Genomic DNA, 144,179 nt, shown 5'->3' with positions numbered 1-144,179 from the left:
CACTTCACAGACAATGCTGTACTTCTCATGTGTATTTCAGTTCAGCTTTCATAGTTCTTTTTCTGGCCGGTGATTGAGACACAACAGGAAAAAGAAGCTTGTCTAAGGATGGCTGACTTCCTTACAGTAGCGGAGAACAGTCTGCTATTACTCATCTGAAAAACCTGAAAGTAAAATCAGTAGAAGTGCACTGATTTTATTTTTTTAGCTTTAATATACAACAAGTAAACAATAGCAGTAGATCACTGAGGGGAGAGCAAGAGGCATTTCTTCTGTAGAGCCTTGAATTTGAGGTATTACTTATTTTTTTGAATATAGTCCATTAGGAGCAGCTGAGAATTTGCTGCTGTTACTGCTACTTTGCAAGGAGCAAAGCAGTGTCCAGCAACCTTTGCTTTAAATACCACTGCTTGAAACTTTACAATGCCTCATCAACCAACTTACTCTGTTATGGTTATGTATAATCTGATGTATGTAAAATTGGAGGAGGTTGCTTTCTATTTGTAACTTTTTATTCGTAAAACATTGCATTGAAAATTGCATCTAGGGAGTATGTTTCCCTCTGTCGTTTTTTGGCACAAAAAGCTCCTAATGCTGTGAAGTAATCCCAGCAGTTGGTGAAAATCATCATGGTGTCAAAGATTTCTGTGAAGTTCATGCACTGAAATTAGCTGCTGACAAGAGCCAGTGTCACAGATTGGGATTCCAGTGTCTGCAAATCTTGCCAAGTTGCCTGAAGACAAATGAATACTTGGTTTCTTTTTGAAGTACTGTTTGTATGCAGAAAATAATTTAATTGAAATGTTATCTTTCCACAGTTTGTTCTTATTGTCTTTGGCTGTATTAACACCAGCTTTGTATCAATGCTCCAGTTATTTGGAATTGAATTCAAGAGAGCAAGTTCAACTTATTTGAGGATCTCTAAATTCATAGAGTGATTTGTTTTCACTGTGGATAAACTTCTTGGTGCTTATTCATTATCACTTAAAACCCTGGGGCTCTAGGCTGCTTTACCCCTAGACATTTTGAAGTGCCACTCTCATTGGTGTTACACATGACTAGTGTAACTTCAGGCTTGGAATGGGAATACTTTCTTTCCGCTTTTCTGCCTAGTTACATTTAGCACCTTCTCTGTGGACCTGCAGTGACTCCCATGACTAAAGATTTAGGTTACGGTTTAAAAAAAGTCTTTGGTCAGTGAAAGCAGTTGGCTATGAGCCTGCCTCTAAAGCCTCGACGGAGAAGCAATTCAATGATCTCACAATGAGACGTTTGATAAATTGTTGATGTTGAGATTTCAGGGGTTGCATTTGGAACAACTCCACAAACACTACAGTGGAAACAAGATTTTTTTTTTTTAATGAAGATGTCCAATACGAGATCAAACTTGAATAACTGAGAGAAGGAAACTTTTCAGCATGATCACTTCTATTTCTGAAAAAGGATCACAATTTATTTCTGTGAAGCAATGTATTTATTTGTCAGTATGTTCGACAGTGCAGCTGCCCTTTTGTTTCTATTAATATGCCTGCATTTGAACAGTTTTCCTGTACATGAAGAGGAAGATGAATATAATCACTGAAAAAAGTGCAGTGACCAAAGGAGCTTCAGTCACCTCCTGAAAACCTATTTCTTCCCAAGGGGTCTTTAGTTTTGGTGACCCTCATACGGTGCCATGTGGATAGACTTGTACTTCCAGTCCATTGAGGTTGATGTGGCAATTGACTTACATGTAGAACTGCCTTGTTTTTTGTCTCCCCATTCCATCCTTTCCTCTTCCTTCCCCCTACTGCCTGTGGGTTATTGTGCAGCTTGAATGTTGTTTAGCCAGTGGAAGGGGAGGTTGTCTCTTCTTCCGAGATGGCTTTTCTGAGTGACTTTCAGTATTTTTTTTTCTCTCAAGCCTTAAATTTGATTAAATAAAATTTAATGTTTTGTAATCCTGGGGTTTGATTTCCAAGATTTATTGCTTCCAGTCACTCGTATTTCCCTGTATAAGGCTTAGACTGGCTACTGAGACTGCAATTTGTGTATAGCTACAGAAATGGTAAAAGTCTGCTGGTGTTTGTGTGTATATTTTGTGGAAACTAATTCTTGATATTTTTTTCTTTCAGTCTGTGTTACTCAATAATAGATAACAGTGCTTTTCTCATCATTTTTGATGGAAAGCCATGAACAATTGAAGAGCTGCAGAATGGTGTAGAGAAGTTGTTAAATCTCTGGACACCTAACAAGTTAAAACTGCTGTTTGCACTTTGCCATTATCCACAGTTACTGCTCCTGTGATTTGCGCAGCTTATGGTTTGCCACGTCTGAGCAATGTTCCTGAAACTACTCTTAAGAGTACAGAAGGGAAGTAACTTCTAGGTTTGAAGGTGAGGCTTGCAGAAATAGGTTTGTGTCTGCTTCTTTGACCACTTTAATGTTTCTTTAATGCATTAAAGCCTGATTTAATAAGGTCAGAGAAACAATTAACCAATAGATAATGGCTATGTTAGAGTAGTGCAATATCTGGAATTAGATACTCTAGAATGTTAAGGCTAGATCATTTCTGATAAGAATGACTTAACTTGAATGTGGCTATTTGGTGTGTGTGTATATAAACTTGTAATAGATCCTGATATATCTCATACTAATGCCTGTTTTAGGCACAACCGCAGATCTTATTCTAAATTTGAGATTGTCTGAAGCTATTTCTCATTTTGAATTTCTTATTTTGACATTGGAAATGCGTAGGATGCCCATATCACTGTGTTCTTTAAGCTAGAGGAAACTGCACATAGTGGAGCCCTTGTTTTTGTCTACTGTGTGGTCAAAACCTGCTTGTGTGTTACCAAATGACTTGTCTGGGGTGTTTTTATGAAATTCCCTTTCTCAAGAGCACTCCTGAAAGTGATATTTTTGTGGCAAACGTAGTGGGCTAAGTAGCGCTAACAAGTTTTGCAAGTGGGAAAGCTTTTGTGGGAACAAAGTTGTAATCTTTGTTTGCAGTTATAAGCCACTTATACTCAAACTGTTTGAGAACAGCAGGCCTTGTTGACTTTTAAATATGCCCTGCTTTATAACAGTTTTTTAAAGGTCAGTACTCTTCTATTTTTTCCTCAATAACTTTCACTACTGGCTAAAAAAAGTCATTGTTTCCTAGCTCTTCAGTATCTACCACTACAGGGTTTTGAATTTGATCTCATAGGTTGTGGCAATGTGACTCTGCAATATACTTGCAACTGCTTCAAAAAAGTTCCCATAAGAACAAGTTGTGCAATAGATCCTGTTCTTACCTTTTCTTATCAAGTGTCCATTTTTAAATATGAAAGGTTTCTGTAGAAATGTTCAGCAACATTTGTTTTGCTACAGTTTTTCATTGTCTAAGGTTAAATCCAGGTTCTCTTACTAGAGATAATTTAATGAAATGCCAACTGCCTCCAGATCTTCACATGCCCACTTGTACTTTCTAACTAGCGTGTACTTTTTGTTTCTTGTCCAAGCACTGTCTGGACATTGCAGTCTTTTTATAAACTTTGCTTCTATTGAGTTTCATTCCAGGTTACAATAGCTGCAACTCTGAAATTAGGACAAGATTGTGACCTCAGATACTTAGGAATATAGTTTGACATTAGCAGGTAAAAACTGAGATGAGCTTTAAAATTGGAAATGGAAGGGAGAGTTGATTTAAAGGTACAGTTTTGTGGTGGTTTTAACATGTTTGGTTAAGAGCTGGACTCAACAGGTTGATTCACAATGTGCAGAGGTTGAATTTGCATTGTTTAAGCTACAGCTCTAATCTAAAACTTGTTTCATGGTGCATGATACAGGCTTGGGGCTTTTTTGGTAATGATATTAAAGTCCCATTGATATAAGAAAGTTGCAAGTGATATCCTGATCTGACAAAACCAAGCAGCTTAAAAATGTATTATGGAAATGGTATTGCCTGATGCTTTTTGTGTGGTGCTTTCTAAGACCGGTTGCTTGTCAGGCCTTATTCCTACTGCTGTGTGCTAGTAGCTCAGTGACTTGCATTACTGCTGCTCTTATCTGTAGGCCAAATAGATGAGCAAATGAGGGGATTTTTATGCACAGCTTTAAAGCAGGAGCTGTACCTGGGTTTTAGTACTGTTGGTTATGTGGCAGCATGACAAATGCAAGATAGGATTGGCAAAGCTGACGCTTTATTGCGTTTGCCTCAGCAGCAATGCAGGGTTGCTGGGGGGAAGAAGGGAGGCTAGTGGGGTGTCTCTCTTCTCACAACCTGTAATGTTGTGATAGCTTCCTTGGCCACATTTGCATTGCTGTGACTGCAGAGTTGTTCAAGGGTTTCTTTAATCTTGTCCTCTTCTATTTCTTGTCTCAGATCACCTGAATGGGAGATGAAATGCTGACTTACAGTGACATGCCATGGCATAGTGGCTCCCAACAATTGTTGTAAGATAAAAGTTTGGAGTATTTTGCTGTTTAAAACGAGCTGCTTTAATTTAAATAAATTTCTCTCAATAGACACCCTTTCTGCCATTGAAAGTATTGAACAGGTTAAAATTTTTTTTCTCCTGTTTAACTTCCAAGAATTGATTGAACAGAAGAAAAGCACTTTGCTGAAAATGTAATACAGGACAAGTTCCAGCATTTTTTTTGCTTGTATGCTTTTTTATTAGCCTTTCATATTAGTAAGACTCAACTAATAGTGTTACAGTTAGTCTATAAAGAGCTAGGTATATACACCTCTGGAAAAAAGTCTTATAGACCCCATCTGTTGTGTCAATACTCTGTAGTAGTACTGAAGGGTGCAAATGCTTATTCCTATTCCAATACCCCTGTGGTTTACAGGGGGCAAAAAATAGAATATATTGTAAAATCCAGCTTGTCTGCTGATATAGGGTGGCTCCAGGATTTGAAATGCAGCTCCCTTTGTGGCAGATTCTTGCCTGAACACAATCATTATTTTCAATTTACATGATTTATGTATTAAGATGTGAGAAACTAGCAGGAGATCTTTGGACTCCTGGTTTCAAGGTGGTGGTTTTCAGTTAGTGCCACACATCCAGAATGAGTCTGATCTTGCTCAAAGCATTTTAAGTCTTCCCTAACTGTGGCGTGAGAGAAATCCTTCATATGTTTTACTGAAAGCTGCTGTGCAAAGGCAGCATTGCTAAAATTGCTGTTTTATCTCAGCTTCTGGTTTGGTTACAGCATAGGCAGAACAAATGTATGCCTGCCCGTGGAAGATGATACAGACTCTTTATTTCTTTGAATATGAAAATGCTGTGGTTACATACACAGGACCTGGGACTGCCAGACACTTGTGCATGGTGAATTTGGACAAAGATGCCTTATTCCAAGGCTCTAATTTTGCTATTTCAGGACTTGATTATGTTATTGACTCAGTGGAATAAAGCCTTTCTTTTTTTTTATTCAACTGATGGTTTAATCAGCTTTTCAAGAAGCTACTTGACTGGGATTTTTGGTGATCAGTAAAGAATGAACCTCTTTAATAACCTTTACTATTCACTGACGGCAACATCACAAGCAGCACACTTCAGTAACAGGAAACGCTTGCGTTTTCATCACAAATATCCATCCTTTCATCACAGTCAACTTAATGAAGTTACCTGAATTAAGAAGACTACACAAAAGACCCATTGAACTATATTTCACCTCAGGACTTGTATTATCATCTTGCAGAAGTTTGTATAAGCTTTGAACTAGCTGTGATTCCTTAAAAGATTCTTCAAGGGTTTCTGAAAAATAAGTAAATGAATACCTGTTACCTGAGAAGAAGCTAGAAAGTGAACATGGTTGCTTTTTAAAAATAAAATTCCTGACTGGCTTCATTTCAGATTGACTATACGTGGATGTCTTGGGCATCTGTTTTCTGTACTGGAGAATGTCTGTATTTTCTGTACAGTGTTTCTGCACTGGCCTCATTCTGGAAGGCAGAACCCGTGTACTATAGATTGTATAAAATAACCTCATAATAGCTGAAAATTTGCAATAGTCAGTGCTAGAAATGTTTCATGTTAGTTGCCCAATTGAGTTTGAGAGCCTTAATGATGGACCGAGCAGTAAAATGAGCTCTCTACTGTCTTGTTTGTTGGTATAAGAAATTCCAAATTTCAAGTTTACTTTCTTTTCAATTTATCTTGATGTGTGTAGATTTCTGTAGTGACTGTCTTTATTGTAATAGACACCCATTTTCAAATGTGATCAGTCATACAGGAAAAATCTGAAAAAAAAATATACTCAATCCCTCTGAAAATTAGCTCAGCAGAGTTAGTTAGAACCTTTATAGTTTTGTCGTTTGCTTCACTTGCAGCTTCTACAAGGCCCTCTTGTCTGTGCTTCTGCTTTATTCTCTCCTGCATTCAAATGCCTGTCTTCCTGAAGATTTCTTCCACTTACAGTCTTCATTTGACCATTCAAGTCCATAGTTTGTCCTTAATTTTGTCTTCATTTAGACTCTCATCTCTTTAGTCTTTATACCCTTTACTTTCCTTCTGTGTTTTTGTGTAGGTTTCTAGAGTCATACCATGCTACTCGGCAGATTGTGCCTGTCCACAGAACCTGATCATTTGGCTCTACCTCAAACAAAATCTTTAGGCAATTCCTGAAGCCTGTTGCTTTTGATCTTCTGCATGGCTGACCCCCCTTATTTTATGCTGAAGAACTAAATCTAGAAAAGAAACATGCTTTTTCTTACATGTTATGTAGAATTAACAACATGCCAGTGTTTCTTTAGTAATTGAGGATCTTGCACAGATAAATGCTTTTAGGAGAAAAATACCTAAATTGACGGTAGATGCTATTGCCAAAGCATTCAGAGCCTCATTCTGCATGGCAGCATGTTTGCTTGTTGTCATGGAAACGAGCTGCTTCACTCCTTGTGCCTCCTGGATGGCTTTGACCACTTCCTGTTAAAGCAAAGGTAAAATATCACAGATGGAAGTCTGATGTACAAACTGAGAGAAGTGGGATTGCACTCTTCAGCCTCTGAATAGATGGAAATAATTTGCCTGCTGCAGTGCAAACTGATACTTGAAGACTAGAGGTAACATTTAAGATACATGTCTGTTTAGGGCTGGTCCAATTTACTTGGAATATCAGTACTTATAATTATGTATATGCATATGTATAAGATAAAACAATATATATTTTGTCTCGAGTTTTAGTTCGACCTTATTCTTATTTTTCATTTCAAGCCTTCAGACTAGCAAAGATTAGCTTTACTTTATTGAAGCCTGTGCTGATAGTATCTACTTTTTTTATCACTACTTCAAAGTAAAGCACGGTTGGGGTGCCTGTGTATAATAGCATGATTTACAAGAAACAGAAGCCTGCTGTAATGTGCTGCCAGATACAGATCATGCCAGATTCATCCATCACTAAGTGAGCTCTTTGGAGCTCCTGGGAGACTGATATTCAAGACAGGTCTAGGTTATCTTTGCCATTTTAATTTGAAATTTGAAACTAGTATTTATGGAAATAGAAAAGCTTTACCTACTTACCATTTGTCAAGCCTTACTCAAGCAGGGTAAAAGTTGACAAGTGACAGTAAGTAACCATGTTGCTCATTTCTGTGCAGTATCTACAACTATAGAGGGCACTGCTTTCCTGCTCACCTTCCCCTTAGTGGTACTGAGGCAGACTGGATGGTTTTTACAGTGAACTGCCATGTTTTTAGTGATAAAGCTGTATGTGCTGTTTAGCACTTAACCCCTAGCTAAATTGACAAACTCTAAAAACATCAGAGAAGGATAAAGTAGAAATGTATCAGACCAATAGCTCTCGTACTTGGGATCTGTTGTGATGCAAGATTGATGCTAGCAACCGATTTGCTTCTCCATGAATGCCGGTGTGATCGTTGGCGTTGCACCACTGTACAAGTCTGTTGAGCAGCATGGGGTCTTGGCCCAAGATTTCAGCTGCATCAGCTGAAGAGAAAAGCATCATCAGGAGACATTCAAAATTGGACTCCTCGGTCTTTCTGTGTCTTTCTGTCACAGAAACGTGAATGTAGAAGTAGCCAAAACCACAGGCCTGAGCTCAGTGTTCTAAGAGCTGTAACTAAACTATTGGGCTCTTAAGGGATCTTCGAAATCTCTGTCTGAGGAATGCCAGTTGTGTTAGGGTAACTCTTGAAAGTAAAGAACAAAGTAACCTGTTCCAATAGACCTATCCTTTTTAAGAGGCTGCTGAAGCAGGGCTTAAAATGAGCAGCTTCATAGCTTTGAAAGCAAATATTCTGTTGCTATACTGAAATCTTCATGAGGACTGTCCCTTTCCTGTTTGGTTTCTTACGCTTGCTCTTTGAGCCCTGCACAAATATAATCATTGGCTCTCCAAGAACCTTTTCTTGCTGTTTCAGTGCTTTCAGTAATGGTGATAATTACTGTTGGTAGCATGCGGGAAGCCAAGTCTTGGTACAGAATTGCAGCATGTCTCTAATTGCATGTCTTGAAGTCTTAAGAATGTGTGTTGAACAGTGTATTAAGCATGATCAAAACTTTCTCCCAGAGTTTAGAGGTGCCTTTTAATTTGCCTTCCCCTATGTTTCAGAAACCCTATCTCAAGACTTGCTAGAAGTATTAATCTGTGTGGTTGACATTTGGAAAAAACCTCACTAGATAACTTGTCATTAGAGTTCCACTTCTTAGGAAATGCTGTGGTTTAAGGCTTGTTGCTACTAAGGGAGACTACTCCGAAAGCTCTTATGTTCAGCAGCAAAAGGAACTTTACTCATGCTCTCTCAATATTGCATCAGCCTTAACACCTGGTTCCACATGAGTCTTATTGCAGTTTAATAATGCATCTTTAAAGTGCTGTGGATCAAACGTGACTAACTGGTGGAAAGTTACTTCCTAAGCAAAGGAAAAATGCAGATATAAGAGCTGAGGACTATGAAATACTCTTATTTTAACCAAATATGTTAAGCAGGGGTTCAGCCCAGAGAACATTCTGGTAAATACTGCTTCATTAATTTCAGTTAGTTGATACTATTCAATACTTAAGACTTTGGAATTCTACATCTTGGTTCAACTGGAATTTTCTTCTAAGTGAAGGGTACTAGGAGAAAGATAAGAAAGTAGCAATGTGCACAACTTAAGCTGCCTTTTTATAGGAATTGAGTGCTCACCCATTTGGCTTAGAGCTCAAAAGAGCGGTTTTAAATTGCCAAACCGCTGTTTCCCTGTGTTTCAGTTGATCGTGAACTGAGGATATAAATGCACAGCACTTCCAACTGGGCACCAGAGAGGCAAGAGTAGTCCCAGGACAGATGCTTGCTTTTGGTGCAGAATAACTCTTATTGGTTATAAGACTTAATTCAAATTTAGGAGTCTCATGTAGTACTTGTAATTAAGGGTTTTTCTTGTTGACTTCATTTTGGTCATCTTGAGTCCTGTACCAGGTCTGCTCCCCACCCCTTTGCTTGAGGACCAGAGCAGATGAGCATGAAATGTGTTGTGTGCTCTGAAGAAGGAAAGATGTGGTGAAGGCCTCTATGGGAAGGGTACATTCCTTAAGAAGGGCTGTAAAGAGTCTGTGAGCTTTTTCCAAAATTTTTCTGCCTTCCCAGACTTTTAAAATAGTTCCAGGCCTGAAAGAAGGTAAGTATGGAAATCCCTGCTCCTTTGGAAGCAAATTCAGAAAGGGGGAAAAATATGGGGAAAAGTCTGCATGGCTTTAAGATACTGGGAAGTCTGTCTCTTCGAGCTTTGCTGAAGCAAATAATTGAAGAACCAATATTAACAGCTGGAACAGAAGGGATAGATTTGGCTGACGGGCATCACTCTGTTCCTGTTTCTTTACCTGTGCCTTTCTGTGTGTTGCATTTATTTTGAGATATTCTGGAAAGGGTCAAATAAAGTGTGCACTGGAAGGTCAGTGTCAAACCACATGACTACTCTAGATGTTTTGCAGAAACTGTAAGTCAACCTATACTCTCTTTATTTTGGGAAGAGAGATGAGGAAAGACAGACACTTCCTTTTTTTTATTTGTCCAGTACACTAAGGAACAATCCATGGATCAAAACCCAAAAGGAATCTTCTAGTCTAGCTGAGCATGTTTGTTTTGAGAGAAGAGTTACTTGTCGTTGCACAGCCATCTGCATATTACCTCTGTAACAGAAGGGCTTTGGTTTCTAGGTCAGATGTTACATGTTAGTCTGAGGACATCATGATAATCTGGTTTAGTACAGAAGGCTGGAAGAGGTAAGAGGGTGGTGAATGGAACCAGTCTAAGAGGTTTGTTCAAAGGAGGTGTCTTGACCCAGTTTGACAGGGACTTGCTGATGTCTACCAGCAGTGGAGCTCCTTGAGATAAAGCCTAGTTAGTTATTCTTGATAGGAAAAGGAGGACCTTTTAACTTACAAAAGCCTAAGCTGACTAAATTGTATGTATGATGGAACTTTCAGTTGAGCTGAAAGTCCTTTGGCTGTTGAAGTGCACAAATTATTCTGCTCCTTTGAAGCAAAACAGTGAAAAAACCAGGAGTTAATGTTAACATCTCTTTAGTGTAATGAAGCTGACAGATCTGACTGCAGTTCTACAGTTAGAAAGAAACCTACCTCTTCTAGTCTGTAGGCCTCAGCATGCCCAGTGGTTGTTGGAGTAATGAATTTGTACTAGATAATGCAATTAACTAATTTAGTGTGGACTACTTAGTAGATGTGTATTCATAAGAGTTTCAGGCTGAGTTAATTAAGGGCAATGTTAGCTTATGGGTAGATAAAATAGAAAGTAATTAAAGGTGGGAGAACTGTGTGCTCATAGGCAGGAATGGGTAAACATTGAAGAATCTGCTACATCTTTTTTTTTTCTACTCTAGACTTTGATACCTGTATTGTTTCAGATTCAGAAGTTGTACCATTTTATGCCAAATTCCAACTTCATACTAGGGCTGGTAAATAGCATTGAGTTAAAACAAAAAAAAAAACAAACAAACAAACAAAAAAAAACACCTGTTGTGTTTGGTAATTTAGATCTGTGTTATGTCTCAAATGCAAAAGCGAAGTGGTCTCCCCTGTCACAGTTCAGATGCAACTAGAGAAATTGCCTTTCAATTACTTCCTTCAAAGCCTGAGAGGAAGAGGCTAAGTTTCTACAGATCTTCCAATGTCTATTTCCTACCATAGTGAAATATAAGTGAAAGCAGCTTTTTACTGGACTAGAATCAGTGCAAATTAATGAGTGCTAGATCTAAATTTTATATAATGCATATTCATTTGAAGAAGGATACAAGTAGCTGCCATTTCAAAGTGGTGTCTTGCAGTGGTGTAAATGAGTGCAGCATGGAATGTAGGAGAGTGAGGTTTTTTTCTCCTTTCATGTAACTAATGAATTTGTGATTGTAATTGTTCCATACCAGCTGTCAGTTCCCATTGCAAAATGGTCATAACTTTTCTGATTCTGTTTTTGACCTATTTATTGTTGTTCCTGCACATTAAGGTGGTCTGTACTGATTAATGTTCTAGAGTAGCTGCTCTGGTGATATGAAAGAATTGGAACACCATCAAAAAACCCCAAACCCCACAACACTTGTTTTTGTGTTATACTCTGGTAAGAAGCTAGGTAAGTCTAAGGATAAATTAAGATATTGTAGTGATCTTAATGCGGTTCTGATATTGTGCGTGTTTCTCAAAAAGCAACGATATGCACAGGATATTGTTGCCTTTGCATACCCACCTCTGTGTAAAACAGAATGAAGTGCAAGTAGATAATCCCATATTTCAACATGCGAAGTAAATTCAACGTTGGAGCCACGCCAGCAAGATAAACGTGACAACTTGTATAGAGAGACTGTGTAACTGGTAGAAACTCATTTCTCCTGCCTCACTCCACCCCAGCTTCCTTTGATCCTTTTATATTCTCCTGTTCTATTGATCTGCTTTCCTGTGATTTGGCACTGTAAATCCTTAACCCGACTCTTTACCAGCAAGGCATGAGTATGATGGCATATCTGTGGTGGAAAACCTCTTCCTTTTAGGCCTTTGCCATTTCTCACTGACTTCTGCAGATCCTTCCATTTGGTTTGTTTCTCATCTACCTCTGGGTCTGACTGGGTCAGTATGGAAGGCTCACAGCCTCCAGCAGTCATCTCTATTGGAACCTCTCCAGCTTGAGTAGAATCAGGTTAGCAGGACACTTAGCCTGTAGTCTCCTTGCACATCCCTTGTCTTGCAGGGGGAGGAGAAGAGGGGCATGCGTAACTGACATCAGTAAGTGTTAGCAATTCCCTACCTTGACCATCTGCTAACATCCGTAGTGTTCCAAGAAGTTTAAACTGCACGGGAGGTATCTCTGACCTTAGAAGTGCCTGAATCCGTTCTGCCACACCTTCCTCCAGCATTTGAACCTTGTCAACAACTAGAAAATAAAAAAAAAGTGTTGATGTGAAGCTCGGTGACTACACGAACGTCTGAAAATACAGATATGACATAACTGTTGTTCTGAATTTTATGCTCTGTTATGCTCTTAGCAAGAGGTCCAACTTGTTAGAGCGTACAGAAATTAAGTCAGGACTACCCAACTGTTTAAGCTTCTCTTTTGAGTTAAAACCTTCCTAGGAATTGCTGTTAGGACATTTTGGTTACTTTTGATCTCAGCCGTGCCTGGAATGAAGTACATAAGAGAATAAACACAGCATTGTTGTTTCTCTTCCTTTTTCTAGTTGTAATAGATTATCCATCCACTTGCCCACTCACATGAGCAAGCCTTTCCTATGCTTGCTCATCTTAAGAACTGGGTGGCAGAAGTGATTTAGACAGCCATATTTCTTGAGAATGAATTTGCTTTTTGTATCTGAGCTCACTGATCCCCTGTTATTCAGGCCTTTGTTTCTGTGCTTTCCTAATTCTTGTGTCTTTGCTCCAGTCATTAGTGCAATAATCCCTGGTAATAATTAGAAGCTCGTCTAAGGACTCTAAGGAGTCCTAATGCTGCTTGACTGTGCTACTAAAAACTGTGTTCTCCAGAGCAATTTTCTTCCCATCCTCTGCTTGCCTTTTTTTGAGGGGTGGGGGAATGACGTGACGGTGAAGTTAGGGAGATAACTGTTCTATCCCTTCTTCCTTTCACTGGGCAAATTGAGAAGCAGACACTGTTAAGTAACTTGTTCTTAACGTCCTTGTCTTTCAGTGGCACAGACTGGCTCCATTCACTAGAGCATAATGACTTTTTTCAAATTTTTTATAAGCACTTGTTCTTTTTTAAGATCACTACTTGAATTGAAGACTTTCCCTGTGCCCACTTGCAAGTGGTGGCCCATATTTAATTCATTTTTATTTTATGATTTATTTGGATTTGCACTTGTTTTTTTCCAGGTAGTGCAGACTATTTTTGTAAGTGATAGTTTGTATTTCTAGAAGGAATGTGTTATTGTGAGGGAATGTCTTACAGCTTCCATATTCTGATATTTTTATGAATTGATGAGGAAAAGCACAGTGTTGGAATAGCACTTTAAGTGCTATGCATTGCCCGCACACTGGAAAAGGTCTAAAATGGTTTGTAATAGACTTGAACAGAACAGATAACCAAAACAGACTCTGTATTGTTACATTGATATTTTATAATTCAGAGTTGAGCCTTTTAAAGTACAGCTGCAAAGAAATCAAGATCTACTGGCAATATGTGTAGCAGGCAGTGATATAGGGCTGAAGTTGTAGGTTGCAACCACATATTTTGGGAGTTTAGATCATATAATCTTTGCAAGATCAGCTGTGTTCATTGCTTTGTTAAGGAACTCACAAGGAATGCTTGGCCTTGGCATTGCTAAAAGTGGGCCTTGGTATTTGTTGAGGAGTGGGTTCTGTTGTGAGTTAGAATGTGATCATCTTTGCTTGTTGTCAAGGGAAACTACATCAAAATTGCTGTCTTTCAAATGAGATTAATTGGTACCTTTGCTGCTTGTAATCATTAAATACTATTGTACGTGTTGCAGGAGTGAAGTCAATGAGACCTAAGCATGGGACACCCCTAGGCTTATAGAATAAATCCACCTTTTCCTTCTAATAAAGATAGTTACATTTTTCCCTACTAAATTACTCTTCTAATTTCAGCTGGATGACTCTGATTTTTTTTTTCTATGATTATATTCTAATAGCTCTGTATTAGGTTATAACTGATGTAAGGTAGCTGGAATGCATGGTCGAGATCCTGCATACTCTATTAGCACCAAAAACCCTTTGCACAGGCCTCTGCTGACATGAATGGTGGTAGAAAAATCTCTTTGCAGAGAAGTAAAATATACATAGAAGCACTGAGGGGCTTATAGTGTGAAATGTTTATTAAAATACTGAATAGATGGATGGCTATTATGATCCAGACAGTGTGATAATACTATAAGCCAACCTAAATAAATTGAGTATATAAAAAGTATATATGAAATAAAGAAATGGGTGAAGTTCTGAAGAGAGCTATCTGCAAGAAGAAATGAGGGTGTATCAGGCTTTAAAAGGAAGTAGTGGAGGCAAAGTAACAACTAGTAGTATTCTGGGGCTCTCACTTGTTCAAAGCAATGTTTATGCATAAAACTGTTAAACCAAGCATGCTGGCTAGCTTACATAATAAAATTGGCAGACAACTTCAGGTTCTTTCATTTTCAGAAAATAGCGTTAGTGTCATGCTCTCCTCTGGAGTACTGTATCGCAGTGTAAGGAGTGCATTGCAGGGTGCTGTACTGTTTAATTCTCTAGCAAAACATTTTTGGCCTGAATTGCACTTTCACATTGAAGCAGTAAATTTGAGATTGAGAAGCAACACAATTTTCTGATGTGTATTAAAAGATCATCAGAGAAGATTCGTTGAATAGTTTGGGCTGGAAGGGACCTTTAAAGGCCATCTAGTCCAACCCCCCTGCACAGTGAGCAGGGACATCTTCAACTAGAGCAGGTTGCTCAGAGCCCCGTCCCGCCTGACCTGGAATGTTTCCAGGGATGGGGCATCTACCACTGCTCTGGGCAACCTGGGCCAGGGTCTCACCACCCTCATTATAAAAAATGTCTTCCTTCTATCTAGTCTAAATCTGCTGTCTTTTACTTTAAAACCATTATACATTGTCCTATTGTAACAGGTCCTGCTAAAAAGCCTATCTGCATCTTTCTTAAATGCCCCTTTTAAGTTGTAGCTTTAAAGTGTGTTACAAAGGCTGAATTTGCAATAAATATTTACTTTATAGAAGAGGAGATTTGTGAATTCCCTACCAGCTGTGATGTGATAGCTCTACCTCTACTCTGTATTTTAAGCAATAAACCCTGTTTTGCATTTTTGTCTTGAACTGCTGTATGCTGTTAAAATGAAACCATTTTAGCAGCTGGCAATGAGATCACACTTTATTATATTTAGACCCTTTATGTAGATGAGAAGTCCTGATGAAATATTCAAATATGTATGTGTCTGCAGGGGGAAAAAAGGTCAGTTGCCCCTCAAAATACAAGGGACTAGAATTGGTGGCTTGGACGGAGCTGCACAGATCTCATTAAATGACCTGTCTTTACAAAGAACCCCAGTAAGATAATTGCCTTCAAACTCTGTACCTGGTATAGCAAGGTTTCGAAGTGCACTGAGTGCAGCATGTTGAACAGAGACATCCCCACTCTCTACGTGTTTCTCCAAAAGATCCAGAAGCTGATGTATGACTCCCAGCTGTAGCATTTGTACACAGTTGCCATCTGAAGAAAGAAGCAAAACCAAGCAGGTGAGAGAGATAAGAAACACAATAGTAGGAATTAATCGTGCGGATTGAGAATTCAGAGAGGCTTTGCCTTGGCTTTTTTCATGCCTTAATAAGATTGAGACTGTAGCTCTTGCATTGTTTTTAACAATCTTCAACTCTCTAGAGAGAAGTGGACATCAGCCACCTGTGAACTGATGCTGAGCCATCTCTAGCAAAGCTTAGCTTGAGAGAGCTTTCTAGGGGCAGTCACTGTCAAATTCTAAAACATATGTTCTGCAGTCAATTTCTTCCTCGATACTGCTTTATCTTCCACAATATATATGGTGGAATGGTGGTGGCATTTTTCCATTTCTCCACAGGATAGCTTTAATACTCCAATTTTGCTATTCTGTTTAAGAGGCTATTGTGAGACCAGGGATCTTATCCAGCAATGATGAGTCTGATTGCTAGTTCTGTCCTGCTGTGACTCGTTGTATTCAGTCAAATAATTTGTCATTAACTAATCATTGAAAGAATTGTGCCTAGGTTTTTCTTACCTGTTCTGAGAACCCTGCTTTCTGAAATGAGAAGTCTAATTGCGTTGCAGTCCTGTGAAGCTAGGAAAATGAGTTGACCTAGAGAGTTCTGATCTGTTTAATGCTGGTGAAAGAGCAGATTTGTACGTTCCAGAGAACTATCATTTTGCCCACAGAATATGCTCCGTAAAATGTGTGTCTGTATGTCTCCCCCTCTCTCTGAGAACTTGGTCTGCAGAGGTGACAGCCCTTTTGTTATCAGAAGCTACTTGGCTCACTTTGATAGGAAATGAGAAAGTGTTCTCCTAAAGAGCAAAAGGAAACCCTGCATATTATGGGCTGCATCCTTCCTGAAGGAAGTGTTTTGAATGTGCCATTTTCCCAATATTTTTCTGTATTTTATTTTATGCAGTTTAATATGCCTCGATGAGTATATTCCTGACACCAGTCAACACTTCCTTATTGCTGTGCTGTTACCATGTGAATGTTGTTTGTTAAAATATGGCAGAACAGTGTGAACACTATGTAGGAAGACCACATCTTCACCTGGGGTAAACATCTGTGGAACTATACAGACTTCATATAAATACAGAATCCAGCCAGAAGTAGCTTTAGGTGCTTCTCATGGCACTAACTGCATGCCTAAGGTGTACAGGCTTCTAATTTTTGTATGTATACCACTTAAAAATGGCTCTAGTAATTTTAACGCCTTTGCTGGTTTGAATGTTACTTCCACTCCACAGTAGTAGAAACTCCTCCATGTTGTCTTTTGAACCAATGCCTACTATTTGTTTAATCTCTTAGCATTTAGGTTAGTAGCATGTTTTTCCACCGTATTACTACAAATGTTAAATAAGAGTTTGTCAAATGTTTATAAAATGTAAGTGGATATTTTCATAAGAGAACTGTCAGTTTCTCAAAATAGTTCAAATTCTACTCATGCAAAAATCTTTTGATATCAATTTATGCATGCATTCTCTAAAGCTGATATTTTTTTCTTGTGATTCTTCAAATGTTCTCTTGCCTGGTCCTAATCTTTGGAGATCAGAGTATAAGGAAAATTGCCTAGTCCTCTTTAGGAATAGGTTCTCTATGAACAGACAATCTCTTTTGGTGTGACAAAATTCTACAGCAAAATACTTTGATCTTCATATAGACTAACCTTAATTGAACTTAATTTCTCTACTCCCCCCAGCTTTCAAACCGAAGAATGGCAGAGCATTTTTTTTCTCTTGTAGTAAAGTGTGAATAGGCAGAACCCATTAATGGTTGCCTTGCTTTGATTGTCACAGAGCTCCAAATTGGTTCTTTCCCCTATAGATTTTTTTGCTTGGATAGCAGCAGAACCTTCAATTTTAATGGCTCATAGTTAAAGTCTGATAGGAACAGCCACTTTCATAGCTGCAAAAGCTGTCTGTCATCTTTTCACTGCCTCAGAAGTCATTTGATGCTGAGATCAGATTTCCATAGAATTTTTTTCCTCTTAGATTAAAGTCTGTGCATACATCAGTGGCACATACTGGGGCCTGAAAGGGATTATTCACTTTTTCCACATGAACATCTAATGGGGTTGTGGGGGAGATGGAGGAAGAAGAGTGAGTAACAGACCAAGCCATTCAGCTGAATAAATTGAAGTTCAAAGGCACTGAGGGCATTTCTGTGGCCTTTGTAGAACAATGATGCACAATGGCTGATTCAGAGCAAGGTATAAGACAAGGAAGAAAGAGAGTCTAGAAAGGATGTGGGGGGAGGTGGAGACATGGCTGTATGACAGCTTGTGTTAAAGAAAAAAAACAGATGAGACTGACTAGCTAAACATTCAGACAGCTGTGAGGGAATATTTTGTGATAATTAAGCACATACTAATGCAGAAAGTTGAGCATTGCTGAAAAGGCTTTTCTTTGTTAATTGAATTTGAAGCCAGTACAGTAGCTATCAGTGTGAAAGGACAGAAAGTGTGGTGGGGTGTCTTCTGCTGACTGATTCAGCACAGCGCGTCTTCCAGGAGTCTGTTAATAAGACTCTCTGTGTTTCTCTGCATAGCATTAAGGCTCATTGCTTTCTATAATAGGAAAGTGTGAAAGATATAAAATGGCTTATCTTGAGATTTATTTTTGCCCCCCGATGTGTCTGAGTAACCATCCCTTCATAAAGTGACTTAAACACTAAAACATCAGTAACAGTATATTAGGTTTTTTTCTATTTCCAACAAATCTATTTGCCATGAAACATTTCCAGAGTCTCCCCTCCCTCTAATGATGTGTGAAAGCTTGCATACCTGACCACCCCATTTTTCACAATTGTGTCCCTCAAGTTACTTTTAGTATTACTAGCATCTGTAACTTAAAGGTATGCAAGTCTCCAGTGTGCAGAAAAGCAAGAATGTTACAGAGACAGGGAGCAGAGAAATCTAACAGTGTTGATTTTTCTCTCCACTCACAAACAGTGGCTTTCTATCTTTGAAGGGTAGAGTATAACCAACCTTACCATTTTTTGTAGAATTAGCAATAGCCATTGCTACTGTCTCTGTAGCAGCATGTGTCTGGATGTGATGCAAGTACCAGCATTCTGGGAGCAAAAAAATTACTGCATGTACTAATCTGTGGCATGATAAAGAGAACATCTCACATCTGTTTATAATTAGCCCCGAAGTGTACTGTTCTGTCTGTCTTTGGAGAGATTTGAATCAGTGATGACTTAAAGATTGTTGTTATAGTTAATAATTTGAGACCTTAAAATTGTTGGTTGCTTTGGGATGCTGAGATCAGATTTCCATAGAATTTTTTTCTATGGGGTGGTGGGCTGACTTATAAGTGTCCAGTTCTTGATGTTTTATTCTTTAATCTGTATTGGCCAAAATACGACATAGCAGGGCCACCTAAGCTAAGTTGCTGTTAGGTCATTAGCCTTTTTGTGTTGTTCCTGAAATCAGCTTAAAGACTTAGTGAAAGGTCTAGGTCAGCACTGCATGTAGTCTGTTGCTAATAGATGCAGAACTTAAAAGAAGGTTCTTACATTTCATTTGTTAATCCAAATGTTTGAAGTATGTACACAGATTTCAAATAGCAAATGAGGAATGAGCAGTTCAATACCATGTGAACTTAATCTGATGATTAAATTTAAAACTGGCTCTTAGGCTAGCTTTGAAAGTGAAGTTGCAGAAGCGGGGTGTGAACTGACAACCACAGGTACAGCTGCAATGGCCTGAAGTTTTTGCTTGCGTTTGTTCTGTGCAGGAGCAGTCACAGTGGCATATGATGACTTGAGGCAACATATGTATATGCTTGAAGGGAAGCATGGCAATGTGAGCACTAGGTTCCTATAAAAAGTGAAAAAGTGTGATGTCTGAGGAGAATTCCCCTAAGGATTATGAAACAGGTTGCAGATGTGTCCCTCTTAAGGAAATGAAAGCAACAGAGCAGATGGCAAGTCCTCTGCTAAGGGGACTTCTTGATGTTGTTTCTTTATGTATCTGGACTGTCAGTATTCCTTTTTTTTACCTCCAAGAAGCAGAGAGACAATGAGATCTGATGCAGCCTTCAGAATGCAGGTATCTTCAGCTTGTGAACTACCCTGGAGCCTCAGCAGGATCTCGGACAGCACCTCTTGCACTCCTGCCTCCACCAACTGCACTTTCAGAGCATCTGTAAAGATCACAGTAAAAGCATGCTAAAAACTTCCTGGGTCTTTGTCGTAATGTTTCAAACTAGGAAGCTAAATCCTTGAACTTTAGCCAGTCTTTTTTTCAGGTGCAGTCACTTTTTTTTTGGTCTTGTTTGTAACAGATATTCTGGTGCTAGGATGACACCAAGGCAGAATGAGCAAAGCTTCTTCGTTGAACTTTGACATTTCTTGTATTGCTGGTCATGATTTTTTTAATTTCATTAAAATCTGTATCAGGTATCTAGATATTTTTAGTGGATTCTTGTTGGTGCTTCTTACACCACTGCTTAGAATAGACGTCTATGGTAACTTGATTGTATGTAATTTTTTTAGTTAAAAAAAAAAAAAAAATCTGTTGAGTCTGCTTTCCTGTTGCCCACTATGGAGAATAAGTTTGAATCTGCTGTCTCATGGATCCACTGAAACAGAGTGGAATGCTACTCTCTCCCTCCTTTCTTTGCCTCACCTGTTAAGCTTCAAAGTCTTGCTCAGGCCAGGATTTCAGATGTTCTTGTGACTTTATTGAAACGTTTGCGGGTTCCCATTAGTAGGATCCCATGGCAAACGCAGAACCCAGAGCTTAAGCAAAGTACCAGTCCCCTGTCTCCCCTCATTCCCCCATGCTGAAAGGAGCCTTACCATTTTCTGCAAGTGCTTGCAGGACCTCAAAGACAATTTCTAACCTCTCATGGTTCTCTGCTCTTCTCAGTTGTTTCACCAGCTGTTCAGCAACCTTTGTCTTGCTTAGAGCTTCTTTGGCTATATCTGTAGATGGTAAAGAAACATTCAAAATCTGGACTGTATCTGATTAAATGTTAAAAGCATATCTCCTTATAACCTGAAGTGATTAGACACTACTTTGTTTTTTGAATGCTTTTGCTGTTTCTGTAGATGCTTCTGTCCCTTTGGACAGCATTGAGACAGCAAAATTCTACTCCATACCTTCTCCTCCCCTTCTTTAACACTATTTTTGTGTAATTCCTGTAGCTATGACCTTACAATAGCTGCCAAATTAATCTTGGCTTAATTCCATTGACTCTTATAATCCATCTGTAGTATGATTATTTAATATATCTAATTGACACGTGCCAGTTTGCTGTAGTAGTATATTTTCTGCCTTGATTAGATGGTTCTAGTCTTGCTGGGATCCTAAACATCTAAAAGATGTACGTTAACAAAGATGAAATTTTTTTAAAGCTTGCTGCTGTCTGACATAAAATATATTTGAATTGAACATGGTATTAGGTAATATGAGATTTACTTACCAAGGTCTGCAAGGTTGTATAAGGCCAACAGACCAACATGGACAAGTGGTTCACTCTCTGCATAATTGGTTAATATTCGGACTAGTGATGTGATTACTCCTACCTTCACCAGCTCTTCCTGAAGATCTCCTGGTAATAGTCAGCATAGAAGTTAAAGGTGATTAAATAGGGGCCAATTAAATCAGTAAAAAGGGTGCAACTGAGATGCTTTGCAGGAAGATAATCTGTTTTTTTCTCAGTGTTAGAATTTGTACAACTTTTGTACTGTGGGTTCAGGCTAATGTGTGTGTTTGCTAAATCCAGGTTCAGGACAGAGTTCTGCTGAACCTCCTGGCTCTACTTTGATTTGAGGAATTAAGTTGCTGTAAAAATATAAAAGGGCAATTGCATGAGCATCTCTACTGCTAGTGCAGCTTCTAAAGCAAGTTCTGATGGACTATATCGCTTGGTATGGATCTGAAAATTGAGTTGGCTTAATTCTGTCAGGGAATCTCAACCTTATTATCCTGTGTCTGCTTTTGTTCTGGAGGGCAGGGAGATGGAAGGAACTGGAAACCCAAGATAAAGCATAGCCTAGTGATGACTGCTTTGAGGGATCAACAGTGTTCTGACTCATATCAAATGTCCATATACCTGCTTTTTGCCTGTTAGAATAATGATTATTTTTTTGTTTCTTAAAGTTCTTTGTAAAACAAGACACTTTACCAATACCTGGGCTATTATAAGATACCACTGAGACAGACTACTTTAAAGTTCATCTAGGGGAATAATCATTTTTAGTTTTTTAAATGTTAGTTGCTCAGCATGTAGGGAGCCTTGGAGTGGTTGAATTCAAGGTATGTTTGTAATTTTTATAGGCTAAATAAGGTTCTCAAGCAGGTGTAAATTGGTGTGACTTAAAGGAAGTCAACAAAGTACAGTAAGTAAAAGTTAATTTGGTCCTGATTCCAGTATACTAACTATAGTTATCTCCATGCACGTGCAGAATTGCTGAGGAAAACACCGATGACTGTTTTCTTTCTTTTCTAGTTTGTCTTGTAATGAATGAAAGCTCAATATCTCAAATTATTTTGAGAATGCCAAGAACTATGAAATACCAGTGGTGGTTGCTTAACAGTACAATGATGCTGCTTTTTGCAGCAGTGTCTTGCTGAGAGCTAGACTGCAACTTGGATGACAGCACGTATGACAGGCGCCAGAGAGTGTCTGGGTGCTATTGTAGCATATACAACTGTAGTTCAGTCAGGGTACCACTGAAGTTAATTCTTCGATGATGTATTTATTGTTGTGCTAGTAATAGAAACTATTAAAGCACGTATCTTATAGTCACAGTCACCTTGTCAAATCTGTGCTGGGCCTGTGTTCTGGCAGAAGCGAGGCAGACTTGCAGTGTGGCCATATGCTGTGGTAATGCTGGTGTACAGTAGTTGCGTGAGCCTTGCATGTAACCATATGGGGAAGTTTTCCTTTATTTGAACTATTATGTAGCACTCCTTGGCAAAAACATCTAAAATTTGCAGGGGGCTAGTAGGTACCTATCATGCTTGGATTTCATAGGAACAGTGCAGGGAGTCAAACCCATAGCTTTCTAGATAAAGCTACACAGGTCCACACTGGAAAGATGAGAGAAGGTAGGTTGAAGGCAGAGGGAACTGGATAGACGATACTGGGTGAAAAGCCCTCTATTACCTCCAGTATGCAATAAATATTTTGGTCAGTCTGGGAAGTAAAAGTAAAAGAAAAATCTTGAACCGTTGGGGCAAGTAAAGGGTTTAATTTGTGAGACCAGCAGGCAAGATAGTGTACTGGCTTTATGGAAAAATCTGGAGCACAAACATCTATATGTAAAGAATGGTCCTCAGAGAAGACCATCCCCTGCATAGATAAATATCAAAGTATTTTTTATTATTTAGGGTTTTTTTCTGACACACTTTTTAAACAAGTCCTTTGCTTTATGGATGCTGTTATTACTTTGGAAGAAGATAAAGCCATTCAGTATTTGAGCCCAAGGCAGTTCTGCAAAATTGATTAGGATATGTATGAGGCTCTGCTACTCTTACGGTTGCAGAGCAGTTCTGACAAAGGTGTATCACCTTGAAGTCAAAAATATAAGGGGAAACCCAGAGTTTGGGATGTATTCAGCCTGGTGTCTGGACTGTTTTAATTGCATATCTAACTGGAGACTGAGTTGCATTTGTGCTTAGGTCTCATAAAAAAAAATTGTGTTACAGGTTACAATGCCTTACAAAATAATGCCTTACAGGTACGGAAAATAGGATTCTCTCAAGTTGATACTTACGATTATCATAACAGATAAGGCCAATAGCCCTCCCAGCATGAAGCAACGTTTCTTGGTCTGTGCTGTCCAGCAAAGGTATCAAAGTTAGAACAAAATCTGCTTCAATACATGGCTTCTTCATTTCCTCTGTGTAGGTAAGGGAGAGGGACTTGTGGGTTTTTGCCATGTTGAAATAAAATAATTGTAATTGCAAGACTAATAGCTGGTAGCCATGAAACAAAGCTCAAGAGTGGAAACATACAACTAATGTGCTGTAATATGCCTCGTAGTAACACTTTAGTACAACATACCATTCTTGACTATCTCTGAAAGCACCTGGGCTGCTTTCACTGCACATCGTGGATTGCCCTTCAGGATTTTTGCCAAAGTTATGAAGATCCCACTCTCTCTGAGTAGGTTGTAGGATCTCTGCTCTGTAATGATAAGAATGTTAGCAGTGCCTGCAGTAGGTTTGCAACTTTTATTTACATGCTGCTTTGTTTCCTAGAGTTCTGAGTGGATATCTTTGGGATGCAAGGTTCTGATTTAACAAGGTACTTAAAGGTCTCAGTCTAAATATATGGGAACAGTCATCTACCTGAATTGCAGCAAGTGTAGTTCCAGCTGATTATTCTGCTTCATGCTGAATTGAAGCACAGCTGGCAAAGCAAAGAGGAAAGCAGTTTTATCTTCTCTGGCTGTAAAAGGATGTTTGCATAAGGCATGGGAAGTCAGGGATTAAGATTCTATTCCTGAGGTATGGCCTAGCAATTAATTTTGTAGGTAGGCACAGCATCTTTGATTAGACTAGCAATTAGAACAGTCAATTCCCTTAGCCTTTTTTCATCAAAAATATGTATAATTTTCCTTAAGGTAGTCAAATCGCCATCTGCCAGGGATTTAAATAAATGCAGGTTTATGTCATTTCAGGAGAATGTGCAGAGACCTTAAAGACTTTCTTGTAAGGAGACTAGGAATTACTTTTTAAACTCCTGACCTGAGAGGGTCACCTCAATTTAATCCTAGGAGTTGGTAATAAGTAAAATATCAAATTTGGAATTTGTCTGCAGCTTCAGGTGTTTTAGTGGCCAGTAGCTTTATCTGGTCACAGGTGCATTTGCAAGTGTACAATGAGGAAGGAAAACAACAAAACAGGCTGAGGACAGCTATAGTTCCAGCAGCAATTGCTTCATGTAATACAGGTTATCACAGGAGACTAAAACCTGCAGTGAATGCCTTTGGATTGTGCAAATGGTTAAAGGGTGATTTGGAGTGATACTTAGCTATCTTCAGTAAGAGCCAGGAGAATCCCATTCAGACTTTCAAGGATCTGATCTTCAGCTTCCGTGTCATCTCCACAGAGCCCAAGGTACTCCAGGTGCTGACTCAGGGTTTCTAAACAGAATGGGATGGAAAACTGTGGTAAGCCGGTATGGAAAATATTTTGAGTTCTTTCTGGTATTTCTTTTCGGTGGCAATGGCTGACCATAAGATCATCTCCTGAAGGGTCCAGATCTAAATATGCTCATTAAATAACTCAATCCAAGAGCATGAGGGTAAAGGCTTGGCCTACTTCTCAGACAGCACATAGCTCTTGTGCAGGTATAAATATGCAGAGATAAATCCTATCTGGAAAAAGAAATTAACATATAATAACTGTGGCAGAGGTAGGGGGAAGAATAATCAGAGAATCCAAATCAAGCCTGTCATTTCTAAATATCTCTTTATGATAAAGATGTTACTTGCAGTTCAACTAGCTGTATATCTACTCTGATAGTGGCCAGTAGCAGGCACTGAAAGAATATAAGAATGAAACAGGTATGGTAATACACTTCTCTCTTACTTTCTGGTAACCTTGGCCTTTACAAACATACCTAGTATTTACATCAATGTATTTAATACATTTTGATGGACTTTTATTCCATGAATTTGTTTAGTTACCTATTTAAGGTAATTCATACTTTTTTCTCCACACCACACTGTGACATTAAATTCCACAGTTTCACTGTTGTAAGAGGAAGATACGTCCCTTTGTTTTAAAATATCTATCGAAAAGCTCAAAGCTAATGGCCTTTGAGTTTCTGTAGTAAAAGAAAGGAATGACCCTTCACTATTTGCTTTTCCCATGCTTGTCATGACTAGGTGGATTTTTATTATATGCCTGCTTTAATTCTTCTGCCAATTCATTTAATATTTCCTCTATGGAAGCTTTGATAACTTACCTCAATCTTTTTCCAGCTTACTTTTTCTTTTTTCTTAGGTAAGGAGCTAGACTTCAAAAGTGTTTTCAAGATACAGCTAGACTGGGATTAAGACAAAGATTGTAATGCTTTGTTTTCTTTCTAGTGTTTTAATCCTTTGTCTATTGGAGAATGTGTCTTGTGCAGGTATTCAAAAGGACTTGATCTTTTCAGGGCAAAGGGTGTTGATTTATACTCCACCATTATTCATAATTAGGCCATCTTTTCCCCATATATGTTGTTCTGCATTTACGGACACCGAACTTGATATGCCTTTTTATCCCAAGTCATACAGGATAGTAGGACTTTTCTGCAACTCTCTACAATCGGTTTTAACTTTGAGTACTCCAAATAATCCAAAACCTCTTTACTATTCCACTGTTTCTAGATAATTTATGAATATATCGAATAACACAGGTTCCAGCAAAGGTAACCTGTAATAATTATGGCTCTCTTGTGAAAGCAGTCTTATTCTGCCCTTCAGTCTTCATCAGATAACCTTCTCTCATATCCCAAGATAGCTTAGGTGATAAACCTTATTGAAAGGCTTGTAGAAATCGAAATGCATTGTTAACAGTATCTCCTTTATTCATCTTCTGCCAGCTCCTGACAAATATGTTTAAAGAGAGAGAGGTTGAGCATTACTTGCCTCCACAGAAGTCATATAGACTCTTTCCTCTTTTATTGTATCTTTAAATAATTCTGTGCTTTACTGCAATCCTACAATTTACCTATGCAGAGATCAGATTTCTGTACTTTAATTTTCTTCATTCATTGCAACTGTTTTTTTAAACTCATGCCACTCTTCCTGCTTCCCACCCTATTAATCCTGTAGTTGTTTTCAGTGGCATTCTGCATGTCACAGTTAATGATGTGATGATTCATTTTTTTAATTCCTTATAAACTCTGGGGAATAACATCGAGTCCTGACAATTGGTTACCATTTATTTCATTGATGTGTTCTAAATCAATCTTCCACCCTTTCAATCTGAAGGGTCTTCCATCTACTTTCTGCAAGCAAAAAGACCTAAAGCGGTTGAAATTAATGTAAGAAATAATGCTGGAAAACTGATGGCTGTAGTAGTTAACTTATAGTAGAATATAATGTAAAGTGTTACCAAAACTGTAGTAAAATAACATTTTTACTTCACAAGCTGTTTCCTTGAAAAAGATGAGTCATGAGTCTTGGCCTAGAAATTCTTCAGCTGAGGGTTAATAACTCATCATTTATTTTTGTTGTTTGATGGGTTCACTAGTTTCTCTTTTCTTAATGTGTCCATTAGTTGACGTGAGATTATTATTTTTTTAAAATTAGAATGCATGAATTTAGTGCATACAGGAATTTACTTCAGAGGAACCAGAAGTGTCTTGAGCTGTTTTGAAGAGAGGATGAACTAAAGGATGGGAGGCAGGACATAAAGGCTATTATTGTCCTTTGAGCAGAAAAATTCTTTGGCTTAAAAAATTAAAAGCAGTTATTTAGGAACAATGACAATTCTTTTTTTGTGCTTTAAACAGGATGCCAACTTTAGAAAAATGGCTGGATTCATCAGGTTAAAAATCTATTTGGGGAAATGTCAATATTTTTCATTCTGACTGAGAAACTGAGGTTGTAGGTATTGATGTCCCTTGGAAAGGCTTTGTAGTTGAAAGTAACTGTGTTTGTCTTCGTGGCCTCTTCAGAATCATGTGCTAAGGGCAACACAGGCATAAAATTGATAAGAGATCAATGTTTCTAAGAAAAACAGATGACTTTGGATTTGTTGCCTTTTTTATTAATGAAAACAGGCTGAAACCTCATGGAACAGATAGATGTACAACAAGGATGATTTCCTTGGATCAGTTTAAAAAAATTAATAATCACTTGTCTCCGTTTCTGTCCAGTTCTCCTGCCACAGCCTGCTGAATAAATGATTTTGTACGCATGAAGTACAAGTAGAATGCAATTTTCTTACAAAACAAAACAATCACCTGAGCGACCTGACAGTTAAAGCAGCTTTGATCTTATACTAGAGCTAGTGGGAGTCGGCAGAAGTCTACAACTGCTGATAGGGCAACATGAAATAAATTAGGAGCTGGTGGGAATGAATTATCTACTGAACTCTGACTTCATCCTTATCAAGACCCAAAATATGTTGGCATGAGGCAACGCATTTATCTTCTAGTGCCCTATCCTCTAATTAGAGCAATTGTGGTATTTGCAACTGCATTTCTAATACAGTTAAGATATATAGAAAGATGAAAAGGCAACCGGATCTCTTAAGTGGGAGGAGGTTATTTTACAAGTAGCAGGGAACAGTCTGCATTGCTGGTCACTCATGAGGTTGTTATAGTGGTAATTAGAAATCCAGGTGCTTTGTTAGTTCTCCAGGGAATAGATTGGTAGAATAACACCATATGCATGATGACAAAGTCCTTGTAAAATATCCCTCTGGTTACAGTCTGTAGTGTTGTGAAATTAGTACTATAAGCAGCAGCATTGACCAAGTAAGCTGACTAAAGAGCTATTTTTATAAAAGTCTTGCAGAAGGCAGCATTTAACTGGAACAGTCTTAAAATACTGAACCCTGTTCTCAGGTATTAAGAATTTTATCATGTTTTATGTTATAAATAAAAACTTGATTAATTTGACCGACATGGGACCTATTCTTCAATACTCATTGCCGTTAAATCCATGCTTCTGAAGTGGAATTGAAGCAGGCACTGTAAGACAGTTATTTTTGTGGAGAGGCAATAACAACAGCACACATATGGATTGTGACTAGGATTGGCCAGAAAAGGGTATTTCTGTTTTGTGGGAAATTCTGCGTTGTTGACATTTTGTTTCATCCCATGCTGGAACAGAACGTTGATGTGGTAGAACTTCAGGCAAAACAAAACAATTTTGTTTCAGGTTTTTTTTGCAAATGTGCTTCTTCCCCAGCCAGGGGCTGCCTGGCGCGCTGGCCTGCTGCCTGGCCGGCTGGCAGGCAAGCTGGAAAGAAGCCAGCCAGGCTAGCCAGCTGGTCGGGCAGCGGGGAGTGCCTCCCTGCCTGGTTTCTGAGGAGGGTTTTAGCAGAATAAATGTGTTCTCAAGGAATACTTTTTTTTTGTCCTCTTGCATCAGCATTTTTTTATCAGAATCTTGCTGGTCAGCTTTAGTAATTCACTGTAGAAGAGGGGGAAATGGACTCAGGCTCTGGTCTGGAAAGCTCTAATTTTACTTTCGCACTGATTACCTGCAGGGTCTGAATTTAGAAATCTCTGGAGGTAGGATTACAAAAGGCTTTTTTCCTGAGCTGAAGGGCTAGATTATTAATTCACACATAAATCTGTGCATAAGCTACTGAGTAGAGGCATAAGAACCAGACGTTTGCGGTGGGAGCTTGTTTTTGATCATCCTAATGAAAGCAGAAACAATAATGCAGAAAACACGCCGTACCACAGAGGTTTCATCTGGCCTTTGCGGTGGGGAAAGATCCATGAGGTGTGAGCTCTTTGGATCCCTTGGACCATTGCTGTATCAATTCCCAGCGCAAGTTTTGACCTATAAAGTCCTTGGGGAGTGAGAAAGAAGGAATCCCACACATCTCTATTTTTCAGTGACTGATTATACCCCCTCGAAAAAGGCAATGCCTTATCTGATTTCCCCCCCCCCCCCCCCCTCATTTTATAACCTTTCACATGTGTGGGAGCTGTTCTCTATTTTTTTTTCTAGAGGAAATGTAGACAGTATTTTGCAATATCAAATGTTATGTTTGGTATCATTTATTACTGTTTGGCTCCTAAGCAGTGTGAAGTCGGTATGATCCAATTTGAGGGCGTAAAACCACTTACTCTGGTTGAATGCCTTGCCTTGTGTGTCTCCTTTACTGCTGCCTCTTCCTTTGGTAATTTCACATACTAAACTTATTCTTCTGCCACTTACCTTTAGTATACTTTAGAAGATTCTTCCATGGAGGAGGAGGAGGATGATTATTATTAAAAGCTGGAAGACAAGTTAATGTGTTTTTCCAGAACATAAATATGTGGTAACTTCTTACAATAGAGGTCCGTTTTTAGCTCAGTGTAATGTCTCTGGTAATAGATGATTAAAGAACAGTAAAAGACAGTACGTATCCTTTCCCTGGTATACTTTCTCAACTTCTAGTAATCAAGTCCTTAAGGGTTTTCTTTGCTGGAAGTTTTGTTTAATAGCACTTAAATTCATGAAAGTATTTATTTTGAACTTGTTTGTAACTTAGCTTCCAGACCATAGACTGGTGAAGAGTTCCACAATGTAATTTTGGATTCAGAGAGAGAATAACTCATTCTTGTTTTCTCTTGTTGAAATAATCATCTGGTCTCCTTTTGGCTCTGATTTTCTGAAAAATCTACTGTATCACCAGGGCAGGGAACACAAGTCTCTATTATAAACATACCCTGTGTAACAGTTGAGGTATAAGAGTCCATGTTGATAAACTGCTAGAGTTCTGCAGTTCAAGGTTAGCTGGAAGGTGTAAGAAGTGGTCTGAAGAAACTAAAATTTCAAGTCATAATACTGGGAAATAGCTGCTGGGTCTGTCTAGCAATTTATTAATTAAAAAAATGGGAAGTTGACCTGCATTCTTACTTGTGTGGCTGCCTGCAAAATCATGTAGCTGTAAGCCTCCTTTTTTGTCCCAGTATTTTTTTAATGCTCTTCCCTCAAATAAAAATAGTGCCTTGTCTGTGGCATCTCCCATATAACCCTATGGTAACAAATGTGCCTGCATACCAAATGTGCAAGTAGAAAAATTGAGGGCAGTAGTAATAGAAGTAAGGCTCCAGGTCTCCTCGTCTAGGAATGTGGTATTATATTTACTTCATAATGAAATGTAAAAAAGGTGTGAATTGGAGGTGGAGAAATCTAGAAGGGCTGGTAAGTGTTAAGAGCAAATAAAGCTTATAAGGTCAAATACATTCCTGCTGACTGTGAATGGTGCAGCTATATGATTATAGCAGTTTTGCTGTAGCCAAGGGAAGCAAAAGCTCCTTCTTTTGACTTCGGTGGCCCTACCAGGGAAGAGAGGAGAAAGGTGTGCTTCAGTCTGAGGAATTCCTCCCGTGTTGAATTATTATATTCCAACTCTAGAAAGGCATGCAACTGTCTCGGACTGGGCTGACTTATATTCGTTCCAACAGAACTCTCTTATCTTGGTGCTTGAAGTAAAGTATTTGAGGAACAGATCCTCCATCTCTTCAGACTTTCAAACACATGGCAAGAAAATTGTCCTATAAATCAGATAAGCTATTATCTATGTCTCCATGAAAAGCCACTTACGGCCATGTTAAAAGATATGTTTTGTGTCTTTGTCACTGCACTCAAGGGTGATGAGATGTAGGAGAAAAATCATTAGATTAAAAAGGAGCTGAGGAGAGAATTTAAAACCAATATCCTAAGGATGACAGGGATATAATTACAAACAACTCCTCACCTGACTTTTTTTACTCTTGTTTCTCTATAAAATGTTTTAGATTACTCATGTCTATTCTGTAGGTGTAAAGAATTCACAATAAAAAGTAAATTTTAAAGATTCCTTTGAATTTTTTTAACTTTTTCTGCGTAGAAGTTACTTGACAGAAGATGTCTGTGGACAAAAAAATGAATTATTCTTTGTGGACAAATTTGCTTTATCAAAATTAGAGAAGGGGGAGAAATACTTTGAAACCTTTTTGAAAGCTTGAGACAACATTTTTAATTTGCAGTTCTCTTGGTGGATGTTCACTGGAATGTCCTTGGCTGAGTTAAGTTGAACTGAGCTTAAGGCTTGATCCAGTGTGTATGGCAGCATGGGGTTGAAACCTAAGCTGTTTGGAATGGCACTTAACACTAGTCTGAATTAATTCAGCCCGGGCAGTCCTGTAGCTGAAGATCATGTGGGCATATATAGCCTTTGTATCTCTCTTGGCCCTGCATCCCTCAGCAATCCTCTTCAAGGAGGAAAGGAGTAGGAATGAATGGCTAGTACAGGTTGTCGTAGAAGGCTGGAGCCATGTCATTATCTGGGAATTGAAATCTCTCCTTCCGACTCTCAGAATGTCAAAAGGGCCATATTTTCCCCAATGTTCTTTCCCTCCTGGTCTAACACTGACAGTTTACCAATAGTCTAACGGCCAAATACATAATGTGTGTTAAGCATGCTTTAAAAAGACCTGTTGCCAAGAACTGGAAAATAGAGGAAAGCCCACTGTGTTGTGCACAAAAACTAGCCTTTGCTCATTGCGTTTGGAGCCTTTCTGGACTGCATTGACACATCCTGAACCCTTTAGAGCACTGTTCAGTGCCTGTGATCCTGTGGGATGCACCTTTGAACATTTTACTATTCACAGAACATGAGAATATGCAGCAGGTTTTTAAGGAGATTTTTACTGTTTAGCCTGAGCTGCAGGTTGAAAGGATGATGGAAACAGGAACTCAAGGCTGACTGGCTAGTACTTACATTAACGTTCTCTATTAATTGCAAGGATTTAAGAAAACTTTTCTATAATCCATTTCTAAAATTCTCTTAATTGTCATAGATCAGTCAAGACAGCCACAAATACTCTTCCTCTGATGTGGTGCCATGTGTAGCATTAATGTTTTTCAGTACCTTGGTCAAAAAATGAGGTAAAGAATAATAGGAACCACCTAGCAGTAAAGTAGAAAAAGAAAATAGACCACAAAGGGTCAGCATCTGGTTACCATGGCTGGATACAGAGTCTTGAATTTTTAATGCCAGAACTCCAACCATTAGACAGAAGAGCATTGCAAGGGGATGGGGTGCAGAAAGTATTAGAGGGAGTTTACGGTGGTGTTGGTATGTATACAATATGTGCATCAGCTGGCCTTGGGCTGTTCCTTAATACGTCATCTGTTGATCACCACCACTCAGCCTTTACTTCGGCAGGGTTTCCTACCATTCATTTGCTTTTGGCCTGCAGCTTGTCCAGAAAGCTCAGTTCTCCTTTGGCCTTTCGTGCCAGGCGCGTTTCCAGGCATATTCAGAGTGGGTATCAGAACAGATGGGCGGACAGAGCGGTTCGCTTCTGAGCGAGAGTTTTGGTAACAACGCGACTGCCCCGAGTGGTGAAATACAACTTCATTATGTGTCTGGCAGATGTAAAAAGAAGAGAGTATGCTGGTGCAGGAATGGGTTTTAATTGATAACGTTTATCCTTTGAGAAGCTGTGCATAGTTTTAAATTGAGAAAAACATAAGCGAGTGAAGAACTTAAAAATGTAAGCAGTTAAAGGAGATATAGAAATGTTGCATTATTTGGCTGGGTGTTACAGGGTTGGAGCTTGGAGTTTCACAGAGCGATGACTGAGGTACAAAGCTGTAAGTGCATGAGCAAAGGTTTTTTTTGTTTGTTGACAGGAGGAGACTCAGCTGTGCTTCACATGATCAGAAGATGATGTTGCAGAAAACCAGTAGAGAAATTCAGGCTCGGAGGAGGAGGCCCTGGTAAAAAGTGATACTGTTATTCCTTGGGGTAATGTAAATTCATACATTGTCACTGGTGAGAAAAATGGCAATTCGTGGTGAAATGGAGATTGATTGTGTGTGGGTGAAACAACTCTTATTTTTGGCAAATTTATTCTTGGATAATTGGATTCTGCCAAGGATGGATTACAGGAAGGAGTGTGTGTGTGGGGAAAGGTAGAGCTAGAAAGCAGATCCTCCTAGCCTGTGGCTGATGCTGTGCCCTGTGGGTTCAACATGAAAAATAGCTGCAGAACCCCGACTGAAAACAGGTAAGAGGAAAAATATGATTACCCTAGGATAACCTAAAACAGGTCAGTGAGAAAAGTTGGAAGAAAGCTGTCTGAGTGCAGTCAGGGAGAACATATGTGCTGAAGAGATGACCCATAGCATGAAAAGCTGCTTGATTGTGTTCTGCTAAACTTATTCTTTTTTTGAAGGATAGAGTATAGGAACAAAATTCACTTTAGTTTAAAGGAATCAGATTCTTATTGTAAACTTGTGTATACGTATGCGCTTTTTTACATGCCTGATAATTTAACTGAGATGGTGCTAATGGAATAGGTCTGTTTGGCATACGCCAGATTCACAGGCCAACGCTGAGCCTGAGTTCCCAGATGCTCTAATTCCTTACACAAGGTAAGAGGAACACCAGCTTTCACGTTTAGAAGTCACTTGCAGGAACAGCAACAGATGTACTATGCTCAAAAGTAATGAGTAATGCACCTAACGATTTATTTCTTTCTGCATGAAGAATTTGTGTTTGGGTCATATTTTCACGTTTTTCTTTGTAAAAAAGAGGTCAAGAAACTTGCTGGTTTAAATAAAAGTTTAGCTTTTTCCACAGCTGTTTAGTTCCAGGAGGTGCTGATTTCACGAAGTATTGTGAAACATTGTCAGAGCTGGCAAAGCTACATGCTGACTATAATGGTGTGAGCAGATGAGTAATCGGACAAATCACGACAGCTGGGTATAAATTAACAGACTTCACTTAAGGAAATGAATTAAATCCCTCTGTCTTGCTCACTGGAGATCTAGTTTTCTGCATTTGTTATGAGTGGTGTTGGTCTCTAAAGGTGCCTTTGATCACACAGTTAATATACATCTTAAGTAGGGTGTATTTTATATGATGGGCTTGCTATTTGCTCACATTCTGTAGTTTTGCAGCAGAAAGTAAATTAAAGGGCCCCTTCCCTTTGGTCATTACTGTGTGTATGGGAAGTAGGCCATAGTCTCAGCCACATAGCATTCAGTCTAGTTTCGCTGGCTCCCTAAATGTAGCTTGAAGAGCTGTCAGTGGAGTCTAATTGGTTTTTCCTCTATAGCAGAGAAAACACTAATTTCCTTTGGGTGACAACTGCTATAAGGGGTTTTTCAGCCAAGTAAAAGAACAGCTGTGAAAAAATAAGCCTTTACACTGATATCAAAGCATCAGCCCAGCCCTCAACTACCCCTGCTAAACAGTCTGGTGGGTGTGTAGGTGGATGTTAGAGACTGTAGACAGTGACAAAGCTGGTGATGTCCAGACCCCAGCATGTGTTGTCATAAGAAAAGATGTTGACAGGTGTTGGAGGTAGACAGAATGGTGGGCTGGATAGCTAGGAAGATATTCCATCCCTGACCTCCAGCTGTCTGCCACCTCTGCAGTGAAGCAGAGATGTCTCTTCCCTGGCCACGGCAGTGCATGTAACATGGTTTTCCACAGGGACTTGTTGCAAAGCCATCTGGTTGGCTGTAGATGTTTTGGTTGGTGTATAGATGTTGCTGGAGCATGGCCAAGCACAGCTAAAGCCAGAACATCTGCAGTGAAGAGAGCATTACCAGGTAGAGTCTAGAGACTAGGACTGGCTGCCCTGGGAAACCTAGCTGTGTGACATGGCTGGCAAAAGAAGGAGGTCCCACCAGGGAGCCCAGTAGCACCACAGTAGTGTGGAAGCTACATGAACAGATGACAGGTAACGAGGCAAATGCAGTTATTGGCCTTCTGTGCCTGGACTCCACCTAAATAGGCACAGCACAAATGTCCTACAGTCCAGACTAAAACTCCTGAATTCTAGGGTTTAATTAATGATTGTTGTTTGTGCAAGGTAACTCGTAGACCTCAGCATTTGCCTGTTCCACTCGTGTGTGACAAACGCTATTTGAGGCAGATGTATCATGTAGATTTAGGAGGTTATAGTACAAAGCTATGTTGTCAACTTGAAAGGACATTCCTTTGTCCTTGGCTTCTTCTGGTACAATGCCGAAAAAAAGTGTATTTCTGGAATTCTTGCAAGGACAGAGATTTTGTCTGCAACTCATCTTGCACCTGTCTTGTCCTTGCTAATTGCTTGTATGACCCAAGATCTGGAAAAAGCCATTGAGAGAGAAGGATCCTGTCTCTGCACTGTTGAGGAAGATAAGGGTGTCACATGATCTGTGGTGCAGTTAGTGAAGTTCCTTATTAACCTCAGAAGTTTCTAGCATTGAGTGTACTGTAGTAGGAACTTGTGTAAACTCTGGCAATTTTTCCTGTGGGCACTATTTGAAGCTTTTGTAGTGCTCAGTGTTATAGTGTCAATACTGATGTGTATTTGACCCATTTTATAACTTCATAGGGATGTGAAAAAGATCCTTGGAAGACAGCCTTGAAGTTGATTGCATAATAGATGCCCTCGGAATATTTTTTCCTCGTTAGTAGGGGTGTGTGTTTGGCTATTTTTATCCAGCATAAGATACCTTATTCCTGAAAAAGGATCATTCTGAGGTCTGACACACGTTTTAAAAATTATGGGCTTACAAGATCTGTCAATGCTTAATACAAGTAACATGTTGCTGTAATGTATGACCTACATTTGCAAGCTCTGCTCCAAAACCTGAGTTGCTCAGCAGAATCTGCTTATTAGTACATCACTTTATCCATACCTGTAAAATGTTACTTTTGTGCCTGTTCCCTGTGGAGAAAGAATGATCCGATTTTAAAGGTATGTAGATGGATACAGGTGTCCTAACATTTTTGAAAATGTGATTTGGGTATTGGTTTTTTGTTTGTTTTAACTTAACTATGTGGAGGTAGTGTTACCTGTGCTGTATGAGTAGGTTTGAGCTGTGTTGCAAAGCTCTGGGTTGGCGTTGCCTGGGCACTGAAGGAGGGGAGTGCAGCCTGACTTCTGCAGAGGACTTGCTTCTGGGAGCTCCTGGTAGCTGTTCTCTGCTGCCAATGTAAGAGGGTGATTATATCAAACAATACTGTTTGAAAGGGAGCATGCTTATGCAGATTGAGATCTTGAGAAAATGCTGGTTGTGTTAATGAAATAAATTCAATAAAGCAGTTAGCACACATTCAGTTGTAAAGCATCTTAGACAGTTCATGTTTACAATAGCTCCAGCCTATGCAGGATAACATGAATAGCTTCTATCTTGGGTGTCTTTTTCCTGGGCTGAATATTGCAATAAGTTTTTCATGCACAAAGTTATGTTTACATAACGCTATACAGACTTTTTGTGGAGTACCTAGAACTATTAGGTTCAAAAGTCTTTGCAGGTTCTCTCACTTTCATTTGCCTGGAAGAAACGCTTACAATCATTAGAAATTATGTAAGTCAGTTTTTTTTAATATCAAAATGTATATGAAAGCCTATGGGAGGGGATTTGGAGAAAGGAAGAAAGGGAATATTTAATAAAGGGGGGGAAGGAAGTGTCTGTGAACAAGTCATAAGATTCTTTTGCTGTGGTGAGCTTGTGTGTTTTGGTTTAAGTACTTTGTGGCTAGATTTCTTCCTATTCTACTTTTCTTGCACAGATAAGTTAAAGAATGATAAAATGCTTTTGATGGGTTTTGGGGTGCTAGATGTTTAAAAAAAATGGGTTGAACAGTGCTGATTCCAAATACTTATTTCTGGTATTTCTTACTGCCTTAGAAGTAAAATATTCTCCAATTTGTAACATGGGCTAATTTCTCTTAAGTGGACAAGTATTTCAAGTATTTACTTTTTCTTCCTGGAATTGATGTCTTTGAAGGAGTTCCTAGAGGTCTTACAATAAAGCTGAGCGCATATATATATATATATATATATATCTCTATCTCTCTATCTCTCTATCTCTCTATCTATATATCTATATATATATCTTTTATAACCAAATATTTTTAACCTTAACAGGACAGTAATTTTACATTCCAGTCTACAAAGGACCCTAGCAAAGTCCCCGTACCAGTTTATAAATAGGAATATATTGTCACTATGCTTTTGCTGGACTGAGTCCTGAATGAACTACTTTTTCGGTATATATTCTATTTTAAATCAGCTCCTCATTAGAAAAAAGCTCCCCCCAAATTGGATTTTGATATTAGAATAGTGAAAAGATAACTCAGCTCTTTCCAAGTGGCACTATACTTTATTTACTTTAAAATGAGGGTGGGGGGGATCCCAAAGCACAGGAACAATAGTTTTGGGTGAATGGATATTAAGAGTGACTTGGATTGTCACAGAGCAAAAAGAGGTGTTATTTTTCAAATTGTCGGTGACCTTGTGATGCAAACAAGTGTTTAGAAATAAAGAAGGAAAAATGGAAACACAGATAGTGTTCCTATCTGTGCTACTGTTTATGGGCCTTCAACCATCTTTCCTCAAGTGCAAGAGCTTTATTTCACGAATAACATCTAGCTGAAATGATGCTGAGATACTTTGAGGAGTTTGCTCAAAACCATGCTGTTTGGGACCCGGTATCCCCTTCTTCAGCCTGTACAGGTCAGCAGAGCTTTATTGACTTTGGTGCAGATTCTAATTTCTAAATCATTTCTAAAGATTTCTAAATCAGTCTAGATTCTAATTCTACAGAACAAGAGTGGCTGAATTTCTATTAGGTACTGGAAAGCAACAAGCTTTGCCTCTGATTTATTTAAGTGCATCTGACACAATGCTTTAAAAATCTATACAAAAAAAAAAAGCTTGAATTAAAAGCAGCAGCCGTGTGATTTCCCTATGGTATTGATGTATTAAGGGTATAATGCTGTTGAAGCAAATGGCAAGATGCTGGGGAATGCTGAGAACCTCACAGACAAGGAATTTGTAATATTCTCCATGCTGGCTTTAATACCTTGAGTTGGAAGGAAGGTAACACAACTTACATCTAAAAATTGCCTGAATTGTTATGTGGTTTTACATGAATGAGTATTTCTTTTGAAAAGGCAATGTTTGACAAATCTGTACTTAGAAGTGTGTAGGTTTCTCTTTGTCATTTATCATTCTCCTGTCCAAAGTTTCGTACTTGGAGTAGAAACAGTGCTGTGTGACCAAATGCATGCTGTAAAGGGCACTAACAAGTGGAAATAAAAACTTTGAGCCACAATCAGCAAATATCTCAAAAGAATAAGCCGTCTGAAGAGAACATTCGGAAAGTAGGACAGATACACATAAACAACGTGTGAACAGGAAAAGAAACAATCAGCCAAGTTCAGTTATCTCCACCTGAATCACAATAGAAAGTCAGTCCTACGGAAATAATTCTGTACAAATAGAGCTGGTTTAACCAGGAGCAATACCAAGACACCTGGGTAATACTGGTTTAGTCCACCTACATTTTGTGTCCATCTCTGACTTTAAGGTGCTTTTAAATTTTGACCTGCTGTTTTTATCAGTGTCCCTAAACTACTGAGATGTTTAACTTCACTTGAATAATTATTTAATTTGCCTTCCTAGTAAATGAGTAATTACTCTAAATGGCTGCTTGGTTGTCATACTCCATTTAGAGACAGGTTATTTTACCTTTAAGCATGTTGAGTAATACCAAGATTAGTTCCACTGATGTCCTGAGGTCTAGTTGTAGTGTAACTTACTATCATGTGAATGAAGGTGGAAGGCTGAACCCTTTGATCCAGTTACCTGATACTTGAATGATCTGGTGAATAATGGAAATTAAAATCTTAAAGGTGTGTGTGTTAAATCCAGTATGAATGTCATTTCTTTCACATGGAAGGATCATAGCTAAGAGCTTACACTCCAGCTTTATGTAGGCTAAGAACTGAGTCATAGAGAAACATTCAAAGGCCGGACCACATAAACGCAGTTCGTCTTTTCAGTAGCGCTCGACAAAGTGGAATAAGTATGCAGAGGGATAAAGCGGCTTTGCTTTGTGTGTTGTACTGTCGACAGGAAACAATGAATTTTAGTTCCCTTCAAAATACTTAAATTCATAAGAAGTCGTAGTTTTTCAATGCTTTAAATTCATTTTTTCATTGCCATTCTCATAATTTGCTAGTGTTCTTTAAAAAAACCTTAATTTTCATGAGACTTTAAGTGTTAAGTATTGTTTGAAATAGGACACACAAGAATTCCAGGTCACCTATAGTACTGCATTTATCATGGAATTAGACTTCTATATTTAAATGATCTTAGATTAGTTTTCTATTTCTATCACATGTTTGCAATTCCTATATGAGAGAGAAGATTAATCACATATTAGAGATCATATCTATCTATATTTAACAGGAGCTTTACTTACCTATAAAAGCGGTAGCTCTCCAGAATGAGGACAGTAAAGAACGGCTGAGCTGTACTGTGAGCCTTTGTCCTTTACAGCTAGCAAGCTGTGAGTAAGCGGGGATATTTTATAGCTTTCAGGCTGATGAGCAGCCCACAGCATGCTCACGCTCTCTTCTCTGTCTGTCTTTTTCTGTGACCCTGCTCTTCAAATGCATCTAATACTCCATAATTACTTAATCCTCCACGGCTGTTTGTGTTTCCAGTTCTTAGATGTCATTAACAGAAATGGAAACACAGTAATTATTGTACTGGGAGAGAAACTTTCAGATCTTAAAAATAATTTGTATTGAACTTCCCTATACTGTCATTCAGGAGAGTGGTTATTGAATCTAGTAAGGGACAGATTTCCAAGAGAGGCCAGGTCCTTCACTGGCATCTAGGTATACCCGCCAGGTTTAAAAACTGTTTGGCTCCTGGAAGCTACTTCTAAAGTCTAACCAGGCTATATCAATGCCTGCATCTTACCTGGCAGGTGCTAAGCGCTTGAGAAAGTCTGGTCCAAACTCATCTTATTCTGCTTCACACTCACCTTTCAAGTTGTGTGACTGAAACATATGGGAGTATTATTTTCTCTTCCATAAAGATACCATTGGAGCCTGAAGCTGTCGTCTCTAGCTTACTATTTTTGATCAAGGAGAATGTTTTTTTTTTCACATGTTCTCCATTTTTTTTTTTTCAAGTGATAGTTTAAAAAAATGTACATTTTTTCTGTTGCTTTTTTCAGCCTGCTTTACCCTGTTGGAAGGTTGAGCCTCTAACAAAGAAGAGCCAGTTGCAGGATGGCTTACGAAGCGTGTGCTGCGTTCCCTTGGGGATGTGTTACAACCCCCTAGCGCTGCTGCAGCGTGAGTTAGAGGAAACGCTCTCTGCCAGTTAATACTATTTAAGAATTGTTCCAGCAAGCAGATGGAGCTTCCCAGTGTGGGGCTGCCTGGCGGTGGCTGCGTATCGCGGTGTTTGTGGTAGCAGCAGTGGGCTCCAAGTCTGTAGTGTTCTAAAACTTCACTGCATCGTGGAGCTGTCGTCGCTGTGGTGATTATAACACTGGAGGGAGTTCAAATCGCTCACTCTTAAAGATAAAAAGCAATCTGATAATGAGTTTGGAGCCCGAGGATCCTGTTAAGGAGGTTGGGACATTTTACTGACTCTCTTGCTAGATAATTAAAAAGCTGGTCCCTTTGGCTGGGCTTATGGAGAGGGAGGGTGAGCTGAATGCTTTCTGGAATTTTTTTTCAATTGTAATGGCATGTTTTGCGAAGTTGCAAATGAATTGGGAAATAAAAGTCCTAAGGTAAAGATTGCTACATTACATCTTGTAAGGGGAAAATAGCTTATGCGTGTTACCAGTTGTCACATTGCATTTTCACATTCAGAGAAACCGTGTTCTACAGATACTGATGAAATATAGTATGTATCTTTGACTTTTACAAAGGGGCTGAGATCAGTCATGGATTAAGCTGCATCTCTCAAAATGGCGAGAGTTTCCTGCCAGTTCAGGATTGACAAGATGAATTGGTTCTTTGACCACTTTTGGGTACCAAAGGTACCATTGCTGAGCTTAGAGCGCAGCTGTCTTAAGCAGGATTGCCTTGTGGGCGATGGTTGTGACATGTGCCAGCATGGGCAGAGGTTGTGGTGTTTCTGGTATGCAAGTAAGAGCGTAAATGTTAACGCTTTATGGGCAGATGTGGTAAACTGAAGCCCTAAAAGAGACAAAATACAAAGTACAGAGGGAAGGAGTAGGTGGTGTTACTGCAGTATTAGATATGCCAGAAGCATTCAGCATCCGTAGGGGCCAGTTCCCATGTCTTTTGAAGTCAGTGGGAATTTTTTCAAAGGAACGCTGGATCAGGCTCATGGATAGGTAGAAAATGGTAATAAATAAAAAAATTAATAATAGCTTTCCTTTTGTGAAAGACTGAAGACAACAAAGGAAACAGTGAGGTATACAGTACATGGGTGAATACAAGTAAAAAATCACATCAGATAAACTCATCTTCAGTGTCATTCATCATCTTGCTGCAGTGAATACTAGTGGCAAAACAGAGGTTCATAATATTGCACAAAGTACTGACAAGCAGCCAGGTAGGGAAATCCTGCGCCAATGAACTGTGATTTTTATATGCAAACTAATCAGTTACACAGATTATGGCAAAATAAGATGGTATGGGAAGCCAGATTTATAGAACAGCTCTGCTGAGCTAAAATGCTCTTTCTGCTTGAATATAATCCTACAAACCTGTTGTAAGAGACACTGTAGAAGGTTCTTGCCAGCACCGGGTGCCGATTGTGCTAGGTGGTATGCAAATGCACAGTAAGCAATTTTTTTTTTCGCTTTGGGAAAGTTTACAACCAAACTGGAAAATCAGAAAATACCTAATAGGGAACCTGATGGAGGGTCAGTGGCAGAGGCGGTGAGAGGAGCCAGCGGTGTTCCTCGGGTGAGGGGTGCCTGAGCTCTGCTCTGGTGAAGCATTAGCTAGCCAGCACTGCTGAGAGGGAAAGTGTGCTTGGGTCTGAGACTGACTGCGTGCCTGCACAGCCTCTGAAAGAAAGCTGGGTCATCAGGGATTCTGCCTGGGGGGCCTGAGGTATGTTTATGCCTAGGCATGTCCCAGGACTGACAGACATGGAGAAACTATTTTCTCTGCAGATGCCAATGACAAAACTTCTTTCAACAAAAGAAATTATCTAGAATAAATGGAGGAGTGTGTCTGTCTTAGTTGACGGATTGCTTTAAGGTTATTTAATCTAAGATTCTGCATTGTGATGTGTCTCTCATATGAAGGTTAATTTACTGCTTTAATTTTTTTACAAGGTGGAAATATGATTTATTTGATTGTGGCTTCAAGTAAACTGGCCTCTTTTCAGAAAAAAAAAAATGGACAGTGGATACCTGTGTTGATCTGAGCGGTAAAACACCAGAAAAAGACTTCTTGGAAAGGACTCTGCACCAGGGAGTATACAGTGCTTCTACATATGGTGTCTTTTTTCTTCCCTGCCTTTTGAATGCTAATGAAAGGATATTTTAGTCTGGTTCACAGGTCTAGTAGATGCAGTTATTTTGGGAAGATCAAAAGATTTTTAGAAAAGGAACTATCATCAGCTTTCTTGCTCAGCATGAAATTTCTGATGATGAAAATAAACATAGCAGAACAGAAGGGAAAGCGTAGGAGTTATGGCAGAGCATGAGCATGTTGGAGAGTAGAGCTAGGACCTGTGGTTGTGCTTCAGCAAACTTTTTTGGTGAAAGAATTGGAAATAAACTGATCTACAACATCCTGTTAAGATCCACAGTGAGTCCTATTCTTTTAATGGGGGCATGTCATCGCAGAGAGAGTAGCGCACAACATCACAGTGCTGTGAGAGATGTGGCTGCAGTTCTCCTGCTGGGCTGCAGTGCTGGTCTAGCTGCATAGAGGATGTTGAAGATTTATTACTCTCTGCAGTTCAGATTGCTCTGAAGTGCTTTGATGGGGGAATCCGTTTTAGCAAGTACTATTACTGGGCTTAGAGGTACACTTCTGACTTATTACGAAAATGATTATTTATTCTTATCTGTAAAAACAACAAAAGTAACCACAGTCACTGGAGTTCTGTCCAAAATTTCCTGGCAAGAGGTGTACACGTCTACTGTGCCCTGGATTTACTGTGCACGCTCCCATGCCGTTTTATAAGTCTCTTGTAACCCCTGCCCTGAGTGGGCTACGGATATCCTCAAATCCATGACAAATTGTTGTTATGTATCTGGAGCACTCTGGTCATAATGCACGTGCTGGAGACGCAACTGGTGCATATTTAGGGGCCATGTTTGGAGTTCTGGCAATTTGCTTGAGGTTGTATTGGGATGTAGCTAATGGTCATGTTCTCAGATTAAGTACAGTATTTCCTGATGGCAAAAAAGGAATATACACCTTCAATATTATGAGAAGAATGTGGCCACCAAAAGCTTGTCTACCTGTTAAAAAGTCATGGTTTTATGAAACTGGGGCAGTGGGCCATCTGAATACTCTCATTTCACTTTCAGACTGTCTTAGGATGGTATTCCTCATTAATTAAAACCAGCAATTCTTATGCTCATAATGGAGATACACTACAAAAGATTTTAAATGCATTGCTTAAAAATGGATTGCATTAAGTTGGAGCCATGGTTCAGTGTCAACAAGTTCAACTGGCCATGGCATCTCTTTGGACCTTTTTTTCTTCCTTGGTTGCCAAAAGAAAAGGTGATTGCCTCTCCTTCTGTATGTGTAATTAAGTGTTCCACTCACTTTAGAGGTATGGTCTTTAAACTTTGGGTCATTAAAGTGTCTCTGGTTATTTTCAAGTGGTGTCTGATGGGTTTTTTTGGTGTTTGGGGTTTTTTTGTCACACGTCCATGTTGTAAGTTTTATCTTTCTCTGGAATAGGGTCTTCCCACCATATGAAAATGTAGAGGCAATAAATTTGTAGTAAAATGGTTTCATCATCTTGTGTTGTATGACTGTACTTTTTGCACAAAGCATCGTCCAGGGTCTGGGATTCATTTAATGTCATGCAGTTTTAAGCAGGTCAGTAATCATGTTTACTTGGAAAAACTGGTGTCTATACCTACTATAAACTGACTGAGAACCTTGGAGAATACCTCTAGGCAACATCTCTGTTGAAGATCAAATTACTTTTGAAAGTTGGCTTATGTGTATCTACTGAGAAGAGTAAGGCCTGATATTATAAACTCTTTTCTGATCCTTTCAATGTTTATGTTCTGACAACGAATAATCGGGGAACTCTACAAGGAAAAGTGTGCTGACCAAAGACATGAAAAGTAAGATGTAGAAAAGAATGATATCTTTTAGCAAATGATGTGTTAAGTGTGAAAAGCTGGATTTACTACTCAAGTTAGTCTGTTTCCTGTCCCATCTTCACTACTTGAATGCAATCATTAGTACTTCAGGGATGGGGGGTGGTTCTTTTCTATGCACTCATGAAGTACCTAGATCCTTCAAGCCTATTCAGTTTTTCAATAGTTACATCTGTCTTTGTTCTCCCTTGCTGCAATTTTTATGTACCACTTTTTGCTTCTTGTTTTCTGTAGTGCTGGTGCAATAAAAGTATACATACACCCACAGTTTTTCATGCTTTTTTAGTACAGAATAAAAATATCAAATGAAAAAGGAAAAGTAGCAGATGCCTGTCAGTTAGCCTGAATATCTTCAACTGAGAAAAAACCCACACCCCTTTCCTTTGACTCGCATTTCAAAGAAGCTTTTTTGGAGTTTTTCTATGATGGACAGAGACATGAAGGAATAGAAGCTTCTGATTTTTGGGGAGCAGAATGAAACTCTTCTTTTTAAGAAAAGGCAGGTGAAAAATACCAGTCACATGAGTCCTCATTTTAAAGAGATGCTTCAGGAAGGCAAAGAAATTACTAACATGATAATAGATGATAGATGTGATCATTTGTGATCCTGGCTGAATTTAACTTCAGTTGGGAAGCTTGCATGTGAAGATTCAAGTTGGTGGTAACAATGTGTTGCTCTGGTTTCTTACTCTGTGTGAGTCACTTTTACAAGGCCCACATACTAATGTTTCTCAGAGTTGTCAAAACATGATTCCTAGTCTTGTTTGGTGCTTTAGCAGTGCCTAAATACTAAACGGAATACATTCAGATTAGCTCTAAGTCATAAGCACCATCAGTCTTAGGATGATGGACAAATTACTGTGTGTGCTAAAGAGTATTCCACGCATACTAGATTGGATTTATTCTCCTTCACTCCCCATAACATTTTAAGGAGTGCTGTTGGGAAAAAAAATTGTTGCTGCGGTTTCAGTCCAGAAGGTTGGTCATACTCTTGAGCTTCACTTCTAATTTGGCAGTCTTGTGCTTCTGTTGTAGTGGACCAGCACAAGCCTTTATTGTGATGCTGTTTCTTGCTAATTGTATATGTTTGTTTGGAAGGCTGGTGGTTTGGTACAGGGAAAGCCAGTGGAAGTCCTCAGACTGCTTGAACGGCCGTTGCACGGACTTGCATGTGTGGAGCTGCTTCTGACCTCCTGTGTGAAAAGATGTATTCCTTTGCAGTTTTTAGTTAAAGGGGTTAAAGCAGGGTTAATACTTTCCTCTCTCTTTGGAATATCGAGGCCTTACTAATTAGGCAGTGAATAAACTGACTTGTAGTGAATTAGAAATCTGTGAATTGCATGAAGGTCGTAAAACCTACACAATCCTTATGTGCATGCTCCTGAGGTGTGCTCAGTGGGGCATGAACTGTGGATCTGTGTGACTGAAGGAAAGTATTACGAACGAGTACAACTTTCTTTAGCTAAGAATCCTTTATTACCACAAATACAGGTCAGATTTCCATTCCTTGATTCTCTGCCTATAATGTACAGCATAGGTGGAATCCTAAGTTGTCGTTGGTTTACTGTGAGTTTATTCATATTGAAAAAAAAAAAAAAAAGGAGGGATATTAACTTTTCTACAGGTTCCCTAGCTGTGTTGAGGCTGGGAGATGTCATGTCCATCCATATAAGTCGCTTTTAAATGCTTTTTCCCTCAGGACATAGGTAAAGAAACTTTCTGAGAGAAAATTAATGAACTTTCTAATTCCTTTTCACAGTCTAAGGGATGGTTAAAGGAATATCAGTGATGATCTGGAGGGTAACTGAGCAAATCCCTTGTTTAGGAGAATTGTTCTGTCACTATGCATTTGCAAAATATTCTAGGTGGTGTGTGTACACCAGGCAGATTTTAAATTAGCTATAGATTTTTCATTCTTCCTATCTGGTTCAGTAAAAAGATAATTTGCCTCATAACACGTGTTACAATAGCAGCTGGCCACACAACACCAACTTGGTTTCGGAAAAGTTTTTTGAGGTTTTGACACTTAATTTTCTTCTACATTGGGAAAATTTTGGCTTAATTTTTATGTTTGCACAGAATGAGAACTATACTGGGATGTCATCTCTGGCACTGAAACCCTGGTATTTCAATTAGAAGACTGTGCATACGCATCCAGCTAGGCTGGTAAAGCTGGTTTGGGAATGGGCAAACGTACACCTCTGTTCAGATGGCAGGCAGGTGAGAATTCATCCAGGCACGTCAAAGACTTCAATATTAGGGCCAGTGCAATGAGAATGTCTGTTTCATAGTTAGACCTAGCCCCAACCACCCTTTCTTAATGAAGTGTTTATTGGTAAATCTTTGAAATATTTAGGCCTTCACAGAACTTTTAGTCAAAACCTTTCTGATAATCCCTAATTATTTCCATCCATGTGTGACAGTATGTGCAGCATGAATGGAAAGATAGATCCTGCTTTCTACAATTAATACATTTATTGCTCAAAGAGGTTTAAAAGCAGGCATTAGATTCAGTTGTTTGTACTTTATTTCTGTCAGGCTGAGAAGTCTTGTGTTTGAATTCTGGAGTCAAACACCACTGTAATAAGTAGTGTTAGTGAAATATTTAATATCTTCTATGCCACTGTTTAATTACCTATTGTTAGATGAATCCTGCTGTTATTCTATAATGAACTTCTTCACTGCTGAGAAAGTTTTGGTGCCAGTTCTTTTCTGTAGGTCCTCCAAGTACTTGAGGGTTTGCTTCCTTTAATTTTCATTAATAGATTTTTTTTTTAAACTGGTTCTCCTTCAGTTGCACGAGCTGAGGCTCAAGAGACAGATTCAAAGCATGCTGAATGAATTCTGACTTGAGGTGCTCTATTCCCAGCTCTCTGCCTCGTAAGGCAGTGAATATCGTAACATCAAGGGGATGAAGCAGATAGGTCCTACAGCTCAGCTGTATTAAAAGTCACCAGAGTCCTTGCTAGGGATATTGAAGGATCATTCCAGCTGACATTTGGAGGAACTCTAGAAGATACAGAGAACCCAACCATGCTTGTTCCTGGTGGTATCTTCTTGAGTCTTGTCTTCTAAATAATGTGAGAGAAGAATTGCCTATTCTTAAATAGATACCTGAAGAGCAATGAAGCAATCCCATAGCTCTCTTATTCAGAAAAAAGGGCTGGTGCATTATGCTTATGGTATTATAAAACTGCTTGGAAATTAAAACTTTTTTTTTTTTTTAAAGAAAGCATGTGAAATGTTTGAAACTGCCTGAATCTCTGACTTTGCAGGGCGTAGAAGAGCTTATAAAATGCATTGTAAATCCACAAAAAAGATTTGTGGCTGTTAGACATGAACCTAAAAAGAGCAGAGGCAAAGGGAGGATATGTGCAAGTATTTATGATGCTGCTTGTATTCTTCTGAGATTCTTGTGGATTTTTTTCATCTCATTTCATTTTGGTGATGACAATATATCATTAGACATAAAAAGTTATGACATCAGTGTTTCTTCTTTTAGAGTGGAGTTGCATATATAATTTTTTACAATACTCCTGTGATAAAGGAGTGTGTAAACACAGAAACATATCCTTATGTATGATGTTGCTTATTGAACATTTAGCAAAGACCGCAAAATATCTTTAGTCACAAGAAGATCAGGTATCATTAATGGTATGAGCTATTTGTTGAAATAAAACAGCTGCAAAATACAGTGATACATCAGTAACGGATAACTGCCTTTGTATTCAACCTGCTGTTTAATCAAAAAAAGAGAACTTATTCATAAGGGAGAATAGGCCATAGTTGTTCTAGAAGTTGATGAATTTCTGGGAGGTAAACTTGATGAAAGGCTGGATCTTGGTTGCAATTTCAGAATTTCCACCTGTCCAGTGCCTGTAGTCCTTAAGCCTCAAAGGGATCCCTCTAGTAGAAGAGATTCTGATTGCATATCCAGATTACAATATTATTTTTGTTGTTAAAATCTGGGATTTTGCTTTATTAAACCAGGGTATAATCTGTTTATTTTTAGTTTGTAACAGTGTTAGCTCTTCCTTTGTCCCTTCTTTTTTGAAATGCAGCTCTGACTTTAAAATCACTTCCTATATAAACCATCTGTATCTTCCTGCAGCTTATTTTTTTCGAAATAGGCTATTTGGTCCCTGTTCTACATAATGAATGTCTGTAGTATCACTCCTAGAGCATGCAAATATTGTCCATCTTGCTCTATGATGGATTTTCATTCCAGAAAATAAAAATAATAATGCAGCTTTTTTTTAATGGAACCACAACAGCTAAAGCAATATAGTCTCTGAATATTTCTGTAGAATCATATGAGAAGACGCTAAAATAGAAAGGAAAAAAATGCAATAAATTACAATCTCAGGGACCTAGTCTTCAGTTTAGCTGAGCTGAACTCTGTATAGCCTTGGGGTCTGTGGGAAAGTCCTGGAGCGAAGTTGGGGCAGCTGATATTCCTGTGTAACCTAGAGAAGCCTCAGGGTTGTTACAGTGTTCTACCTACTTTTTATTGGCCCAAAGGGACCTGGTTATATGCATTGTTTCTCTAAATGAGCCACCTGTACTATAGCATCTTGCCGATGCCTTCTAGCTTGCCCTTCAGCTCATATGTTTGCTTGGGTTTTTTTTGAGCTGCTGTATAGACTGTACAGAGCAACACAACCTATGGAATGGCGAGTCCTTTGGAAACTAGCTAAGCTGGTTGTATGGTCCCTGTGGCTTCCAAAGAGCTTGTATTGGGGATAAGAAATTTGGCCTGTATTTCCCTGTTCCCCTACATATTGCATAACACTCCCCTGTACTTATTTGGCTTTTTTTCATGATCCCATTTCTTCAATGACCAACAAAGCTTTTTAATATTACACACTCTAGCTAATCCCATTGATTTTGCTAGAGTTGACTGTACAGCATAAAGTTAAGTGCTTGCTTCGCTTTGTATTTTCATTAACAGCTGGTCCAATGAAGGAAGGACTCTCTGCTGGTGACAAATCTGCAAGCAAATCCAATAAATTTTAGAAAGGGATAGAAAACTGCTTTGCTTGAATTTCTCTAATAGTTACGGTTATAAGGATTATTACTTTATATGATCAAAGTAAAGACTAAATAAAATTATCAGCACAAGTACTGCATTACTCCAGTGCCTTCTGGCAGTTATCATGTTTAAGTGCTAACTCCCTTGTGCTGTTTGGTGACAACTCCACTTGGGAGCAGTCTGTCTCACTCTTGGGTCAGTTTATAGTTTCATAGTAAATAAGCCAGAAAGGACTATTAGTTCATAGTGATCATCAACTCGACCCACTTATCCACGTAGCATTTGTTCTTAAGGCTGTCTATAACATATCTATGACATTTCTGAATTCCATAGGAGAGAATGGAGTGGCTTCACATGATCCATAACAGGTAGCAGTGAGAGAGGAGAACAATGTGAAGCAGTAGTAATACACTGTCTCCCTCCTGGATGGCACACTCACTGCCCGGTGGTAAGATGAAGAGGTACTTAAAGAGTTCTGAGATGAGCATATGAAAATAATCTTCTTTAGCAATTAGCAATTGAAGGTAATCTTATCTCTTTGCAGGCATGTAGGTGGCTTAAGATGCCTTAGTAAAAGGAAAGAAGGACCTGGAGCAATAGCCATAACCTGCTTGAATCCATTGTTAGTCAAGAATGGCTAGAAAGTTTGGCCAACGTATATTATTTATCTCTTTGCAGGAACTGGCTTGTTTAGTACAGTGGCAGTTTTTCCAAAGCAAGAGTTTCTGTAGGAAGAAATTCCTCAATCACCTGAGTACTTAGTAATTTTGTGGCCATATTGTATAATGTCATTAATATAATAAAGTGTATGGGAAATGTAGAGTGGCTTATATTCCTGTTGGGAGAGGGGAAAGGTGGAATGCCACAAGGACAGTACCGTCCTCTATTGCCGTGAGAGGAGCAGGGATGCATTTACTTGAGCTGGTCCTCTTTCTCAGGAGGTAGTTACTGACAGTGGGTAGAGGCTTAGCGTAGGAAGCAGCAGTAGAAATTTAAAATGTAGAACCTTACAAGAAAGCAGAAAATAACCAGTGTGTAGCGCTGTTGGAAAAGAATGAGGAGGTGATGGTCATGACTGAGGAGATGACAAGAGAAGAGAGAATGAGGGGAAATAGAGCTGCTCTTACTTTATAAGTCCCCCATAAGGGATTGATAGGGGTACATCCCTACTGTGAAACTTGGATTTGTCATGATTTTGCAAATAGCTTTGAAGAGTGTATTTTCTGTCAGATGAATGGACTACAGACATGAATGCCATAGCTGCTAAGGCTTGTATTGTGAAAATGAGTCAGCGGGCTTAATCCAGGTTTTGTGGTTTGAAACTGTGAAGATGATTAGAGTAAAAAAAAAAAAAAAAAATCCAGTAAGTCGCAACAATGTCTTGAGCTGTTCTTTGTCCCATAGTATGTGACAGGAGTGGAGAAGATTTTAAAAAGGCTATGAAGTAAAAGGGAAGGATTATCAGAATACTTTAGGCACTGCTTTTTAAACCTTTTAAACAGCACCTCTGTCAAGACGTGGAAAGTGCTAAATATGATCTGCAGCAGAAAGTTAGGGGTCTTCTGTGGCAGAGGTTTTGCCACCTTAGGAGGTGGGCAGCAAGTGAAGCTGAAAACTAAAGGGCTTTAAAGAATGATGCCAAAAGTGTTTGTGGATTTTTCTACCTAACTCTTGAAAAGAAAAAAAAGCCTGGCTTCTTATGGTGAGTGAAATATTAAAAACCCAAAAAACAAACCAAACCAAACCCATAGCCACCCACCCCCCCCAACCCAAAACAGAAATCATCAAAAGTTCAAAAGTTGGTTGATGCAATTCAGAATGGCAACTAGCTTTGTCTAGCTGCATTGTTGATCATGTCTTGCAAACAAGAGTCCAATAGTCAAAAGAAATCCAGTATAGTCTGCATGCAGAATACGCTCTGCCTTTTGTAAACCTGTAGGATTTTATTGCCAGCAAAGATGACAAGAATAAGAAGTGGCTTAAGTGGGCAAAATGCTATGCCCTGAAAGAAAATCACTTGCATGATGCCACTACAGCAAGACATTTTGTATATAAAGCTGATGAGTCATTTAAATGATTAAAAATTTTCCTACTGGTGGCCTTCAATTACCCAAGTAATCAATTTAGCTGCCATAATGCAGTGTCTAATATGATGTGAAGTTGATATGATATGACTGCTGCATTATACATAATGCAGCTAAATTGTACCAGGGAGTACATTAAAGAAAATTAGCTCTCACATGATACATTTTGATGCACTTACGGTTAGATGGAAAAAGGTGAACTTACCGAGCATCTTCGTAAGTTAATATAGATCTGAGAGAAGAAACTCACATAATTTAGAGCGTAATATCTCTTGGGTAGCTTATTGTAATGAATTTCATTGAAAACGTACCAAATGCTGGAATAATTTCATGTAGCAATTAGGTCATGGAATCCAAAGGTCTCTTGGGTTTTGCAGATACATAAAGCAAATAATTCATGTAAAGGAGAATATTGAATTCCTGCTTAAAGATATGTATCCTGTTATGCAGACAGCTGGGTCTTGGAAGGGTGTGTGCTGAGAGGTAGGGGAGAGAGACTGCGCCAGCTTCCTTTAGGTAGCTGTCTGTACTTGGAATTTTGTCCTAGTTTAACAGTTCCTTGTAAAGATCAGATGGAGGTAAATCAATAAAAAGGAAGGGTGTGCAGAGTTTTAAGAAAAGCCTATTACTCAGGAGTTGAAAGGCAACCGGTTCTGCTTTGAAGAGTCATGGATGGCCTCCCTCAGCTACGGAGACTTCTGCTGGGAAACAGATGGACTGATGCATTTTGTACTTAAACAGCGCGAAGCTGAGCTGCAGTGTGCAGCGTCAGCACATGCTGTGTTTGACACGGTGAGGTATAACATCAGGATCTGTCATGAGCAAGGAAGTGTAAATAGGAGAGCAGGGGGCAGTGCATTCTGCATATCTTTTTGCACTAAGAAATTCCTTGGAGACTGTTGCCGGGGGCCTCTTAATCTATGTTAAGGCCAGATCCCTACAGACACTTAGTGAGCTGTAATTGCTTCCTAAGTAGAGCCTGCTGCCTGCCAACCAAGTACACCCCATTCATAGCTGGGTTGAGGGTCCGACCTGAAGACCTTGATTGCTGTTTTGTAAATGAGATATACACCAATTGAATTAGACAGCGCAGTCTGAGTGAGAGGCTGGCAGAGTAGAGCGCTCTGTTTTAGTTAACTGCAGTGTGTGTGAGTGCTTTGCCTTCTTTTTCTGCCCCTTCTCTGCGAATTATTTCTCTACAGTCCTTGGCTTACAGGACACCAGCTGTTGCTTGCAAGCCTGTGTACCATGTTTTCTCAGATGAACTCTCTTGACTTTTTTTCTCCTTGGTTTACTTTACTAGCTCTCACTCTGAATCATTTTAATGGTGGAAGTTTCATTCTCCATTTGAAAAATTATGATGGGACTTGCCAGCTCTTTGATGTATCTTGTGAGTGTATTAATAGTGATAAACATCAAGTATGTAATTTTCTACTTTGGGTTGCGTCCATGTCTTAATACAGAGGTATTAAAAATAAAACAAGTCTAAACTTAATGTTGACAAACTTATATTAACCTCAGGCCTTTGTAATGTAGGTCAGAATTTCAAATATCTACTATCAACTTGAAGAAAAATTGGAGTGCTGCCCTTTCTACCCAGCTTCCCAAATCTCTGATAAATTGTGCTGAACCATGAAGGCATTACAGGCTCCAGTGTAATCGGGTGTGCAACAGCTGCAGCGCAGAACACAAAGGGATAGACCTAAAGTAACCTTGCTGGGTAGGATTGCCATGCTGCCAGGCAAAAATAATCACTGATGCGACTCCTCCTGAAGGGCAAGTAGTGTTGCAGAGTACAGAATTAACCTTGGGAGAGTGGAGTAGTGACAGATCGCTCTATTGTCTGCAGCCCTGGACTTCAAATACTACTTTCTCTGGGTTAGTTCCCAACCCTTTTCTTGCCCTATTGTCGGTGCTATCTGTGTTTGGGATTGTCTACTTTGTGCAGGGGGCTGAGGAGTAACAGGTTTGTATTTAAAAAAAAAAAAAAAGCTATCTGATAAGACTCCTGCCACTGTAAATCATTATTGCACCATTAAAATCCCAAGTTAGCATCACTTCACTTACTGCTATGTGACTGACAGTATGGTAAGACATCTTTCCTCATTAACTGGTTTGTAGGTCTTTTGCTGCAATTCATTGCTTTAAGATGAAGTTTTTATCTATTTCATTCTTATTTTGCTATAAAGAACTCAGGTTTTTTCTTTTTTTTTTTTCCAATGTCAGTGTCTTGTAGAAATATCAGTCTTGAACCAGTACAGTTAAGATAACAAACATCTGACTGCAAAGTCAGTCCATGTTCCAAAACACTTCGTAATCAGATTTACTGATGCTAGCCCCTTATGGAGAAGGAAGGTCTGGAAAAACATACCCTCATTCTTGCTCTGTGTGATGCTTTGCAATGGAACAGCAGCTTCAGGGGAATGATCATTCAGATCCAGCTGCAGATTGTGCTGTTGAGGAGCTCATTTTAGCCCTTAGAGGGAGCCACAGGCTTGACTATGGAAGTGGAGGAAAACCAGACAAGTTTTGTTACATCTGGCTGTGACAGAGGAGGTGGGGAGGGGCTGGTTGTCAATGGTTTTGGGTGGGTTTTTTTAGTTTTTAATTGACAACAATACGCAAACCAGACACAAGACTAGTTTGTTGTCATGAGTGCCCCAACGTATTTCCTTTTCCAGTGGCAGATTTGTAGGGTTTGAAGGCCTCGAACAAACGTTAATTTTACCTTTCCCCTTTCACGTTTTCAGCTCCCTCCCACACCGTTCAATTCCAGATTCCACTGTTCTCCTTTTGATGCTGACACAGCAGGACTTGAAAAATTCAGATACTGTACACTGATTCCTCTTAAAAAATGAAAAATATAAAAAAGACACAAACCACAAAAAAATTAAGGCTATGGAGTTCATGGTCTGGAAAACAAATGATTGCCACATTTTTCTGTTTATTGTTTCTTTCTTACTTGTATCTTTTTCTTTATGGACAGAGGTACATTACTTCCCCTTCCCCACTGTATTATGTAGGTTATAGCAAAACATTTTTATGTAAATGACATGGCTAAAGTAGGTTATATGGCTGTGTTGTAAAATCCAAATGAAAATGCTGTTCTGCTGGCTCAGCATTCATCAGCATTACCGGTGAGCTATTCAGTTTGGGGAACGGAGGATGCGCATGCTCGGAGGAAAAGGGGTGAGGAGATTTGCAAGCCTTGGCCAGTTAAGCACTTCCTCTTTTCTTAAAAATGAAATTAAAATGGTTTTCTGTGCCTTTTCCTCTCCCTCCCTCCCCCTTCCCCAGCAGACGAAGTCTAGTGGCAATGCTGAGGACTGCTTAGCCAGAAAGGTGCTATACCAGAGATGGGACAGAGTGTGTCTAGTCCCAGAAAAGGCCGTTAAAGATTAAAGGAAACTCCAGACTTAAATTTTAAATAGCTCTGAGCTCCTTGCAGAGACTGCTACTAATTAGAGCATCGAGTTGTGGGGCAGTTATCGTAAGGTAAAGACTGCTAACAAAGAACTGCATTAATAGTAACCTTTTATTTTGCATATAGGCTGCTGAGATGTGATGTCTTTCTGAAATGATTTTAGCTTAGTTTGGACTGTTGAACTAGGGATAACCAAGAGGGAAGAGTGACGGAGAGGTCGTTGTCCTAGACTATTCAAAATACTTCCTAGAAAGGTTGGGAAGATGACAAATGGCCCCCATCAGGAAGCGGGCACCCTTACTTCAAACTTCCAATTTCCCTGCTCTTCCGAGTCATTAATTCATCCATATCTTAATCAGGTCTGGGAAACAAAGGGAAGAATTTTTATTTTGCAATAGAAAGTTTTATTTTGTGTTTTGCCTGAGTTATTTCCTGTTCCTCAGCTGTCTGACTCTGGGTTGGCTGGAACTGCAAAGCTCATCCATTACAAAATATGAGCTAATCCTAGAAGTAGGAGGAGTTTTTAAAGTAGGTTTAGTGTTTCTTCAAGGTTGCCTTTTGAGTTTTGGGCCTCATAGATTTTTCCGAATTTTCTAAGAAATCAGGGGAGTTAATGATAATTTCTTTGTGATAATCAGATTATTCGTTTGGAATATTTATGGAAAGGTGAACTATAATGAGAATCAGTGTCTACTAGGTTAAATGTCCAGTCTTGGATTTGCATAGGATACTGCTGGGAACATTTCATATACAGACAGCAGGTTTGCTGAGATAGCAAAGACAGAAGCAGCCCTTTTGTCTCTTTAACAGGACCATGTCTTAAATGAAGAGAAAAATTGTTTTCCAGTAGCCAGAGATGACTTGTCCCCCTGACAGGATAGGTTTAGAATTGGAAATTCTGTTCTTAGTTACTCAAGGAAATCTGTAACCTCTTAGTTTTTGACTTTAACTATGGTGAGTGAGTGTTTTCTCTGAATTTTTGATTGTCAGGCATCTCTTATATCAGAATCTGCTAATTTTTACCTGATGTCATTCTAGAGATTGTCAGTGCTAGAGGAATTGGGTGTCCAGCTTTCTCTTAGTGAAGAGGGTGAGCAGGGAGCAAAGCTGTGCAGACGCCTGTGTCTTGCTGGTCATCCTGACACCCCTGTGTGTTGTGGGACTGAGCTGTGAACACAGTCCGAGATCACTAAAGGCCAGATGTGAGAAGGACATTAAATAAAATGATGGCTCCCACAGGAAGACAAGCAGTGTAGAAAGAGCACGTTTTTATACAAATGTCCTTCCGTTCTGGCTAAAGGGTTATGGCTAGACAGGAAGGCTCTTAGGTTTGGGCTGCCAGCTGAGGAAACTGGCTTCTCAAGAAGCTTCATCGCAGTGGGCAGGAAAGCAAGTGGAAGGGCTTGGAAATAAACTGGACTGGAAAAAGAATGAGGGGGAGAATTTTCCTGCAGTCCATCTTCCCCATGATGGTTATTACAAGGGTGCTATGTTTTGTGTAGTCTGGTTTCTTATTCCTTGCATGTTTGGAGTCATTCTGCCTGTATCAGGGAGGTCATTTAATTGTTTTCTAATAGTCCTTACAGGGTATTTCATCAGAGAGGAGAAGTGTGATTCTGAAAGGATTTGTCAGATGCAGAAGAGATTTGAGGTACTGGTATGGTGATTAGTGACTACACTTCATTGTCCGAATGAGATATTGTTCCTTAGCACTTGTAGTCTGGAGAGGGTATATGGAAGGTGGACCTGCTGTCAAGTTCTTTCATATCCTGCAAGGTGCTCAGTGTAGATGGGTTGGGTGTTGCCTGCTGCTGCTGAAGGAGTTTTAGCTCCTAATGAAGCAAACAGACTAGGCCTAGTTTGGGCCAAATATCTCACTGGCCCAAAATATTTAAAGCTTGTATTTCTGGAAACACCATCCATCATTAGTCTTTTCTGGTAAGTGGAACATTGGATGGTTTCTCAAGCATGCCTAATATTTATTTCTGTGCCTGAGATTCTCTATACCTTTGGGATCTGCAGCTGGGTAGCCAGGTCTCTCCTTCCATTCCCAAAGTGTTATCATATCAAATGTTAATTAGTAAGGGATAGGAAGGGACAAGAAGGGACTGGTGAAAACACTTGGTTCTTCCTGTGGGTCACCTTGGGTTTTCCACCCCATAAGGAAACATAAGTCTTAATCTTACCTACCAGTGAAAGCAAAAAAACTGACACCCATGTGAGAGTTCAAAGACCCAATGTTCTGAGGCAGAGTATTTTTGTCTTGGACAAGAAATTAGTGGCAGACACAATGATGTATCTTTCTACTTCTGTTGGATGTCGGTTTATGTCAGAGTATTTCTTTATCTTCCTTACTTCCCCTTTGCATTTCTGCAATTTTTTATTTTGGGGTTGCTATGATCCAAAGAAGAAAAGCTGTGACGGAGGAAGTTAACTAGGTTCGTTGCTGTGATTAGATGATAACACTTCCATATGTGACTTTAAAAAAAAAAAAAAAAAAAAAATTCCTACACAGATTAATTCCACTTGATCTTTTGGTTGCCATTCTCAACTATTTTTGGTGAATAATCTTAAGGTGCCGGGTTGTTCCTGAATTATTAATCCCATCTCCTTGTTCTTGCTATTTTTGTTGTGTGATTGCTCACTGAACATTATCAGTAGTTGCCTGAAAATTTGTTTACATGCTGTATTGTATCTCCAACCTGAGCTGCTACTTCAGCTAAATGCAGTTCAGAAATGGTGGTTCTTATCATGCTTAAATGCGTGTAATCCTTGATGAAGGGTTTGTTCTTTGTGATAGCTTCTGATCAAGGTTTGATTTCTGTTCTGTGAAGTCAAGTAAAATAAAATAAGAAAGATGACAAAGAGGTAGAACAGCAAAACTGCTTGCCCTGAAGCCTTTGCAAAGGCAAGTCTTTTTCAATTAGTGCCAAAATGTGGAGCCACAGCTCTAATATAATTGAATAACGGCAGAGAAACAAAGGCCAAACCCCTCAGGCCCTCCCTCTTCTATACTTGACCAAGTAAAATAGAAGAAAGAAGCAGTAACAAAGTCTTTCTTGCCCTAGGTTTTTTCTTGCCAAACTGTGTTTCTTAAAAAATAAAGCATTTTATTTTAGGAGACAAAATCCGTACATAAGAGAGATCCTGAATTGCAGAGTAATGTGCATGTGTACCGAATTCTGTAAAGCCCAAACATGACGGCTTCCAAAATTCTCGTTCAGCTGAAGGGATCATTCAAGTATAATTTTAGGATTCATGCTTCTAGGTGATACAGTACCTCCTCTAGAATTTTAGTTTAGATCAGATGTATTTTCTGCCTGAATTAAGATGATAGTGTTTTGCTTACCTGAAAAGAATGTTATATGAATAGATGCATTAACAGTGTAAGTTTTTTTGAATATGAGGATCATGGAAGTCTCATAAAAGTTTGACAGATACTTATCTAATAAAGCAGGTTTCTTCTGAGGAAATACAGATCTGCTTTTTCCTCTTCGTTCTTGTGTGAACATCGTGAGTGGGATGTGGCTCAGCCTGCAAATGTGATCTGTGTTTTGTTACGACTCCGAGTAGCCACATCTTGCTTCTCAGCAGACAGCCCCCTTCCCACAGAGAGCCACTGTGCCCTGGAGGAGCTGGGCCCCCGCCCAGTGAAGGCTGGCTCGGAAACCCAGAGGGTTTTGGTGTGGATTTTGGGGTTTTTTTTGTGTTTTTTGGGGGGGGTTGGGGTTGTTTTTTTGTTTGTTTTTGTGTGTGTTTTTTTTTTTTTTACATAATTGTGGCTGTGGGCCCTGGTGCTGAAATTACATTATTTTACTGATTTTTGTAGAACTGTTAAATAGGGAGAAGCCACAATTTGCTCAAAGAGCAGCATTGTAACTTTCTCTAGTCACAAGGTGGAAAATTGAATTAACAGCAGGACTTGCATAGTCTGTGCGAACCGCTGAGAACTTACTCTTGTTTAATTAATATTAATTTACTATTTATAAAGTGATAACAAGATTCTTGTGGCTTGTGTTACATTTGCTTTTCATTTTAAAGGCATTTTAATCAGTTTGCTGCATTACATTATTTGTCAACACCAGGTAAATAGGACCTCTAATATGACCTACCCTGTTAAGGCTAGTTAACAGACAGGCTAGACTGCGAAATAAAATGCAAACTGGTTTCTCCTCTCTTCTGAGAAGAGATCAGTTCTCAAAGTGACATAGATATTGTTGCTGTAGGCGATACCTTTAACCATGCCATCACTTTATACCCCTGGGCAACGCTTACACCCTTGGGAGCGTACTGCTGCTGAAGGGAACCACTTGAGCTGAAAGTCTGAGACTTTCTCTACATTGAATTTCCCTCTGATTTCCTTCTGCTCAAGGGAGCAAAGCTGATGGGTTCAACCAAGAATCCGTTCGTTTTACCAGCTTGCAGTCAGGAGCACTGAAGTAACTTTTTTTTTCTCCCCTTTTCATTTTTTTCTGGGTTCCCCCCCCCCCCCCCCCTGTTCCTCCCCCTTCCTTTCACTTGACACCTATCCCTACCTTTGGAGGATGAGATAAGCAGAGGACTCCGTCCCTGTAAGAGACCAGGAACAGAACATGCCTGCACAAAGAGAGCCAGAGCAAGAACCAAACCGCTCCTGGGCCGGCAGGCGTGGGAGAGCTCCTTTGCTGTGGGTTGCTCCCTGGAGTGCCGCCAGTGGGGTTTTGTCACTGTAGTGAGTATAATTGGAAGCAAGTTTCTCTTTTTTTGTTTTTTTTTTTTTTGGGTTTGTTGGGTTTTTTTTTAGTCATCATGCTGCAGCAAATTTTGCATGACATGTATATTGACCCTGAGCTCCTGGCAGAGCTTAATGAAGAGCAAAAACAGATTTTGTTCTACAAAATGAGAGAAGAGCAGCTGAGACGCTGGAAGGAGAGGGAAGAAAAAGCACGAATGGAGGAGGCCATGCTGAGAAAGACAGTGAGGCGCAAACAGAGTAAGACTTGTAACCTCTGTCTATACTTAAGAGCTGGGGATGGTGGGCATGCAGCTGGCTGTGGTGCAGCAGGCATCTGGAAGACATTACAAGGAAGGGTGCCAGCTCCTCCCCATAGGCAAAAAGATAGCCTGGGGCAGCAAAAGCAGCATGTTCCTGCTCCTTGTCTCTCAAGGCTGGGGCTTTCACCCAGGGAATCACTATGGGAATAGTTTAGTTTGGGCGTAAGGGGAATCATTTTGAAGTGCTTCTTTCAGCCAGGAGTCTCCGCTCCTATTCTCTCAGCGTAACAGATGTACCACGGCCAAGTTTCCCCACCGATCCCAAGGCTTCTTTCTTCACCTACCGTTCCCACCCCTTGCCCCTCTCAGGCAAAAGGCAGTCTTGCCTGTGCCCTTGAGGTTTCTTGACCTGGCATTAAACGTTTCCAAGTGGCTGGAGTAGGAGTTGAATTCATGAATTTGAGCTTGTTTTGAAGGGCTGTTTGTGAATAAGATGGGACATCAGAACAGCCATACCATATGAGACTAAATTTCCAACTGTATTAGTAAACACTCTCTAAAATATCTTGTCTAGGTAATAGGATAATAATGGGGTGAGCATGTAAACAAAACCCCAACAACCAAAACAAACAAACAAACCAAAAAAACCCCCAGAAATGTGTTTTCATGCAATATGTAGCTAAGCTATGGAGCTCCTTCCACAGGCTGTTATGATGATATATATGTGTGTTGACTTAAAAAGCAAATATGCAAAATCGCACAAGAAAACATAAAAAAAAACAACTTCTCTAAATGTCATTTCCAAGTGTCTGGTCTTGGGTCTGAGCCATTTGGAATAAACAGAAATATTTATTTCCTTGCTCTATGAGCAAGCAGCTTCCAACTCTTTCCCCATTCACAGGATGAAGTTGTTCAGCTGATGCAAGATAGAAAATATTTTCATCTTGGAAATGTAGTTGCAGTGATTCCTCACTCAACAAGGAAATTTTACAGAGATATGTCAAACACTCCTTTCCCTGTGAAATGCCAAAGATCTTATCCTATCTTCAAATCTATTAAAACTTGAATATTCAAAATTTCTCATTTTCTAATAGCTATGTGATTCTGCAGTCAGTGTTGAAAGTATTGCTCATCTTAACACACCCATGGTAGAAAGCTTTGCTTGGAGCACCTTGCCACTGATCCATTATTGGATTCAGTTGTCAGACTTCAAAGGCTTAGATGCTCTGAACCGTAAAAAGTGCCCATTAGATAGTTAACAATTCAAAGACTGTTATTAAAGAAACATGTTTCAAAGCAACACTAGTTTCCAAGACTCACTTGAAGCAAAGGCCTTTATGAAATTATCTGGAGTAAGTTAAAATGGTAGTGTTAAAATAAAAGGGGAATGTTTGTAACACCCCAATCGGCCATAACAGGAGTTTAACATGTCCCCTCACAGATGGCAAGGTGGACATTGGAAAAACCTCATTCTGTTTAATTTCTATTTTCTACATGTTAGGGTTCTTACAGTGAATTGTGGTTTCCTAAGAGGAATGGCATTAAAATAGCTTCTCTCATACAGCATAAAAAGCTTGTTCATTTTGTTGATTGATTTGTAGCTGAGAAAAAAATTAAAAATGCACTTCAGCTCCACATACCAAAACAACATTATATCATTGAGATAATCTGTATTATGCTTATTCTTTGAGAAAGACAGATGCAGAAAAATCTAAGTGCAAAAATATTTACGTCATGATTTGTCTCAGTGTTGACACCTAAATTTCCATATATAAATTATATGTTAAACCTGTTCAGCTTCCTGCTACAGGAGACCATTTTCTGGGTAATTAATTTTCTGATTTATAAAGAATAAGAGAATGGAGAGCAGTAGAGTAACCTAAACATTCTATTTACTCTGACAAAAGTATTCACAAATACACATGGAGTTAAATTTCACAATAGCCGATTTCCATTTTACATTCTTAAATTGCCAATTTAAGGTATTGCTTAGGTTTGACTTTTGCCCACTGTTAGAAACTTTGTACTTCCTTCAGAACCGTACTGAAGAACTGATCTTACTGACTTTTTTGTAGAGAGGACTATTGGAATTAGATTTGCAATTCAGGCATTTGGTTCCAGTGAAAATAAATTTTGACTTCCATGAACTGATGCAGGCAACAGTTACAAAAAATAATTTCCATCTTTCAGGCATATCGTTCATTAAATATGCAGCCACTTGTAACTGATTCCTAATGTCCAGCTCTATAATATGGTGGTAAATGGACTCATAGTGGAGATAGTTTCTTGTTTTTAAAAAAAAGGTGGAAAAATGTTAACCAGGAATTATAGGTGTAAGATAGGAATTAGTGTGTAATATTTTTGCCTATATGACTCAAAGGGTCAGAGTAGATGCCTGTAATAATCCTTTCTTATCTTAAAATATGAGGTGTGGGGTGGCTTGGGGTTTTTTTTGTTTATTTGTTTGTTTTCTAAAAGACATTTGGTATCAACATTTTTGGACCTTGATGCTGCTTAGTTTTCAGTTTCCATTGATGTATAAGTGAATTTCCAAACATTCTCCCCCTGCTACATAGCGTGGAATATGTAGTATTTGTATTCCTGTTTAACATTAGAGGCTACCAGGAACTTCAGAGCTATCACAATACATGTTCTTTATTCCTTTGAAACTGAGGGATTTGAGCAGTTTCATCTGCAGGTTTTTGGTTTTGACTCTGTACTGCATGGCACAGGTTTTATGTTTGTGCTATTTTGTTGAAGCCAAGAGTTACTCTGGCATTATAGACATCTTTGTAGCTTGACATGTAGTAGAAAAGAGAGGCAAGACTTTAGTATCTCTAATGTTGTGCCGAGTTTCTGAAATTTTCTAGTTGACAGAAAAAATATTTATGTTGTTTCTGAATCTTTTATAAAAATGTCATGTCATAATTTTTTACTAATTTATTTGGAGTTATCTTTATAGGACTACTTTTCAAATTCTTCTATTTTCCTCATAGTTGGAATAGCTACATATGAAAACTGTAATAGAATGCTCCAAAAAGTGCTTGGGCTTGATCTGGAGTCCTATACCGCAATAGGTACAATTCTCCATCAATTCAAGAGCTTACCTGCGATGGTACAGGGGAGCCCAGCAGCACAGCAACAGGGGTGGATTTTTTCAAAAAAAAACAGAGCAGCGATTGTGAAGCCAATTTTGATTTTCTACAGTGAGCTGAGGATGAAGGGCTCTTGTGCAAGGTTTGGATGTGTAGTCTCACAGAAACCAGAAGTGCAGAGTTGGTGAGGAAAAAAAATGGTATGTGCAGGTCAGGTTGGCCTTGTTCTAGAGTTAAAATCATCAGCAGGTTTAGGGAATGCTTGTCAGTGTGATCATTTTTTAATTGTTTGGAAACCAGGTAGCAAAGACCCAAACTCTACAGCGATTTTTATAGAAGCGCCACTAAATGCAGATTGTCCATAAATGTCCTAGTCAGTACTAGGAAATTTCCTTCTTAGAAAACAAAAACAAATCCAAAACATGAAATAAGATATAAGTTGTTGAGAGTCTTTAGCAAGCCAAATTGTGTAACAGTCTATGTCTAATTAGTCTTCATTTCTAAAGAAAATATTAGTCACCTTCAGTAAACGCTAAATTGTGCCTGCTTTTCTATTTGTATTGTTTGGTTTCATGTGTCTCAAGGAAAGGTTAAAATGGAAATTTGTATCAGAATGAGTCAATGTTAAAGGAATTATCTCACTTTGGGGGTGAGTGAAATGTTTTCAGATTATTCAACAGTTTTAATTTCCTTTCCTAAAAACACAGATCTATGTCTACAAGGGAGCAATGTATAAACATCACTTCAGAATGAAATAATTCCTTTAGAAGATACTGAATAAACTGTTCCCATGTTTTTGCTGCTTGTACCTAGCCTACATTTGTACCTCGCCGAAAAATATTAGTAGAATTTCAGCATCATTTGGGTCCTGGCAAAACTGCAGCATTTAGTGAACTTACTCAAGGTAAAAAAAAAAGAAAGTATTTTGTGACTTTAATTAAATCATGGCTGCTGGCTTGTACTGAAATAGCTTCACAAGTGAGTTGAATTCTTGGAGGTCCGTCTCCGATTCGTTTACAAGTAACTCCTAGGCAGATCTTTCAGGAACATGTTTTCATTGTAATAAAACAGGCTGCCTTTTCTTACTGTGCTAAAGTCACTAAGGGAAGTCTCCTCAAAATTTCAAGATCCCGTGGGGATTTGCTGAGAGTTGACTGACGGGCAGCTTTGCAATTTGCAAAGAAACCTGTTTATTTGATCAGGCAGGAGCCCTTTAACCAGTATAGCAGAGTTGGGAGTAAGCAAAGGACCCTGCCAGTTTGGATTTTGACACTGATGCAGTATTCAGAGCTGTCAGCCTACCCAAAGTGAGATCTCAAACTATTGAGCATTAGGTAGCTGAAGGACAACCATGTAGGAGAGAAGACAACGCTGGTCTGCTGCTGCTTGTTCTGACACTTACTCATTGTGAACTGCAGCTCGCGATGTTCGGACAGGAGCTATTTGTAAACACTCGTATTTACCTGTCTTTAACAAGAGCAGCTGGGAGAAAATAAGGTAGGCTTGTCACAGCATTGCCAGAAAATAATTTCGTTATCTAAATGGCATTTGTGTTAGAAAAACATTAGAGAATAGATGAAGCTATTTGGAAGCAAGCATTTCAGGTATCACAAGTGGGTGGTTGGAGGATAGATCTGTGTCACATGTGAAGGCCAGCGACTGGGCATGTGTTTCAGTAGGTGTACAAAGGGTGAGTGGGTGTACATGTAGTGACTTTTTTTCTATGGTTTTGAACCAGAAATGTACTCCTCATTTACACTAAGGTCTCTACACACTCTGGTAATGCTTAGCTAAGATCTCATCTCCTACAGAGATGAACCCCTGGCAGTGTTCGCTGCTTCTTTCTCTGTATCATTGGATATGGGTCTAACGCGAGACATCAGACCTGACTATTTCTGAAACTTCTGGCTGTATGTGGTCTTGAATTCTGTAGAGCCCTGTCTTTTGTTTCCGATTCAGATACAACTGAAAAAGCAACAGCAGAACACTAGCGAGAACATTAGAATTATTTTTGTTGGGGAACTGAACCAACTAAGTTGAAGTCGTCGGAAAAGTTTTAATGTAACATTCACAACATGTATAGCAGCTTGTGATATGACGCAGTTTTGTTAGTACTGTTATACTTCGGGGCCGAGCTCAGCTCCTCAGAGCTCGTGCTCAGTGTGACTATGTACTGATGTACGGTTAAACTGCAGCTTCTAAACTGTCTGTTCACGTCTCTGAACCTGGGGCTAGAAAAAGACCCCCAGCCGCCATATGACCCAAATGTGTACCAGATGGAACAAGTCCAGAGGGACTTCTCTGGCCTCCTAGGATTATCCGTAAGTCTGTACTTTTTAGTCTCAGATCCTGCCCTGCAGCTGACTTCTCTGCTTTGCAGAAAAGTAAGAGCAGAATATTGCTGGCTACCTGGGCCTTATTACACTGGCCACTTCTCTTGCACATGTGCAATCCTCAGTGCTCCTGTTGTCTGAAGCATCTGGCATCAGTCGTGTTCGGAGAGGCTACTGGGTTAATGGAGCCTCTGGCATGGAGACCATCCCTGTGTTTCTCCGCGACACTGTGTTCCTCAGCCTGTGGGGACACAGTGGTGTTAGATGGGCTTTCTTGTACACACTAGTGCTGTGGTAATGATATGAGGTTGTGACTCTCTACAGGCATGTGAATACTTGATATGGGAAGAGAGCAGTACTGCAGCCAAGGGGAGAATGGGATTTGCCCGGGCTAATTCAATATTTCCTTGCTGATTTTTGCCAGCTTTTAGCATAAATGACCAAAACAATCAAGGACAGAGGCACCAGGTTTTGATAGCAGGAGTTGGAAGACATGGGAAAACTCAATGTTTTCAAGTCATCAGTGGGCTTAGCCAGACACTGATGGTGGTTCATTAACCTTCAAGTCCACTCGGGTACTGTGGTGTAGAAAATCTCACTGTAGTGGTATAGTTGTCCCTGCTTTTGTGATCTTGCGTGCCTGATAAAAGGAGTTGGTGCAAACTTGCCACGCTGCGTTAAGTAGGGGAGTCTGGTCAGAAAGTGATCCATAGTTCTCTCTCTCCATTCTGTGACGGAACCCTTATCCTTCTGCTTTGAGTTTCCAGCAGACCCTGAAGTAGCCGTGCGGGCTTGTTTTCGTTTGTTCTGCAGCAGTGGGAAAATCTGGATGCTTTGTGATAGCTCTGTGTGAGAAACCAAGCCCTGTATATAGCTTTTACTCTTTACAAGAGGCAATTGAGATCAGAAATTATAGTGCTATGTTCTTGACTGTATTTTTTTTAATGAAGGAAAAAAAAATCAAATTAATGATACTGATGTGAATGATGTTACAACCTTTGACTTTGACCTGATGTGTACCTGTATTTTATACTGTTTGCACTGAAAGGGTCATTAAAATGGACAGACGAGAGACTACCTCTAGATTGTACAGAGTTAGAACATTGTCGTTAAGAAAGAGTTCTGAATTTATCTCCCAGCTGAAAGTGGGCAAATTCCAAAATTGTTACGTGTAACAGAGTGCCTTGGCCAGGGAGCCAAGAAAATATCTGGGACATGCTAGATAGAGACCACATAAATGCCACTTTATTTCTGTGTTTCTTTTTTTGTTGCTCTTCTTTTTCGGTTTACAATATGCAAACCTGTATGTGCACATTGCATGTATACATACCAAGTGATAATGCAAACCCACATACCTTTGAGTGTTACAGACAGTTATCTTTGCTACATTTGTTAATTACCATAATCTTATTTGAGTAACTGTTTCCTCCCTTAACGTTTGCTCTCTTGCAGTCGCTCTTCCTTTATTTGATCCTGCAGGGATATATTGCAGCATAATTATTTCCATGGTAACAGGCTGTAATTCCATAAACAGAAGATTGAGTTTGTTATATGATTAGGAAGCAGCTGGAGAGCTACGAAGGCTGATTTTTCAGCTATGCTGAGATCTTCAACCCTTATTGATATATTAATGTAAATCAGCTGAATTTCTTTCTCCCTCTGCAAACCCTCCTTTAAATAGAAAAGCACACAACACAGCATTGAAATGGAAGGGTGTGCAAAGTGAAATGTTGTGGGGACGCTTGAGAAGTTCAGAATTTTTCCCACATTTTCTTGTTGTTTTAAGAATTGAAGCGATTGGGTTTTTTTAACATATTCTTGAGAGGGGTTCATGGTCCTATGACTATTGGCAGGGGCAGACCACAGAATTAATTATAGCAGATCTTCAGTTTATTGTGGGATTATGTTATTTTTATTTTTTTCATTTACTACCTGATTATTCTGTATGTATTTTAATGGATTTACTGCAGTTAACATTTGGAAAAGTGCATTCTGTCCTTTGAACAGACTCTCAGAAACACTCACAGTAATTTCCTAGATTTTCTCCTTGGAAGTGCAATTGTGTGTGTGTGTGTTTTTATTTTTTAAAAATAATTAAATAAAATAGTTGTACTGGGTAAGCTCAAGGAACTGAGAACAGCCTCAAGCTCACGTTCTCACTTTCATTCTAATCAATGTGCTTCCAACACACGTCCTGCAGCTAATGAAACTCTTGAATGGGACATCATCTACTCTGCAGACTATCAAAATTTCAAGCTTCTACTTTGAAGAAGCCATAAAAATCATTTGTTCAGAAAGCCAAGGGTAAAATCTCATGTAAAACACATTGTGCTTAGACCAAAGTATACCAGATATCTAAACTGCAAAAGAACAAACAACCCCCAACCCTACAAACACACCACAAGCTACAGTTTATCTCTGACAAAAGCAGATCAGGCTGCAGCTTGATGTCAGCAGTGGGTGCTCATGCAGCCTGTTTCAAATGCAGAATAAGTTTCAGGAGCCTTTTTCTAGCACAGAGAGGGAAAAGAAAAGGAATATTTTATAAAGAGAGAGTCAAAGGATATTTGTATGGCTACAAAGCTTTCCAGCGAGTGAGGAAGGAGAGTCAGTTGCTATTACAGAGATCTGTAGCTTCCAAGTAGGAGAACTATTGTGGGAAGTCCAGCCTCAGAGGAGCAAGACTGTTGATGGAAATAGCAGTCTCTTTCGAGAAAGTTTAAGCAGACTTTGAATGCTGTTCCATGTTTCTGAGATGATAAATCAGCAATCTTCTAATTTTCTGAATTTACAGTCGACGCAGGCTCTGGTGCTCCCTACGACAGAAAGGCGCTTGGGGTTACTTGGCGTTCTCTATCGTTTTGCTGGACTCAGCAGGCGGACTGTGGCTACGTGACAGCACAGCTGGCACACTTGACACCAAATCTGGCCTCTAGTGGTCCTTGGAGGAGTTCCCTTGTAAACATTGGAGATGGGTCGGAAATGGGAATTGTCGGGGATGCTGTAACTGTTAAAGCAATGACGAACAAGCTTGCAGGAAGGAAGCTGACTCCAGTAGTGTTCCATTTGCTCTGATTACTGTTATTTTTGAAGCACTTTTAATTAGAAGCATGCAAAAAAATGAAGCCAGATATAGCCCAAACTGTCATTTAAAAAAACCCAAACCAATCAAAAAGCTTCACCAAACACAAGAAAAACCTCAAAACTCAATCCGTGGTTCTGCTCCTCTGTCCCAACTCACGGTTGCACTCCAGCACTGTGTATGTGTGTATGAGATTAGTAGTGCTGCTGGTAGAGACTAATAATTCTTATAGGTGAGAACCTCAAGTTTACTATTGCTCTCTACAGCATTGTTTTATATTTTCACTGTTGTTATAGAATTGACTGCGTAAGTACAAACAAATAGAAAACATGATTTGGTGTTATTTTTGATTGTATGTGTTTATATATGCAAATGTGTGTGCTCTTGGTTCAGGCTGTAGGTCTCCAAGAAAGTTTTTACTGTGATTCCTTTGTGCTGCAAATTTGGGACACCTGATTTTGCGTTTGTCTGGAGTAAGGAGCAATATCCAGTAACCAATTTACTGGTCTTAAAGCAGTATGGATATAGGTTTAGGCAAAGTCTGTGGGAGATACTAATTCACGGCGGAGCTACAGAACTGCAAGAATTACTGTTGCCTTCTTGTGGTCCTACAGAGTTGTTTTAGACAAAACGGGTAGAATACCACAGCAGATAAATTGTTGGTCTGAAGAGTAGAGATGGAAAAGACTTGATAAATTATTCAGTACGTTTTCCTGACAAAGCAGTGTTTGATTCTAAAAGACTTCCATTTCTACTCTCCAATCCAGACTAATTTTGATGTCCGCTACTTCCTAATGGCAATTATTCACAGGCTGCCTCAGTCTCTCCAGGAAAAGAAAAGTATTTTGTGGTCAAGGCACAAGACTGGGAGTCAAGAAGTTTAACTTTTATTTCCTGACTCTGCATTAGGCTTTGTGACTGGGCTCAGAAGCTTGCTCCTGAATGGGAAACATGAGCTTCCCTTGCCTCTTTATCACCTAGATTTCAAATTTGTTTAGTCAGGATGTCTCTTCCATTTGGATTTAGTGGAATTTTTCTTTTTTTTTCTATTTCTGTTTCATTTGGAAATAAAGTGTGTTAACAAAATACCTTATTTTGCAGAAAACGTAATATTTGAGAGGCATCTTAAAGCAGAAATTATTTTATTATAATCAGCCCTCAATGGTGGTAATTCTCTGCTTGCAAAGCAGACGACACTAGTTTCCTAAAAATATTAAGGAAAATAATTTTCTGTACTTTCAGCTCAGATCTTGCAATTGTTTCAACAGTTTAGAAGTGCAAGCCCAGTATCGTTAGCCTAGAAGAGCTGATGCTGACCACTGGAACTTGATTCTGCAGGCTGTAAAGACTTTTTGCGTGGCAGGAATTCTGTTTTGACAGTGCCAGGTTTTTTTTTATCCTGAGCTCCTTATTTCGTTCCCTGCACACTCATTTTTGAATGTTATTCTGTGCTAGGAAACTACCTTGGTTTATGATCAGATTGTACAGTAAAGCACATCTCCAAATTTATGGGAGTGTAGGTTTAAGGGAAGATTTGCATGGGAGTCATTTCTTGAAGTAAATGGGTTAGTTGGATGTGAAAAAGACCTTCTCTTTTTCTAAAGAAAAACCCGAATAAAGGTATATGTGCTCAAGTTGAATTGTTTTAAAATTGTATATGTGGAGGTCTCTCTGTTTAATGCTGAAGCTTAAAAATGCCAGATTGTTTGATATTGCTATTATCTTTCAGCTTGAACTATGGATGCATATACAGTAGTGTACTGTACTGTATATGTAGTATACAGTAGTTAGTGCTGAACCAACAATATGTTATACTGATGTTTTCAAAAGTTTTACATCTACTGTCTGTAGCTTCAGAAGGGAGATCCATTGTTTGAAAAGGAAGAAAGAGAAAAATTTCTCAAGACATGTCTACAAATCAACCATCTGTTTTATGGGGTGGGGTAGTAATGGATAGGTTATGCCTCTGAGAAACATATTAATGACTCTTTAGCACAGAAAACCTGGAAAGAAGCAAAGATAAAATTTGTCTGCTTACCTGAAAGTTTTTTTTTTTTAAATTCTCTCTCCATCTGGTAAGCTCATAAATAAGCAGAAGTAGTGAAGTTGTCTCAGAAAAGTAGAAGTATTTTGTATCTACCAGTTATGATACAAATACATTAACGAGGCACGTTGTTTGCCAAATTGTCTTTAAAGTACGAAATAAAGGGGAACAATTAGGATACCCAGATTCCTCCCAGGAGAGAGGACATGGGCCACTGTTAAAACAAAAACTGCCATTGGTTATGTGGGATCAATACTCCTGGGAAGTCATTCCATACTTCTCAAGATACTTTACCATGAAGTGCAGTAGGTGAAAACCTTACGGACAAATATGATATGGCCACCCAGTTCTCAGCAGACAGTGTTCAAATGCTGTATCCAAAAAATACAACATAAATGTTGTGCTGACAGGAACACGGAAAAGTACAGAATAGGAACCACAATAAAATACATTCACATTTATAACCCGAGACATAATCTGATACACTGTGAAAGAGCAAATGCTTTTGAGAGTTATTGAAGGAAAACATTATTAGCTTAAATTTACACCCCCTTTGAAGCCGGTACCATTAGGCCAACACTGGGAATTCGTATAAATCACATTTTCAAATTTGATATGGAATATTAGCTTTCATTGAGAGATCGGATATTAGTTGCCTTCAATTTGTATTGTCAACACTTGCGAGTGTGAGTTGACAGTGGCACTGCTTGCTGTCAGCAGCCCCGCTTCGTTCCCTCCTGCAGTCTTCTCTCTTCAGTCTGGGCTGTCAAAAACACCCTATTGATTGTGCATCAGGAAACTTAATCGGGTTAAATGGATACTGTCCTATTGCGGAACAACAGGCAGCTGAAGGTGAGAGTAGCTAAGCTGATGCTGGTAGAGACAGACTCAGAAAGACTGGAAGCAAAGACTGGCCATTCAAGTAGGACCAGGTTTCTTTTAACTCTTATGGGAGCATCAGAGAAAAACTACCTAGGAAAACGACAAACTGTCCAATTCTGTCACGTTTTCAAACGAGACGGGTTACCTTCTAGAAGCTAAGTGGCCACACACAATTTACTAACCTCAATATTTGGGCAAGAGGATGAAATCTCGTGGACTGTAATATAGTGAGATGAGTGCTGTGCCTTTGTGGCCTGTCAGCGTGCGTTCTTTAAAATAAATCTCTTGTCCATCTTGGCAACGGTCTTCGTGGTAGAATCTCCTTTTGTGAAGAACAGTTTCAACAAATTTGCAAGAAACAAAACAAAAATGGATGCATAAGAGGTGTTTATACCAACTCCTTAATATGAACCTCTAAAATGCATAAAATATCTGTGAGTTATACATACAAAAGCAGAAGGAAAAGAACAAACCACACTAAGCCAGGTAGTGTATGTAACTACAAAAATGTATTCAGATAGGATCTAATCTAGTGCCCTTTGTAGTCAGCAGGAATGCTGTCATTGATTCTTGGACACGAAGGTTCATCACACATAGTCTTTTCTGGTGTTTTTAAAATCACTCTGTCAACACAGTAACTAGATTTTTTGCATGGTGTCTTTCATAAAAACTGAACCAGAAACTTAATCTCTTTCAACTGCCTACCTGAACAGAAAAGCTGCTGCCGTGCTGTGTGCTCGGAGTATGCAGGCTTTCTGAAACTCCTCCTTCACATAGTGGGAGCAGGAAATTCCCGGATTTTTTGCAGGGATTCCGATGAAGTCTCTCTATGCTTGATGCTCAACATTCTCTGTGTGCTGAGGCATTGCTAGTCGCATCATGTCACTGGTTGTTGTCGTCGCTCCATCTCTTTTTCCATTCTCTTCATTCATCCCTTGCCGAGTAAAGCAAGAAAATGTACTTGTAACAATTGAAAAGGGATCATAATACCTAAATTCTTGGAAATGTATGCCAGAATGAATAATTCTTTTTTTTTTTTTTTTTTTGTGGGACAGTGAACCTTGAAAGATTGTGTGATCTGGCATGTACAAGCCCTTCCCCCCCAGCATGGTAGATTGATCAAATCTGAAGATTTCATCTAACCTCTTAGTAATGTTTTATTCTGCATTGTAAATTGCAAGCTTAATATTATTAAATTGCAGATCTCCTATCTTTTCATCTATATTTACACAAGAGTTTGAGCCAGTATTTATGGCTTTTGTTTCTTCTTGGTGACTGTTACAGGTAATGGCAAGCATGTGCAGTGGCTACGTGGGAAGGACGGTGAGGTCTGGGTCTGGGTTATGGGAGAAGCCCCGGGTGACAAACCGTATGAACAGATATCAGAGGAGCTAATAGCAGAGCGAGCCAGGCAGCAAGCGCAGAAGGAGGCAGAGGAACTATGGTGAGGATCTAAGAATCTGAATTCAGGGTCCACTTGGCATAATGGGAGGCATGGCCTTGTGGAAAGGTGGCAGGTAATGGTGGGTAAAACTGGTAAGTACGTTTTGTGAACATTTGCTTTCACTTTTTTTGTCAATTTTTCAGCACGTGAAAAATGTAATTTTATTGTTATTGAGTACCGAAAACCAAAAAACCTCTTTCACAAAAGAAGTGAAGCAAACCTTTTTTGGGGGGGAATTTTGCTAAACCATTGACCAGTTTGTAAATAAATAACAATGAAACAATCTGTTTTTGAGATGATTGAATTAAAAATGTTTTGTCGTATTACACATCTATGCCCACAATGGGGATTTCGTACGTAAAATCCTTTTTGAAATTGGTTTTATTTGCATATGGCTTGTACTAATCCTTATCCCAACAGTTCAGAAACTGATTACACAAGTGCCATGCTGATGTTTCCAACAGGGCCTCTTCCAGCCTTGGGAGAGATTCAAAAGTGTTTTGATGCTTGATATTGTCGGGAAGAAGGCCACCTGCCTCCTGCACTTCCTTCTGCAGCGCAGCACTGAAAAGTGATACTTTAAATATCAGATTATTCTGTATTATTCCTTTTCATATGTGATTCTTCTTGCTTATAGTCATTGCATGTTTAAGCAGGAATTAAAAGCTTCAACCTGTGCTGTGTTCCTTTTACGTTGTAAGTACTCATAAACAAGCTACTGTAAGAACCTGGTAGACATTTGCATTGACATTTGAGAGACAATTCCCAATCAGGCTTTGCTAGACTGACAGAAAAAAAAAATCTATTTTTTCAGCCAGGGAAGGAAAAATATAGGGTATGACTCAAAGACATCCAAGAAATACTTTTCTAATTTAGAAGGTTCTATTTTAATTAGTCATTTATCAAAAATTGAAAATGTCTGCTTTCTGGATAGTTTCTTCAAATCTGATTTGTGGTAGGTCTCTTGTTAAACACGTTTAAATTTTTTCCTTTTATACTTCCATGAAGTTTTATGCTAAATAATTGTTGCAACCAGTAAGCCAGTATTGATCCTCCATTTAAAAAAAGTAATCAGTGTCTTAAATTACTCTGCTTTTCAAATTCTTTTCTGAAGGAGACAAAAGGAGGCTGAGATTACAAAGAAATTCCGGGATGCTATGGCTCAAGAAAAAGCCAGAATAGTGGCAGAAAAATGGAAAATAGAGATGGAAGATCGGAAAGCTGCCAAATTGGAGGAGGAAAAAATTCAGGAGGAACTGAAGGTTTGCATAGAATAATTTAGGGGTTTTAATAGTGTTTTTATATAGATCCAAAGTTCTTGTCACCTTCAGTGCATGTTTATTAGTACGCTTTAAAACCCAGAGTTGTAATTTCTCATCCTGGAATATACAAATAGCTACATGGTGTTCACCAGAACAGCTGGGTGAGTGATGTGAAAAAATTATATATCTCATTCAAAAGTGTCAGGACTATCAAACTGGTTATTCAGCTCTCACATTAACAGAATTGTTCAGTCAGCTGCGCTGAGTGAATCATACTTGGAGGGGGGAAATGTACAATTGTGAAATGTCTCATTTTAAGTTAGTTTGCTTGAACATTTTTTGTGTATTTTGGATGAATTGTTCACATACTTAACTTGAAAATTCTGTCACTACTTTCTTTAATATAATGAGGGGTGGATCCTTCTCCTACTCAACATATGGGAAAAGTCCAGTTGGCTTCTGTGGGAGAAGTTCATTTGCCTGTTTTTTATTGATTTCATCATGAATTTTTTATGAGCTCAGTTATAGTTTCTTAATGTTGGTTTGAAATAATATTTTTCTCACATTCTCCTGTTGAAAATAACACTTTGAAAACTGAACAGGAAAAGATGGCCATTGTCTACCCTTCTCATATTACTTTATACAGATAAAATTGTGTTTAAAAATGAGAAAACAAAATATAATTGGTTTAGCGTGCAGAAAAATTATCACAGTCTTCTGAGCCTGGGTTGTGCACTCTGGGACTGCACGGGATTTGTGAGGCTGGGTTTCTATAGAGAAGACTTTTAGCAAAATATGACTCCTAGGAGATCTGCATCGAGTAACTTCCGTCTACACTCCTCTCCCCTGCTGACAGCTTGTTATGTCCTTTTTCCCTCCCTGGGATGGTGACTGAAGGTGTGGAAAGTGCAGATAGACTCCCCCCTTGTCCTCTGCGATGGGAAGAATGCTGAAAAACTCATTGTTAAATTTATGCGGTTTGATTACAAACTAGAGTCAGCAAGTTGCTTGTCATTCTATCAACTGTGGGACTGGGATTTGAGGGTGGTTATGTAGCACAAAGCTAAAGCCTCCCCTGCAGAAAGTTGCTGATTTACCTTTGCAGAATTAATTTGAATTCATAGGAGAGAACAGGGCCTTTGAAATTTGATGTCAACGAGTAATGAAACTATACCTTTCAAGTGCTTTTATTAATGTATGAATAATGAGCAGAGCAGCTAATTAAATGCTCTTTCCTTTGCTTTCCGGAAAGCAAAGCCCTCTTGAACAAAGACTGATACAGATCTGTTCACTTATATCTCTGTGGTTGGTTTACAGTGCACTTGATGGAGTAAATGTCCACAAGCTCACTGTTGTTCTTCTGTTTCAAAGAGACTTTTTCAAAAAGCAAAGTGAGCAACTTGTGAGACTTTTAGTGGCCAGCAGTCATAATTTTCTGTTAAGGAAAACTTTTCAGTTGTTGATACAGTTTAAAAGGAATGGTACTGAATTCTGCTCATTTTCGTATCGATCGAAAGGTAATGTCACAGTGATCTGTGTTCCCACTGTTTCTCGGGAAGCGAGCAGGTATCTTCCATCCAACTGTGTGCCTGGCAGGAGTAAGAATTGCACTGCTGTAAGTGGGGTGAGAATTTGGTTCAGTTTCTATTTTGAATTTCAAACACTAACTTTTGGCCAGGATTTCTTCAGCCCTATTCATAAAGTTGCCAACATCTTTATCAAAGAAACAGAAATCTTTTTTTCCCCTATGGTTTCCTTTAAAACAAGTATTTGAAGAGAATAGTTGCAAAAATATAAATAAATGGACCAAAATGTTTAAGACAAGACCCAGCAGAAATTAACTCTTTGGCTTCAAAAATTAGTTTGGAAACAAGATATTATGCAGTGGTTATTTTTTTTAAATGCCGTTTTATTGAGTGTGCTCCCAACATTTGCTCTATTAATACAACATAGTCTAATTACCCTTCCAGCTCTGGGTCTTCAACTACTTCTATAATTTGAGATCTGTTAGGAGGGACTTGGACTAACATAAGGTTCCACCAGCAGACGTCCAAATGCAGGACTGATCCCTGGTACTCTAAACACCACACCTTTGCTACTCAGAAGAATGTATCTATTACTTGGTCTTGAAAGAGCAGATCTTGTATATAGTGCTGTATAACTACTTAAAAACAGTAAAAGCATTTCAAAGACAAGTGAATCTCACAGGCTAATATGAGGGAGTTGACTTCTCTGTCTACTGACTTATTTAAGCTCACTTGGCTTTCCTTTTCCTTCCCGTTTTTACTCTTTTGTTGTGCAGTGGAAGTAGTACAAGCGATATTTACAAGCTGAATGAGTGGAAAGGTACCTAGACAGGAAAATAGGAAAGTTGTATTTCTGGCATCTACCTCCAACTCCAGAAAATGAATAGAACTAAGGTGTTGAGAAAAAGATGAATTAATGACTCTACTCATGTATGACTGCAGTCATTGAAATCATGAAGAAATGTACCTTTCATGAATGATTCAGGGTATGGAATGAGATGCAGATCAGTTAGCAAGCCCACTTTAACACGTTTAAAATGTCTAATGCATTGGTAATCATCCTTCTGTGATGATGATCAGACCGTGTTTAAAGCGGTCTCCAAACTGGGGTATGAAAAGTTCAGTCTCTGTTAATGCTTCATCCTCTTGAAGCATTTTGACTTGGGAGATTGAAACTCTGTGCTTTCTGCTGATGTGTTTAATTTCTAACCATATTGTATCACAAACACTCCTTCTTAAAATGCTTTTATTCCTCTTGACCTATCATTGGACTTTAGGGCTGTCTGCACTAGATAAATAATATCTCACATATCAAAGTGAATGATGATCCCTGTTTCCTTTTCCAGTGCTATTAGAAAAGTATTGCTTTCCTTGGTGTTTCTTAAGCAGAAATGCCTTTAATTTATGATACTAGAATATAAATGTTGACTGCTCTATTTTTGCAGTTTAAGGACAGCTATTCTTTTATGCACCTATTGCAAAGGACAAACAAGAGAGCCAATTACTATCATTAATCTTTTTGCTGATTCACAAAGGCTATGAGATCATAGGCATAATTTCATACTGTTATCAGTTGCTGTCATTAAGAATCTTGAACAATGTGCAGAGCTAGAGCAAATTAAAGGTATGAGTGTCAGCCAGCCGGGGTGGGTGGTATCAGCTACATTTAGAAATAACAGAGATACACTCTCTCAGCTCGCTTTTCATGTGGTCTACATAAAACAAGAGACTATTAATAGTAAAGTACTATCTGTATGACAGCATCAGATACCTGCCAAATTTAATAATATAAGCACAGTTGGCAGTAAAGCTAGATTGCTGCTTAAAAATTTCTTGGGAGATGAAATGTGTGTTAACCAAAAACTGCATCTAAACTTTTATGGGCGCTGTTTTTCGTCATGCATCAAAAAATATTTAGTAGGAGTTTTAATCAGTGTCACTTAAGGAGAAATAATCCTTTTTCTCTTGATAGGCAACAAGAGCATTACAGTGCATCATAATTTCCTTCTGCAATTTTTTTTTTTTTTGGGTGCAAGTTCGTGACCTTTAATTCCAGTTGGGATTGTGGTGAGTGAAGTGAGCTTTTTTAAGGTGTGGATCCAAGAGTTTCTTCATTCTGGCTTGATGACAAGTTTAGAATCAACCTTCACTGAAGAACAGAATAATTAGTGCTTCAGTTCAGGAAATCTCTAATAAGGACAGCTTATGCTTAATAGAAAGAACATACTTCAGTCCTATTGACTTGGATGGGCTTTCAACACATGTCTGAGTGCTTTACTGTGCCTAAAAGTGCTGTGGACCTGATTCCTCAGGCAGTTGCTGCCAGGTGTAGAGTTTAGCAATACAGTAAAATGTCACCATCACACTTACACTACTGTGAGCTTCTGATGATATACCAGTGAGCATTCTGTCCTGATATCAAAAAAACCTCTTGTCTCCAAGTAAACATCAACCACTTGAGTGGGCCTGTTATCTTTAAGTGCAAATAAGCTGTAAATTCAGCTCAGTGCTTTGCTGTGCCAAGAAAACCCTGAACTCTTTCCCAAGGACAGCATATTTAGAATCCGGGAATATGACAACAGCTTCTTGCTGGTGTTTGGCACCCAGTTAATTCTGAAAATGCCTCAGTTGCATCCATTCAGTTGCAATTACAACAACTGAGTAATACTTCATTTTGTTTTCTTTTGTGTAACCACAGTTCAGAAATTCTTTTTTTCTATGCAGTTGTCTCTTTACCAATGTTGGAAGTGAGGCAGCTGTTTCTGCTGGGAATCAAGTCTTAAGGGTTTTATATCCTACTTGTGAGGAACTGTGATATTAATTTTAAAGCAAAATCTTCCCCCAGTGAGATCAGTAATGATTGTGCTGCTAGATCGCTAGTAAAGGCTAGCAAAGCTCTGATATTTTCCATGGGTAAAGAGGAAAATCTGAGCCACTAATGAGGATAGCTACATGTCAGGAATTCAAGCTGTCGAGAGTCCCTTAGGGTGTCTGAGGGACCCCCTTAGAGTCCCTAAGATCCAGAGACCAACACTGTCATTGGATCCAGTGTCAATCTACTAAGAGTTTGTCTCTGGATCTACGGCAAGTTACCCCAGCAGAGTTTGCTCCAGCACGTGCAATGTACCTCCGATCTCTCCCAGTCAGGAATAGTCCTTAGCTTTGTTTTCTACCTCATCTAAAAGAGGGTCTTTGAACCAGAGTACGTTGTTACCTCCCTGTATGCGCCATGTGTGACTAACATCTCCTGGGGCATATCCATGACCGAAACATAACTTCTACATAAAGCATGACTGCGTTTTGTATGTTTGTCGCTGTGCCAATGCGTGCGCAGTGAAGCGATGCAAACCCAGGGCTCCTTTTGAGACACTGGTGGCAGAGAAGAAAATGACGACTCTGCTAACACTTTCTTTCCCAGAGCAAGTGAGAGAATTTTCTCAGAAAAAGGTTGGGCGGGAGGTGGACATATTTCTGCTGATGCTCACTCGTAGCTCTGCTGGAACCGCCGGGTGGGTTTGTGGAGAGCGCCGGTCTCTGGACTCAGGCTGTGTCAGCCCCGCTGAGGACAGGCTGTCCCGGAGCTGGGGCCCCGGGATTTCCAGATTCCCTCCTTCAGAGCAGAGAGTCCTCCGGGCTCAGGTCTGAAGGCTGAGCTTGCGCTGGCAGCTCTGTGGCAGGTATCCCGAACGCCCGCCCTGGCTCAGGAGTGGCTGCTGGGGGGTCTCGGGAGACTCACAGCAGCTGTAATGTGGCCGACGAGCCCTCAGGGCTGCCGGGAGCGCTTCCTGCCAGCCTGAAGCACGGAGGGAGCCCCGGGCATCCTTGGCTTCGGAGAGGACTGCCATAACAAATGTGGCTGTAGGTCCTGTCCTGAGCAGGACGGCAGTCATTCAGCTGCCCTGCATCCCGTAAGACTCCCCAGAGAAGCCCCAAGAGCCATGGCAGCCAGAAGCTCAGTTTTCCATTGGGAAAAAAAAAAAAAAAAAAGAGAAAGCATTGCTGTATTTTAGCTTTTCCTCACTGCATTTTTAAAATCTTTCTGCAGAAAAAAATAAATGCTGACCTAATCTCCTCTCCACTGCACTGGAGTAAAACATTAGAAGCTAACCATGGCTGGTATTAAATGTTATTTAGAGCCGGCTGTAGTAAAGCTATCAGACATTGTGGGGCACACGTTTACAGTCACAAGTAACAAGTTTGTGGTAAATGCTCAACTGCCAGAGGCTTGGTAAGTTCATTTAGCATGCGAATTCTCTGGTGGAGTTAAAGCTGGAGAGGATTACTGCTGCCTGTGGCTTTGCCAGTGTGATTTGTTGCAGCAAGTTAGCATTTCTTGACGATTTGGAACTAGGTACTGAATTGTCACCTTCCTAATTATTCTGGAAGGGCTGAAAGGGTCACTGCACGCAGTACAGCCTCTCTCAACTGCCAGAGAGAAGGTGATGTTTGTAGGTTATTATATCCTCACTCTTGGCTCTGGTGAGCAGGAGTGGGTTCATGGGGAGAAGCAGATAAACTGGTGGTTGTCTTCTTCCAGTTCAGTTGTTCGTTTTAAATACAAACATATACTTTACTCATACTTGACAAAAGGGTGACTATTCTTTCCTGTGTCATACTAACGAGGGTTGCGTCTCCTCGCACACCTTTAAGGAGTTGCACAATATACTTGCACATGCATCCATGTGCTAATTTGAATAAATAGAATTTAAAATTTTGATTGCTTTAAAAAGGGAGATGATGTGAAAAAGTTTTGTGAATTCAGAATCAAGTGCCAGCATTGAGGTTTTTTTTGGTGGTGTTATTCTTTGACTTAAATCTCCTCCTTCTCACAAAAAAAAAGTAGAATTTTCTCAGTAAGCATTACTGTTTTCCATTAAGAACTCAAACTCTACCTGAATTCTGATTTGTTGTTTTTTTTGTTTTAGGGTTTGTGGGTTTGTTTTTTTTTTTTTTTTGGACACTGTCATCTTTTTACTACAAATGCTTCAAAAATAGCTACATTAAAAAAAAAAACCCACAACTTGTGATAAAACTCTTGTGTGATTCAGGGAAACTGCTGTGAGATTTTTTTTTTTTTCTCTTTTCCCGTATTAAGTTTACTCTGTGGTTTGAGATGTTGAATAGAAAACACTTTGATAGCTCAGGATTACCCCTGTGTCTGTCCATCTTCCTGAAAAGGTAGCTTAGATGTATTGGATTTTTTTAGGTAGTGAAGCTAAGTGAATAAATATTCTCCTCATAAGAATAAAGAATAGCTGATTGCATACTTCAAAAAAAAAAAAAAGCTATTTCCTAGCAACTGAAATATAGAATCCCTAATTTTATGGGGTATGTAAAAAGATAATTTCCTTTGTAAATTTTTTTGTTGTTGTTCTGAAGAAGCTGCTGGGCTTTGAAATCAGTGCTTCCTAAAAGCATTGACTTTTCAAAAATAATGAACTGTCCACTCAACTAATCCTTTTAGGACTCGGGAGATAACAATGGGAGGATGATGGTAGAAATAATCAGAGATACTAACATTAAAATATAAAAAAACTACTGAAGAACAATACTAAGCTTTTCTTTCTCGGAAATAATAAAAGCAGCCTAATTTATTGTTCATCATATGTGTTATGGAACTATTATTCTCTACACAGGGACATCACTATTAATACCCAATTTTTCATGTCTTGGTTTGCTGTATTGTCAAGAAGACAGATCCTCTGCTGGTGTGAACTGGTGGAATTCAGCTGTACTAAATGGAGAAATGTTGATTTATGTTACTTAGGAAAATGGAAGAGTGATTGAATTCTTTCAAAGGGTGGAGATTTGCATTTGTTCTGCTTTCCCACTCTGAAGATGGTGTTGCTTGTCACTGCTAAATTGCTTCTTTTCAGTCTCTCTGAGTTGTCAATGGACAAAAGCATTTAGAGCCATGTCAGTTGGCTGACTACTCCTAAGCAAGCCATCCCTGTGAAACTCAAGACACCGGTCCTTGTTCGTTCACACGTGGGTTTACATTGTTATTTCCATGTTAGTGCAAATACAATGTCATTGCTCCTTAAACGTGCTGTTGTGACCCATGACGAGAACAACAAAACTGTCCTGACTCCTGCTGCTCCTTCTGACCCTCACTGAGCTTCTAGAGGTTGCAAACAGCAATATTTGCTGTGGAAAGCTGTCTTCTGAGAAGAATTAGAGTTGTTTTCCTTCAATTCCAGGTTTCTGGTTAACAACAGATAACTTTTGCAGGGCTAGAGAGAACTGGGGGCAGGGCAGGAGGAGAGAAAAAAAAAATCCTTTCCTTCCCCATGGTGGACAAAAGGTTTTTTTCCTGTTTCCCAGGCAGGCATGCCAGATACTTGTTTCACCATTGGGAAATCACGTATGAGTCCCTCTTAGGGGCATTAAACAATAACATTGTTTGGACATGCGTATTACTATATTCGGGCTGCTTTTTGCTATTTGTGCCCTGGTGGGTGTTAGGATGGGAGAGACAACCTTTGAATGAGTACTTTTCCATTTTTACTTTTTGCAGGATTATGAGCAACATCATGAAAGCTCAGTTTTGCCTCTCCTGAACTCGCCGACTGAGTTTAGAGAATAATAGAAGCCAGTTTTTATCCTCATTTTTAAATGTGTCTGCTCATATTTGTAGTACTTATTAAAATAGACCATGGATTGTTTCGGTTATGCTGTGAATCCTACTGTGATGAAAGTTTGTTTTCAAACTTAGAAAATATGCCCTTCCACAAAGTTCACAGTGCACAAATATGTGTGTGTATATATATAATAAAAAGGAAGCTAAATATGTCTGATTCCCCTTTGAGAGCAGGAGCAGTCCCATCTGAACATAATTTTCAGACTTTACATCATACATGTCTTAAGAAAAAAGAAATTACCAGTACAAAGTCTGTAGCTAAACATTTGCTCAAATATATCAGCTCAACTGATTGATAGAACATGTTGGTGCATTTGAGAAAATTGTTTTCGAGTTTAAAGTAACCATGGGGGTTGGTTTGTTTGTTTTTTTCCTGTGCTCAACTATTGCTGGTCCCATTGTAATGAAACATTAAAATGCCACCAAAAGGAAGCAGAGTCAGAGTTTCACCAGATTTTATTCAACTGGATGTCAGTTGCTTCACCCTAGAAATTTGATTAATGTTTTGCAACAACTCACAATCTACTTTGGGTTTCCCTTACTTATGGTTTAGGTTAGGTGGCTCGGTTAGTAATTCAGGGTGATTTTACTCTGTGACTTATAAGAAAATTCTTATCCATAAGTTTCTTACCCAGAAGAGTATAGTGTTGATTCCATTATAATATTAAATAAAACCTCGTTCTTATTCATAATTCAAATTATGTCAATAACATGAGTTACACTTTCACAAAGTTCAGTTTTGGGTTTTTTGGGGGGATTCAGCTGAGCAATGAATTAAATGGGCTTCTTCGCAGGGAAAATTTATTAAAAAACAGATAGGGGTTCCTATTACTGCACCAATCAAGCTCCTGTGTTATTGATAGTAGGCAGAAGGCCAGCTGTAGAGGCAATCTTTATCAGGTTGCCATCTCCTTTAAGCTCTTCTTGGAAGGGAACTTTTTTGCATGTTACTTTTAGCTACATTTTGCGAAGTGTCTGGTACGTGCTGAAGAATCTGGCTTTTCTTCCAGAATGTGGTGATCTTGGTACTTGGAGAACATCATTCTCTGTGTTGGTTATGATGACACGTGGTGACAGTTGCTAAACCAAGAACACCAGTAAATCAGTTACTGAATTCTACACATTCTGTAGATGATGTGTATACTGTCTGAGTGACAGTGACATCTCCAATGGGAGTATATGTGAACTAAAAATGAGCGCTTCTCATGGACTGTAGGATAGTCCGGGCTTTGCTGCCATGTGATAAAATATGTTTTCCATATAGATTTCAGGTTTTAGATACTTATGTGTTCCTTATTCCTGTGATACCTGCGCATCTCAACACTCTTCTATTAGAAAAGGCAATGATTTGTCCAAGGTAACGTAGCTACTCTGTGGGAGGAAGCGACTGAAGCAGTGCCCTAACTTTTGGCACATTTCTCCTCTTTAGTCACCTCTGTTTTACTTCATTTTGCCTAGAAAAGAGAAGAAGAGGAAAGACAAAAGGGTGAAGAACAAATAAGGCAGCAGGAAGAAATCCGAGCAAAAGAGTTGTACCTGAGCCTCAAGCAAGCTCAGCAGCATAGTCAACACAGCGATGATGACCAGGAGTGGGAAGAACAGTGTAAGTAAAATTACCTTCACAGGATTAATGTGTTTCTAAAAGCAAATAAAAGGAGCCTTGTAGAATGGAAAAAGCTGTTGCCAAAAATCTCTTCTACCTAGAGCAATGCAAAATGCTGTATTATTTTGCAGGAAATTACCAGCTTGACCTTACAAACAGAAGTTACTGTGAGTTTACCAATTTCACATTTCTTTCTGAATAAGAATCCGTGTCAATGACTGAAAAAATTTTTTGTGTACGGTGACTGAGATAATTTTTGTCTAATGTAATTAATTAACAGTTTTGGCTTAGTAATAATAATTCTGGACACAGTTTTTTTGACAGCTTATCCTCATCTATTTCTGAAGAGGTAAAATCTGTCTTCATCTGTATTTTAATTACTTCCATATGATGATGGGGTCAAGCTATGATATCAGACTGAAACTCACTTCATTTCAAAAGATTACAATAAATAATACTTAGGTTGTCGTCCTGAAAAAGATCCTTACGATGATGATCTCACTCTATGGAGGTGGCATTCCTTTTCAGCCACCCTGAAACTCTTTATTATCATCATCATTGTGGTTAATTTAAAAATACATTAGTGATTTTTTAAAAGCCCATAAGGAAGAGAAAAAATATATTACTATATATGTATACTTACTCTAGGTAAGTAAAGGTCCACGTTATGAGTAAATAAGACTTAATATGTTATTGTGAATAAAATGTACGTCTACTCCATCTGGAGCCTATTGCATAGCTGGCTTTAGTAGTAGGAAATTTGCGATAAGAATTATGGATTTTTGTTGGAGGAAGAATATTCTCTATTTGCCACATCTATACTGATTTGATTACTCTGCAGAAAAAGAAAATGTTATGATTGGAAAGTTTTAGCTCAAGTAGGGTCATGGGGTTATTGTATCAATTATATATAACACAAAAGTTAATCAACTAATAATAAAAATGGAGTTTTAGGGAACTGATAGTTGGTATGTGTTGCATGAAATACCTCATGAAATAGGAAAAAAAAAATATTGCTGGTGTGTTACCTATTTCCTGACAGAAGTAAAAGAACTGTTTCAAAATATGCAATGAGTTTATTTTATAGTTTTAGTCATCAGTTCAGGAGTTCCTGAAGACTAATTACTGAAATCCTATTACCTGGGATTGATGAGATAGTGAATCATTCTGTACAACATGAATTAAATCTACGTAAGATACACTGGTGCAATTTTCCAAGCTCATAGCAGGCTGCGCTCTTTTTTGATCAATAAAACCTCTGTATATTACATTGTCAATAGAGAGAAGGTAATTATTTCCTGGAGAATTATTTAAATCCAGGTGTATGTGTTTATTTGGAAAGGAAAACTGTAGCTTCCTGTATTTTGGGTGTTTAAGAGCAGAATGAGCTGGGGAAAAAATAGCCCTTCAGTTTTGTAGAAAATGATGAATTATCAATTAGCATCAGCTGGCATAGAGGATGGAATTATGTACTTTTGCATTTCTGTGATGGTAGATAAGAAAAAAAATACACTTGCAACCATTTTATAAAAAAAAAATCCAGCCTATCTTTACACTGACATTGTCAATAAAACTACATTACTAAAACCAACTATCGTTTTCTTACTATTGGATTAAAGAGGTAACTGAGGTTTTAGATTGTTGTCTCAGTTTTCTCATAGCGTGCTGGTTGTACAGGGACAGGTATCAGAAGTGCGATAGAGGAATTATTGGAGAAGGCAGAGAAGATAGGAACAAGCTATAAAAAGTTTTGATCATGATTTCTTGACGGCATTCTTGGCCTGTCAGAACACCTCTGACTGCATCATATGCATAATCTACCACTAGTATTTTTTCTTGTGTAGCCTGTGGAGCATTCTGTATGCTTCAGTCTTCAGTGTGTGCCTCAATACCTAAAGACCTGTCTGCTTGTGGTCAAAGGGGTGACCAACTGCAGCTCACACAAATTCGAGCTGTCTAGCCTGCCCATCAATAACAGTGATGCTCTGGCAAAAGGAAAGCTCAGCACCTTCTAGCTGGCGGCACCACAGTTGGGTTTTCCAGCCTACTATAAATTCTGTGCTGCTACAGTTTATGCTGTTATCAGTAATTGATTTAGCATTAAACTAACTGCAGACTAATGACTAGAGTGTATCACATCCTTGTTTATGCTCTTATGCTTATCTCGGTGTCTCAATTTATCCCAGTTGGTTTGAGGGCTTAAAACTGTGTTCCATTAGCAAATGGGTGTGACAACTTAAGATATGAAGATGCAGTGTTTAGTGCCTTATCTGAAACCAGTTCCTGGCTGGTTTAGACTATGCCATCAGACTTTGCATCAAGCTTCCTGAGGAATGCTAACATCTTCCATTTCCTTAACTTTGCTGCAGAAGCCAGAACTTCCAGCAGACAGGCAATAAGACATATTTGGAAGTGAGTGAACTAATACCTCAGGTTTCCCAGATTTTTCACTTTTGATTTCAATTTCAGGTTTTTTTTTTTCCTTTTTATGGTAATCCTTTCATTTGTCCTCAAATAGTCCTTTGGGACACTGAGAGGAAATTTAGTCAAGTTAGGCAAAGCTATCCACTTGTCACCTTTTTCAAGCAATAAGTAAATGCATGAATACATAAAAGAATTACAAGCAGATGTAATATTAAGGTCTTTTGTCTCTACACACCTGCAATGGAAACCATACTGCCTGTTAGGAACAAAGCCAGGCTCCTTTGTGTCTTGCCTCCTTGAAGTCAGTCCTTCATATTCAACAGTGCTGGGGGGTCAGTACTGAAGAGGAACAGCAGTGCTAGAGCAGCTATTGTGGAGAGCCAATGTAGCAATGATACTGATGACACTACTAATTTATTTAGTAGATGGAATTTAGAATGTGATGAGGATTCATCTCTCCTCATCACATTATCCCTCAGCTGTTTATTGCCAAGGCAGTAAGCAAAGTGTTGCTAATATTAGTTTCTGTTGTTTGGTGCAGTTTGCTTTTGCCATTTGCCTGATTGTGCCAAATAACAATAAAAGCCCATGGAACTGCTGTGTTAATTGAAATACATAATTTTAGTGCTTTTTAAAATACTAAATGACAAGTGTAGAATAACTTGAGGAATCGGTACTAAAAGGGGGGGAAAAAAAAGTAAGAGCAATTCTACACTTTGATTTCATATAATGGATATATGTTGGGGTATTTTAGAGGGCAGTTGTGAGTTAATATGTGGAGCACGTACATTGGTTGGCAAATGAAAAGGTGAATAGAGGAAAAGACTGATTCAGAGTCCACTCTTGAGAGCTCTTATTCTTTGAAACTGAGAAGTGAGAACTAAGGCTGAGTTTGGATAGAGGAGTGTGTATATTCTGATTAGTTTTGGACCTTTTTACGGGCTGTTCCATTTTGTAGGCTTCTAGAGTATTCAGTAAACAATACGCTATATCACAGTGTCTAAGTGTGACCTCTGTGAGAGCAGAAGAGGAATCTGCAAAACATAATAGGAAAAACTATAGCATAAATATTAATCTGACTGAACATTGCAAAAGGCATACTGTTAGCACATTTACAAACCCCTGCGAACTGCATCAAGCAATGAAATGCTCAGATACCATCTGACCAGCTATACTCATCTCCAGACAAAAACTATTCTAGTAAAAATGTAAATAGAATTGAGTGACTTGATGTATTCTTATACCTTTCCCTAAGCATCCACTTTTGGTCTCTGTTGGAAGTAGGATACCAAGCTGACTCATTATAGCTTCTTTTATATTGTTGTATTTTTATGTTTTTCTACAAACTATGTCTATGAATTTATTTTTGCCTGAATTTTAAAGGCATGTATGTTTGGTGCTTATCTTCCTTGGAAACTCGAGTGAGTGAGTTTACGGGCAGGAGCTGAATTTTAAAGTGAGTAGTCCCCAGTTCAGCTATGTATTAACCAAGCAAGCACTCAACCTTAAGTATGTGCTTACTGAACGCCAGGTCTCAGAGTGCATTGTTGAACAGGGATGGGATTATGCACATGCTTTCTCATAAGATTGCTGAACTGGAGCCATATTGCAGAGTGTTTGTGCGAAGTTATTTTCCAATTAGGAATGGGAAAAACACCGTGTGATTTGTATGTGTATTCAGAAAATTTGCAGACTGAATTTTATCTATTAAGTAGTCATTTTGAATTGCTCATAAACAAAATCCAAGAACTCTTAACAAGGGTAAAGCTGAAACAAAACAATTTAAAAATGAGGATGCATATTCATAGCACTTTTTTTTTCTGCTTTCACATAGCTCTGACTGTAGGTCATAGCTCTTCAAAAGCACAAAATAGATAATGGAGAGTTTCCAGTATCTCACAAATTATGTAATCAAGTTCAGCTGCAGCACATCACGAATGAATCCTCCTCTGTATCAAAAGATTTGATATTCGAACTTTGTCAGGACTGCTAATAGGGATTTTCCAATCCTAAGTGAAAATATAAAAGGCCATCTTGCATTTTCACTCAAAAGACAACTTAAGTTAGCAAAGAGGAATAATAGAATCTCGTAAGCTGTTCAAGGAAAATAAGGCAAACTCAAAATGAGACCTATAGGATCATAAGAGCTATTGCATACACAAGTTTTGTATTTCTTTGTTGTTAGAATGTTTACACTCCAGGTCATGTAGACATGTCCAAGTTGGCTTTAAACTATTTATTTATAGTAATGACAAGCGTGCAATCATGACAGTACAGAACTCAGGTTGGATATTTTTACCAGTTTTCCGGGAGGGTTTGGTAACCCATTTTTGGCCTGTTCTACTGCAGCTACAATCATATTGGCACCTAACTTATATGAACAGCCCAGGCATTTCTACTCAAGTTACAGTGCCATCAAGGCAGAAGTGTGCTTTGTTTTACAAACCCTGGGGGTGGCTGCACCCGGTGTTGGTATCACCAACACCTGAAGAGAAAACTGGTAGTGGAGATGGACTTACAGAACGTGGCTGAACTGTAGATTTCCTGTGAGCTTGAGAAATCAAATTCCTCGTTTCCCACTCTTGTGGGAATGTCAGCCCTGACTTTATCCCATAATGTAAAAGGAAGATGAAGAAAATGTAAACCATTATTTGCAGTAATTTTTGATGTTATATATATGGAAGTGTGGTGATGGTTCAGAGATTTTAAGGACAGAAGACATCATTCAAATATCTAATCTCCCCAACTGGAAATATTGACTATTGAATTTAATGCTTTGCACAGGGGTCATGCCAGGAGTACATTTACTGTAAAAGGACAGCTAGTCAGGAAAAGTAACCGGTTCCTACTTAAGACAGTACTAGAAGTCCTGACTAGTTTTGCTTTCGTATTGTGAGAAAGGCTATGATGTGTCCTGAAATACAACAAGTAATGCAGAATTTGTGGCTTTTTCCATCTTAGAATACTTGTAGTAGACTTGATCCAGACATAAATTTCTTCTTTCTCGTGACATGGTTCAAAGTCAGAGAGACAAATATGAATATTCACTAAATTCTATTGTAAGAAAAACCTGCTGCAGAAATAAGTCCAGTTTTACCTTCAGACTTTGAGTGACTTTCTCAAGTTAGATAAATTTGTGCGAGATGTCTGTGTGGGAGGACAGTTCATGTGGCACACATCGTCTTGTCTGGAGTGTAATGGAAAACTTTTTTGTGGATTCCTGACTGCAATGGCTGGATGAATCTTTATCCACAATACTATTTCCAAGTTACTGATGCCGGTGACTTTGATGATAATACCCGACACAAAGTCCTTTGACCAGTCAGAGAGTTTTAAAGGAAACTGCAGATAACATAGCAACACAGATCCGCAGTAGGAGCTGTACTAGACAACTCCTAAAGATAGAGGAATGTGAGGAAAGAGAGAGGGATTTCTGAGAATAACTATAAGGACTGGGAAAGGGAGAAAATCAGGACTCAAAATGAGGAAAAAAATGGGTTAAGAGAACCTGTGCGTCCCTATGGTCAGCAATACAATTCTTCAGATACCTCAGTTGGGCAATTTCAATAAAATTTCTTCACAACTGGGAAGAGATGCCTACACACATATGTATGTGTGTACATATATGTGTGTGTGTATATATATCTATGAAATCTATATGCATGCATTTAGATATCCATGGCATGCAGCCTTCCCTATCCTGACATATATACAGACACATATACACATGTATGGGTGTGTATATATATACGTAAACACATATACATATATATGTATGGATAGGGAAGGCTGTGTGTCATACATACTTTCAAAAAGTTTTCTGAATGTTGATTTTGACAGCTGCAAACTATGCTTCCTCTCCCCATTGTTTTGTCATAAGAAATATTAAAATTTGGGAAAATGTAGTCCCGGTCACTAGCTTCTGATGGTATAGATTTATTAGCTAGTAAAAACACAGTAGGAATGTCTGTCGAAAAGAGTATCTATTGCTGAGGAAAGTGGGCCATGAATTTACCTTGCCTTTTTCATTACCAGGCAGCCTGTACATCAGTAGAAAAGAATCCCAGGCAGCCTGTCCTCAATCTGTATACTGTGATTGTGACAAACATTGACTGGTTTCTAAATGTCTTACCAAGCTGCATTGCACTCATCTTTCGTGCTGTCTCTCATTGCAAACACATAGTCCACATTTAAAGCAGCAATTACTGAGTGGCTTTACAAAGGATAAATTACAGAAATTTTGTAACTAATATACTTGAGCCATTGAAGTAGCACACTTAGATGACGTTATCTACCCTTAAAAATAATGACCTGTAAGATAAATAGTGAAACCTCTTACTCATGTTTTCTGTGCTGTACAGTTGTTTGTTACTGTGTTTAGGTAAAACTACAGGGTATGTAGTTAAGTGAATGGAAATCCTGCCAGTTGTATTCTTATGAAGCATCTATGACTTGTTTATTATGCTATCTTGATGAGCTTTTAGTCTTGTATATCTTTCTATCTATGATAATATTGTATAACTCTAAGCTTAAAGGTCTTTTTCCCTCATTTGCCCAGAGGGTTTTATTTCATTTCATTTTGCTTTGAGCACTTTTGATTCCATTAAACCTTTTCATAATTTGGACAAATCCATTTATATTTATGCTTGCTTTAAGTCAGGAGTGTAAACCAGAGGCATGCGAACAGCCTAATGAAATGCAGCTGTCTGGTATTATATCATGCATTCCTAGTCACAGGTACAATCACAACAGAGTAAGAAATAGTGTGTGCACTTTATGAACTGGGTATGATCTAAACTGGGATAGTCATGGCAGGATTGATAATTGCTGCTGGAGGCAATAGCTTACTGCTTTAATATTTGCTTCACTGGATGTTAAAGGTTTGTTTTGCACTGGAATAATTTGCCTGCCTGAAGTTATTTGTGTGTCAAAAAAATCGTCAAAATGGGGCTTGTGGCACCAAAAAAGAGCTGATAGATGACGCATATTTGCAGTACAATTCTTGGTGCATTCAAGTTATACCCTTCTGAATACAGGATTGTTTGTACATTAGCTTTAAAATGAAGAAGCTTTAGTGACAGATGCCTGACTTGCAATGGCCAGAGCAGCAGTCTCATTTCAGCTTATGGAAATACGTAACTCCCTGCTCAGGTGTGTATTAAGTTTTCCAGTAGAGATTCTGGTTCTTTATATGGAATTTCAGAGACTCAGGTGTGAGACAACCCCATCCATAGCATCAGCATGCCCTTTCCAAAGGCTATTAATTTCTCCATTGTTACTGAATCCAATTTTCAAGGTGGAGACTTCTGTGGCTCTAAGTACTGTAGCAGAGATAGCATATGCCATTCAGAAAGAAAGCAACATCAACCACAAAAAGTGAAAGCTACATGATAGTTTTTATAATTGTAAATTTTGGGAGTAGCTTCTGCAATTCCAGTTATGTGCATAGTTGCAAAGACTTCTGTTAAACACAGGCTTAATTTTAAGCGGTAGTTAACATTCTTTCTTGAAACATAGAACTTGGTGCACTGCCAATAGAAAAGATGTCCCGAAGCAGAATTTCTCTTATTACAGCCAAAAGCAAGTGTCAGATGTAATCGTAGTATGTAGAGGCACAGTTATTGCCAGTAGCGATCACATCATTTATAGCTCAGGTGTGGCATGCTGCTTCTCGTGGTGGACCTGTATTTGAAGCATCAGGGAAGTCATCCCGTTAGCCACCTCTTTGATAGTGCATTGTCATTTGAATGTAATTCTTAAAATCAGGTCACATAAGGAATAAAGATAGTAAGCTGTTCTATAAGGAAGGGTAAATGGTTATTTGTATTTCTAAAGCCTCTCCTCCCCACCCTTCCCATTCATTCCACCCAGTGCGCCGCTCCAAAGCCGCAGATGAGGAAAGGAGCCACAAAGCACGCAGGGCCCGAGATGAATACCGACGACAATCCTTGCGTGCCATCCAGAAGGGAAGAGTGGCTGGCCTGAGTCATTTGTTCCAGGGAACAAGCCTGAATAACGATCAGGAGATAAAACTGAACAACAATAGTGCAAGTCCTTTGCTGCCTCTCTCTGCGGCATCCAGGTTGGTTTGTACAGGAGTGACTTTGAAATAGTTTTCTGTTGAAGTGCTCCCTCTCCAATCCCCACCATTTCACCAAGCTCTTCCTCAGCTGCTGGAAACTCTGAGTCTTGCTCTTTTGCTGCGACCGAAGAAGAATCTTTAAAGAAAAATAAAACCAGATTGAATACTTAATGTAAACTAAATGCCATTTATTTTTCATACAGATATCTTAGAGTTCACACAGAGAGAGATGGGTCCTTCAAAAGTCAGTATTAGATGAGTATGCAAAAGTCAGTGTTAGATTAGCATGCAAGGCTGTGATATGGAGAAGTCAAACGGACCAAGTCTTAGGCAAGTCTTAAGCCTCAAGGCTTTGAAACTTTTTACACGGAGCTGTTGTACTCCTAAATTTCAAGGGTTTTAAGGATTTTTTGAGGCAAAATTAAGTGTCTTTGGTCTTTATTAATCTTTCATATGACTATTTAGGGAGTGCCATGAATTGCAGAAGAGGAAAAGAATCCAAACTGTCAGATGGGTGCTAGAAAGCTGACTAGTCATTCTACTCTTTTCCTGGTTATTGCTTATACCATTAATTTGTCTTCATGTGGTTTTAAAGGCAGTGTGAGCACTGGCAGGATGGTAGCATTAAATGCTGGGGGGCGGGGAGCAGCAAAAATCATCCCAACAACCAATATACAAGCTCAGAAAGGAAAGAGTCCTATTATATTGTTTTTCTTTACCAGTCAGTGTAACACCAGAGGGAATCAGTCCCTCATTGTCTGGAAATGTGTTCTGCTTTAACAAGTTATTTGCTTTACGGTGTTGAGACACAGAAACTGTGGTAACAGCAACTAAAACTCCTAGTTTGAGGAGGAATCAGAATTTTAGTCTCAGAGACAGCAGGATCTTTAAAGTTATCATCAAATCATCTTGTCAAAGGATTTCTCTTGTTATTTTTCCAAACTACTTAACATCTTCAAATTGAAGTAATAAAAACACCAGCAAAAGTGGCAGATTTTGAAAAAGACAGTCCATAACTTTGACCTGAAGCTCCGAGCTTCTGAGGTGACGTTATTCACTATGGAATTTGGTGGTGCTGGATGTGATCCTTTTCAAAAAAGGGCCTGAAAAAAAGCTGAAAAATATTGTGATCATTATCCAGCTCATGTTCAATACTATTTAGTTGTTTCTAAGCTATGCCTATACTACGAAAAACAGGCAGTATTTATTTTTATTATCTTTTAAGGCTCCTCTTTTTTCGTCCATGACTTTATTGGGAAGGTATCAAGAAAAATAAAAGTTGCTTTAAACACGTGCCTTAATAGTGGATATACATAAATATATACATAATTCAACTTCTCACACCTAACACTGGTATGGTAAAGGAGAAGTGGATGTGTATGTAAAGTTTTACTTTGCCAGTGACCTGGGAGATCAAGGAGGTGCACAGTTTGTTGCTGTTTACCACTAGTGGGAGACAGATTTCTTTTTTTGCCTTAAGGGAGCGTGGGTTCAGTGTTATGTCTCTAAGTTTTTCAGCATTTAGCATAGCTCCTGAGTCTTTGCCTTTTCTTTTAAAAGTCACATGGAAATAGTCGTCTTTTATTTTCACTTGAGATTTCTCTTTCTTGAAATTTCTATATAGTTTAGAAAGCTTCCATTTGATTTTTTTTTTTTCCCCCCCTACTGCCTTATTTTGCTGAGTGTTCTCTTCCTTTGGCCCACTTGCTCCCTTTCATCCTTTCACCTACTGTGTTTTTTTATTTTTACTTTTGTAAAATTTCTTCCTGCCCCTACTGGGTGAGCTCAACCACAGTAGCTGTACACAAACTGACAGAGTAATTCTGAGATTTGGGCCAGGGCAGAAAAAATGATGGATTTGATAAGTTTTTCAGAACTATAACTGAATTAGAGAGAAATGAGTTAAGTGAGAATGGACTATAGACCCCTAGAATTCAAGTGGTTCTTGTTGCTTTATAGAAAATATTCAAAAACAGAAATAAGAAACACATGTAGTTTGTTTTTTTTAATGTGTGTCTGTAACTGAATTCTCACTTTCTCCCTTCACTCATGGTTGGATCTTCAAATTTTATGGTTAATATTGGTCAGATCTACTCACATGTGTTTGTGTAATTTAGCAATAACTATTACATTCACTGCAGGCTTCATCACTTGATATCAACAGAATCCATCACTAGTTTTCGTAATAGTAAGACAAACTGAAAGGAGGACTCAGTTGCACATCATCGAACAGACAGCATCTGTCTTTTTTGCTTTTATTCCTTTCTGAAGAGCACCTTGCAGTCCTGAATTGCAGAACCTTGATTGGTTTTGAGGATTCTCAATTATCTCTCACATTAGTTTAACGCTGTTTGGTGACTTCTCAGCTGATGTTCTAATTTTAGCGATAGTCCTCTCTTACACTGTCTAGAAATATACAATATTAGCTGGCAGCTCCATGGCAGGTGGAGTAGGAAAGCCAGAAGTATGCAGCCAGCTACTGTCCTGGACACTGTGAAGTGTATGTCTCACTAAATGGAATTATGTTACAGGTAGACGTACCCACACTAGCCTTCATCCTCTGTTTATCTGAAGAAGAACAATAATGAAGATTTGGTAATTTGTGCTAACAGCTTGAGCACCCAGAAAGCCATGGGATTTCAAACTATACAGAAATCCATTGTAAAACCTCCTTTTTACTACTGCTGTCAGGATAAATGAGATTGTATGCTTAATTGAAATGCAGTCATACTTTCATTTGATAGAGTATACCTTGGTCCTTATTTGGAATAGCTGGATGGATTTTCCACATGTTTTTACCTCATTTTCCTCCTACTAGTAATCAAAAATGCTTAGAAAATAGTAGAAGCAGTAAGGGAGGCTGTCAAGTAGAGAATGCAAAGGGAAAATAAGAGTTTAAACAAAACATTCCCTCTGTCATGCTCAATGGTTTGGATACACAATCTATTACAGCTGATTCTGATTTAGATTTTCTTGCTAGTGGAAAGGAGTGTACTCTAAGCAGAAAAATATACTTTGCTTGTCAATATGTACATTTGAATAAAAATGAGGTGGAAAAGGAAAGGTGACTGAAAAGTCCATTGCATCTTTTGTGGTAAATTGTTTTTCAATTTAAGTTCTGTGCTTAAGAAAATATTTAAGGTTCCATCGCAAATGTAAAATCAAAATATTCTGGTTTCCATAAAAACTCAAAATAGTTTTAGCAAATTTAAAGGTTAAAATTGTTCAGTGAGCTATACTGAATGACAGTTACACTGACCATTTTGTAGCTGTATGTTTTGTAAATATATAAAAAAGAGATTAATGTTTATATTGTCCCTGGCTTTCATACACTGATAATTCTCTGTATGACTCTCCTCTGTAATGACTTGCCTTTCAATGCAGTAACATCTGGGAGCGTCCTTCTAGACCCTTTTCCCGAGATGTAATCATTCGCTGGTTCAAAGAAGAGCAGATCCCTCGACGTGCTGGGTTTGAGAGGAACACCAACAGGATTGCTCAGTGGTTCCATGGTAATACGCTGATCCTTCACTTCTTATATAATAGAGCTGTAAGCATATGCTCAGGAAATAGGTCTTGCCCGCTTTCATCACAAAAAGAAACATCTACTGACATTGTGAAACCTAGTACCTGTTAAAACAAGATTCTTGCATCGTTCCTATTATTAGTATATGATTTTCCTGTTTTCCTCTTTCTGATTAAGTAGACTAATTTGTGACTCATATCACCAAAGTTTTTTTCAGGAATATTTTGGCCGAAATATAGTTGCTGTAAAATAGCAAGCCAAGCAGGAGGAATGAGACCAAGGTAAGGTGAGGAGAACTCAAAAATAAACTGGCAAATACCGTAATCATATGGTATGTGGATGACTGGCATTCAAGTTTTTGCTTTATCTGATTTGCAAGAAGAACTTGAACTCATATCTGTTTAATCCCACTTGAACTCATATCTGTTTAATCCCTGTTGTACTTTCTAAATTAGGGTAGCATTTTTTCTTTCTCACTTTCTTTTGCATACAAAAATTATTGAGAGGTCTTGATTTTTCTCAAAAAGGCTTCGGAGTTTATGATTTTAGGTAGTTTTCATGGAATGGGAAAAACAGTTCCTGTTCAGATCCATAATTTGCTGTCATATCTGCTGGAGTTCCTAGCATCTGAGGTTTTTGCTCTCTGTAGCATTTGCTATGCAGCTGAATCTTTGATATAAAATTCACAGGCAAGATGTTTTTATAGGTATTAGCAATGATCTTCATATTTGTTCTACTTAAACATGAAAAAAAGAATTATGGCTTAATAACTGACATAATTGATGGACTGGAAAGACTTTAAAGTTGAATCTCAATATTTTTTCATTGCTGCTTTTGATGAGCCTGATATTTCTTTGCTCAAAGCGCGAAGCTGACCCTGATCCTATTTTTGTGATTCTCCAAGCATAAGATGAAGATGTGTGGGCATTCTAAACTGAACCAGGCAAGGAAGATTTCTGAACAAGTTTAGTGCTTCATATATTTCAGGTTTCTTTTTATAATACACAAATCCTTATGTGTTAAAAGGCAAGAATTGGCAAGCTGCGATTTTCATTGGCTTAATTAGTCAAAGGCACGGGAGTCAGTCATGAATAGTTTGTAAATGCTACATACTTCCATTTCTTATGAACAGTGGTGCAGACAGGGTTTTTTGGTGTTTTGGGGTTTTTTTTGTGTGGGGTTTTTTTTTTTTTTTACAAAAGGCATTTGGTGTGGGTTCTTTATGGGAGACAAACTGATTTAAGTTTCATCTGTAGCCATTTTTCAAAAGTATTTTCAACTATGATCTTTCTGAGTTGTCTGACGTTAAATGTTTTCCCTGTTTGTGAGAAGTTCACATCCATATAAATTGACATGAGTAGTTATGAACGTAATTCACGCTTTAAGTGTGGGCTTGAGCTAATGCCTGTGCAGTCTTTCTACTAACTTGAGTGGCTTTTGGATTAGTCTGTTAATCACTGCAAGAATTGAGGAATTCCTGATCTATCTTTAGTTTCTCAGATCATGCCGTTCATGTCTTAAGAAAATATAACTATCCAATGACACTTATAAAAGTGAGCAAAATACCTCATTTTTCCTCCTCTCACTCAAGGAGCCTGACAAAGATAATTAAGATAGATTCCCAGCATAAAGCTCAGTGATTTTCTTTGCAGAGATCCACACAAACGCTGGTTCGGTACTGATGTGCTGGGTTAGCCGTTGTAGCTTCTGCAGTCTGGTCAGATTCATCATAATCCTTAGGGAATGACTCGGCTACCTTGGAACTCTTCCTGAATAAACATGTTGTTACAGGTGCAGCAGTCAATGTTTTGTAGTGTTATGTAGTGTCTATGCTACATTTTGTAATGTAGATGAACTTTGAGGAAAAATGAAGAAACAAAAAAACTAGAGCAAAATATTAGTAGTGACACACTTTCACTTCTTTTTTCCCAGAAAAAAACCTCTCTTCATTGAACCACCCCCCAGATTGAGGGTGGGGGAAGGTGGGAAGAGGAAGGCAACCCAAAAACTTTTGATCCAGCCAAAAATCTTTTTTCTATTCTTTATTGACCTCTTATTAAAGTAAAGATTGTGACTTCTGTTTAGGATCTTCTGTGTGTCATTGTTTTGTATTGTATTCAGGGAACCAGAACATTATATACGTTTTTTGTGTAAGAACATAAAAATACGGCAGAATATATCTGACTTGTCTAAGAAAGTGTCAATACAAATGAAAGCCATTCTGCAAAGCCCAAATTTATGGCTAACCACTTGAGCCAATGGGGCAATAATATAATCATCATTTGGATAGGTGGATGTTTCTGTGGAAAGAACGTCTGCCTAGTATCGAATGTTTTGTCTAGTGTCATGATGACAGGTTCTTAAAACCTCAAGCACCTCTCAAAACAGGTATAATCAGGTCCTTCACATCCTTGAAAAACTTCTGTATTTTCTTATACCCCAGTTTTGGACCATAAAATGGGAGTATAATATTCTGCCTCACGTAAAGGGCTTTTTGAATGCAGTGCACTTAAGAGATCTATTACAGCAGTACTGAAAAAGTAGGTACTCGTTTGTTACAGAATTACGTGTTTTTGCTGAGGTCAGTAGACCTTTGCATACCTGCTTTGACTGTCAGGATGTTCAGCTTTTCAGCTAAAGTTAAACATTAGCTGATTCACTGTCTTCAAAATTGTACTATGGACATATAATCTTTTCTAATTATACAAAGATGGAGGTTTGAGAGAGATGTGTTTGGCTAAAATAATGGAGTCCAAATAGTAATATGAAAATATCTTTACCTTCATATATTTGGCATATTTCCCATATTATGTCATCAAACTGCTCTGGAATCTGTCTTAAAATATATATTGTCTAGGGCATTTTCATGGGACGTGAAACAGGGTAACATATGGCATGCTTAATGTACCTGAAGTTTTGCTTTTGTCTTCATTTGAAGAATCACTACAAAATGTTTCATTTGAAGTGGATTGGTAAAATCTATAGTAAAGAAGACTTTTTCAAATCTATGCATTTCCTTCCTTATTCACAAAAAATTACTACTTAAATGAATATGAGCTTCAACTTATCCATCTCTTGAAATTATCACCACTTATTTGAACTCCACTAACAGATGTTTTTAGTTCATTTTGAATAGGCTTTACTGTTTTCTTGATTAAAAAAATTAACAGATTAAAGATACCAACTGTAATGTTCAGCTGAATTTTGGATGTAAAGGTGAAGCCTTTTGGATTAAGGTGTCACTGAGACTATCTTGGTATATAAGGTAATTGGGGTCTATATCTTTCGTTCAAAAACCAGATGTTTCTTTTGTGTTATTTCATAGTTGCCTTGGGTTTGAGTGAAAAGAATTATGCCTTCAATTTTTTTACTATGAAAAATAAGAAATTGTCTGAAACTTAGCTATAGGTAAACTCTGATAATTTTTGATAACCAGGAAGTTAATAATCATATTCTGATTTCTTACCTGCTTATTGATAAATATGGGCAGATGAATCTAACTTACAAGGGCATCCTAATGTTGTATCAAGACGTATGAAACTGTTTTTGTAAACCTGAATTCAGAACATTCTTTGCCAAGATCTCAGTTGCTGGTACACTTGGAAAGCTGGGAAGTAATTTGGTGTTTAGAATAGGAGGTCTGTCTCTCAAAAGGACTAGAAAGGGAGACATGCTCATTGTTTTGACCAGGTTTAGTTTTGAACTGGTATTTTCCTTTCAAACCTGTGTGTGACTCATGCCAAGTAAAGGGAGAGTTACCAACCTTCTCTGTATGTTGAAGAGTTTTGCCAAACTCTGTCACTGACTTTAGCAAATTGCGAGTTTTGGTTCACTGCGGGTATAGGACACCGGGAATAGAATTCCATATGGCAACAAAACTAGAGGTCTCTTCCTCCCATAAGCATTTAACACAAGGTTGCTGCTGGCTGAAACGGGTCAATATTCCCATTTGTTTGCCGTATCTTTCATTTGTCCTTTAAGCGTTCTCTTTTGCTTGAAATATGCCTCAGCATTTTTTTTCCATTCCCACTTGTTTGTCAGCTGTTACTTTTGATATTTTTGATATTTTTTTTTTAACTTCAGATGTTAGACTTTTCACTCTTACGTATTCTGTTCTGCATTTGATTGTTTTCCGTTCAGAACATAGGAGAGGGTTGCTCTTTGCAGGGGACACTGATCTCTAGATAAGTCCTCAGCTTTAGTTGAGACCAATGTTTTATGATTGTTGACATTATTTGTCCGTGATATAAAAGGGATCTCTCAGATGTATAGTGAGCATAATACAGCATGACAAAATGAGGAGTTTATCCATTGCCTGTCTATGAGGTGGCTGTATGCATGCTTGCGAAGCATCTACTGTAGCACTATCAGATCTCTACTTGCCTTCAGGTTGAAAGGAAAGTTCAGAGGCTGATATCACAGACCTGGAAACATGAGGTAGTTGCCCTAAAGGTTGTACTTGCTGCTCTGCCAACCTGTTCTCAAAGAGAGGGGGCTGATACCGTAGTGAGCAGCAGTTCGAGTGTCTGCGCGCTTCGTGGCCTGTGGCTGCTGCAGGTATACACCCAGGTCACCATAGGCTGATAGTTATTGCCACCTGGTTGATTTGTGTAAAACAAGTAATCCACAGTCATTTAGTTTTAATCATCATTCCTAATCCGTGTGGATTTCTTCAAAAACATTGTTAGGAATGAGCGTTACCTGTGCTGGGAATTTTGGCAGGAAGAGCAGATACGGAACAAGTTTGGGCACCGCATTACGCACTTGTCATGTAAGGCTCCACTGGAAAATGGGGCCAAGCGTGCTGTTAGGCCCGAGCGGGGAGGCTCGCGCCGCTGTCACCCCCATTGTCCCTATTCCCTGGTTAAACAGAGCCCGTTAGTTTCCAGGGCTGCTTAGTGCTGCACGTTTCATCGCTGCTGAATTCGGACACCGGTGAATGACGTTGATATCCCAGTGGTTATGCGGGATGGAGGAGAACCCTCTCTGTTCTATAAAGGGGTTGCTAAACACTGACACAAGTCCGGCTGGGAAGCCTGTGCCTAGCATCTGAAGGACTGATGATAGGCTCACTCTGGTTTTGCACCATGGCCTTTAAATAGTAATAATACTGTAATTGTACTTTAAAATAATTATAAAACAGTACTGTTTATAACCTACACATACAGGTTTTATTGCGGCACTATACATGAACCGGTTTGTCCTTGCGGTTTTATAGATATTCTTTATATGGGTGGATTTACACATAGTTATTAGAGCCGTGATCTTCTGTATACTTGCTGTGAGAAGGAACGCTATTTTTTATATTTCGAGAACATATTCCTATCAAACATCTACTGGACATTCCGATAGTATTTTTTGAAAGATAGTATTTGGAGTTGAGTGTTCAGACCCTGTGGTAGATTCTGATACTTGATTATGGATGTCTCAAGTCAAGTCAGACCCGTAACATGACAAAACCCAAATACTTCATCAGCTCTAATTCAGTTCTCAGCTGCTTCTTTAAGAAATGAGAGGTGTTTTGCTGTTTTCTGAGAAATAAGGTGATCCTTCATATACTAAGTCATTCCACTTAAGTCATAATGATTGTTTTAGTCTGTCAGTTCTTTTGAAGGCTTTGGAATTGTTTTTCTAGTTCCATTACAGTTCCAAAGTGTCTATACAGACAGGTTATTAGCAAACAAAATAAACGTTTTGGACTCATGGCTCCCCTTGGAAGGGAGCGAAGTATCAAAGTGAAGTAATGTGAGGTGTAACATGCTGCAAGGAGAAAGGAAGCACAAAAGAACAGCAGGGAAATTGTAGAATGAGGCAATTGAATAATTAATGTAAATAGGCTAATTGCTAATGTGAAATGAGCTATCTCATTCTTTTACAAGACATTGTTGTTCTTGACTGCTTTTTAACTGGAAGCTATATTCAAAAGATTAGGTATGTTCTAAAGACAGAAGGCAGCGATTTTTCTAAACAGGTAATGTTGACGCTAAAAATGAGAGAGAATATGAGCATGTGACCACAAAGGGGATTTCACAAAGTTTGATGCAGTGTTAATGGTTTCATGGATACAAATCTTTGTATTTGTGAAAAATATGCACCAGCTTTTTCACAGAGTTTACTTCCAGATGAATTTGCTAATCTCTTAGTGAAGAAATATTTTGCTATCGAAAATCAAATTGCTTTACATTCTGAAGACTTCTTGCCCCCTTTATTGAAAACACTTTAGAATTTTCTTCTCCATGTGCTACTATTACAGCATGACTTCTTAGTGAGCAGTTATGATTTCATTTAGTAAGCCAATGTGGTAGCTTAATGTATTTACCTGTGATTTCACGTTACAGTTCTGTGTTCTGTCTCCTTAATGAACTGGACCATGTGTGAGTACACTTCTTTGTTACTGCAGCTCCTTCAGTCAGGCTTTCTTTATCACGTTACCTAAAACAAAAAGGAGAGGTGTGCCTGAATGGAAAACTTTGCTGTTTGCGTTTGGAAATGAAGAATAATTTATAAAAAACAAGTTATATAAAAGCAGTTATTTGGAAGAAATCATATATAAAGACTTAAAACTGACACATTTTAAAGAAAATAAGGAATGTTAGATTCAAGTAAAAAGCCCGGACATCTACAAAGGTGATTTATGCTAGGACTGGAAGAAATTATGGTGACTGTTTATGGTGACCAAAGTGACTGTACAAGGCCTTGTTCATCTGCCCAGCAGCCTGAATGTAAGCTATGGTTCCCTTTTACATATATTGTATTCTGTTCTTTTACATGTTGGATTGTGCTTTCTCCTTTTGGTGTCAGTTGTGTATGTGTTTGTCCATGCACGAGGTGCACTTAGATATCAGCTGCTACCAGCACACGATGTTCAGCTCACGTTGCGTGTCTTTAAAAGCCGTATCTGGATGTTTCCTGATCACCCCCTCTAGCATACCACAGGTGTCCTGTGTAGAACCTTGTTAGTCTTGGATGAATTGCTGATATCCTGCTTATTGTTAGTCCATATCTAACTGTTTATCAGCCATGCCTCCAGCTCTCGTTCCTTTGACCACACGCTTACAATAACATGCTTTCTGTTTTACAGGCTTCCATATATTTTCTTCAGGTTATGCTAGACCAAGTTATATTTATTATTTTATCTGCAGCATCTTCTGTTGAAAGCACAGCAAATATTTGCAGACCCAAGGTCAGAAAATTTAACTGGTTTCCCAGCAGATGGCCTTCTCACTAGTCCTTCTGTCTTGCTACGCAACGTATTGATCCAGCCTTAAGACAAAAGATTACAAGTTATTAGTTCAACATATTAGCTCCTTTGAACTAATGCTGTTTTCCTGCTAAGCAAATGCAACTCTCAAACAAGTTATCAGCCGGTATTGTGTGTAGTCATGCGGAGGGAAAAGCATGAGGCTGCGCAAAATCACGTTGCTGGTTTAGCTTAACTCCAGTTCACCCAGTTAGGAGCAGATTTTGACACTTAAACTGCTTTCACCACAGGAGATAAACAGTAGGAGATGATATGAAAACAAAAGGAGATTTACACAACTTTGTAGACAACTAACCTGTATGTGCAACTTCATGCGATGCTGGCATGGAGGCAGAATGAGGTGGAGTGTGGGAAACATAAATTTGCCCTTCCCCTGCAAAAGTTAAGGGAATGACAGCTCCCTTTCTTCCCTCTTTGATTTCAGAAAGGTCAATTCCTCCTCCTCCTCCTGAATGGGACTATCAAATCACAAACTCATGAACCTTTGTAAGAGGTAAAACTCCAAAAGACCTATGCAGTCTAGCACACTGATTAGCCTTGATTCTGACCGGATCATACCCTCCCTCTCTATCCAAGATTAGTATATGTAGTATCATACACAATAGTTCTTTATCCATGATAGGGAGGACCCACCTGTAAATTGTATATAATCACGTGGAACATGCTGCCTCTGCTTCTCAGAGTTAAACACAGCGTGGAACTTTCATGAGTGCATGTGGCTGTTGTAAATTCGTTCCGGTATGCTTGAAGTGAGCTGCAGACATTTATAGGTACTGCAATCCAAGATATAAGAAAGTAATAGTTTGTTAGTCATGGGACAGAGCTCCCTCTCCTGTTTTCTCACTTAACCATGCTACTGTTTACAGGGTGGGGATGGAATCTTTGAGAGCTAAGATGGTGGTAGCAACAAATGATTCTGCACACTTGCTGTCTGTGTCCAGATCCTCTTATCATGAAAACTGGAATGGTTCCACTTATGAAACTTAACATAAATGAAAGACTCTTAATTCCAGACTTCGTATTAGAAATTAAGTAAAAAATTCTGTTTGCTTCTGTTTGTAACTTTTTCAGGACCTCAGAAGAACTTGGTCCCTCCATTGTTCTAGAGAACAAGTCCTGTGAGGAACAGCTGAGGGAACTGGGGCTGTTTTAACCTGGAGAAAAGAGGGCTCAGGGGAGACCTTATCGGTCTCCACAACTACCTGAAAGGGAGGTTGTAGTGAGGTGGGCGTTGGGGGTCTCTTCTCCCAAGGAACAAGTGATAGGACAAGAGGAAACAGCCCCAAGTTGCACCAGGGGAGGTTTAGATTAGATATTAGGAAAAATTTCTTCACTGAAAGGGTTGTCAAGCACTGGAACTGGCTGCCCATAGAAGTGCTTGAGTCACCATCCCTGGAGCTATTTAAAGACATGTAGAAGTGGTGCTTAGGGACATGGCCTAGTGGTGGACTTGGCAGTGCCAGGTTAACAGTTGGGACTTGATGATCTTAAAGGTCTTTTCCAACCTAAACAATTCTATGATTGAAGCCATTTCTCCTTACTAAGTAGTGGCTTCAGACACCTAATTCAGATTATCCTGCTGTGAGTTTGAGCCTAGCTGCTAGCTCATTTACCTGAATTCCAGCGCTGGTAGGAAATGAGGCTGTTTAGTGGCTTAACTGAGAACTGGGTCAAACCCCAGAGGGTGTCCAGAACTGGATCATTGTAAGAGCTGCACGTGGTTATTATATTTCTGCTCATTAGGCATGAAGTTTTTACTATGCCAATGTTATTCTCATTTGACTTTCAATGGTGCTTCAGTGTCTAGTTTGCTTTATTGAGTGATTAAAGGTAACTTTTTCCCCTGAGGAACAATGCACTAAATCAATATGAAAGAACGTTGCAAGCAGCTAGCAAGCACTGTAATTAACAAAGTTAGCTTAAAGTTCCCAAATCTAGCCAAGTGTGTGAGAAGAAAAATTAGTTATCAGTGCTATCCCTAGATTTGTTTTTCTTTGAGCTGAATTCAAGAAGTATAGTTTCTTAAGTACTTACAGAAAATACCACAATCAAGCTGCTTTGTAGAAATCTAGCTGGAACTCTTATTTTAATTTGCGTGTGGGAAAATACGCCAGATATAGCCTGATTTAAATTTGTATCCCTTTCATCAATAAAAGGTCTAATGATTACTTGGTTAAAAAACATGTAGAAAGATTTCTTCTAAGCTCAGTGATGTCATCTGGAAGATTCTCACAGATGTAAATAGATTTCATATTTGACTGCTAATATACCTAAAAAATGTACGCATTCTTAAGCCTTACACAACTGGAATATATTTGAGGCAAAAACATTTTCCTTCACCTATGAAAAAAGCACAAAAAACAAAGAACACAGTATATTTTTCTGCTTAGTTATCTGTTGTAACACCAGCTGTAAAATTTGAATTCCAGGGCTTCATGTTAACTGTGACTTTTATTTTTCTCCTTCTATTGAGTGAGCTCTGCTGACACTGTGATTTACTATTACAGTTGTCATGTAGGTTTGTAGAAAATGTATCTTGACAACTTTTTCAACACCTATGAGATTATAGTGTTCTAGGTAAGCTGTAAGATATATGTGCATTTGAAGAGCATCATGGGCACAGGCATGTATTTGTATACATGTAAAGTTTTCCTACTTTTTGGATCTATTAATTTCATTATAAAAAGGAGAAGGGTTGATTGGTTATTTTTGTGGGGGATGTATTCTTCATAATAACTAAGGGGGTTTTTATTATTTAAAAACAAATTGAGAGTGCATTCAACTGCTCTTGTTCTGTCTAATTCACAATCAAGAACATTATCATGAAAGCCTCCTGAGAAGTTTTTATACCTCATACTCACAAATTGTTGCAGCGATTGCAGAGCGAATTACACTACATAATTGCTGTTACCAGCTGATATCTACTCAGTGTATTCATGATAGTGTGTCAAACGGGCTATAAACTGTGGGCCAAATTTTATAACAATGGTCTAGGTTCTTCCTGAAATTAATAGTTTCATGATGGGAGCATACAGCGACCCTCAGCTATGTCAGAAGGTACAAGGAAACATGCCGTGGGAAGAGAGGAGCTGGAGCTTACTGCACCCTAGTGACGATGCTATTCTGGTCCCTACCGACCTGAATGAGCCTTGGGCTGCCTTCCTAGGGCTCGTGTAGAATGGACACCACTATCAAAAAAGTCTGCTCTTGTTGCTTTTGGAGCTGGAGGTCAAACTAGAGGTTTAATGAGTCTTACTGGGTGCAACAAAGAATCAAAATCTAAATTCCAGGTACTCGGATAAAAAGCAAATTGAAGTCCAAATAGCATAGCTACATCAATACAAATCAGTATCAATATAAAAAGGCCAATGGAAAACATTAGCAACTCTAGCAAATTACCAGCTTGTCAGAGGCTGTAATGTGATATTTTGTTTACTACCATGTAACTTCTAGACATTTCAGTGTCCATTCATTGGGCACATGCTCTTACAGCGAGACCACTAAATTAATGAAGTTGTATTAATAATGCATCCCCAGCGTACTGAATGATGAATCAATACTAGCATAAAGCCATTTAAATTAGCGATATACCTGCAAGACTCCCGAAGAAGGCTCTGAATGTTTCTAATGCTAAAAAACATGATCAATGTAGATGTTACCTCTGTCATTACAGAGTAGAATTGCAAAACCTTTCCCACACAGACGTGCATTTTGTATTACACTATTCAAGATGTTTGTTCCCAGAAATTTGACACTTGCATAAAACTTCCTAAGTATGGATGTATATGGAAAGGTTTGGTTTTCAGTTTACAGACAAACAGATTTTGAATATTTAATAGTCCTTACTCGTGCCAAAATCTTACTTCTCTGTTTCACAGTAGTGATTGTGAAGCTTGTTTGTTGTTTGACCTTTGAGATCATCAAGTCCAACTGTCAAGCCGACACCACCACACCCCTAAACCATGTCCTGAAAAGACAGTAGGTAGAACTACTAAAGTACTTTAAGTAGAACTGCAAATTAATTGCCTTTGTGGAAAGTAATTCAAGTATTTATTCAATATTATTTCTGCTGCAGAGATGCATCATAGAAGTATCAGTGACATCTGCTAGTCTAAAGCCAATCCAGTTGTCTTCCTTTTTATACCATTAGCATGATCATTGTTCTTCAGATGTTCCTAAAATACGCTTTCATTCAGTAGATCTCATTTATTTTTTTAAGTTTAATTCTAAATAGGATTAGAGTATATTTCCTGTTTGCCTGAAGCTGTAATCTATATTTTTAGTTGCTTTATTGCATCCAAATAAAATATGTCAACACTCTAATAAAGACAGTAAGTTCAGTTTCTAAGTCCAAATTTGAAGTGTTGGACTTTATCTTCATTCACCAAAAATGTGAAAAACTTAAGTATGTATTGAAGACATTTTTAAACATACTTTGTTTCTATAATGAAGAAATTATGCTGCTTTTATATGAGACATATATTTTCCATATTGCTTTATGGCAATGTGGAGAGGGAAAGAACACCTGAGAATTACACTTTTTTTTTTTCTTTTTTTCCCCTAGGGATGAGCTTGAGAAAACGGCACTGCTGATTTTTCTCTTGAGTTTTAACCATTACAAATTGCAGGCTTTTTATAATTTAGCTCATGACTGAATGCGCTGTTTTGCCCTCCTGGGGTTTTTGTACGGTTCTTGGAGACGCTCTGATAAAGGCAGGAGTACCCATGAAATGTGGTGATATAAATAGGGCTGCTTTGCTTTTGTTTGTCTTTTTATAGTCTAGCTCTGCATCATGCAGCCTCCAGTGCAATCAACTCACGCTTTTAGGAGCTTCTTGTTCATTTTGCTACTTCTCACTTGGCTTGATGAAATTTGCCAGTAGCTTCCTATTGTTCAAATAATTTGTTCCTTTTCTTCATTTAGTAAATCCAGGGGCTGTGTTTCATAGGCATTTACAGCTAGGGCAAAAGCGGCACAGGAAAACTGCACTAGGACTTAATATTGGTGTCTTACTCCTTTTGATATGGAATGATAGCATATTAGACTTCTCAGTAATTTATTACTATGATTATTAGAAAGCTTTTTGGCAGCTGGTTGTCACAGTCCAGTCTGTGTGGACAAGGGCCTGATTTTTTAATTTCTCTGTATTTACCTTAATTGCATGAGGGAAAAATGGGTATAATGGGTCACAAAACTGCCCAGAATAAATGACTGCGCAACATACAAGGCGAAAGCAAATCAGGCCCTAACTCTTCTGCCAGCGTTTATGTTGATTTGTTACATCATTTATTCAGTATAATGTTATAGGCGCAGCCTAGACATTGAGAATTTCATGGGCACTGAATTAAATCCCGTTTTCCTCTAGAAGTGATATATTAATGATACAGCATGCAAATGGTGGGGTAGCCACAGCGGGCTTTTTTAATGAACATGCGTTATAGCTCTCTGTTCTATATGACCTTAAATGTGTCTATGTTTTTAGAAGAGGGGTTGGTTACACAAAGGATCCGGTCACCATTTGCAAACATAAGTGATTGTTTGCCTAAGCATCCATGTAGTCGCAGTTCAAAAGCATCAGAAATTATTTACATATCAATACTGTAAGACTGTAAGTGAAACCATATATAATTGGTTTTATTATATTGTGGTTTTCTTATGTCAAAGTTACTTGAGGGCAGAAAGAAGCATCTTACCCCTTAAGAAACATCAATATATTAAAATGTGTAGTACAGAAGCAGAGCCTGGTGCTAAAATAAATATATTTTTAAGTAATGTTTATGGAATTACATGTTTTGTAAAGCACTCCACACTCCAGTCAGTAATGCTTATTTTGGAGCTGGTAAAATATGCATACTGTTTTAAAGGATTGCATAGTTTATCCTTCTAGGTAGAAGTTTTGTGCTTGACTTGTCTTTCTTGTTGAGATTAAACACCTGTTGATTTGCAAGTATTTGCAATTTCATTTGTTTTACATATTTCTTTGAACATATCAAGAAACACTTTTGCGGAGTGTTCAGTCCCCTTAATTAGTCTGATTTAGGGTATCCTGGATTTATACTCAGTGATGAGTGTTTCGGTGTTAGTGCTGTTTTTTTGCGATGACTCTCCTGTTCTGGAAATACTGTGAAAGTATTTGAAACAATTTTGTCAGTTTTGAAACAAAACCCTTTCCTTTTGAATGGGAAACTTTTGCTTTGAAATTTTGGTTAATTTCCAATTTTAAAGACAAAAATATTTATAATATTACAGAAATGAAACCTTTCCTCTGACGAGATCCAAAATTTATATGGACCATTAATTTGAAATTTTTTCTACCAATTAAATTTTACATCTGTTAGGTGACGGGATATCCATTTTTTGTCTGTTCTAACAACTGTAATTGTTGAAATCACATTCTGAGAGAAGAACTTAAACTGAATCTTCTACTTCTGCTACTTCTTCTTACTACTTCTGCAGTAGTAAGCCTGGTGTCATTTATAAACACTACCTTCGCTGTAAGCCATGGAAATAGGATTGCAGTATGTATGCTCCCATAAAGCCTTATAGACACTTTTTCACTATTTGAATGACGAGAAACATTTTTTCAAAAGCGCTCTCTGAGACTGACCGTATTTTTAACGCTTGCAATTTTTCATACTCATCTTCCACTTGCAGAAAGTGGGAAATGGTAACATTTACATGCACTAAGTGAGCAGGTGTTAGGTTCCAAATGCAGCTTGTATGGCAAATTGGAGAACTTGCACTCAATTCTGATTCTAATGCCTTCAGCGTTTGAAGTGTCCAGTGATTGATGATTTTGAATTGCAAGTAATTTCTACTTTTATATGAATATTTCTTTAAATTATTTTTTAAAGGAGCCTTTGATTCAAGAAAGAATTCCCCCCAACCTCACAAACTTTTCTCAGTTTCTGTGTGTTCAGAGCTGTACCTCCCAACGCTCCTTCAGCAACTATCCACCAGTCAGTAACGGTCTGTGAAGCTACGTCTCTGCAGGAATGTCATCCCAGCCAAGGCCGTTTAGTAGTAGTGTGATTTCCTGCACTGGTCTTGTCTTTGGTCCATGTGTTCTGCCTGGAGTGTAATCTGGCAGCGTTGCCTCAGAATGGGTTGTACAAAGCCAGGAAGGAACTACAAAGAGACTACTTTTAATTCTTCTGCTTTGCCTTTTTACAGAACTCTAAAGCAAACAAAAATCTCACTGTGGGCTTTATTTTGCTGTGTGCAGTTGGTTTGGTAAAAGCTCAGTCTCCCATGTTTTTTCACGTCCATGCTGCTCCCAGAAGCATTTAGGAGGAACAAGGACTTACGATGGCTGGAGCTATGAGAACATAAATAGATCCCAGGAGGGCTTTTGCTCTCTCATCCTCTCCTCTCACAAATCAGTTTTCTCATCTCTCCTCGATTGAGATCTCATTTGCATACCAGAAGATTTTCTCTCGCATTTTCAAATTCAGCAAAATTTGAGGATTTAAATGAGAAGCAGCAAGGTATGTAAATCAGTAAAATGGTTAAGAAGTGATTGCAAATGATGCCCACAAGCTAGAATTTCCCTTTCCTTTTCCGCTGTTGCTTGCAAGACCAAGGCTGAATGAATGCAAATGTTTTGTCTGCTTGAAGAAAGGATGGTGAATACTGGCCACTAACCTGAAAAATTACCACATTTCTAAGTTTTCACACAAAACACTGTATCAGTGACTCCTGTGCCAGAACAGATGTGTTTCTCTTGGTTGGACCAGGATCAGAGCTTAAATCAGCTTCTTTCCTCTACAGCGTTTTTGTATTACACAACTGTATTATTTCTAGCCTTGTCAGGCTGCTCTAGTGAGGTATTTCTGCATGCTTTACTGATTAAGCAAATTTTAATGTTTCAGATCATACAATGATATCTTAATATCTACTTTGCATATGTCACATCACAAGTCTATCACAAAAATTTATTGACAGTTTGTATGGTGGCTATCTTTTTCACACATAATAGAATAAAAATTCAATCCCATCTGTATTGTAAGGAAGTGAATAAATCTTACAGTAATAATATTTATAACAAAGTTCCCTATTTGCATTAGTGTATTGATATTTTCTCAAAGCATGTTTGTGTCTTATTTGGAGTTTGCAGACATCCTCATGAATACGCTTATTTTCCATGCTATTTGCAGGAAATATCAGCTATCTATAACAACATGTAGGATGCTTATATAGGCCAGGAAATATTTACTGAATTTAAAACAAACCAAAACAAAACCACACAAAACACTTCCGTATTTTCCAGTCATCCTATCAGCAAAGAAAAAACAACATCATTATTAGGAATATTTGTATTGTTCATGTAATGCATCCTATTTAGGTGCTTGGAACCTCCCTGTCGATCTTCCATTGACTTTACTAGAACATAGAGGCTTCCAACCTTAGACAGTGAAAACAATACAAAATTAAATATTCTTGCCCTTAGATTTCTGTCAGTTTACTGATCGTACATGGAAGCTACACACAGAGAATGTAGTTTGAGAAGCCACTGAAAATGGAATGGTTAACTGTGCCATTTTTTAAGATGACCTGCTTTTTAGAAGCTGTTCAGATGAGAAGAGAAAACTCACAAAAATTAAAGGGGGTATATATATATATAACAGCAGAGGTTTAATGCAAGGATTTCAGGTCAGGAGAGCCCATCTCTAAAGAAAAAAATCAAGAAATATATAAGGTTAAAGGTCTTTTGTGCTACCTTTTCTCCTCTGATAGATGACAGTGATGGACAAAGAGAAGAGAGTTTGAAATCTTTGTTTTCCTCCTGGCTAATGCATTCTATAGGCTGATCTGAAAGGAAGGGAAGAAAGAAATCAACGCTACGCTTTGAGGAGACATTAACAGAAAAATTTATAGCCCTATTATACCAGTGGTGTATTCAGGCAAGTAATGCAAACGCCTATCTTTTATGAGCTGCACTGCTTGTTAGTGCATATGGTGTAAATATTTTGACAGTGAGTATAAAGGGTTTTTACAGTATTTGATAGTTTGGATATAGAATGAACTTTAAAGGAGACAATTAAGGGGTATATTTTCTGCAAAGTGCATAGGGAATTAGCTGTGAGCCACGCTAGCAACAATGGATGTAGAACATCTGATTTTCTGTAAACCTGAAGGAAAATACCCATTATAACTGCATTACTCATTTAGATGGGATTTTCAAAGATTCCCAGGGGAGTAAGGCACCCATTTCCTTAAGAAGTTTCAGTAGGGTTTTAATTGCTTTAAGGAATCTCAGCCTTAGGGTCTTAAAGCTTCTGAGGTCTGAGTTTTCTTTATTTGAAGAACTGCTTTATACTGACAGAAGAGAGATATGAATCCATATTATTTAAAAAAAACAAAACCCAAAAAACCAGACACAAAAAACCCCCCCGCAAAACATGCTTATATGTTTTTACATATGATACTTTTCCTTGGAGAATTTCTCCTGTGTATTGAGGCTCAAGATAGTCTTATGCACCATGTAAGTCTTCAAGAAGAGCTTGTTTAGGGCATGGTGCATTATCAGTATGCCTCATCCTTGCTTGAAGGGATCTCTTGCCATTCAGAAAAACATTATTCCTCTGGGCCTTGGCTTTCTATACCTGTCTGTGCGTAGCCCAGAGCATACCTTCCATACTGAGCGAGGCCCACCGGGAAGGTAGCTGAGATTCACTGACGTGGTGTTTCCCAATTCTGCATGTTTCTTAAATGTGCCAGGATGGTTACAAAGGGAGGAATGGTGAAGAACAAGTAACAGACTCCTGCTCACCTTTCAACAGCACAGATTTATCTCTTAGTTGTGCTGCTGCGAGCATTGCTCCTGAACTTGTGCGGAAGAAAAGGTGGTGAATGTGGAGCAAAGCCAGGCTTCTCCAGAGGCTCCCTGGCCAGTGTCACTTCTCCTTGCCTGCCCAGCTCAGAGAGGAGGCCAGTGTCATACTGACCACTGAGTGCTCAGATAATCTGTCTGTGATATGGCCAGTGTATTTCAAATGTGCATTTTACCTGTTGATTTCTAAATACATCCCAGCTTTGCCTCCCATTGCAGTTCTATGCAGACAGGAAGGTTTTAGTTATTTACTCATGTTTTAGGTTTTGCTTTTTGTGACCCGTTGCACGTTTTTTCTCTATTATCAGCAAAGAGGCCTAGAGCCCTGTACTCAGTAACGTGTGGCTACAGGGCTATTTACTAGGGCTTAAATTAGATCACCAACATGCAGCACAGCATGAAATACCCACATTCTCACCAGCTGTAAGTAAGAGTAGCATTTTATAGGAACTCGGCACCCCTTGGCTCTTGGGTTTTTGCCATGACACTTGTTGCCAGGTCTTGGAAAAAAACCCTCACAACAAACCAGTCATTGTGCTTGGGTTTTTTGTTGGTGGTTTGTTTTTTTTTTTTTTAGAAGTGGCCATTTATTTTGATGCCTAAATCAGAACAGAACTCTTCAAGATCTAGTCCCATGTGAGTTTATTCTGCATTAACAGCAGATGGTGAATACCTTCAACTGCTTTGTTTCCATTACCAGCCATCTTTGATTTACTCCCTTGCTTTGCTTTTCAGTCTTTATTGCTTTTATTCTGAAATAGCAGAGGCAGAGCTATTGTTATGTCTCAGCTGTAGCTTCTCTCACACAATACTATTGATCTCCTCTCACTACATGTTTTGATGCGCTATCCAGAAAAGTGTTGTGACTACAAGAAAGGAGAGGATGAAACCTTTTTAACAGAGTCAGATCCTATTGCTGCAAATATTTGTGCATGTGTTTAATTGTGCATGCTACTCCTGCTGTAAATGCTGGAGAAGTCACAAGGTATGACCTAGATATGTACATCATTCTTTGGCTATTTCAATTTGTAGATCAGTCCATACATCTCTATAACTGACAGCAGTGTTCTTTAAATTGTATGTGACATCAGTAGTCTCAAGGATAACATAATTCATTCTAGACATAAGAGTTTTGTAGATTAATTGTGCCCTTCCCAATGAATAACCATAAGTATGTTCAGACAGCTTAAGAGTCCACATATAGACTTGCACCTGTGGAAGAGAATTGAAAAAGTCAACCTGAGGAAACTATTGCTTTGAGTGATGTAGAGACTGCTTTTCCTCGAGAGCATAAGATAGCTGCTCTGGTTCTTGCACTACAGGGACGCCAATACTTCCTGCTTTTTATGGTTTTGATCTTTCTGAGTCGTTGAAGGAGCTGGATTTTTCACCTTCTCGTAGACTAGAGCAGGTGACTAGTGTCCTGCATTCGAACATTTGTTTCAAGCCTTTACTGTCCCACCTTATTATGGCATCTAAAAAAGATCAGATTTATTCTAAACCTTAGTACCCCAGCTTCGGTTTTCATCTTAGCTTGTGTTGGTTCCTCAGGTATATCATCCTTTGTTGTGGGCTCTGAAATCTATGACCCCCACCATTAGGTTATAGACTGGTGTTCTTACAAGCTGTTCTTGCACTTCCTGACAGTGGTTTTTGTTAATGCTGGCATGCTAACACAGGCTGTCAGCTCTTCCTAAGCCATAATGGCTGCAGTTGGATTAATCCCTTCTGAATTTCTGTTTACTTTTCTGATTATTCTTTCAAAACTGATTGCCTTTATTCATATTTTGGTCCCAAGTTGGCTGGGTCTTTACTTCCACCTACATAATTTTTATTATTATAATGATCTGGGCAGAAAAACCTGTGGCGTATTTTCCTCTCCTCAAACCAGAACTCTTCTGTTCTGATTTAGAATACCCAAGACCATAAAATCTGTTCTATACAAGTCTAGGCTTTTATAGTAGTTTGTTCTGAAATTTGTTTCAGGTTTTTTTTGCAAGGTGAGGTATAATCCAACTTTCGACTCTCAAATTAAACCTCAGAGGAAGTTTATGTGGAAATCTTTGGAAAATTCGCTTGCTTATTTCCCTTTGGGAAACATTTTATTCCACATGGTATAGTTTTAGTAGTATGTCTGTCTAGCTCAGTTTTTCTTTTTGAAAAAATGGGAGGGATTGGCTAGTGCTTAGCAAAGTGATCCGTCTAACCTTTGTGCCATTTTATCACTATCTTTCAAATTACTGTTTAGATCTGCCTGTATAATTGGACAAATATAGTCTTTTACATTATTCAGCAGTTATCTGCTAATTCCTCATCGTTCATTTTTATTTATTGTTTACACTTGCTCTAGGTGTAATTGTGTCTGTATGACCTTTATCATGTGAATTATTCATGTTATGATTGCCAGGAATATTTGTATTCTTATGGGCTTTGATCTAATCCCATTGAAAACAAGAGATGCCAGTATTGGCTTCTCTGTGTTTTGGATCCTGCTCCTAATTTTGATTGGTGACCTAAATCACACACTTCCCTGGTTAGGTATCTTAAGTTGTATAAACAGGATGAGTCTCTCTCCTCTTCATTAATTACCTGTGAATATTCATAATTGGTCAACAAATCAATTTTGCATTCAATAGAAGGCTTTTCATAACGGTCACGAAGGCACTTTTGGCATGAATACTCTCATTAATATTTATTCATGACTGTATTTGTGACACTTTTGCTCTGTGAGTAAAACCTCGTGCACTGGAGTGTTTGAGATCAAGCTAATGAAAAAACAGGAAAAAAGAAAACATCAGCTGAGCAAATGGTTTCTATTGCAGAAGGGTAAACGAATGCTTCTGGGCTGTGTTTGTATGTGCTGTCCCTCTAACCTTAGTCAATCTCTTGGCATATATAAATGCACAGATGCATATTAAAATATATTGATCATTAAGGGCCAAATTATCTTTATATATTTACTACATGTGGTACATTTATTTATTTATTACATGTGGTACATTAAACCACTGGTAGATTACAACAATGGACATGATGTAACTTTATCTGTATAATCAAAAAAGTACTTTTAGACTCTTACTATATGATCTTGCTTTGTTGACAAAGTTTATCAGCTTTTATAGTTCAGATTCATGCTTGTTATGGCATTCTCTTAGCAAATATTTATGTATTTCATCTCCTGAGTTTCACTTAGGATGTATGTAAGATAGTGCTGTGTCCTGGTTTCAGCTGGGCTAGAAGAAGAATGGGAAGCTGAACTGTCACTGCATAATATTCCACAATAGCATTTTCTGCTATTGAAGCTGCTGTAAACTCGGAACGCAGCATCAAGATTTCTTAGTTGTGCCCAATACATTTATAATGGAGCCTGCAGTTCCCACGTGAGCTTAATATACTGTGAATGTTAGGACATTCTTTTTCCTTTTTGGAAGATTGGTGGTGGTAAAAAGAACGTAATTACAACAAAATGTTAAGACTTGCCTATCATCTACAAATTGTCTTTACAGCCACTGTATTTAAAAATGAAGCTCTTAATTAGGAATCTGTCAGTTGATGATAAATGTCCTGTGATTTGAAATAAACCGTCTTCCAAAATGTTATTCTCTTGCTAAGAATCCAAAATGTTAATACATGTAAGCATTGGAAAACTAGAATGTTTAAAGTGGACATGTAGATGCATGCAATGCGATAGATGCATGCAGTGAATTTGGGGGCAGAGGGCTAAAACTCAAACCAACTGATAGGGTTTCCATGCTTTCAAGAGGAGTGAGTTACACCTTTGATCCTCTCCCAGTCAAAACCCTACTGTTTTTTTACAGTTTGTTAGAGGCAACAGCAGTTTGTATACTCAGAGAAATTATTTAGCGTGACAGGTAGAAGATGTTTCAGTGGGGTAGCTAACTGCTGTCCAACTATGCATTGGGTATTTGGCCACATAGTGAGTTAAAATGATGATACAGATGATAGTTTGATTAATTGTGAGGTATTTATTTAAATGAATGATTCGCAAAGTTGTGCTTGCGTGAAAGGATTACTGCTTTTGACACAGTGTTGCTTTACACCGAGTGAAGATTACACCAAGTAATTACACCAAGTGAAAATTAGTTTTCAAAGCACCAGTCGTTTCTTTTCCAGATAATATTTCCAATTAATACCCTAACTAGCACAAATAAGAGCATCAGTGATTCTAAACATCTTACCAGAGCCTTGGGAAACCCAAGTTTCTTGACTTCATTTCAAACACTTTTAAATGTTCACGAAGGGGTTTCACAGATGTTGTTTATTTCTCTACAGCTGCCTCAGGAGTGAACAGTGCCACTCTTTTTCTAGTTGTCTTGAGAACAGTGTAACATTTCTTAAAATGTGGAGGGAGACTTTCATTGCTGCAATCACCACCCACTGAAGACTTGAACCAGTGAAAAATAAAATAACTGGGAGGCAGAGAGAGGGAGGAGGTGATGGGGAGAGATGGTTTCTCATGAGCTGTTAACAGAGTCAGGAGAGAAAAAGGGAAGAAAGCAGCTGGCTGATAATTTATTACACCATCTTTAACAGAAAAGAGAATTAAAACAAAAAAGAACTTGCCCATGAGTAATGTAGCATTTCTCATCTACTCAATGATATAAAGTGCCCAGAACAAAAATAAGGTCTGGCAAAGAAGATAACATCATCTGGAAGCCTGCAGTGTTTTAGCTCTACTGGTGGGAGTTGAGAGCAGGCAAACAGATTGTTTAGCATTAAACTAACCGATACTAAATGAATTTCATGTTGTATTCCTGATAGTGATGGTCATTCAAACCCTAGAAATACCCTAAGAATAATGTTCACCATATAATACAAACCCTATAATACAAACTCTTTTTTTACAACTCTGTTTTTTACAAACCCTCTATTTTTATAGGTGCTAAATTGTCTAGGCCACCTCGTTCCCTAGCACAACAGTTCTGCATAACAGTTCTGACACAGCTTAGAGAAGGGGTAGTTGTAATAGCATCCAGTTCCTATCCCAAAAGTTACCAGCATGGTTTCAATCTAGAATTACAGTATAAATATTGATTATTGGACTTAATGGGGTATTTGCCGATGATGGAACTGTTTATCCTTTCCTGTATCATTGAATGCTCTGAGCTTGTTAGTACGGCTCATCTGCATGTATTTCTAGCAGAGATTTGTCAAGGAAGTAAGCAGCATAATCACTAATGAAACTTTTCATGGTATATTTAAATAAGGGCAATTTGAGAGAAGACTGGATATTTGCCTTAACAAAGCGTGATTTCAGAATCAATTTTTGTGTAACTCTTGGCACATGGCATCTGGTATTGGGATCTAGTGATACAGCTTCACATAATACGCTGCATTTTATGGGTTCATACTAGTACTATCTTTTCATTTGAACAGAGCTCAAGAATTTTTAACAATTCATCTTGGAATTTTTCCAATAAAATAGTTTTTAGTTTTGCAAAGTGCAGTAATTGACACTGTTGGCTGAGCAGTTGCATGCTGTTTCTAAACAAATGCATATGTTTGCATACGTACTTCCTGGTGCAAAGGTGATGTAATAGTCTCCAGAAAAGAGAACTGCAAGTCATTCAGCAGAGTATGTTTCTTCTCGGTACTGAGGATATTTCAGTAGGGACCTCTGAGCCCCACTAAGATTGAGCCTTGTCGTGTTCATCATTACACCAAGTAAAACTGTAAAAGGAATTCATTGCCTCAAAGTAGACAAAAACTGAAGGAAGGAGATGCTTTTCTATCTTTCCTAACATCACACAGTGTTTGCCTTTAGGACCCAGATCTCCTCAGTCTATTCCTGTCTCCCAGAGGCATAATTTTCCTTGTGGTCTTAATTAAAACATCCCAAACTTTGGTCTTTTGGCTAGGCCCTTCTTTGTATGACTTGGTAATCCCTGGGTTATGGTTATTATTACACTAAAACAATTGGCTCTTCGGTACTTGGACTCCATGGAACTCTCACATGTGTAGGATTCTACAATAACAAACAGTTCCATTAAATATTACATGTATTATTTTGAGAAAGTTTAGCTTCACAGAGAGTAACTTTGGAACATGTACATATTTATTGACATTTGTGCCGTGTTCACATTCAGGATGGCCTAATTCAACATCTGTTCCTGATTAAAGCGAGCATCTGGTATTTCACAGGTAATTATGAGACATGAGCTTACTGTTCTCTAGGCCTACCAGACAAATTTGAACCGGGATGGTAAGACCTGGTTCAGTGCTGGATGTAATTCTGATCAGACCTTTTACGTGGGGTGTGGTTAGGATAGGATTTATCTGTTACACCCTTGTTTGCATGTGGAAGTACCAGCAACTTCTGATCCTAGGACACAGCACTGAAAGAAAAAAAGACATTAAGATTTTTCTAACACAGAAGAATAAAATGGGAAAGTTCTTGAAAGCTCTACTCCTATTAAACTTTATTCCTTGCTTACTCTGAAAATCTGAATTTGGGATCCTTCTTTTTGGTGACCAGGATATGGAGGGAGAGTTTGTTCCCTGATTGAGTTTGTCCAGAATTTGTCCAGAGAGGCAAGTTGGCTCATAGAAAAAATGACCACAGGATGACATTCATGTGCTGCAAGAAGCCCCAACTAATTTTGTCCTCTTGTCCTGGAGCAAGGTGCATTACTCATTATTGTTCATCATGAATTGTTGAAGACTAGCTCACTTCTGGCCAACAAGCACAATATTCAGTCTTTTCTTTGTGTTGGTACTCTGTTTAATTCATGGCTACAGTTTTTCACTTGAGGAGACTATTACTCTGCTATTAAGCCTGAAAGGTCCCAGGAGGAGAGGACTATGATTTTTGTTCCTGTTTCCCTCTTTGATGATGTTCTCTAGAAATGCAAGCCTGTGAAAAAGTGATCTAACATACCCATCTCTGGTAGCAGCTCTGTTAGTTGCAGGATTTGATTTCTCTGTGCTCCAATTTATCTATATGCATCTATGGATGTGTGCGTATGGATATACAAAAGCAGATAAATGCTTTTTCTCCTGGCACTTGCTTTATGTTCCTTCTTTAGGACCTGTAAAACAGTTGCAAGGCAACAGAGTCAGAAGTACTGCAATACAATTGCAAATATCAGTAACGTATTGCAAATTCAAATTGCAATGCCAAACACTGCAATTTGCTAAATGGTCACTTGCACAGAATTTGCCGGTCTGATAGGCCAGTTGTATTCATGCGCTTCCTTTGAAAAAGCAGTAAGGATGCAAAAAAGCAATTCTTAATGAGATAATTAAGAAGCATATCCCACCAAACTCCATCAAAACTTACAGCTGTCCTTCAGAAGTGAACAACATAAACGTTGTCTCTATAGCTCTAACTCCTATAAACATTTCAGTCTTGAGGAGTTATGCCATTTTAATTTCACTTCTGCTCTGTATTTGTTGCGTTTCATTTACTCCGACAGACACTGTTATCTGCATAACCATAGGGGCTTTTTTCGCCAGGTATTATCAGCCGCCAGGAGGCAGAAGAGTTGTTGATGAATAAATCTGAAGGAACGTTCCTGGTGCGAGTCAGTGAGAAAATCTGGGGCTATGCATTGTCTTACCGCCAGCAGAGTGGGTTCAAACACTTCCTGGTTGATGCTTCGGGGGATTTCTACAGCTTCTTGGGGGTAGATCCAAACCGACATGCAACACTGACAGATCTCATTGATTTTCACAAGGTAACACTTGCTAGGTAGAGATCAATAGCTGAGTGGAATGGATTAATAATTTAAAGAGGAACCATGTGATTTGAAACCACACTGGAAAGTAGAAGTAACCAGAGTGGGGAAAAGAATATACATATGTATTCTACGGTAAGGCTAGCTGTAGCATTTATAGTTTGTGTCTTTTACAGTGAATCAGAAGGCTTCTCCCCTTCTTTCAAATGCTTCCGCATGTATTCGTGTCCCATTCTAAGCACTCTTTCACAATGCATGCTCTCCTGGGCTAAAAATGGACTAATAAGGGCTGACAGAGCTAACACTTTTTGAGCCTCTTTGCTGTGCAAAATTGGATTGGAAATACCATAGAAAGGTCTTTCAATGACATTTCAGCATTTTTCGACCTTTGATGTGAGGGCTGTAATGTGCAAAAGCAACGGAGTGGGGCCCTGCAGTTAAAGAAGGGAACATGGAGGGATTTTCTTTTAGGGATGTGCTAAGGTTCATTCCTTATTATCCAAAACAATCTTACAAAAGTAATTTACTACTCATCTTTGACTTTACATGGGTTTGAATTACTTTGCCTCTAACTTGTGTTTCTTGTTGCCAGGCTGTGACTAAACAGTAGCACTATTTCTGATAGCGTAGGTTGTTTTTGTCATCTTGCATCTCTCCTATCTTCATCAATTTTAATTATGCTTTTTTTCTTAGCCACCCTTACCATTTCTCTTCATCCTCTCTTTTCTAGTTCCCTTTCCCTTTTTATCCTTTTCTCACTCTTGTCTCAAACTAATTCTATTATTTTGCAATTTCCCTTCTTTTAAATCTTTCTTTTATTTCAGCTAGTTTGCAACATTTCTTCAAACCTGTACACTAATGCTTCCAGCTGTAATCCTTCCATTTCAAATGTTATTAGCAGTACAGTAGAAGTCAATTATTTTATTGGCTTAATAAAAAGAAGTTGAGTTTCTCAGAATTTGTTACATGAAAGAACAGATATTATAATGTGCTATCCTTCAGAAAAACATAGGTGTTCACTTTCTAAATAGGATTTTTAAGTCCACAAACAAAAAAAAAAAAAAAAGAAATCAAGGGCAGAAAAATCACAAACTCATTCAGGTTCCCTGAAAATGATTAATGTGTTCTGAATGTTAGATTTTGGTGAACCTCCTCTCCCTCACCTTCTTTCTCCCAGCTTAGCTACTGCCAAGTGTGCACACAGAGGTGGCTTCATTTTAAGATCAAATAAAAAGTTAAGACAAATGAGGTTTGCCTTAGTTGTCCCCTCACAGATCACTACCACATCATATTTCCACATGGGACAATAGTAGGTGTCACATTTGACCAAAAAATACCTCCTCCCCTGATCTGATGAAATTCTCTTTAAATGGCCACCTTGGAAGCCAGCCCCCCCACCCCCCCACCCCCCCCACCTCCCCACCCCCCCCACCTTCTTCCTCTGTCCCAGTTTTTATTGCTGAGCATGACATTATATGGTATGGAATATCCTTTTGGCCATTTTTGGTCAACCAGCTGGGCTGTGTCCTGTCCCAGCTTCTTGCTTGTCCCCAGCCTACTCACTGCCAGCAGGGGCTGAGTGGGAAAAATGGTCTTGATGCTGTGCAAGCACTGATCTGCAATAGCCAAAACATTAGTGTGTTATCAACACCGTTTTAGCCACAAATTCAAAACACTCCACCATACTGACTCTAAAGAAAGTTAACACCATCCTAGACAGACCCAGTACAACTGGAAACAGTCTAACCAGGGCCTTGTCAGGGAAAGAAAAGCACACATACAACACCTCATATGCAGATTATCAGTCATTGGGTGTGGGAGCTCTGGCTAAAGTAGTATCCCCTGTGCTCCTGAAGAGGGGTGATGGTGACAACCAATTCCAGCCATCTCTGCTCCGGCTATGTTCCCATATTTTTATCACAGCTCATCCTAGGCAATCACTGTACTAAAAACCTATCTATTTACAGGCAGCAGTAGGGCACCTGTCAGAAGCAGAATGGCTTTTAGTTCCTGACATTTAAAAAAAATATTTTTCTCTTAGGTGTCCCTTGATAATAGTTAATAGCTCCCCCTATACTAAGCCCATCAGAGAAACTGGTTCCCCTTTAAAGCACCACAGAATTCTTTTGTCTAGCTTAATAGCTATATGAGATCTGGTCTCTTCGGCAACCACTTCAGGAGACATCTTATCCTGTCTCTCACATAGTTTTCTTTGAAGCTTTTTCTGCCTGCCCTTTCTGGTGAAGTACATTGTCAGGTGTCCCAAAGCCTTCTGGTAACCAACTCGACAATCTTTATGTAGATGGTTGCGCTGCGGGCACACTTTCTCCTGTGGCTATTGCTATATTGTTTGGGAAGGAAAAGTTGCTGCTTCCTCAGGACTATTTTGGCAAGAGTGTACTTCCCCACCCCAAAAGCTGCATGGACTTCTCTTTGAGGGTCCTTTTCACTTTCAGTCAAAATGAACAGGGCTGGCATAACTGGCATAACTACTTTTTTTTAGTTGCTTATACTTACTGATCTAAAACTGCTTCATTTTGATTAAAAAAAAAAAAGTCACTCAAGCAACTCATCTGACAGATACAAGGGGGTGGTAACCGTTAGCTGGAAGAACAAACTTCTTACAGAAGAGGAGGTGTGTGCGCATTTTCTCTTATTACTATTTGCGTTTAAATACTGTGTGGAAAGCAGCAATAACATATCCAAGATAATTTCTAAATCCGTGTGTTCACTTAACTTGGATCTAAACTTTCAGATGAAGGGTTGCTATTTTAGTCAATATATTCTGGATTCTGGCTCATTTTGGTGAATCTATAAATCTTAAACTTCTACAAAAATAAAAATGAACTATCATTACTCTAGGGATAAGTGCAAAGACCAAGTTCTCTACCTTTCCAGTAAGTTTTTTCTTAGTTCATTTTGGTAATCAATTAGTGGAATGACAGACTTGGCATGTGGGTATTTAATTAATGAGAATGGGTGCTATTTGTAAAGACTGTCTTTACCCTAGCAAGGTTATTATCTTTCATCTCTCTGTAATCAGTCAGAAAGCTGTTAGTGTTGTGTGTTTGCGCTCAACATTGAGCTCTTGCTCATTCTGCCTGGGGAAGCTTCTTTCCTCCCAATGACTACGGAGGACTTGCATATGCCAGTTAAATTAACCCTTGAGAGCATCCTTTATAGGCATCAGTAGCTGTTTTTCTTAAGTAACATGGCAACTTACAGATAGTACAAACCACAGCCTTTTTTGTACACCGTTTGATTTCACTATTTGATAGTAGCACGAGTTACTACTGTCATTAAGTACGAGATAAATGAAGCATGAAGAAAATGAATAGTTGATAGGATCCCCTTGCTGGTCTGTACTTATTTTATCATAGAATTGTTTAGGTTGGAAAAGGCCTTTAATATCGAGTCCATCTGTCAACCTAGCATTGCCAAGTCCACCGCTAAACCATGTCAAGCGTTTATTCGTAATTGGTTACCAGTTACAGTGGAGTGATGATATTTATTGCTTTTCTTAGAAGATAGGGAAAGGCTTAGACATCTATGAATGATATTCTAATTGGTTTTATCTTTCTGGTTTTATCTTTCTAGGAAGAAATCATCACATCCTCAGGTGGGGAGCTACTACTGGAGCCATGTGGACAGCAGAAGAATCCACCAGACTACAGTCCTTTATTTGAATAACTGATCCAGGACTAACAGGAATGCATTCTGGAGAGCTTCAGTAATAGATAGCTACAAAAGTAAACACTGAAAGGTAGTTAACAAAATTCTGAAGCCACTGGCCTTGTGGCCAAAAAGTATCCTCATTAGAAGGCCCAAAATATTTCTGTTTTGCATCTGAATTATCATCATTATTCCTATTGCTACCATTTTAAAGGTGAGAAATTACTGGCAAATTATAAATGAGGACTATTCCCAGAAATTTTTCAAGGAGTTGTGGCCAATTGCACTGAATGCTAAGTTCCTATCTTAATTTTCTTAATGTCTGAGATTGAAAATGCAAAATGCAGCAAGAAGTACAGGTGGGGAGTATTCATAGAGTATTGTATGAAGTCCCACTATTTTGGTGAACAGATTTTTTCCAAAGCAAGGTTTGTCAGTTTCTGTTGACAGTCTCAGTACTCTGTGGTGCAGTTTTGATAACAAGAGAAGCAGTCTTAAAATGTTCTTTTGCAGTTTGTGATTGCTTAAATGGTTAGGTGTGGCTGGAAACTTGCCATTGTGCTTTTGAACTCAGGCCTACAAAGTTCACCACAGCAGAGACAGAATAAGGTCATTCATATTTTATTTACAATTTCATGAAGTCCAACAGCCTTGGAAAGAATTTTACTCCTGTACAGAAAGTGGTCGGTTTATTCTGAACTACTTATTCTAATGAACACAGTTTGATTGCAACAGCAACTTTCACTGGCCTTGTGTTTTCTGCTTTCTGATGAGCAAGATACATGCTGCAGATTAGTACCTTTATTTTGCTATGGGACCAGATATTTTCCTTAGCTGAGCTATGAGTGAAAGTGGGGGTGGTATATTTATCCACAGAAAAGGTACAACTGATTACGTTATCATCATGGTATTTCATGTTTAAAAAAAGATGCGCACAATGTATTCTTGATCTGTTTGTTATACATACCAAACCCCATGAGAATAGACCTGTAGCCTAGATCTGTGGAACAGTTGCTTAGTGTTTGGACTATAAAAAAAAAAAGCTCATCACAGTAGTTAATTTGCCCTCCTGAAATTTGTGTCTTAGCAGTCCTTGCACTCTGGACTGACACACAGTACAGATGTATTCCTGCATTGTTTCACTGGTAAGTTTGGTAGACTGATACTAGGAAATGGATTGAAAGAGTTGCAGAACTGTTGCTGTTACCTTCCTGTGCTCCTTGCTCTATTCCCATGAATGGCCAGGTGGAAATTGCTGGGTATGGAACTGTTCTTTTCAGCTCCAAACATTCATTTTGCAGGGCAATATTTCAAACAACAGGGCTGTGACAGTAATTTTTCTTGACTCACTGTTACCTTCTATACTTTGTCTGACCTAGACAGTAAGCTCATCTAGGAATAAAGAAACTTGTCATGTCCGAGCTTTATAAATATAAAAAGCACACTATTCACCTAACATGCTACAATAATAATAAATACCGGTTGTAATAATAGCAACAATTTTTTCCCCAATTAATTCTACTGTAGCCCATATTAAAGTACAGATTTTTGCAGACAAACTTCATTGTTCAGGAAAATTTTCTTAACATTACTTTTTGTGTCATTTAATCCATCAGTGTTTGTGACCTATGAAAAGAAAATTCTAATGAACTTACCACAGACTTAGCTGGACAGTTTCTGTATTAATCACTTGGGACACTGGCTCAGGAGATTTTAAATAGTTACCATTAGCACTTCATAACAAAGCAAATCAGGACACAGGGAATAAGTGATGCTTATTAGCTGAAGCAACTCTTCTCAGTGCACAGTGCTCAGATAAGAGCTGGGCTTTTCACAGCAAACAGGCTCACAGAGGTAGGGCATTCTTTAGCTATGTGCCTGATAACTTGAGAAACGAGGTGACTTGGCAGCTAGATAAAGGGTCAAGATATCCAAGTGGTCTTGGAATTTTGTTAAAGTGTGATCCTCTGCAGGTCACCAGGGGATGGATTCTCAAAATGGACAATAGCTCTGCAATTCTGAACATGGTGGCACTTAAGTAGACCTCTAGTAGGATCTATAGTCTCCATTAAATGAGAAGCCTGGTATTTGTGATCCAGGAACAGAATATACCTGGTACAGGCATATACACAAGTTGAATCCAGCTACTAGAATGTGGAGCTCAGTACTCCTTGTGCTTCAAATATGGACTCTGTACAATAATCACAGAAGTTGCTTTTTTCGAATAGAACATTGACTAAGTAGAATCTACCTCCTCCAGAGAGACCTAGTATCTACCGTCTGGTTCCTCTGAGAAATTAGCTCTGCACTTGTTATATAGGCATCTCAAGAACCACCTCAGCCTCAGGTTATTCACAGCTGCACATGTCCCATCACAGAACAACTGGATCCCTACTTTAAAGGAGAATGGAAAGGGACCTTTTAAAGTTAAAAAATGTAGGTATGCATAGACTTACTTCTGAGGCCAGAGAGCAGCAGCTGGCGGCATAGGACTGAGGGTCTAAAGGTGGTACTGAGTAATTAAGGTGGTATTTAGACACCTAGATATCTTTGCAGACTGGTGTTTTGCCTTTATGAACTGTAAAAGGAAAAAAAAAAAGGCATGAAATGCTGTCTTCTCTTTGGAAAATATACTAGGTATGCTAGAAAAGAAGACATGTAATTTCCAAACCTTTTGGAAGAATACTCAACCCATTGTACACAATTTTGCAAAAGTTTATAGACAGAATATTGAAGAACTTGTTCCATAAGGAGTTCACGTTTAGAGACTGATAATAATACAGCTATTTATTTCTAGTGACACACTTTCCAGCAACTGCTTGCATTTTGTTTAGCTGATAAGAAGGCTTGGAAATATTAGCTCTTTAGCTTATGTGTCCTCTTGTGATGTAATTAACATCACAAGAGCATCATCATTTTCACTTCAGAGTACATTTCCTACTTTTAATTTTCTAATTTTTTCTGTCTGAATTTCGTCCATTTCTCATTCTATGTTTTACCTGACTTTAAAATAAATCCCTTGTAAGTTCCCCTGCAAGTGAAATTACTTGGAAAACTGCAGTTTCATCTGAGAGTTTTATTACACTAATAAATGTCAGAATTCTCAAGTAAAGGAATTGCTTTTTTTTTTTCCCCCATAGCCTCACAGAAATAATGAAAAATAGCCAGCCAGTTCATAGAGTTACCAGGAAAGAAAAACTCAACAATACATAACCAGAAGCAGCAGCAATAAAATACAGTGCAACTTAACTGAAGATAAATTTTGAAGGAAACAAAAGGAGATCATAGCATGCAGAAATTAAGAACAGAAGCTTTCCTTGGTAGAGATGTGCAGCTGCTGCCAATACACTTGAGGGCAAAGCACAAACATGGAGATGTTTTCTAAGCTAAGAAATGCTTCTTGTTGCCTTCCAGAAAATAAATGGACTATGAAAAGGTAACTAGTTAGTATGAAGAATAGAAGGTAAAGCAGTGAAGCAGTAAATATGGAAAATTAACAAATTAAGAAAATGGAAAATGTGTTTATCCCATTGTTTTGAAAGCACTTGGGATTTTTGCTACTCTAGGAGGAAGACTGGGTACTGCTACCTCCCTTTCGCTCTGCAAGTCTCCCAAGATTTCAGCTTTGAGCTAAATGTACCTTGGAGCTAGATTTCACACTCAGTCTGTAAGAGTTGGGCTGGTCCATACTGCAGCTGTGAATGCTGCATCTGCTTTACGCTGTCTGCCACTACATTCGGTGCTGTCTGAAGCTGTTCATCACTGTATACAAAACCTTTTTAGTGCTGCAGTTTCATTTTCTGGAATGGCCAGCTTTATTCTATTACACAGTGACCTTCAAGTCTTGCTTTCTGATCTGTTTTTCTAGTGGTAGCTATTGTTGAGTTGTGAAAGGTGTGTGTTACAGGTTGTTATAAGATTTTCTGTCAATATTTCTTGTCAATGAGACCACCGGGAATATACTGAGAGATCTATTATGGTAATTCTGTTTCGTAACGAAAAACAGTACAGCAATAAGGTAAACTTTTAAACTTTTAAATGAATTGAACTGCCTGTATGTTTCACAGCAGTAAAATATGGCACATAAGGTCCCAAGCTTGTTTGCACGTATCTTTGAAAAAGCAGCTCTTGAGGATTTATTCTTGCTTCTTCCTGGATCCACAGGTGCATCCGTTCTTTCTAATTTTGTTTTAAACTGTTATTGCACATAGTCATCTCTGATTTAATACTTCTCTCTTCTCTAAAAGAGAACAAAAACCAAGCAAAGTAATTGACAATAATCATGTATGAGCTTTTCAAGGCTACTCAAAAATGTAGGTGGCTGTCTATTACTGCCTATAATTACTGTAATGAAATAATTATGTAGTATGAGTATTTACATATTAGTTTTAAAAGAGAATAACCCAAGGCAACTATTAAGTACTAAGTCACTATTGTGCTGAACCAGTGCTGACCAAAAGAAGATAGCTCCTGCTGCAAGGAAGAGATATCTAAAAATTTTACTTAGAACAGAGATTATTTTCAGACTTGCTGAGTAGAAAATGTTACCAAAGACCAGATTCAGAGTGAGACTTTCCACTAGATTTCAATTACTTTGAATCAAATTAATAAAACCTATTTCTTTGCTGGAGTGAGCCAAGATTATTATACTGGCTACAGTAAAACAATTCAGTTTTGTATGAACTAGGGATCCACTTCTGCTCATTCTTCCCCTGAGTCCCCACAGACCTGAATATAGAGCATTAATGGAGTTACACCATGTTTCACTGCAGTTTAAATTCTTCTCTTTACATAATGCTGCAATGCAAACCTGGTCTCAGCTGAAATGTGGTAGTTCATGGTACAAGAAATCTTCCTCTTCCTTTGTATAAATAATTTGCATAATTTAGTTTGGAGCTTATTTTTCAATTATTTTCAAGGATTGACTTTCTTTTCTGTTTTATTATGCCTTTGCTTTAAGATTCCTTTTTCCTGTGCCAAAAGGGTAGGGTTATTGACCTATGTGAAGTAATAATGTGTCCCTGGCTGGGCTGTCAATTGCAGAATGAGGTGTTTGCACTTGACCAGATGTTTGATTGGTGTTTCCTGAGATGAATCTTCTGGATACATACTGTCTGATGATAATGATGTGTAATTGATTTTTATAGCTACTTTCTTGCCATGCAAGTGTTGTGTGAAACCTTCTCTCCAAATATTTGTTTACTGCTAGTTGATTAGTCCTGTAGCTTGTGTATTTACATTATGACCTGTAGCTAATGCAAATTTTCTACTAGGCTGGAGGCTTCAATGAATTTGGTTTCTTCTCTCCTTGAACTTCTTCCAGTAGTTGTAAATGAAGGTAACATCATTTTATGGTATCTTTATTAAGCATCAATAAGTGATTTTTCTTATGGAGGAGAAATAACTTCAAAAGAGATTGGACATTTAGTTTGTTCTTAACTGTGTTCATTTGATCTATGTGCAAAAAAAACCACTTAGCATGTTAATGTCTCCTTTAAACTTTAGCTTCTATTTCTCCTCTGCTCTCAGTTCTAATGAAAACTGTAAATGGGAGAAGGTCATATGCTCACGAGAAATTGAGAGAAAAGAGAGGAGGTAGGACTGTCTTATTCCATATAATTTTACATATAACAGCAGGCAAAGTCTCGAATTAAGTATCTCCTGAGATGCAGTGTTTTTCCTGCTTAGCATTCTAGGCTGAGACTTGTCATCACTACTTCTCCCTTACACAACAGCAACAGGAAGATATTTGTACTGGGTGTGAAAAGGGCCCAAATGGAGCTGAATGAGTAACATAACAGTGCCCCAGGAATGGTACAGAAGTAGTGTAGATCAAGAACATGGGAAAGAAGAATTTTGTATATAGGCACGTAGAGCTAGAAGTCATTACAAATTCTTGTTTGGTAGAAGGTAATTCTTTTAATTATATGATTGTCATTAATGATCAATGCATGTGAAGACATGGTCAGTCTTAATGCACTTCCTATTCCACAAGTTCATAGAACATAGATTGACTGAAAGGAAAATCGGAAATACTTGTCTTAGACAAGAGCTAATATGCGTTATTGTATGATGTTTGGGGCAGAGAATTTTAAAATGTATTATGCATCACTTCAGGATATGAGAATGTAAAAACTAAACACTGCTTACCACATAAAGCATAATGAACTTCTCAGTGTAATTTTTACAGCTCTTAAAGTCAACAAATAATAAAGCTATCCCTGGTTATACTCCTTTCATAAGAAATGCTGTCAACACTGTAAATGAGAAAATGCCTTCTCATCTAGAAGCTTAAGCTTAGTAATGGAATTAAATATTACAGCAAAACATTTCGGTGTGCTGTACATTGAACACTGCTCTCCAATTAGTATTATAGCCTGTTGCACTTGTATTTGTTCTTGGTTCTCAAACTCATCTTGCTTGTGATAGCCTGATGCTAACGAGAAATATGTTTTTATAAGTCATTCAAATCCAACTTTATGGAAGATGTTTTAAGGTATATGTTTCATTATCATTTTTACTGTTAACATTTTCTCCTGGGGAATCCCAGAAAAAAAAAAAAAAATTTCTAAGAGCAATGACTAAATGCATACCGTTCTGGTCTGACTGCTAGACAGAATTTTGTTACTTTTTGTGTGCTGTACTCACAGCATGCTGGTTCATTGATTTTGCGTTTCAGTATGCTATGTGCTACATTGGAACTACCTACATTTTTTAATAACAAAACAGTAAAAAGCTGTGCATGTAAGCAAACTATTCTACAGGATGAAAATGTTCACCACATTCCAATGCTGAGCCTCCACAAAATCCCCTGGAGTTCGTGTGGCAATTCTTAGTTGATAAACATGAGAATTATTTATAAGGACTGACAGTCAGAATCACTTTTCACTTCCCCCAGAAAGACATTGAGCTACTCTAAAATATTCCATTGTCACTTTTTAATGGAGAAACATTCTGTTTTCAAAATGCAAAACTTAAATTGTTTCAACTTTTTAGATACTTTTAAGCTTTTTTTTTTACTCTAAAAGCATTTTTAATTGCAGAAAATATGAAAATTGTGCAAAAATTTAACACAAAAAAATTATATTTTTTATTCAGCCCTAAAAGAAAATGTGCTGCATTAGGCTCCAGATCAATACAGGTATTCAATGTTTTTGACATTTCATTAGATATCCATTCTCTCCCTTAATGCTAGTTTCCTTTTAAGGGAGAGTTCCCTGGGTATTCCAAGGGAACAGTTATTCAAAATGTCAAGCCCATTAAATATCTTATTTGACAACTGAAATGAAGTTATGAAGGTTTAAATAAGACCCCAGATAATGTTTTCTCCAAAAAATATCAAACTAGCAGGGTGGGTGAGTTCAGAAAAAAAAGAACTGATGTATATTGTTCACAATTTTGAGTATTTTGTTACATGCTTGGGTCCTTACAGTATGATTTCCATTTATACAGTACTAAAAATTATTTTTCAATGCTCACACTTAATTTAAATGGAATAATAAATAACATAATGGAAATTAAGTCTGCTATTCCAGTTTCTCTGAAAAAGGCTAATTCTATCAATCCTGTAGTTATATAAAAGACTAAGCCTAACCATGAACTCTTGCAGGAAAAAGGATCTAATTTTCCAAGTTGTCATTGTGACTAGTCACAACAGAAATGTCCTCCTGGATGAAGGTCTCTGATTAAGAAATATAAAGTTCTGACTACATGTTCAAATATCAAATGGAAACATTTGCAGTGAACCAGCTGCATGCAAATGAGAAACATCCCACAGCACAGCCATTGTTGTGTAGCAAGAATGAGTATCTTGGACTCCAGCTGTTCGCCTTAAGCTGGACTAAAACATTGACTGCATCCAGAGTTCTAGGTCAGTGTTGGTATCAGCTCCTCTGTCAAAGATCACTGGTTATTTGAGGAAACGTGGGGTCAGAAGAGAGTGTGAAAACTTTTGAAACATTGAAATATTTCCATGGTAGGAAAAAAAAATACTTCCCCCTCCCCACCTGAGATAAGAGTGAGTTTGCAAAGGGAAAAAAGGAGGCTTTGTGACACTGTTGCGGACATCTTTTTCCCATTGGTGAGCAGACATTTAGACAATTTGTTGGAGTCAATGAGAGGTAAGTGGGGAATAAGGATTTCACAGCCGGGTCATTTTTTATTCATTGTGTTCTACAGTACTGCACACATAGTTGTGAAGTGCTAACCCATCTGTTCTCGGAAGTTGCTCAAAATTCAATGGACTAAAAATATTCTGTCTGCCAAGGAGACAGTCAAGGTGATTTGAACAGGCTTGGATGCTTTTACTTTGGGCCACAGTCTGCAGATAAATTAAGAGGCATCAGGGCTTTTTTTTTTCCCCCTCTCCTCCTCCCCCAGACCTATTAATAATGAACCAAATTCACAACAACCAAGGAGAAACTTGCCTGCTGGCTAATACTCTGTTTGTAATACTGTGTCTGCACCTGCCCCCGGTGTTAAAATTCATTTCAAGTTACACTTTAGTAATTGATGATGACTTGCCATATCCCTTTATAAAGCTTTTTTATCAATGTCTTTGGTGGCTCATTTTGTATCAGCAGCAAATCAATGAAATTTTAATGGAACAGAGTGCTCTACTTGAGACTGAATTAATGTTGCTTTACCTGTTTCAATATCAAGTGGCGTTTTCAAAGTCTAGAAGGATAATAGTTTGTCAGATTTTTTTTTGATAACTTTGTTTCTGCATGATAGTGGCATCCCTGTGATCAGCTGTAATAAAGATTAAATGCATTAATGAACTCAGTTTAACATTAGCAGTGTAGTGTGAGGAGCGACAATGGAAAAATGTGGGGTTTGAAACTGATGGCTGGATTCTTGTAAATCTAAATGCCGCAAAGATGTAGCAGGGAGCACATTAGCTCCTAGAATACTAGCTGGGGAGTCAGGGAGGATCTGAAATGGTTTAAAAATCTCTAAGGTAATGCAGTAATTAACCATGCATGGGCAAGTACAACAAAGTCACGAATTGAGCTCCCTTCTTTAAAACTGTAGGGACCTGTATTATTGTCAGAATAATCCCACAGCAGGAATATGTCAACCACTGCACCCACCTCAGAACAGCCGGTGAAGGACAGGTGTCTTCCCTGTGAGGTCCGCATGTGGGGAGTACTGGGGCTTTCGGTGCATAAATCCTGCCAGTTTGTGTCTATCACGGATTAAAAAATTTAAGGGTCTTGAGAAGCTCTGCCAACTCTTACATTGTCTGGGAGCCATCTGTACAGCAAAGCAATTGGACTATTTCATGTCCTTGTAGAAATGATTTCTTTGTGGTCCTGTAAGCCCTGTGAACTAATTTTGTGGCATTTCTTATTATTTTTCACTACTATAGGTGACTAAAAAGCATATAACACAAGAAACTTGCTTCCACTCAAGCTTAAATAGACTAGGAGGACATAGACGCCTGCTGACAATTTAGCTCAAGGCTTGTGCTGCAAGTTGCATACACTTTCATGCACAGCTAGAGCTGAGGCTGTATGTGGTCTCTCACTGGGCACACCTGGTAGAGCAGGGTGGCACTGCTGACAAGCGCATCATGGGGCAATCACAGCACTGGACACTGGCCCATAGACCGGGGCAACTCAGTGCATAAAACATGAGAACGGAGTCAGCTTGCGGCCTTAGCCTGGTGCAGTTGAGACAATCAGTTGTTCTAGAGAGTTCCTAAAAGTTAAACTTTACTGCAAATCGAGTCTTCAGTAGTTTATAGACTCTCTTGCATTTTTTAGAAGAATTAGGTTTCAGGTGTTAAAGCTTATTTGTTTGCTGAGCGGCCCCGCCCCTCCCGCGCGGCCCGGCTAACGGCCGCACCTGAGCGGCCCCGCCCCTCCCGCGCGGCCCGGCTAACGGCCGCACCTGAGCGGCCCCGCCCCTCCCGCGCGGCCCGGCTAACGGCCGCACCTGAGCGGCAACGCCCCTCCCGCGCGGCCCGGCTAACGGCCGCACCTGAGCGGCAACGCCCCTCCCGCGCGCGGCTGCCTGCTCCCTCAGCTGAAAGGCGCGGGACGCCTCAGGCGTCAGGTCTTTCCTCGGGCCGGGAGCCCCACTGCCGGCAGCGGACGGACGGACGGCAAGTGCGTTTTGCAGAACACCACTTCATTTTGGCCTTTCCGAAATAAGACTGGTAGACTTCATGCTTCAAATCCTGTAATTTTTAGCCACTCTGAAAACAAAAAACCTGCTTGCAAATAAGAGAAATTGAGATAAACGTCAAATAAACACTTCTTGTTTTGTGTTGGATAGAATTCATTGATCTAAATTCACCTGAACTGATCTAGATTCATTGGCTGTTTTTTGTTACTGGTTTTGACAGACTTCTCTCTTTTTCCTCTCCTGCTCCCCTGGCCTCGGTCTCAGTGCAGCAGCTGTGTGGTGGACCTGTCCCCTAGTCCAGCCTTGTCACAGTGTGAGTTTTGGGATGAGAGGTGCTATGGCACTGCTGAGGTGGCTGGAGGAGCTGTGGCAGCTACAGCAGCTGTGGAGGAGGACACAGGATGGAGCTGTCATGGCATAGTTTGCTCATCAGCACTCCAAAGTAAAGGCTCAGAGGTTGGAGGGCTTAATCTTGCACGTTTACTGGAGGAAAGTTGCAATTGCAGTTTTCATCTGCCAAAAGCCTTCTATTTACTGAGTCCTATCTGAGCCGGGGCCCAAAATGCAGGCCTGATAAAAAGTTCTTCCGTGGGTTGATTCCTCTTAGGCTGAACATAACAGATAATTTACAGATTGAAAAGATAAAACTGGTAATACGAAATGCATGGGAGAATGCTGAACTGTCCTGGTTTAAGGACTCTTCATTTCCTGAAGCGAATTTACTCTATTCTGCTACTTGTGACTGGACAAGAGAAATGGGAAGACCGTAAGGAAGGAACCCTCTTCTCCAGTAATAGTCAGCTGATGGAGGTGGACTGGTAGGTAAGATGCTGCTTTTTTTTTTTTTTTTTTGTGTGTGTGTGTGTGTGTGCATAGCTTCCCAGAATTGACAGGTTAATCGTGTGGAATACAGAAAAGATACTGTCTGATTTTTGAAAGAGGAAAACCCACAGTGGTTGCTAAGGAGGTTAGCATTCACTGGCCCAATTTTATTAACCAAGTCCAAAGTTCAAGTCTGATCTAGAAAGAATCTAAAGGAAAAAAATGTCCAACATGTTTGTATCTCTGTGAATCACTAAAAGAAAACCAAATATTAGTTCAGTATCAAGGACATTTACAAAAATGTAAATGTTTTCCAATGTTTACAGTGGGTGTTGAATGCAAAAGAAGATAAATCTGCCTTCTCACCTTCACAGTCACAGCTGGAGCACATTATCAGGGCAGCTTGTGTTTCCCTTAATGGAACTGTTTCTATTCAATGAAATAAAGTGTATCAGTCTCTGAAATTGTAAATTTAAATCTTATCACTAACACTTTTCTTCATACAGCACTAAACACACAATTTCAGACACAGGAGAGGGAAAACTGTCTGAAGACTTAGAAATGTCTAAATAAGAAATGTCTAAAATAGAATTGTTGTGGTAGAGAAAGTAGACTGGCAAACAGCTATGTTCTGGTTGATTTGATGTGCTTTGATACAATCTATAAACTTTCCAAAACTGGGACTATTTAATACATACTGAAATAATGCTCAGTAATGTAATGCAATAAAGCTTTTACATAATAAGGAATCTTCTAAATAGCTACCAAGAATACAATGATGCCTGTTTTTTCACAATGAACTTATTCTGCTTTGATTGCTTTTTCTAAAGTAATCTTAATATGTATCCTTTCACTACAGAGAACAAGCTAGAGAGTATCTAAATGAAGTTAATGTTTTCTTAAATAGTTCAGCTTAAATGTTTATGATTATTTGATATTTTGTGTGTAATTTAATTTAATTTTCAACAAACCATGGAGTCCAACGGAGAAAATAAAGCGTAGACATAAGATATTGTAATTTTAGTTGATTAGAAGCAGTAGGTAAAAGATGAAGGATCTCCTGCCCTCGTTCTGCACAGCACAACAGTGGGTTAAAGAGCCACTTCACGACATGAAAGGAAGGAAGCTACTTTTAACTCAGAATGGAAAAATTGTAGAATCATAGAGTCATAGAATAATTGGAGGTTTCAGGTAGTCTTTGGAAGTCATGTTTGTACAAGAATTTTAGGATGGCTTCCCCTGGACTTGTGTGGAGTTTGCTCAGTTTTCTTTAATCTTTCAACATCTGGGAATTTTTGTTTTTCCTTCCTTGTCACCACACCCTCTGGAGGACCATAGCTGAGTAATTTATTGGTCCAACCCATAAATTTTAAGATCTGTCCTTGTTACAAATTTCTTTCAGATTCTCATTCCTGGAGCTCATCTTTCAGTAAAGTTTTTGCCATATACTTGTGTTTTTTGTTTTGTTTTGTTTTTTTAAATCTTAGATTACAGCAGACATGCTGGAATTCATTATGTGTGAATATGGGCAGAAGTTCTACTGAAAGAGGCTGAAAAGTATTTTACAGAAGCCAACTGTGAATTCTTGCTTATATTTCATTTTTGCAGTATTAAAGTTCTTAATATGTATGTAATAGAGCTATAGAGGTGTTTTTGTGGTTGGGGGTTTTTTGTTTGTTTATAGTACTGTTTGATGGGATATGTTGAAGGCTTCATTTTAGCCAAGGCACCTGGAGTTTCTTCTTTACGCTTGATGTTTTACAGTGACTGCTGTTGTTTCTTGTCTGATAAAATGCTGTTGCTTTGAGTTCTGTAACAGCTATGACTGAGAAAGTGTCTGGGGTGTTGAGATGTGTGTATATATGGGGGGGGGGGGAAAAAAGGGGGGCAGCCCATTTCTAACCAAGGAAGGCAAGGAAACAATTTGTCACTATTGATAGCAGGAAAATGAATAAATATTGCAATAGATATATGCCTACCCAATGAATTTCTACTAGCATCTGAGTGATGTCCTGTCTCAGGAAGACTAGTAGACCAGTGTTATTAACTTCCTTGAGCGAGATCCTTCCTTTGAGGCAGTGAATTTGTGGTGTGAAATCAACATCTTGTTTATTGTTTTTCTTGTATTCTTTTACATCCTAAAGGAGTATGCCTATTATTACATTATATTATGTTTAAAAAAAAAATAAATGAAAAAGGTCTTAGTTGCATGTCTAGAGCTAGGCTCCAAAATTCATGTTTTGCCACCACAATAGCAGTGGCCAAACTGAAAAGTATCAGATATTCTACACAGCTTTATATGCACAATGTATGTTCATCATATTTGAAAAAATATGATTCAATATAGATGCAAAATAATAAATTTGGAGCCTATGTTGAGGCACAGAAAGTTCTGACAGTTCTTGTCAATCTATGATTGACACACATTATCACATTATGAGAGTCCCTTGTCAGTGTAATCCTAAAGCTATAAAAGCGGCTAATGGATCATGTGTTCTTGGGGAATAAACAGCTAATTGTAGCTCAACCCAGCCTATGAACTGGTTCAGTGTTTCTACTTGATTCTTACTGATACTCACAGGTCCAGGATCTTCTGCTGCTTTTCAGAGATATTGATATCTTCCCCTTCTTGATTCTGCCTTCCTACCTTTTTTTTTTTTTTTTCTTCAGTCTAGTGTTGGCTGGTAAGTTGTAGTCACTTGGGTACACCATTTAAGTGTGCTTGAAGCATTCCTTTGGCAACTGTGCCAGAATACTTATTGTAGAAAAAATAGAGAAGAAAAACTCAGATAAAGAATTTAGTCAAACAAAGGGAAACAATTTCAGGCAAACTGAATTCATCCTGGTTTTATACATAACAATACCAGAACTCTTTTGAAGTTTAAGAAAATCTCAGTGCCTCCGCTTCTAGTCGCCCCTTAGGCTCTCCTAAGTTCATGATTCTTACTCGGTTTTGAACTGAATTCTAAAAGAATGCTCGTTAGTGCCTGCCTCATCCAAAACTCCTGGAAATCCATAAAAGTCTGCTTTTATCTTAACTTTCCGACTTGTTAAATATCTGATACAAAAAGACACAAAAAAAATGGGAAGTCTAAGAGAAGACCTTTCTAGGAATAAATCCAGTCAATCCCAAAGACCTGAATTCCATGAAACAATTTCAGATGAGTGTCTGAAATCTTATGCTTCATATAAAAACATCTGATTTTTTTGAGAACAGCCAATCTCTGATGAAAATGTCCTTATGTATTTTTTAATCTATCCTGCTACTTTGGATGGTAAGTCCTTTAATAACTCTTCAGAATACATCAAAATGTCATGCTGTGCTGAACGCCTACCTTTTTCCCTCTGGATACCCTAGCTTAACAATGAATGCTGTACAGTATGAGATCATTTTGGATTACAGAACAACTTCTCAAAATGTCAGTGGTAAATAGTTAGCAAATCCCTTATTATCAATAAAAAGGCAGTGATATTCAGTAAAAAGCCATTTGTAATACTTTCAAATCTATATCCTCACAAACCTTTTATCGTGTAGCAATCCCACCAGCACCAAGCAAAATACAGATTAATGCAAGAGGGATCTTTGGGTTTTTTGCATGCTTAATGAACTTGAGTAAAGGTTTGAGAAACTCCTGCTAGACAAGGGACCTTGATTTTAATAGTGTTTTAAATGAAACCATTTAAAGTTGTTTTTAATTCCTCATCTTTCATCATTATAATAGATATAAAATCCTTCAGTATGTGTTCATATACCATTCATTTTCTGAATAAGAGTCTATTATTGTTTGTGAAACTGCTTTGCTCTGAATATTAGCTTGAATGTCACTAAATTAATCTTTTTGAGGGTTTTGGTTTCTGCCTTATGTTTAGTTACCTTTACACATTTACACATATTCCTTAAAAGCTCTCTATCTTGTGTGAAGTGAAAAACCCCACATCTCTAGCGTTACTTGTGTGGAAATTGTAACTCAATAGGCCTAAAGCCAGTACTTCTTTGATGCAGGTCAGCTGTAAAATTCCCATTGACTTCATCGTCAGAGGAGTTAGACCCATATGAGAAGCAGAGACAGAAAACAAGTCAGTGGAAAAAATACTTTGAAAATTTTATACCTTCAGAGAAAATGTGGTGATGTTCAAGACAAAAAGTGTGAGCATAGTGAGAGGCATTGGTGTTGGATTGAAGAGTGCAAGCTTGTTTAACTGCAGTGCTGTGCTTTCAGCAGCACATTACCGTACGGTTTGTCTTGGTTCTGTAAATTTTAAGACTTGGAGGAGGAATTTGACTCTATGCTTTTGACTTACCTGCTGAGGTTTCTGACTGGTGATTAGGTAGCTGTTTACTGGGAATCCCATTGATGTAAGACAGCTTATCTTACATTAACTTCTGTAAGTCATCAGCCTGAGCTGAGCTGTCCTTGAATAAATAACTCACAAGGGCAAGAAGTCTAGGTATCCAGTTGCAAGCTGCTAGCCAGTCAATCATATGTAAAGTATTAGGAGACCTCATAAAATACAACTCATAAAAAAATGTTTACCGGAATATAAGTGGATCTGTAAAATTTTTGCCAAAAGAATAACAAAGAAAATGATCTTGTAAAATGAATCTGCTACACCTTAGATACTGTTGCTTAGAAGTAAACATTCTTTCAGTAACATTCAGTACTAGGTCTTCAAATAGAGATGTTTTTGGAAAGAAAAACTCACAAATTTTTACATGAAAATTGGCTAGATTTGACTGAGTAAAACAGTGCCACAAATGTGTGTCAACATCATTCTTAAATACCAAACCATTTTAGAAGCAGATTCATGAATAGTAGCTAACTTTCAAACATATACGTTCCTTTTTTATAACATATTACTCACATGCTTATGACAAAAATTTGTAGAACTCTGGTTCACTTCACTAAAGCCTGGAGTGCTCACATAGCTTTTCTTTGTCAAACTTGTGGTTCCTGAAAGTATTTTATGATTATTTCTCCAGCTTCTCTTTCCTTTTAAACTGCTAACTGTGGTCCCTAACTGAGCAGTCAGCAATATTGGCAGTTAGTGGATTGCATAGTTGAATCTCAAAGCACTTTCTACTAGGAGTAAAGATTAGGCTACTGCAATGGTAAGCCTCATTTAACACTTGAGCAGAGTTGGAAAGAGCTAGGGCTGAATTTACTTGAATAACTCCATGTAAAAGGGAGAACGACTGTGCATGCCCCAGAGGATAATCTAGACACACTTCAAGATGTGAAAAAAACCCAGAGCTCTGAGATGTAAAAATGGGGCTCGAAGGTTTGATGATCATCACAACATCCGCTCTAAGGTAAAAGCAAGTAAATGCATGTCAAGCCGTTTCCATAGACTATGCCTTGGGTATTATGACTCTAGAGAACATAAATCCTCAGCTTCAATTCATCCCCTACATGGGGATTTAGATGATTTTCTTCCCTTGACATTGTCTAGTCCTCTTGTCCTACCAGAGAAAAATTCAACCCTGTTCAGAAGACCGGCACACAGCCAACACAGATCTTAAGTACTGTTTTGAAGTTCCTGAGTGTCTGTGCAGGGGCAGTTGGTATATTGGGAAAACTGTAATGGTGCCTTGCCAGGAAAACTGTGTTTCCACAACCTGTAGAACAAGAACAGTTGGATGTAGGCTGGAGACAGAATTGGAAAAAACATTTGCTACCTGATATGGGCTGCATTGCTGTGAAGGTCCACCACAGCAGTAAGTTAATGATGGAACTTCAAGACAAACACTAAATACTTCAATACAAAATGTTAGGTGCCAAATGTTTTCTTTGCTGAGAGGGTTTTTTTAATGTTACACGAACAGTACGAGTTTGTGAAAATGTATGCACTGCCCAAGGAAGAGAATGGTAATTAAAACCTCATTAAAACTGATGTAAAGAGAAGGGCCTTGAAAAACTGACTCCCTCAGAAGTATCTAACTTCTTTCCTTTTGAGCCTAGTGTATAGAATCTGAAAATGAGAATGTAGTCTAAGTAGCCTTATTCACACAGATAGGAGCAAACTTTTTTGCTTTGCATGTTCCTGCTGCAAACAGACATGAACGTATTCCTCTTGTGCTCAGAGATCTGAAGTCAGTGAGTATAATGCTGAGTCAAACTAATAAACCCTGAACTGAGTGAGTATATATTAACTCAGGTCTGACACTGTGCAAATCATTAAGCCTGTCTCATCATTTTTGGTGCTCAACTTGATGATCATCTATCACTCATAATACTGGAGTCGGGAAACTCCTGATGGGCCAAAGCTGAAGAAGGAAGAGAGAGGAAAGAGAACTTGCCAGAATTGTTCCATTTTACTTTCTCTTACTTTTTTAAAGTGCATGAACATGCTACTTGATTTCGCTCAACTTGCATAGTTCAACAGTGATAATTATTCTTGACTCTGTGTTACCATATTTCTTGTGAGCTTTAGCCTTCTTCTAAAAAACATTTTTGTGTATGATAGTATTTATTCAAATGTTCAAGAGGTTTAGTCACTTGGACGAGCCTGCTGAATTGGAATTGTCCTGCTCACACAATCCCAGTACTTTGGCTAGTTGCACATCTTTTAAAACAGTATTTTATTGAACCAGGCTGCCAGATCAATTTTTTTCCCATTTGTTCTTGGTATAATAGGAGATCTTTCAGCAGCTGTAGCATCCCCTTGTTTTGTAAAATACATATATTGGAATAGAGCCTTCCTCCTTATAAGATGAGGAATTCCCTGATACAATATTCTGCCAAGACTTGACAAGGGTGCATAACTCATCATAAATATATAATAAGAGTAGTTTTGACAGGCGTGGAGTCAAGCAGGTTGCATTCTGGTTTTGTCTGGACATTCACAATCAAACCCTTTTTGGGGTTTGGCAGACACAGCCAACTTAAAATGTTTCAGATCACAATAAAATTGGAACAGGCATAAAATCCTCCTTAGCTAGTGTGTCACTGTCACTGCAAAAAGGTCTAAGTACCTTTTTGTGAATGTCAGTGAATTCACTTTCTCATCACCCTTCTACTTGACAGACAAGCAGACCACACTTTTAAAATAAAATTTTTAATACTATTTGGCACTTTGGCTTGCATGTGCTGTTCTGCCATTGAAATTAAAGCCAGAGAACAAGACAAAAATTGACTTGTTTTGTAGAAACAGTAGCTGTTTATGAACTAGGATGATTATATGCTCTTCCAAGAAACATCAGAAACAGGACTGATCATCTTGTCAGACAGCACTCTGCAGTTCATATATTTGTATCTTAGTGTATGTTTCAAGGACAGAATTGGTTGGGAACGTTTTTCAAATGTGATGAGTGGTTTTGCATTGTCTTGTTTTGTTCGTTAGAGACATTTTGTAAGGTTTTATATTTGCTAGTGCTTTGCAGAACAAATCCTTTCAAAGGAATTCAGGCAAAAAATTGAGGCATCCAAAATCATTAGTCATTTTTGAGCAATCTTTCTTTCCTTGTTATTTGATAAAATGTTTCTCAACAGTTCTTGATTAAAGTTTCTAAGGGAAATTAAGGGTCTGGGATATGGTTATTAACAAGAATGTTGAAGTGATGGTGTCCATTTTGATGGATATTTTTTACTGTATGTTAAATATAGTACACAGATGCAATGCTGTAGGCCAGCTTAATCAAGAGAGAGAGTCTAGCTTCTATCTGGCCCACCACCATCTTTTTGAGAAGTTGTGTAGATGTGTTGCCGAAACAGTGAATGCTGCTCATGATCTAATGATGTGTAGAGAAGAGGCTGTGCAGGAACAGAAATGTGTTTGCCTATGAAGGAGAGGAATGCTAAGAAATACATCAGCTGACATTTGACTGACTCACCCTCGAGTGAGTGTGGAGCAACTGGAGGATAACAACTGATGAGAGGGGTGATGGTTGCCATTTTGCCCCACCAGTCCAGCGGTATTGCCATTGGCTAATGCAAATTTAGGTCCTCTCCTCATTCTCTCTCTCCTTTGCTGGGAATGCATGGGAAACTTCAGTGCAAGGTAAAAAGCCTCACAGACTGAAAGGAAGTGGAAAGAAAATCAATCCCTGCTAGCAAGTCCCTAGTCAGTAATTCATGTAGGAATCAGGCTAAAGCTCTTGTCCCTTTTTTCATGATTTGTTGCTACTGCTTCTCTTCTACATTATCACTGCAAAGAGTTGTCCCTTCAGCTGTGTAAGCTTTCAAGGTCTCCAGGTAAGTGTTAGTGGGAAACCTACTTCTTTTTTTCACAAAGACTATGATGGACTAAAAACTTGCTTTTTTGTTTGATATCTCAAATTTATTTCAGTATTTGAAATTTCATTTAAAATGTGAAGAGATAAAATTACCCAGAGTTTCACAATTGTGATGACTATAGTTGACTCCAAGACAACCATTGAGAGCTGCCCAAAAAAAAGAACTTGAATTTCAGTCTCCAACATCAGGTTGCTGCTTTAATAATTAGCAGGCTTTGGACTATCTTGGATAAAAGCTTTTTCTCTGTTCCTCCTTTCCTTTTCTTTACTTCTATTTTCAGACAAACTGAATATGTGTAATCAACTCATCTTCCTAATGTACCTGGTAGCCCTCAGTCCATACTACCAACACTGGATGTAGACATCAGAAATGGATTTGTTGTTTGTGTGTGGAGTTTTTTGTGTTTGTTTTTGGTATGGTCTCCTGACCTTCTTTGTCCCACAAGTTGAGCAAGAGATTACTAACTGAGAAAAGCTGGGCTCATCAAGTTAATCATGGGAGTAACGGGATGATGATTGGCAATGGAGGGTGACGAAAGTGATTTGTCATGTGATCAGGAGAAGGCAGGTATATATGTTTGTACGATTACTTGCTTATCTTACGCGAATACTTGTAGAGACAGTAAGATT

At 38.6% G+C, this 144,179-nt stretch overlaps 2 protein-coding genes across 2 annotated transcripts; one reads left to right on the top strand and one right to left on the bottom strand.

Annotated features, from left to right (window-relative positions):
* Window positions 1-4,127: 4,127 nt before the first annotated feature.
* LOC309406834 (rap1 GTPase-GDP dissociation stimulator 1-like) lies at window positions 4,128-23,527 on the bottom strand. The gene is made up of 10 exons (XM_082002178.1): window positions 23,402-23,527; window positions 21,103-21,231; window positions 20,477-20,602; window positions 19,675-19,818; window positions 15,520-15,654; window positions 12,227-12,352; window positions 7,780-7,919; window positions 6,773-6,899; window positions 5,601-5,729; window positions 4,128-4,353 (listed from the first exon to the last, which is right to left on the bottom strand). Exons 1-10 carry the CDS (start codon window positions 23,520-23,522, stop codon window positions 4,220-4,222), a joined length of 1,311 nt encoding a protein of 436 aa, XP_081858304.1. The 5' UTR covers window positions 23,523-23,527; the 3' UTR covers window positions 4,128-4,219.
* Window positions 23,528-59,490: 35,963 nt separating this feature from the next.
* SH2D4B (SH2 domain containing 4B) lies at window positions 59,491-124,381 on the top strand (the record flags this gene model as incomplete). The annotated part of the gene is made up of 8 exons (XM_082002112.1): window positions 59,491-59,955; window positions 72,678-72,837; window positions 73,952-74,099; window positions 83,724-83,868; window positions 92,164-92,374; window positions 95,759-95,886; window positions 120,471-120,691; window positions 124,289-124,381. The coding sequence occupies exons 1-8, from the start codon at window positions 59,772-59,774 to the stop codon at window positions 124,379-124,381; spliced, it is 1,290 nt and encodes a 429-aa protein (XP_081858238.1). The 5' UTR covers window positions 59,491-59,771.
* Window positions 124,382-144,179: the final 19,798 nt, after the last annotated feature.

Source organism: Phaethon aethereus (genome assembly GCF_964289735.1).
Source record: "Phaethon aethereus genome assembly, chromosome: 7".
NCBI classification, from domain to species: Eukaryota; Metazoa; Chordata; class Aves; order Phaethontiformes; family Phaethontidae; genus Phaethon; species Phaethon aethereus.
Note: the sequence above shows the minus strand (reverse complement) of the source record. Positions and strands in the feature narration are given on the sequence as shown.

Coding starts and splice junctions, on each gene's coding strand:
- LOC309406834 (XM_082002178.1), bottom strand. CDS start 23,522: ATGAAGAAGCCATGTATTGAAGCAGATTTTGTTCTAACTTTGATACCT. Junction 19,819..20,476: donor GCAAGCACTTGCAGAAAATG/GTAAGGCTCCTT, acceptor TGATCTTTACAG/ATGCTCTGAAAGTGCAGTTG. Junction 4,354..5,600: donor GTGTAGTCTTCTTAATTCAG/GTAACTTCATTA, acceptor TCTCCCATTCAG/GTGATCTGAGACAAGAAATA.